Source organism: Streptopelia decaocto (assembly GCF_964273445.1).
Source record: "Streptopelia decaocto genome assembly, chromosome: 11".
NCBI classification, from domain to species: domain Eukaryota; kingdom Metazoa; phylum Chordata; class Aves; order Columbiformes; family Columbidae; genus Streptopelia; species Streptopelia decaocto.
The window spans coordinates 17,651,395-17,795,573 of NC_138666.1; the positions used below are offsets into that span (position 1 = coordinate 17,651,395).

General features: G+C 37.9%; 1 protein-coding gene across 1 annotated transcript; it reads left to right on the forward strand.

Moving 5' to 3' along the window:
* Positions 1-20,674: 20,674 nt before the first annotated feature.
* CDH11 (cadherin 11) lies at positions 20,675-101,470 on the forward strand. Its single transcript, XM_082062486.1, has 13 exons — positions 20,675-20,824; positions 60,579-60,709; positions 80,661-81,056; positions 82,322-82,616; positions 83,382-83,501; positions 83,978-84,145; positions 87,010-87,197; positions 88,695-88,948; positions 89,944-90,080; positions 90,280-90,401; positions 91,201-91,318; positions 97,311-97,562; positions 98,559-101,470. The coding sequence occupies exons 3-13, from the start codon at positions 80,829-80,831 to the stop codon at positions 99,053-99,055; spliced, it is 2,379 nt and encodes a 792-aa protein (XP_081918612.1). The 5' UTR covers positions 20,675-20,824; positions 60,579-60,709; positions 80,661-80,828; the 3' UTR covers positions 99,056-101,470.
* The last annotated feature ends 42,709 nt before the right edge of the window (positions 101,471-144,179 follow it).

Here is a 144,179-nt window from a genome sequence, read left to right on the forward strand (position 1 = left end):
TCTCGAGATTTCTCATTACTAACTTTTAGACAGAACAAATTATGGGTTTGGTGACAAACATGCAAATTAAGTTTTAAAATGGAAGGGGCATAAGAACCTTAAACTGTGCTTCTGTCAGATCAGAGATCCAATTGAGTTATTTGGGTGTGTATGTTCCTTTTTGGTTGGTTGGTTGAGGTTTTGTTTTGGCTTTTTTATTAATGAAGATATTAAAAATATATCTAGCCACTTAGATATATTTTAAGAGTGTGGTGTTTTTTGATTTTGTTGTTTGTTGTTGTTATATTTTTTCCTGCAGGATCATGACTTAAATATTTTGAGGGTTAAATATCAAACTTTTGAGCTGTTGTATTTACTTTTTAAAGCAGATTGAATGCAGATGTTTCTGGCAATTTAAGCTTTCACCTTCATAGTTGCAATTATGTATATATTATACATTACAAAATCAGAATCCTATCTCTGAAAATCTGTTTCTTTCATTGCTTTGCGAGTATCATCAGTTTAGATCTTTCTCACACATGTTCATGATTATATCTTAATGAGGAAACATTTTTCAAATTCATAAGTTTAAAAAAAAGGGGAAACAATGTATCTGATTCTTCAACCCAAGAAAGTAATATGAGATTTGCTTTATTTTGACTGGAATTCTTTCTTCGTTATGTGGAATTCTAATCCAGAACACATTTTTATTTCCCTCAAATTGATGTTCTTTCAACATGCGCTTGGACAGAGATCTGCAAAAAGAATGAAATACATTGGGAAAGCACATTGTTGGGGGTTTTTTGTTTTGGTTTGGTGGAGGGGTTTTTGTGGTTTTGATATTTTTGTGTGTGTTCTTTTGTTCTTGTTTGGTCAGTTTGGGTTTTTCTACAGAAAAATAGCATTGGTGAAGATTCTATTTACTTATGCAAGAAATATTACCCTTTTCATATTACTTTCTGAAGGCTTTCAAGTCATAAAAATTGAGGCGGAAGAGGCCTGTAAATTGATGTATTTGCCATACAAAGATATTAAGTAGATATTTAAAGATTAGATGTGTTGCTTTGATGGTGGCTTGGTTTGGGGGTTTTTGCTGGTTGGGGGATGGTGGTGTTTGTTGGTTTTGTTGTTTTGTTTACCTTTTTTTTTTTTTTTAATTTATGCCTTGTTAACTAACCTTGGCGAGTAATTTCTTAAGACATTTCTGCAGATGCCACTTCAATGCTAGCTTTTTTTCATTATAAAAACGTATTTTGAAAGCATCCTAGTCCAGATTGCCTAGCTGCTCCCTAACCCAGTCCTCATCAACCCAGGCAAACTCCTCCATTTGAACAACATTCTTTTTTTGGTGTGAATGGCCTTTGGCTGCCTGGTGTGTATTGCAGAACATTCACAGCCTTTGTTGGTGAGGAATATTAATGTTGAAAATATCATCCATAAAACCATAAGGGGACTAGTTCTATAACCTATATTTAAAACAAAACAAAACAAAGAGTTAATAGACCTCTTAATAGACCTCTTTTGCTACCCTGTTTCTTCTCCATTAAAAAAAAAAAAAAATCAATATGGAGAGCAATATCAACTGCAAATGAAGGAGCAATATGAAGGAAATTCCTCTGTGGTCCAGGTATTTATTAAGACATGCATGTGTATAGAGCTTAGATAGCAAGGAATCAAAAAGTGTTTTTAATTTCAGGATTGGATGGAACCATTACATTAGTTAGTTTGACCTTTTATGTGCAATAAATCTTGCCCTTTTACTGTACTGGGCCCCATGATGTGAATGAGGCAACTGGGTTTTAACAAGAAAAGCATCTAGATGGGAAAATATGAAGGCACCATCCTTCCTTAATTAGTGTCGTGTTCAATTATCCATTACAAATATATGACCAGTTTAGATCTGTCTGATTTCAGCACATTTTATGTCATGCACATTTAGGATTTCTAAGTTTGCTGTCTGTTAAGTTCACTGTATTCATCAAAGAATTTAGTACTATTCTTGTGTAAGAAATAACGTTTGGTCTCACATGTCCTTCATTTATCACTCAAAGTTCCCCTTGTCAGTGTGACATTACTGAGAGAAAGTAGCAGTTTGGTGCAGCTCTAACTACAAATCAAACCCTTAAATTCTAATCTTGCTTGCATGTTTCAGTGTCTTTGTGCAAGGGGTTTCGTTAGAATAATGTTTGCTAAGTCATCCCTTTGTGCTGTCTCATCTTCTGGAGTTCACACCATTTTTGGCACGCATAGTCAGTTTAAATGAATTTCCTAATAACATTTCTGTGAGTTAAACTCAAGTCTATCCTTAAAATGAAGAACCGGGAGAAATATTGTTATTTAATTTCACAGTTTAATTTATATACACTGTTTATTTTAAATTTTAATGTTAATATTTTTAATGCTTTACAACATTTTTGCTAGTACTTTCTTAGTAGCCATAATAGGTATAGTTATTAATTTTGTTAAGATGATGTTTATACTCTGCAGAACTGAAATGATAAAAGTCCCTGGTAATAAGTAATATACTAGGATATCCAGAATTACAACAAAACTCAAACATAGGTTTGTGTTTTGGTTTTTGGGGTTTTTGTTGTTGGTGGTGAGTTTGTTTGTTTGTTTTTAAGCTTGCACTTCTTCCCTTATTAGCAGGGCTCCATCAGTGCTACTATTGTTGTACCTTCTTGTCACCTTATCAGTGAGAATTCCAAGGACTTCTAAGTAAATCTTATTTACCTGTTGAAGGATAAAATGGACTGAACAGTTCCTGTCATACAGACAGGTCTAGGGTTATGCACGGATCCAAAATAAGTCACTGGCAGGAAGATGAAATTAAGCAGAGGATCTTAGTTCCTGTCACTGAAGCATTTTTTCAAATTTTGGAAAATATAATAAGTACAGTTGCAGTAACAATTGAAAACACTACAAATAATAGAAAATACATTCTTATCGTACTGGAAACATTAAGAAAGTGATGTCAAAAAGAACCTCTTGACATTAATGCAAAAAGCAACAAGATTATATACCACACTATTGATTTAATACAATTATTACTGCTGTTCAGTGGTTACTTAAATGGTTAGCTGAAGGTTAAATAAGAATAGTAGTAAAGTAGAAAGAAAGAAGAAAAAGAAACGGAGAAAGATAGAGTGGAATTATCTTATCAATACCCTGGATCAATTAATTTTTTCCCCAGGAGACTTTACGAGATGTCCTATCATCGTCCATAATTAGCTCCTGCTACTGCAATAGCTTTTTCTCTCTTCTAGCAGCCAGGGAGTTCTGCATCTACAGTGTAGAATCCAATTTATTTTTATGTTGTATTCTTCATTCAGGGCATAGCAAAATGCTTTTCAAATAGAGGTAGCGATACATTTTTTCATAAAATTTCCATGACTGTTTTCCCCAGTGAATTTTCCCAGGTAGAAGCACTGTTCACTGTAGCAGTGGTACATGATGTGTAATGCATAGGTGGGTTTGGATTGGATTAGTTGATACTGCTATATTGTAGAGAGCAAGTCAATATCAACAGGTCACAGATGGAGTTAGACCAACAGGAGATTTTTAATAAGAATGTCTAAACCAAACATTTCTTCACTGCATGTTTTATTATGTTCTGTTGGCTATGTTATTCCATGTAAAGCCTTTAGCATTGTCAAAATGTGAGGATTTTTTGGCTCCCTCTAGGGAATCTGTAAATGCTAAGACGTTTATTACTACAAACCCTCAAGATGATATAGAAGGTTTTAATCATGACTTGTGGGGCATGTGCTGTTTATTCTCATACTAATAACTAAGTCATTTTATACAAGAAAATTCAGAGGAGGAAATTGGCCACGGTGCAGCTTTTCTAGTTCCATGGCCTGTGTACAAATCAGGTCTCCCAGCATGGCCTGTACCAAAAGGACTAAGATAAAACTGGAATTTTGTAACCCTGGATAAATGCCTAAAGCTGGAATAAATATTTCAGCTGAAACAGGATGGACATTTCAAGGTGAAGAAAAGTTCTTTCAGAACCCCCAAAACAAGATTTTGTGCAGATCAGGTCATGAAAGGCAAGACAGACCCAGGTGTAATAATAGAAACAAGAAGAGTAATAATTGTGTAAGAACCAAGAACAGTAACTTTGAAACACTGACTGAGAAAAAACAATTGAAGGATATCATGTTTATTTCTACAAAACAGCATAGACACATGATTTAGGATTTACTAATGTAGATAATTAATTCTACTGTTCTTGATCCTTTGGAATGTTTTGCTTTTAAAATTATCTTAATTGAGATCTTCTGACATTCAAAGCATCAATGGATTTAAACAGAGCTAATTCTCCTGTCAGAAGACCTTGAAGTGTATGGACACTTTAAAGAGCATGGTTGGGTATGGGCACTCCTGCTCCATAGTGACGGGACAGCAGGGTAGAGCCTGACTAGTTCCCAAAAGGTTCCCCAAGGAACTACTAAGAATGAACTCTAGTGTTTTCTGAGACCACGAAGTGATTTCAGCCGTAATTAAGGCTCTAAGTGTGTAGAAAAAGCTCCAAGGCTTCCATATGCTCCATATTTCGCTGACTGGAACCTGTACAGCTAAGAGTGTAATTTCCTGCAAACTTCTGTTGACTAAGTGAACATGATACCCCAAAATCAAGAGGAAAGTGCATTCTGATGTGTTCATTTTAACAGTATACATGAGTTAGTGAAAAAGCAAACATTTTCTTTTTTAAAGTGATAGGTTAAGCAAAACTATGACAAGCATTATAAAGGAATAAGCCCAGGGACTCGTAAAATAATATTTTATATATCTCCGGATGGTTGTGTTAAATGATACAAATAATCATGTTAACCTACTCACTAAGTCATTGCTGACAATGTATGGTGTACTAGGTTCTTACGTTTTGCTTCTACAAAGCAAATGAGTTTTAGTGTAAATTACTTATAATAAGGGGGGGCACACTTTGGGGTTTTTTTTGCCTTTTTATTTTAAGTGTTCTACCTGAAATGTTATTCTTCCATGTTAACAGGGGGAAGATGGCTAGTTACAGTGCTTTGGTAATTGCATACTTTTCAAATGAACAGCAATTAGCGCCTTTTTATTTTAGGATTTTTGAAATCTCTCTTTTCTTTCACCTTCGTACATTGCCTTGTAGCTATTATCCTCACTGTTTTACACTGCATTTGGTGTCTTACCTAGGTTTTTTCTGTCTTGTGATTCAAATAACAAGCGTTTATAATTTTTGTAGGTCACTTCAATGTTATATTCATACTGAATTCTTTTAGGCAGTCCGTGCTTTGAACAGAAGCAGCCATATGTAGTTTCTTTCCATACCTTTCTCTTCATCTTATATTGTTTTATTTGGCTTCCTGGACAGTGTTTCATATGTCTCTAAGTTTTATTGGAGGATCAACACTTTATTTTTTACCACCATGTTGTGAACTGGAGGAGGGACAAGGATCAACATATAAATAGAATATTTCGCTTTGCCAGTGGCATAAATGTAAATGAGTTTAGTGGTGACTTGAAGAACAGCAGCATAACAAGGGAAATTTATTTCTGAATCAGAGGAATGACCCAAGTAAGTAGTTGTGGAGACCAAATGGTAGTTTAAGCAACTTTAACTTCTCTATGTCCTTTCTGTAAAGACCTGGTGGTCTGTAAGCCAAGAACCAGTGCAGTACTGGTTCTTATGCCCTGCTAAGAAGATGGGATCTACAAGCAGTTGTGGAGTTGGCACCTCAGTCAGAGCTGCTTGAGATTTTGGTGGTTTGGTCACCTCTGACTTGTGAGCCATAGAATATGTCCTGTGTGTTCTGCACTCGTCTTGTAGATGGGGACTAGGGTTTGTATGGCTGCAGAGAATGGAGATTTATTCATTCCCTTATTTATCCTGGTATGAGGAAGTGGAAGAATAGATTGGTTCTACAAGGTTTTAGATTTTTTTTATTGTCTTTGGGAATCATGTCTTAGAAAGCACTAGTGAGGTACAATTCTGTAACAGGACATGTTAGTAAGCAAACAGGTCAAGGCCAGATTGTGGTAGACAGATGTATGTCTGTGGCGTGGAGAAGAGATACCGCACTGTCCCAGGAACAAAATCCTGAACTTCCTCAATCTGCAGGATTAGCACTATGATCATCGTTTAGCAGACAGGATTAGCACTATGCTAATCATTCCTCTGAATGAGCATGGATGTCCAATTTGTTCTGACGGCTGGTTAGGGTCAGAATGAATAGCAATGTCATCTGCTTTTCACCCTTCGAATGTGGCATATGTGTCCTTTAATTACGCCAAACCACTCCGTGCTAATAGCTGAGAATGCTGGTAATTAGTTTCCGAGCTATCAGAAAAAGCAAAAGTAAAAGGAACTGCTCCCCAAATAATCTATTATTCTATTAAAAGTAACAAGCATGTTAGTTTCCAGTGTACTCTAGTGGAAACCTGTGTATCTGATATGCTGTTCCACAAAGAATTACTGTTACCTTCAACCAAGGCAAAATGAACCCATCATTCCTTAGAGGAATTTACATTAAAATGAAGCTATTTCACCCCTATATTGTAAGTAATACAGTAATCTACTCTACACTCCCTTGGCTTTTTAAGCCTTTTCTAAAGTGTTGTACAATACAATACACTTCATTTAAATAAACTGGTTTTTGATAAAAACAAGGAGTCTGGTAGAGCTTTCCTATAATTGTATGATGTCAGCAAGAATAGGCAGAATATTCTGTACATGAAAACTGGCACAACTCCATTTACTTCAAAACAGTTTTGTGAATTAATTCCAGAATTTAACAACTGTAGGTGTTAAGTTGCCACAAGCCCAGTATGTGAAAACTGGGCAGCACAGTTGAAGGTTAGGCTTAGGTTTAACTGGAGAAAAATAATGAGTTTAATCGTCCCCAAGCAGGAACAAATGTTTTCAGATTCAATCAATAAAAGTTACTATTATCCAGAAGAGGTCCGAAATCTTAAATGCATGTTTTCTCTCTACCCCAAAACAGTAAAAAACAAATGCAAAACAATTCAAGGGAGAAACAAAACAGAAAGGAGTAGGTAATTATGATTTGTAAATGTATTAACTTGCTGAATATTCTAATGAACCAAAACAGGAATTTGATTTCAGTGCTATTCATCTGAGGAACGTTGCCAAAAACAGCACCTATGGAAAGAGAGTGATACCTGTCAGATCATGGAGGAATTAAATGTATTTGTGAAGTTAAACTGCTTTCAGATTTGGGGGAGATGTGAAAATACAGAGGAAAAGGGTCATTTTTTCCAAAATGTTTTTTTCACTTTTTAATTTTATGTATGTGTATATATTTTTACTTTGGTGCTCTCTGTGCAATATTCTTTGAAACAGCATTTACATGAACTGGAAAGAGACAATTAATATGCACAGTGTCCTGGAGGAGAGATGCTCCTGAGCTGCAGCTGCCGCTCACCTAGGTAGATGCTGAATTGACAGACATGAACTAAATGTGCCTGCACTGTGCTAAGCTGTAATTCAGATGCAATTCTCTATATAGCAATGACATCTTGGGGCTGGGAATTCAGCAATATAGTCCTGATAGTTTCATTCCCTGGAACCAGGTTTGGGTCTAACAGTAACAGAATCTTCACATTGGAATAAGTGAGCTGTTAAAAATCACAAATTAATTCATGCATAAAAGTGCCCTTTCCTAAGGCATTTTGTTTGATGACAATGGTAATACTACTTTGTATTGTGATGATAATACTTTACATTTCTTTGGCATCTTTCATCTCAGGATTTCAAAGCGCTTTCCAATCGTAATGAATCATGCCTCACGACACCCTTGTAAAGGAGATGAATGACAATTCTCATTATAATTGCTTTGTTATGGAGACAGATTTTTAGCATTTATGTTTAATGGAGTTATGGTATTTTGTTTGTTGAGAAGGCAGTACATAAGTTTTTAATATATTGGCAAGTCCGTACATTTGTTAGATAACACTTCATTTTAACTTCTTATTCTTCCCTTTTCTTTCTGTGGATCATCTTCCTATAGGTCAAATCTGGTTTTGTTTTGTTTGGGGTCTTTTGAGTATGCATTATAAAGATTACGAAGCAATACAATGTTTTTGTTTTCTGTGGAAGAACTATAGTGTATAATTATAAGCAACATTTAATAACCGTGTTTTCCTCTGATTTTTACACATTTCCATGATTTTCTAGTTATATAACAGTTTATAACAATGGATTATCTAATCTTCTCACTCTGCTCTTTAGATAGGTTTTCAAGTACATGCTTTGGAGGACTTTGATTACAATCCAATATTTTGATGGTCGATGAGGCTTACCTGTTAATTCCATACAGAAAATACATAATGGTGTGGTAACCCTGTTATCTTGAAAATTGCGCTGCTTTTAATAGAACTTCACTTAACCATCTTCATCAATCATCACAATTCCCAATTCCTGTCAGTCAAACCTGCGCACTGGATTTAATATCAATTTACTAATAGTTTGTTGTTAAAAACTTCAGTTTAATATTTTGACTAATAAAAAGTAAAACTGCAAGTAAATCTGTTATGGAAATGAACATTCTAAACTGTAGCTGATAAAAAGATATGCAAATTAAGGCTCAAATTAAACAAGGCACTGACTATTTTGTGGTGAGAAGAAATATTCTCTTTGTTAATTGGGTTTTTGATTGGGATTTTAATTGGAGATTTACAGAAGCTGAAGTGCCACATGCTTTGGAAGGTGAGAGATTGAGTGCCATGAGGTCTATTTGATTTAGGACAGAGAGGTGAAACGGATGGAGGCCATGGATATGACTCCAAGGTGCACAGACAAGGAATATTGTACTGCAGAAATAGTTTTTATTTCATGGACCACTCAGGAATGTCATGTAGGACATACTTCAATACATGTCTTATGTTTCCTAGTGACAACGTCATTTCTAGGAATGGAGTTATATTGCAATTTGAATACTTTCTCTGGTCTTTTATATCAGGCTCTGCAACCTTTATGTCTGACTCCAGGCCATAATTGCTCTGGGCAATAAAAATAAACTGGTTTACTCTGTATGTGCATCTTGGTTCCGTTTGATTTCAGAAAGACTGCTCCATAACTGTATGAAATGTAAACTCTAGAGCATTGTTGCATCATATCATCCAAATAATAAAAAATCACTTCTGCATTAGAGAAGATGCTTTCTTTGAGGTTTTTTCTCAGCCTGCTCTAAGGGCGGTAGAATTTTGCTGACTTTTTTGAATTAACCCACTATATAATGTTTCATGTGTAATGTCTATATGTAGTTTAGAGTATTTAAAAGTATTCTTTGGTTGTCTTTAAAATCTGCATGCTTCAGTTTCTGCAGCACATCCCTGAGGATGACGATTTACAGTGCTTGATTTTTTGGTGTTAAGGGTGAAAAATAAATGCATATGTACTTTGTGTGGGTTTTACTCAGTACTTAGGTGTACAGAACCATTATTGTTGTGCTCAGAAAATTATGTATATTTGCTCAACTTCATGGCTAGTCATTTTGTATGTGTGTGCATAAGCAAATTGAAAGGATGCACAATACTCAAAATTGCACGGATGGATTGGGAATGTAGCATTAATCTCATTTCAAAATCTCTTACCTATGGATCAGCACCAGAACATAATTTACTGTTTGTTAATCAGTTCTTTGGGAGTCTCATTTATTCAGGAAAATTCGTCAACTGAGCCTATGACTTTCAGAGTATCAGGAGATGGATATTGTGTCCTCTTATACCAGATGATAAATTAATTTGAATGAAAAGAATAATCATCCTCTGCCTCGAGAATTGCAGATTGGATTGTTGCGTTCATCTCACTGATGCTCTTAGATTATCCTACAAATAACAGCTGCAAAGATCTAAGAGCACAGACCTCCAGAAAAAAGTATTTTTTTTCCCTTTAAATTCTGTAGGAATACTGTTTAATGAATGAAGGAAAGCAAGACGAGGCATCATCACTGAAATCAATATTCAGACATAGAAATGCTGAATATTAATCTTGTGCCCAGGAAAAAGCAAAATAACTCAGATCAAGATACTGAAATGTCTTCTGAGTTTATTTCAATATGAGTCTATCAGGAACAAGAATTAGGTAGCTGAATGTGGACCTTGATATCAAAATACACATATCTATGCTTTAAACCTATATTCAAAGTTTTACTGGATGAATGGCTAGAAAAATAGCCTAAACCTATCCAATAACTGAAGTCAAATGAATACGGTAATGTACGTATGCTCTCATAAATGCCCTCAGAGTTCCCTTCCACTTGCTTGCAGCCTCGCTTATTCTGTTATACTCTTCCATGATCAGTTTCTCTGCCAACTTCCAGGTCCTTAAAACAGGTTCTTTTGGCAGCTGCAAATGCTCTTATCAGTAACTGCATTTGAAATTTATCCAACTCTCAGACAGTTGTAAAATCTCGCAAATTGAAAATCCTTGGATCTCCTGGGATATCACTGTTTAAGATCATGTTTAATCTCCTTTTAATATCTTCTCAGCAGTTTGATCCTGATCTTACAGTGATGTAAATTCAAAGTAACTCTCATGAAGTCAATGTGAAGTCTAAGCAAGCCAATGGTGTTATTCTGGATTTATGGCATGAGAACAGAATCTGGCATAGCATCCTTATGTTTTAGCTCATTGAAATAGCAAGTGTAAAGGTTTCAGAATGATGTGCTCTTCCTTCTTCATATTTACTAGCCAGAAGGTTTGTTAGCTTTATTTGAGCTTGATCTGAAGATTAGTGATATTAATAATTAATCAGTTGTTTTCCAGCTTCTTTACCACATTTTGGATGTTTTCTTTTTTAATCTTGGTTTTGTTGGAAGTTTGTAGCCATCACTACTATCAATTTTAGTATTGCAGTTGAAAGGCTAAAAGGTCCATGGATCCAGGGTTTTTTTAAATGTGTGAGGGTGTGTAACTCCTGGAGACATAAGGGTGTTATTTTTTAATACTGTTCTTAAATTTTATGTTTCTGGTATTCTCGATTCAAAACTTTCAAATACTATGATCTACCACAAGCAGTACAATCCAATTAAGACTTCAAAACAATGCCAGACTCTATTATCAAACTGAAAAAGAAAATGCCTAGGCCTATAATAATGCTATACTATAATAATGAGCCTGTTTATAGGCTCATTGCAAGGGAGTTGGACTGGATGACTATTGAAGGTCTCTTCCAACCCAAATCATTCTAAGATTCTGTAATATAGTATGATGTACTTTATGTATGGCACCATAAATAACAAGTTGTAAGAGGAAGGTCCATGACTTTCTTTGCAGAAGTCTAGACGAGACTCCATTGAAATAACTGAATTTTAAAATCTGAGGAATCTAGTACCTGGCTCATTTTACCATCTTGTAGGTGTGCTCTTGAAATTTTAGACCAAGATCTTGTTCCGTTCAGGACAGGTCTCAGGGGCTGGTGAGGAATACAGAGTAGGCAGCAATGGAAGAGAATATCCGCCTCTTTCTGAAATGCATCAGAAGGCAACCCCTTTCCAAAAAGATGCTTAGAAAACCTAAGAAGAGTCAGAGTAATAAATACATTCCTAAAAGCAGAAAGCAGCTACAGAGAACTTCTTAGAGGTTACTACACAGGAGAGGGTCGCAGGTACTGTTTTCCATGGAAATGAGTTCATCTAGATGCTAAACAGTTTAGTGAGGGCTGCTTGCACATTCCTAGGCTGCAACAGTGGAAAATGGAGAAAGATGAGGCTTTCTCCGAATAGGTCTTATGGAAATGAAAGCATTTTCCATGGATTAAGGGCTCTGCAGATCCAGAACATATGTAATTTTCTCCAATGCTCTTTGGAAAGAGCCATTCAGATGTGTTAAATTCTATGAAATGCTTATGTGAAGCATTTCTTTGTGTTGTATAACCTAAACATAGGCTGTTGAGGCCTAGTCCATGTGGAAATACGCATTAGTTTCTTTTTTAAATGTGGGTTTTTTTCTTCCTTTGTTGATTAAATTAATGGGGACAGCGTATTGGATTTTCAGATGGAATATGTTTTTCTTCTAGTTGATTTGACAGCGTGGCAGCATAGTTTGAGCATGTTTTCCACGATTTGTTAGCACTCACAATATTTCACTCGGGAAAAAACCCTGACATTGTTTGATGTTTTAAGCATCTGTGTTAATCTACCTTCTGATTTTGAAAAATGGGAGGCAAACAGTAACACATCTCAGCTATTGAATCAACAGAAGATTTGTGGGTTTTTTCTCAAAAACTAAAAAACATCACCAAATATACAGAACAAATAACCAAAAGCGTCAAATGACCAAGCAACAGAAATGCATTATAAAAAGCTGTATTTTTCACGGAATAACCAAAAGCATCAAATGACCAAGCAGCAGAAATGTGTAATGAAAAGCTGTATTTCTCACTGGTGCCATAAAATACAGCAGGGATGGAAATACTATTTTTTAAATAGGGAAACATCAAAAACTAAACTGGCATCCAAAATGTAAGTGGCATAAAAATTGTTTACATTAGTTTACATGATTGTTGCTGTGACATCATTCCTATAACAGTGGTAATATTATATATTTGTAGTGACTGTTTGACAGTATGGGTACGCAGTGGATCTGCGTGATGAGTTGAGCAGTTGAGGACTGATTGGCCAACACGTGTCTTCTCGTGAGTTCTCAGTGGCTGGTCAAAGGAAGGAGCTCAATCAGCCCCTGCCTGGGCGTAGATGCTGCAACACCACAGGGCCTGATCTAAAGCTCACAGGAGTCAATGCAAAGCCTTCCCCAACTGAGAGGCTGAGTGAGCTGGGCTTGTTTAGTCTGGAGAAGAGGAGGCTTAGAGGTGAGCTCATCACTCTCTAGAACTACCTGAAGGGAAGTTATAACCAGGTGGGGATTGGTCTCTTCTTCCAGGCAGTCAGCAATAGGACAAGGGGGCATGAGCTTAAGCTCTGCCAGGGGAAATTTAGGCTGGAGATTAGAAAGCAGTTCTTTGCAGAGAGAGTGGTCAGGCATTGGAATGGCTGCCCAGGGAGGTGCTGGACTCACTGGCCCTGGAGGTTTTTAAACTGAGATTGGACATGGCACTTAGTGCCATGATCTAGTCAATGGACTGGAGTTGGACCAAGGGTTGGACTGGATGATCTCTGAGGTCTTTTTCAACCCAGTCGATTCTGTGATTCTGTGATACTCTAGTCATGGGACATACCCTGTTGAAATCTCTCATCTCATGATCCTTCAGACATAGAACCTTAGTGTTTTCACTGATTTCTAATAGATGCTTAAGGGACACCATTTTTTTTTTTTCATAGAAGCTTGTTAGATTAACTATCTAGACATTAATTAAATATATATCTGAGCTTCCTGAAGTAAAGCCTATCTTTTTCAGGCATACCTCTCTTCTCCTCTCTGAGTGTGATTTATAGCTCTTGACTTACTTGTACATGGAACTAAAAATGCAATGCAATATTCTTTTTTTTGTTGTTGTTGAGAAATACGGAAAAAATATCACTAAACTCTGTAATTATCTGGACTTAAACAAAACGATACTTTATTATACACAAGATTTTAAAAATCTTTTGGTTAGTGATCAATGAAATTTTAAACCGCATGGCAGATCTATAGTAAAGTAGCACCATTTCATTTTTCAGCAAGTTTAATAACTGAGATTGTTTTTGTGTTTTGTGATTGATTATTGTGTGATTCATCTAATGTTTTTAGTTATGACTCATCTGACAAACTCTAGAGTCTGTTATATTTTTATCTTCTGATAAAAGCAACATTAAAGAATTATACTCTTGTGGAATTTAAATAGTCAAGCAAACCTATATTTCTTTTTACAACTTTTTTACTCCAGCTCATTAGAGAAAAGTCACTTAGTGATTTTTCAGTAGCAGATAGATGTTAATGCAGTGATGGAATAGCACTTTGTTCAGTATTATGTACAGTAGAATTTATGGCTAAAGGTTTATAGTTTTGTTATTTTTTTGCTAGTGAATATACAATAGCTCAATTGATAATTGTTTACTGAACTCTTGCAATCACGATAGTGATTGATCTCCTGGATCCGTGCAACATGTTTATTCATATACTGATGTAAAAATGCCTTTGATTGTAGCCTTGTATGGATAGATAAGTGGCTACCAACTCATAGTACCTGGAATAGCATGGGGACATACACAAAAATCACAAATAGCAATCTGAAATACTTGAGGTTCATGCTGGGCAAGATTGACTGTCTCAAGCTGTGGGCATTAAATGAAGAAAGATCTTTGTGCTAGATAAGTATGACTGCCTGGTGTTCATCAGTACAGAAGGGTTAGCAGCTGAGATTACAGGGACATCATTCTCCTTTAAATCTTCTTGGGCACAATTTGGGTTAGTTGCAAACTGATGTCAGATATATCCAATATACATGTAAAGAGTATTCGTGGTGGAGCAGAAATACATTCTAACAAACGTGTATTCTTTAACCAAAGCACAGGAAAATGGGGGGAAAAAAAAAGCAAAATAGTGAAGACTTAACGTATTTTTTTTCTTAGGTTTTGGAAGAGGCATAATGATTTATTATACAACACATCCTGCACAAAATAAGTGACACGCAGAAATGGAATTAAAAGACATAATTGTTATAATATTTAGCCATGCTATATGTTACTATTAAATGATGTATGTACAAGCTGTGCATGCTCTCTACTAAGGTGCAGTGATTTTTTTTTTTTAATCTTGTTTTCTAATAAAATAAATTATGTAAGCTGTATGTTAGATATATTAGAGAAAAACATTTGGAGGCCTCATCCTGCTTGACCGTCTACGCAAACAGCACCATACACAAAGATGTGTGTGCATGTGCATATATATATATAAAACTGCATTTCTTTCCTTTAATGCGCAGTGTCAGAAATAAATGAGTCTCAAGTTCCTAACTAAATAATACCTTGTCTAAATGAGAAATTTAATTTTCTGATCTGTATTTCTAAAAACCCATTAGCAAAGGACACTGATACATTAAAAAGTTTATAAGGTCTGTCTGACTCACCATTTAGGCCTTTTTTCCCCCTGAATTCTTTTATGCTGTAATTTTTGGATATTAGGCTGGAACTATAAATAGAGTCTATAGTTGTGAATCTACATTGGTCAGCAGACCCTTTGCATCCAGCATTTTTCAATTAATATCCTTATGAATACTATTATGTAATAATCTACTTCAGTATTGTAAAAGCCACCCAGCCAGGGCTCGATCCTTGATTGGGTCAAATTTGTAACCCAAGGCAACCAAAAGGCTGTCTCAGTGCTTGGGTGTGACTGAAGATGAGGATCTTTATCTTCATCATGAAAACGAGTTAAAATATGAAATGCCATCAAGGCCAGACTCCATGGGCAGGTTAATGAGAAGAGCTTTCCTTCACTCTGGTATAGGAATAAGACCTTTTTTTTGAAGCAGACAGGGAAAGGAGATAACCAAGCCCCAAACAGAGGTTCCTCCTTGATACACCAGGTACATCAGTCCTGTGTATGAAAATACCAGCCCAGACACCACTTGGAATACACGATTCAGACTGATGATTTATTACTGTAGCTAGTGCACTCACAAGAAGCTCCATGTGCACATCTGGAATTTTAACACACACCACCCCCCCCAAACCCTGCGTAGTACTGTGTATAAGATTGTAGTGTTTGGGTTTTACTGTAACCCTCTTTCCACTTCAAAATTTCCTTTTCTCTCCATGTTTCAATGCCTCAAGTATAACCCCACTGGTATTCCCAAAGAAAGATTTTTTTCATTGCTAACTTCATGGATCATTTGATTTGTGCAGAATTTTTTTTAACCTTAGTGTTTTTGCCCTCATTTTAATCTTTCTCAAGTAAACATATGTTGTTATATTCTTGTATTTCTACAAGGAAGTAATTTGTTATTGGAAAAAACAGCTTTAGATACAAGCTGCTTTGAGTTATCCATTCTTCATTGAGTAAAAGCCTGATTTCTTTGCCACAAGATGCATACTTTTAAACACATTCACCTTAAAAATACAAAAATATATACAAAAGAAATACAAAAAAATCTAAGTTAGCAGTTATGGTATTCTTACACAACTGTCTTCTCACTGTGCTGGTACTGTTGCTTTAATTAATTTTCCTTTTTTTGGAGTCATTAAGAACAATTTTTTTATCTCCTTCAATCCTGCTCAGCCTTCACATTTTCACATAGGAATGAAATTTTGCTTGGTTCCTTAGCAAAATGACACTAAAACTGAAGGGCATTTTGGACAAAAGCTGCATTCAGACCGCATGGAATATCCTTTATTATAAATGTCCTCTTTTGGAGTCTCCCTTGCTTGTTTCCCAACTTGCAGCTCCTCCTGTGGATAGCAATATATTGTTTGTGTGCCTTTTAAATCTCTAATATTTTCCAGGTGAGAAGAAAAGTGAAGGAAATTGCAGGTCTGTTAAAGGTAGCTGAGAAGGAAGAGAGTCTGTTGGAAGCCATGTGGGAAAAGGGCCTGTATAAGGCCTGGAGAAAACAGGGTCAAAAGACGGAAAGAAGTTTCTTCTTTCGTATTTATTGCATAGATGTGACCAAGCTATTGAGTAAGTGGGGCATTGATAAATTCTTTTGAATTGCAAAAGGCTTTTTGGAGTTCAGTGTCTGAAGTTCACTTTTCAAACTTTATCATGCACCCTAATACAGATGTTCAGCATAAACTTATAATATACCTACTTGTGCTTTTTTCATGAATTCAGCTGCAGTGTTTCCAAGAACAATGATTCAATTAGCAGTAGTGCATGTACTCCTTCAGATGCTTAGAAAACGAATCAGCTAGCTTATTTTCAAATGATAAATGGGTTAACTTACCAAGCACTGAGCAGAATTTTAACAAACTTCAGATTCTGTAAGCCCACAGTAGATAAAGCAACCTTTTTTTAGATTTCACAGATTTGTTATCACAGATGTTCTTAACCTAAATATATGGATATGCAAAACCAAATACTGGTTAAAATATGTATAAACTTCCTTTATTTATGTCTGACAGTGATTTTGTTGAGACACCATGTTTGAGACAGCTGTAAATGTTAACTCCAGACCTTACTGTACGGTTCTGCTGCTCTGCTCTGACTTCCATGGCAGCAGGTTAACTAAGACCTGCATTTTTGGTTTGTGTATAACATTTTGTGAGGAGAGGTGGCAAATGTATTTAGAAAGATTTCCCACTAGTTAACCTGGCGCTGTCCACATTGAATTTACGTTGGCTTCAACATGCCGTTCACAAAGTAAAGTTACTATCTAGCCTGAACCTTCATAGATGAAGAGTAGCCGACTGATAGAAACAGCCAGTAAAGGCAGAAATTTGCAGTATTGTATCCTCTTTTCCTTGGCTTTGTGTATGGTAGGAATGGCAAGGTCTGACTTGGGCAGCCTGTGAGAATCTCCCGTCTTATGTGCTGTGAATGCACACGTGAGAGCCGGTTGGAATTGAGTGGAGTAGTTCTGCAGATGTTCCCCCTGCACATTTCTCCTTCAGGAAGACCCACTGTCATTTCTTGTGCAGCTAATCTGTGTAGTAGTTCTCTTGAAATGATGGCAGGGTAGTTTGGAACTGCCCGAATGCAAACTGTAATGGCTAAGGGGAATATACCGAATGTCATAATTTATCAGCATCACATACTGATTTTGGTTTGACCACTTCTTGTTTTCTGTATCTAACATTAAAAGTTGGATTTGTCTGACTTGTATATGGTTGTAGGTAGGTTCCTGGTCTGAGAAGCTTTTAGAACTCTTTGGTATACAGAGAGGCACCTCCAGCTAGCGGCCTGTCCCAGTTAAAGGGACTTCTTTTTGTTGACACTAAATGAACTCTTGCTATAGATAGCCTGTTAGATACTCAATTTTAAAATGGCTTAAGCTAGGTGAAATTAATTCCATGGTGGTTATTATTGCACTCAGACTTGGGACTTAGCCAGAGGTGCAAACATATAGATTTCAGCAGGAGTTCTGCTTTAATTTTGTTTGCAGATAAGGACTGTCTATAGATCCTATAGGAAGATGAACAAATGAGAAAAAAAAAAATGGCAGAATCTGATTAGTTTATACAGGGATTTCAATGCAAAAGGAAGGGAGGAAACAAGCCACTCACCAGATCAGATGTTACTACACTCATTTGTTAACATGCCTCTTTGAATGGAATTAATGAAACCTTTCATTATAGATCAATAAGCTCTTTGACTAGAGAATATTATGGGTACCTATTGTATGTGCTTAATTAGATTGAAATTGCTTTCACATTTCCTTTATATTTAAAAAAATAAAAATCTGATCTCAGCGGTTTAAAAACAGGGAATTACAAAAGTCATCCCTCCACCGGGCTGCTAAAGCGAGCGAGAGAAGGGAAAAATCCTCAGGCAACTGCCCAGCTCTGGGCTTCAGCTTAGTGGCAATTTTGGCAGAGTTGCACTAAGTAGTACTCACTATAGCGTATCCATAAAGAAAACAAACGGTAATTCTCATCCTATCATCAGAGGAGACTGATGGTATCCATTAAAGGCAATAGGTTTGGACCGTGACTAGATGGAACTATTTTGAGACGTATTTCCCTTCCTCTCATATTTTCTGTCCAAAACCAATTTCTTGACAAAACTATTCCAAATTAATGTGCATTACCCTCCTTACTCAGCTACGTCTCCTGAAAAGCATTCCTGGGTGAACCCTTACATGTTTTATTTCTTGATGTCAATTTATTACTCCTTGCATTTTCTATCAAAAAAATACTCCTAAAACTAGTTTTCTTAGCACCACAGCCTTTCTCATATCAAAATTAAGCCTTTAGTATTTCAATACTAATTAATTAGCTGTCTTTTTACCTCATGCTTTCAGCTCAGCCTGGGCTGTTTCTGGGTTTGTTCACTGTTTTCCACCATTTGTCCCAAGCTCTAAGTTTGCACGCCAGGGCTGCTCCCCTTGTTAGTCGCCTGCTCAACCAGTGGGTCCCAATGTGGTCCTGGGTGCTGCCTCGCCCTGTGTTCACCTCAGAGCCCCCCCGCCTCTACCCTTCCACCTCGTGGGACACACGTGCCTTGCCCTGGTGCATTTGTGAATAGAATTGTGAACTCTGAAACAAATTTCAGTCCTAATTCTCCAAGGCCTCCAGCTCTGCAGCCAGGAGGCTCCCGCTCTTTTCCTGGGGCTGACATCAGGCAGGACTTGCTACTCTGCTGTGCTAAGTTCAGTGTTCCTCAGCCTCCTTAGGATGCATTGTTTATCAGCTTTCCTCTTTCCGAATTCTTTCTTTGTACAGTGGTAGCTTTTGTGCCAGTTTTTTTTTTTTTTTTCCTTTGCCTGGAGTTATTGGCAGAGCTAATTAACCACGGAATATAAAAGCCTTGTTCTTCAGGGCCAAGTGGTGTGGTCACAGAGCAGTGTGAGTGCTGCCTTGTGGCGTGGGGCATGAATGGTTGGATGGGTTGCCTGAGGATGGGCAGATTATCTTCACAAAGAGGTACCTAGTTATTTCCAACAGCGAATGCAATCTTTATTCTTGAGGGGCTGCGCATTGCATCCTTCCTTGCTCTGCTCTGCGCCGCTCTGCAGCTACACAGATGGCACCATCTATGCTGACAGCCACCTCAGAGCCCACAGGTCTTAGCCACCGTGGAAAGCTGACGGGTGAGAGGGGACTTCAGGCTCACGTGAGCCTGTGTGGGTATGACAGCAGGGAACTGCATGCTACCTCTGGATTTGGATGAGTACATTGACTCAGGGCACTTCTCCCTGGGCTCATAGAGCTCGGTCCCACCTGGGAATCATGCGTGAGCTTTTCGCTGTAGATAATGAAAACAGACAGCAAGAGTGGCAGCCCCTGGTTCAGGTGTGTTTGAGAAGGAAAGGGTCACCCCCTCTACCTCCAGTGGGGGGGCAGCCTGCCTGGGCAAGGAGTCCTGGGCTCAGCCTCTGGCTGTGAGCAGACCAAGATTTTCCACATTGAGAAATGCTTGGGGAACTTCTTCTTTTCTTTGCTTTCTCTCTCCTTTTTTATTTTTTTTCTTTCTTTCCCCCGGACAAATGTCTGATCATGACAGGAAACACGGCTGGATTCAGTATAAAATGTTCCTGCTGTTTGTCCAGCTCAGACGATTTCTCTGTCTGTGCTACAAGGTAGGAGTAGCCTTCCAAGCAGCGGCAGTGGCCACGGCTTGCCGTGCCCGGGGCTCTGGCGTGGGTTTCAGCCCACCCGCGGCGCCGCTGCTGCTGTGGGGTGGTCCTGGGCTGCCTGCAGAGGGGTGGCGACAGGGAAGGGACAGGGCATCCCTCCCCACAGCAGGAGGGGTGTCCCTGCTCCCCTCGCAGTCGTGCGTGTGGATGCCTGTGTGGCTGAGGGGGTGCAGAGCCGACCCGTGGGGTTGGGGGTAGCGTACCCTACCCATCCGGGGGACTGGCTGTGCAGAGGGAGAGAGTGCCCTGGGCTCCTCAACCCCTCAGTTTGCCTTTGCAACCCCAACTTCTCCCCCGCAGGCATCAGAGGGCACTCAGGACGCGGGGTCTGCAGGAGGGCAGGCTCTGGGGTCTCCTTTCCTCTTCGGGTGGGGGGAAGGGAGAAGAAAACAGAGAAGAAGCAACAGCCTCCAGCTTTTCCCTTCGTCTAATCTTGCTTCACTCCCCCTTGCTCCCTCTCCCTCCCTCTCCCCTTTCCCCTCCCTCCCACTTTCTAATTCCTGCCACTAGCTCGGAGCCTCATTCAGCAGCCGCTGCCAGTGGAGTGTAATAGGCTGAAGATGCTGCCGTGTCTGCTCGCTGTCTAGTTGTGAATGGGACTTGCCTCCTCTCCCTCCTCCGGAGGTGGCCAAGGGAAGCAGCCAGCCCCGCTGGATCCGCAGGTAAGCGGCGGCCGCAGCCGGGTGCCCCGGGGAGCCCCGCAAAGCCGCGGGGAGCAGCGGGCACGCCGGCGCCGGAGTTGTGTCGGGTAGGGCGGGCGGCGGGCGCGCTGCTGCCGGGCGAGGAAGCGACTTGGCCAAGGGGAAAGGGAAGGAGCGGGTGGCGGGGAACGGTCGTCTCCCGCAGCGCAGAGCAAGAGGACGGAGCGGCAGGATGCGTGCCTGCGCTCCAGAAACTTGACAGCAGCCGCGGGGCTGGGGCAGGGACAGACACAGGGACAGGGACAGGCAGGTGTGCCGCGGGGCGGGCGCCGGGAGCCGCTGCTGGCGAGCGGGGCCGGACGCGCTGCGCGGATCTGCCGCAGCTGCCCGCGGAGGCGGCCGGCGGGCTCCACGGAGGAGCGAGATGGTCTCTCCAAAGGGAGAAAGGAAACACTGTGGCAAACGGTATATATATATTTCTTTTTTTCTTCGGTTCTTGCCTGGGGGTGGGAGGACGACGAGCATTTGTCCGTTTTAAAATGTTCCTTCGGATAAGCAGATATTGAAAAACCCCGAACTGAAAAATCTTTTACTTGCACTGTAGCTCCTAGGCATGAAATGGATATGCAGAAATTATGAGTGCAGAAAATGAAGGATAATCTATCTAGAATTTGAAAAAAACCCAAACCCACAACTCTGATTTATATATATTTTGTAATTTATTTTGCTTGCTGGCTTTCAAGTGCATTACTATTCACAAGGGACCAAAATGGTATCTGTCTCTAATATGGGCTAGTCCAAAAAGCATTAGACTCTTGGGTGATAAAAGCATAAGCACATCCCCAAGAAAGGTAAAATAGATCAGGCTGTGAGTCCCCATAAATACCATTAACTTTTAGAATAAAAGTGCTTCCTGTGCAGTCCTCTGGGATCACATATAGCAGTCTGACATCACGATACAAATGCCTTTACGTTCTACAGAAGCCCCCCTTTATTGTCTGTTCTTTTAAATATTCATTTGGTGAGGAGAGAACCAGTATATGCTCGGAGATCTTCTTTGTACCATTGCTACAAAGGACAGTGTGGCTGTGTAACACAGTATTTACCTACCAAGATTTCTGTGACAAAGGAACCTCTTTAGCAAATGAGGTCACTAATTCAGAAATTGGCCCTTTATAAGGAGAATGCTCATTTCTTTTTCACATCCCAATGACTAGTAACTCCCTGTGAAAGACTTTCTTCCTGTTGATTTGTGATGGTGATACAGTAAGAATTTCCCAGACTCTGCATCTCTTTACTAAGAAATTAAGTATTTTTAGTTATTTAATAGTGAAACTGTTGAATGAGAAAAGCACTAACAAATGCAGAAGCAGGGAAGCATGCACACGGACGTAGCTGAATGTCCATCTCTCTTCCCCCTCCCTTGCTCTTATGCGTGCTTCAGTTTCCAAAGTCTGTGTGATTCTGCAGGTAAATACTTTGTTCTGGTTTTCTACCCTGGCTAATGGATACCAATAAATGAATTTGCTTTCAGTGTAGAAGTTCTGCAATAATTAATCTGACATCTGCCTGAGTCAGGTCTGTCCACTGAGATTTGGAATACAGATCAATGACTGTACTCAGTCCTTTAGATGATTTTATATAGGGAGATACATAGAAGTATATGGAAGTGGAATTGCAGATGTTTGCTTATGAGCAGCATTTTTGTAGCAGAGCGGTGCAGTTCATGTTGCTGGGAGTTGCACACTGAGAGCAAAAGGTCTGGTTTGAGCTTTGTACCTTAACACACAAAACATTCTTCCAGCATATTTCTTAGTCTACTAAACTCTAGAAAACAGAAGTTTTTGACGGTACTTTTGAAACAGTTTTCCTTCCTCTTGCAAGAGAAGAACAAAAACAAAGTTACAGAACTAAGAACAAGATCTTCAATAAAAGAGTTGGAAATTCTTTAGGAAAATTGCCTAAAAGACATCTTTCTTCAGCAGGCTCTTGTTCTTAGGCCCTAGAGTAGGATTTTTATTTCCTCCCCTCCCCGCCCCCCCCACCACCTCAGCCTTGCACTAGAACACAGAGAATGAGCATGGACAGATGATGCTACATCAGCTTTAATTTTGCTAAAATTTTAAGTGTTGTCTGTCCAAAAATATCACCAGGACCTAGATTGCTTCATTACCAGAAATACCGCTACATCGGGCTATGTCAAGAGATAAGTCATTGTGATTTATCATCAGCAATTTCAGAAGGAAATATGTATGGAAATGGTTGATTGAGAGACAGAACAGCTAAATTATTTTCTCTTTTGCATAACAATATGGGGAACCTACAAAGATTAGAATGATTTCTGTGATTTATCTGATAAAGTGCTTTAAAATATATCCTGTGATTTCAGCTTCAATTAATATGCTATTCTGACAACATTTGACATATTTAATTTAATTTAGTGTAAGAAACATATGTGAAGTTCAGAGCTCCAGTAGACTGAGACTAACATTTTTGTTTTCTGCAAAGGCTGTAACTAAACAAAGCGCAACTTGAGAAACAAATGTTTTATTGCTGAGATTTCCACAATAGAAGTTATTTCTAGCTCAGATGCCATAAAAATTTCAAGTAATTTCAAACTTAAAACTAGTCTCCCCTCTTTCTGGTGAACCTCCTAGAATTTTGAATCCATTTTGTGAGCCGGATGTTTAGCGAAATATCTTCAGTGTAAGAGAAACAGAGGTCTCATCTGGAATCAATTAATTTGAAGCAGTTTAGCAACATACTTTCTAGACTTTTTGTGTCTGGGTTTTTGTACTAGCAGTTTAAGCTAAAAATTCTGTGTATAATTTACTACGCTATATGTTGGTGGGGTTTTGTTTTGTTTTTTTGAGTGGCACTTCAGTTTTCATTGTCCCTTTGTTGGGGCCAACCCTAGGCTTAGGAAATAAATGCAACGATGGCCATTGATTTAAATATTTAAATGTAGTTTGGATCCGGCACTTTGTCCATACAAATGAAAAGGGTTTGTTTTACACTTAAGTATTGTCATTTTACGTCATATGGATATATTTAGTTTATCACTTACCAGTTAAGGAACACTGTAGTCACATATTCTAAAACTCTTTTATTGCATTTTAAGAGAAAATGTAGTCCTGTTTGGGTTTTGATACTGAAGACTCTTAGGCTGTGAAATTATTGATTCATTTAAGTGCCAGCCCGCGTATGCCGAATTATTAAACCCATTCATTTTCTTTTCTGGTGTAAGTAAGGACTTTAAAATGTTAAATATTACCAAAGGGTAGCGAATTTGCACACGGTGCTCCCAGAGGAGAGGTGTTACTGCGGGAGCGGGCTCTGCGGAAGCCGCTCTCCGGCGCTGGGCCCCGCTGCTGCTCCGCCTCGCTCAACAGGTCCGCGCCCGGCGGAGCGGCCGCGGGGGCGCCGCGGTAGCGCGGGGGCGCAGCGCGGGGCTGCGGGGGCGGCGGCGGCCGCTAGAGGGCGCTGCTGCTCTTCGCGGCCCCGCCGGCGCCGGCCGGGCTGTGAAAATAAAAGGGGTTTGTTCCCGCCGGCGCTCCCGTGCTTCGGGTTCCATCTCATCTCGCCGTGGTTCGCGTTCCATCCATCTCGCCGTGGTTCGGGTTCCATCTCGCCGTGGTTCACGTTCCATCTCGCCGTGGTTCGCGTTCCATCTCGCCGTGGTTCGCGTTCCATCTCGCCGTGGTTCGCGTTCCATCTCGCCGTGGTTCGCGTTCCATCTCGCCGTGGTTCGCGTTCCATCTCGCCGTGGTTCGGGCTGATGCTCAGGCGGCTTGTCAGGATTCGCATCTTTCTTCTAGTCAGTGGGTCGCGGTACCTTCGGCGTCCTGTTACTTGCTACGAAGTTCTGGAACGGTGTGAGTTTGGCGTGTCTGAGGAGTGGCCACAGCTGGGCTCCAGGTGTGAATCCAACAGCTTGGTCCTCTCAGCAGCAGTGGTTTTGAAGGGCTTTGCCATCTCTTTCTTCCTTTTTCAAAGACAGTGTCGTTTCCTGCTATGCAGAGGGAAATGTTTAAAGACAGAAAATATGATAGAGCAAAACAACAATAAAATAATTCCAAAAATATTGTAACGCTTGAGAGATCTTATAAAGGCATCCCTGATAGGAAAAAGAAAAAAAAAAAAGACACATTAGTTCAGATTGGTCCAATTTTACCCATACACATCTAGGTCAGTGGAGCTTACAATGGAAGAACCGAGCAAAGTAGGGTGGTCCAAATCGGTTCTGTATATCCTGTAGCACCTTGGAATATAAAAGAAACTGTTATAACCCACCATTGCAGATGCTGACCAAAAAGGATGTACATAACAGTAGGGATTTTAAATAGTTGCAGGCTCGGAAGGAGCCTCATTTCCGCCTGCCCTCTTCTGATGTTCTTCCCTAGACATGCATTGTGGGCTGTTGGTACAGGCAGCATACTGGGCTGCACAAGTCTTTGATTTGACTCATAGACCAGCCAAATTTCTGTGTATAAGAAATATACACTATAAAGAACAGAGTGCAGAAATTTATAATATTGTATTATGGTCACTTGAACAGATACACAACTAGAGAATCTAATGCAAAAATAGAAATTGTTGTCTACAACTTTGATGCTAAAAATGAACAATAATAGTTGTACAGTTTTCTGTCAATCTCCTGATTTAGGATATGAAGTAAGACCTATCTTAGAGTAGCAACTCTTGGTGAGAGAGTTAGTAACTACTGTGCTGGAAAGCGAGCACCGCTTTGCTGAGGAGCGCTGTGTTGCAAAGAGCAGTCTGAGCCCCGGTAACTGCCCATCCTCTGTGCTCCAAGGCACAAACATCCCTTAAGCTGTTAGACGTGCTCAAGGTGGGTGGAAAAGTTAGAGCTGCCAGTCATGTTCAAGGCCCTCCAGAGAACATCACGCATGGCTGGGGCATCAGCAGTGCCTTGCAAGGCAGCAGGAATTCAGAGACAAATATCTGGAGCAGCCAGCCCTGCTGCTGAGCAGTGCCTGTGGGGAAGGTGACATTATGGTTAATTTTGCCTGACAAAGGCATAAGGCCGCCTTCTCTAACTGCTTGGGTGGTGCAGTGGCTTTCAGGCATCCCAGTCCCACTGAGCTCTGCTGGCTCCATGAGCCATAATTTAGCTCTTCAATTTTAAAGTGCTGGCTTAAGCAAATTCTAAGGGGTTTTTGTGGTTTTTTTTCTCCAAAGTTTGGCAATGAGTAACAGCCCTTACCCTTCTGAATCAGCAAGAGTTCATCAGAATTCTTAATTGTAATGCAATGGCAGGCAGAGTTGGAGTAGCAGAAATCAATGTAAATGGATTAAAAGAAAAGGACCAAGTAACTGAACGTAAAAGAGGAGCCAGAATTTTCCAGAGTGATTGGTGAACAATGCAGCAATAGTTTTCCAAATCTAATTCATTATTATAATGATGATTTAATAGTTCATCAACAGATAGACTGTAGCCACATTATAGATAAACTAACATAAAATGCAATTGTGGATCATGAAGTGTTATAAAGTACACAAAATTGAACAGAACTCTGATACGTGAAGGTAAGCTGTACAAAGTACCTATCTCCACAGTAATTATGCATAAGCTTTCATTTAATTGCATTGCTATGACCTGACACTGTTCCAATGAACTCCCAGTGATGCTGTGGAGACACAGGCCCACACTGGCAAAGACTGAAGCAATGAGCAGAAGGAATTATATTCAATAACACTTCAAATCACAATTCACAGAATTCCCATGTGTGTGAGCTTCACAGCACGAAGCATTTAGCTCCCTTATCTTTGTACAGTGGAACTAGTCCAGGTTTTCTTGCTCTACCAGCATGTGTCCATACTGCCCCATAGCTCGAAAAAAGCCTGGCCTAGATGGCTGTGCACAGGTTGGTTTCTTGCTCCTAACCTCACACTAGCAAGTGGGATAGAGATTAACTTTATGGTGGACCCTCTTCCCACCACCACTTCTTCTCCCGTGAGCTCCTAGTCGATGCTAGCTCAGTAAGATAAAAAGTTCCTTAACTTGATGTCAATCCCATTGAAGAGCTGCTTCTTCTGAACTGCATTTCAGTACTCTTCATTTCATACATTGTGATCATCAGATATTCCATGTGAAAGTATTACATTGAAGGTTAAACTGGTGTCATAGAAACTCTGGTTCAACATAATTTTTTATCCCAGCGAGGCTGCTGATATATATTTTTAAATAAAATAAAACGTCAGAAACATATTAATTGGTCTCAGTGGTTAAGTTAAATAGTTAAATACATGCATACATATCATTCTGCCAAGGCTAAGTCATTAGTTCAGTATAAACCAGAAATGATAGCTCTATTTTAATCAGGAGACTAAACCCTATTTCCATTAACGCTAACTGTTTTATTAATACATGCGTGTGTCGGCATTAAGTCATAAATTTAAATGTCCTGTCCCTTCTTGGTTTAAAATAATTATCTCAAAGATCTTGACTGCTGAATGAATAACTATGTTACTCCTTTTATCTTTTATCAACTAATTTATTTTTTCAATGTATGTAGACACGTAAGTCAAACAAAAGAAATAGAGTTTGTGTGAAGTTGGCTGGCATTTGAACCAAAACTAAATGTATTTTCATTATCACAGCAGAATACCTGTAACTGTATCAGCCCCCAGACAAGGATTGTAAGACCTTTTAAGAGTCATTTAACATTATGTACCTGTCTATATCTTATGTATGCTTTATGCACATCTACGCGTATTTTCATTTATACAGGAAAAAATATTTTTGGTGTATTACTGGAAAATTTCAAGTGAAGCAACAGGTAAAAAAAAATGCAAGTTTCAGTTGTTTGAGAAAATTGTAATTAAAAAATTATACCTTTTTTTTTTTTTTAATAACTTAACATTACCTGAGAGAAATCCTGAAGTAAATAAAGGACTTTGAATAGCATTTACAAAATTAACAACTGGTCTCATGAACACTAGCAAACACACTTAAAATGTTAGGATTAAACCTTTTCGGAGCAGTGATTCTGATGGGCAGGCCTCCCTTGCAGCACATTTGACCACGTATTGATGTAGTTAGGTATTCTGAAGTATTACTCGGTTCATCTTAGATCACTGTTCAAGGAACGATTTTAGTGCATTGCTTCATTACAGGCAACTTTCTAGTCAGGGCAGAAATGATTGTGAGTTTGTTCTGAGGAATGACCAATATTAAACTAGTTGAATGACGCCAGGTTAATTCAATATATGCAGCACAGTGATCAAAACCTCTCGTTTCATACTTCTTGTTACCATAATTATTTGACCACAGAGATTACCAAACTGATGTAAACGAAGAATCAAACGTTCATCCAATGCACGCAGTGAACAGACATTTTTAAAGATAACATCTTCCCCTTCTCTTTCAGCATTTTTTTCTTGCAATTGAAATTCCACTGAAGATCTTCAATATTTCACATTAGCGAAAGTTACTCTTCATTCACAGTTTCCAACCCAATTTCTCCAGACATAAGAGGTTCCGAAATTTTGAAAAGCTGTTGCATAATAATGTAACTTGAGGCTCTGATTCAAATAGAAAACTTTGTCCACCACTGATGGTTGCCTTTTTATTTGTTACCACTCCAGTTAGAGCTGGTATAGCTCAGAGAATATGGCTGATTAGTATGCATTTCAATTCTTTTTAGCACAGTGGCAATTTACATAGCTATTTCTAAAGCAAGAAGAAAACGTAATAGGCATTGGCATTTACATACAAACAATTTATCATTTACATACAAAAGGGCTGATCAGGTAGAAATACAAGTGACTGTAGGTCAGACTTAGGATGGTCATGATAGCTCTTTCTGTGAATTTTGCAAGATTTATATGAAAAAGTTATATTCATAAACTATGAATATGAAGTCGTGTTTCAAATACTAAATGTAACAATCCTCTTAGAGATTTCTAGTGTGTGGTTTGCTGTGCTGTGGTCTTTGGCTATACTCTTGTAGTGAAGCCAGTTTAAGATGATTCCCAGTCCTGCACTGCCATTTGCAGTCCACTGATCTGCACAAAGTTGATTTGGAGGTTTCCGAGCTCATTGGGATGTCTGCATGATCTAGGCTGAAATAAAACACGTACTAATATTTAAGGTTACTGTCTGTATGACCTTGATAAGATTGAACCTGTCCTCCTAGGCATAGTTCTTGGCTTCTCAGGTTCCTGCATCATTATCTCGAGTTCGTTGAACCAGCTTATGTTTAGAAGATATTTCTTGTGCTTTAGTTTATTAGCTTCTGCTCCCCCTCTACAGCACAAAATCTAATAGTCATTGTACTTTTCACCTTCAAAGTTTCTCACTTTCCCATGCAAACTTTGCTCTGCCCTCCCGTAACCTCCATTTCATCAGCTATAGTAGACTTTTCTACCCCTCACTACAATCTTGTGGTTACTGATGTCCAGCTGCCTTCTGCACACATTTCTTAGGTTTTTTGATCCATAAGGAGAAGTCCTACTTTCTTTGTATTTGGCTAGGTATATGGCAAAATACCGGGGCAGTTAGATGATAAAAACCAGTTGTCAGTATGTTCAATGACTTCCTATATATTTACTTCATAACAAAGAAACGTCCAAATAAGGTGACATTGGTGTGATCTGAGAATAGTCAAGCAATCTTACAAAAAAGGAAATCAGCCTTACTGCCTCACTATATACTGTTTATATACAATATACAGATGTCATCTATAACTAGGACACGATGAGCACCATTAGAAAAAGTAACACCAAGATTTACTCCATTGCTGCAGTGATGTGCTGTGATTCTGTAGCATCACAAATTACTAAGTGGCTGATGGCCTGTGTTTTAAAGGAGCAGCCAAAACACATGAAGAAAATCAGAAGTCAAATTACAAACATCTGATTTTTTTATAAATGGCATTGATTTGACATTGAATGCTATCTTATTGTGAACTTCAGTATGTTTTTGTACATTTAGAAGACCAGGGAACTGTCTACTTTAGTTAATATAGGCTGTTAGCAGACTTTTTTTAATGACTTCTGGAGCAGACAAACTATTTATCTGATATTTACACTTTACTGATTAAAATTCTGTCTGTTCAGCCTGATATAAAACAAGAGGAACTATTGGAGTCCATGGGGTTATTCAATTGACAGTAGTATTATTGAACAATATGCTTGATAAGGAAAATTGAAGTCATTTTGGTAATTACATTAACTCATATTTAAACAGAATTTCTATGGAAGTGTGCATTTCAGGGCTAAGCAAGTATTTAGTCCTACTAGCATTAGGAATGCTGTCAATACACCACCATATGTAAGAAATTGCACTAATATTTGTTTAATTATCCAATCAAATTGAACAAGAAATGAGTTTGGCTGAAATAATCAAGTCTACAGAGAAAGTGCCAGCTCTGATACTTACCGAGATTTGACAGTTGCTTGTTGTTATGACCTTGGCTTTTTTATTATGAGCTAGAGGTCAGAAAGTGTGCTCGATGTAATTACTGCCTTCCCGAGATTCCGTAGCCCGTCCTCTGCACAGACTTGAACCAGATTGTCTACACGTATCCGATGACTGATTAACTGGGTGCAAATCTGTATTCTGTTCTCATAGCTGTTAAATCCTGTTTCTGACTGTCTGTGGAACAACCGAGCCTTTATGATATTTTTCTTCAAAAAGCAATGACTAGCAAGCTATTTCTTGAAAGCTGTACGTAATGTGAGAGCTACCAAAAATGGGAATTTTATTTATTTTTTTGCAAAAAATTTACAGATGGCTATTGATATTTTATTAAGAAAATAATGTAAATGAAATTAATAATGTGTACAGAAGGCTGTTCCATTGGTATTAAATCATTTTGCCAACTGGAGGAGAGAAGAATGTTTTTGCCTAGAGGTATACCCCATCTGGAAATTAAATCCATTTTTACTAGAAATGAAATCACCCAAAATAAACTGCAGAAAAGCTTATGTTTTAACTGTTTCCATGTGCTTAAAAGTAGACTATACTTAACTCATAAATGCCTTGGGCAGTTTCTTACTTTGAGTTAATGAATACTAATTGCTTCTTACATTTGAGATCAACATCTCCTCCTTTCATACTTTTCCATAATGCTGCAAGGAGTATTTTGAGTCATTCAGATATGATGGTTTCCTGTTTCACGTGTTAGTTATATATGCAATTCCTGTGACTTAACAGAAAAACAGAATTGTATATGCTTTAACTTCCTTTCTCGTTCTTAACAATTGTTTTTACGCATTTCCCCTTTGAGCTTTATAAAGGCTCCAAGTTTTATTTTTCAACAAATTAGAAACATGCCAACTTTTTAATAACATGGCAAGTGTCTTAAACATGAATACGTGGATCTCCATCTACATCCTCATGCTCCCAGATTATTTGTCTGTTATCTACAGTAAGCCAGACTTATTCATTATGCTTTCTTAAGCCTGTATCGTTATGAATTGAGATGTCAGTCTGAATGACATGAATCTTTTCCACAGCTGTGCCTTAAAGGACAGATGCCTTTCTACCATCACTGATGCCAGAAAAAGTCCTGTTGCAAAACTATTTTTCCCACTTCTCAGTAATCTGGTGAGGTCATTTCCATAATCCTTGGCACTGTTGCTAAAATTAGGGGTATATATATATATATACATATATATATGGTTATGCTGTTGAAGCTGTAGAGGGAACTGAGTAAGAGATCCCTATACATTAATTATGCCTTCTAATTATGCCATTTTAGTAACCTCCTCATGTCCCAAAAGAATCCTAGAATGAACAAAAAGGAGCGTAATTCTGTCTTTATGGAGAAGGATTCTTACAATAATCATATTAAAATTACAAATCAGCTGAGAGGATGGGCATCAGTATTGACTTCTAGTTTCTGTTCCATTTTGCAGGTGGCATGGTTAGGACTTTGATTCATTAATGGCAAAGATGAACTAATCCAGGTGCTTATATTTGAGGCAATAGAAGAATGAGAGTCTTAAATCTATCGATTTGTTTTTACTATTTTAAAAGCATTTTTTCACCAGACTAAGTGAGAGTGTGCCCACTCCCATTTCTTTCAAGGGAAATAGTTGGAAGACGTGGAACATGATGGAAACTCTTGTTTTGGAAAGGCAAACCCGTTAGTTTTCAAAAGTATTTTTGTGTCTCACTGACATACCATCTAAAGAGCGGCTTTCAAAGCATAATACTAAGGCAAGTTAATTTGACTGAAAAATAATTTGAGCTTGTTTAGTAGGGGGAGTTTCAGCCTTCGATAAACATCCCATCAAGTCTGTGGTATAAAGATCCTGTTTCACCTACTATACACCTATTGGAGCAGCATCCCCAAATGATATTGTGGTGCTTGCTTTGAAATGCCAGAACATTGCATGAAGTCTGCTATTAGTGGCGAAAGGGTTTAAAAACATATGGGCTAGTTATCTATCCGGAGCTTCAAACAGCCACATTCTACATCAAAAAGGGACTGCAGCAATTCCTTGATCAAAGCTCAGGTAATTTAATTATTTGCCTTGATGAATCAAGGGGTCCTTGAACAAGCTCAGGATGTCTGGATATTAGAAAATGGGAAATTTATTGTTTCACTCCTCCTAATATTCCAACATCAAAGAGAGCTTTTTCCTATAAACAAAGCAGACTGAAGTCAAAGAATTCAAGCAAAAGCAAGTGCGAGAGATTCAGTTTTCTAGGATCTTTGTGAGCTGGAAATTAAGCTGATTCCTGCATGGTGAGATATTTACCAGTGTGATTCCTTGTATTTATTTTATATAACTAAACTGAAATGCTCAGCTTCTACTTCTCACTTAGTTGACACCGCTTTTCCTGTGTCTCAATTTTATGTGATTTTTCATGTTCTGTTTTGTGAATCTCTGTCTGCCAAGCTCTAAGTGGCTCTTTCACCACGTCATGCTTTGAGATGCTAATTAGCGCAGTGTAATGTAGACTTTGTGCTGTAATGCGGAGGAGAGAGTTCATAGCTGATTTGTCCAGCAGCCTCAGCCAAAAGTCAGAAGAAATTTCGGGTGGTGACAGAAGCTCATGGTCTGAAGGAACAGTGCTCAGTCCCAAGTGCTCTCTGTGCTTCTCACCATTGGTGGCAATCACATTAGTTCAGGATTAATGAAGCAACAATAAGTTGGCATTTTAAAAACTCTAGACATAGTAGAGATGTGTATGCTGATACAAGAATGCAGAAACAAATGCCACTTTATTTCTAGGAAAGATTAATTCCTTTGTATTTGGTCCCCCTCGGTTTTTCTTTTTGGTCTGCCAGATTTCCTTTCACAGCTGGAGCCCGACCCATCTCTTTTCCAAACAAAATATACTGAAATTTCGTATGGTAAGTTCCAGCCTTAGTGTGTGTGCTGTATGTTTATCCGCTATGTCATTTCTATACAAAAGCGCCCTCATTGCCTGTGTTATCCTAATTTCCTACGCGTTATATTAATGACCTGCAACAATCCAGTGTGTCAAACTGCTGTTGAAGCCAGGGAGATGTCTCTGTGCAGAGTGCTCCTTATATCTTAGCAGCAACAGAAATAAATATGTGGGAGACAAGTTAGTAGAAACAGGAAACAAATGCAGTCACCACATGTGGTGACAAATGTTTCCAAGAATAATATAAAAGTTATATAAATAGTAAGACAATGAAGTGGGGTGGCTCACCCATCTACTCATGTTTACCTGTGAAATAATAAATGCTACAAATTTCTAATACTGCAGATCCTTTTGCAAATGAAATTGTTTCTTTAAAAATGCCACGGAAATTTTTATAGAACAAAAGGACTATTAAATGCAAAATTATTATAAATAATCTAAATAATTATCTAATATAGTAAATAATAAAGGTAGCAATGCAGTATTCTGCAATTCACCATTGTGCTGGTGAGGAACTCTGTGAAGTCTTGTGTTTAAAATGGTGACATGATGCTTGGAGAGATGTTTTCCTCTGCTTTGTGTAAAGAAGGTCTAATCTACTTCACGTATCAGCTAACAGTAAAGTAGCTCTGTCAGCTGTGTGTGCTGCAGTTCCTCACAACGAGGTTACAGAATGGAATCAACTATACTTGGTTGTGAAGACATTCCCAATTTCTACCATAATTCCTGGGTTATTGGAAGAATACACTGGTTGTGTGAAACTTGAAACCATAGAGTCTGATTTTTCAGTTCCTTCAATCTGGACAGAAAACTTTCTTTTAAGTTTGAAAGACCTTGCTTTTCATTTCTATTAAATAAACATGTTCAAATTATTACCATGTGATAATCTCATTCCATATTTTCCAAGAGATCAGCCAGTAGAAATGTGATTATTTCACTCAAAGTGAAGTTACTTGATTGTTATCACCCCAAATCTACAGCAGTATTCTAGTCAGCCAGGCAGTGTTGCCAAAAAGTTTTACCTGTGTGCATGTGTGTATATACATATACACACACATATGTTGTGTATGCTTCTGTATATATGTACCTATGAGAACACGCACCCTTCCTGAATGTCTGTCATAGTTCTACTGTGAAACTTCTGATGTTAAACAGGACCATATACATGGGTTTATGGAAGCCTTAATTTGTGCCACCCAGGCTATGTGGTGGGGTGCGTGGTCCTGTTTGCCAGTGGGTGATGCAGTGGCGGTGCACATGCCTGTGCCATTACCAGAGGAGGAGGAATTGATTAGCAATAACACACTTCATTAACACTGCACTTTCTCAATCATTGTAATTGTGGCTCTTCCCCTAAAACATCAAGTGGAACAGGTTTCATTTCAACCAAATCAATCTAATGTGTTAAAATTTACATAATTTCCTCTCATTGCGTTTATAGAGCAGCAGGAATTTTAATTTGCATTGTCTGTATAGTCTATAATCAAAGTGTTAAGAGCACAAGGTTTATTCATTATGTATTGCATGTGGTGACAAATTTACATAATAGGCTACGTCTTGCTGAAATATTCCTTCTATCCCCACCCCCACCTTTGTAATTTTGGTTATAACTTATTTTCTATAAACCTATTAATTCAATTACACGAGACTTTGGAGTTCCTTAGAACATTTTTTTTTAGGGAGAAGTATCTCTATAAAAATAAATAAATGAATAAAAAGTCATAGCGAAAGACGAGAAGTGCTAAGGCAAAGCACTGAAAACTGGACTGTGTTTCCTGTTTGCAGGAGAAAGCTGGTGTAACAAAACTAGTGCGGGGTGTGCTAGTGCTGTACACTGGAGGTAGACATCAACGGATTGAATGGAAAGGTGCCTTTTATTGTTTAGTGGCGGTTATGGTATAGAGTCCATTCTACAAACATTTTCGGAACTAAGGGGGCTAAAAAGCAGTTAAGCAATTAAGATGCCATGAATTTAAACCTCCATCACTGATTGTTGCCTGCTAAGGATAACCTTTTCTTTATGAAAAATAGAAGTGCTTAATAAGATAATTTTGATATAATATTATTATATATTAGTAAACAGAGAAAAAGTACAGCATTTTTATAACATATGTAGCATCTAAAAATCTTATCTAAATGAGGAATGGAATGTATCCACTGGTTTAGATACATAGGTCCTCTATGGAGTGTCACAGAGATGCCATAGTGTAAGATTTATCATTTAGATCTTTGAAGTACTGAGTTTTATATGTGGCATGCGGCAGACTGTTCCCTTCTCCGTTTAATTACCTAAGTAAGGATATTCTGACTAAAATGTCAGAATATACATTTATTTTTATTATAGTATACTATCTTACTATGCAACAGTGTAAACATATATATTCCATGCTCTAGCCTGTACAGAAATTCAGGTGGTACAAGATTGATCTACCTTGGATCAAAGAAAATCTCTGCAGAATATATTTACATATTGACAGTCATGCTCTTTGCAAGAGTTTATATGGACAGGTGTTTCTGTTCTTTACCAAAACATTCATACAAATAATTTTATTAATGCATAATTAAATCCCTAATGTGATGTCAAGAGTTTAAAATCATCATAGTGTATTGTATTTGAATTGCGTCATAGTTCGTGCTAAGAGAAGGGTGTGTGGGTATATTACCTGCATGATGACTTGTATTTTCAAATTCAGTATAGGAGCGAACACAAATCTGTTATTTGTGAATATTTCAATCTCTGTATAAAATGGGAATGAAAATGTGGTTTATATAGTAACTGTAAACATGCACCGTGTTTTAAAATGCTTCTACACAGTTTTATGTTAATGTAGATGCAACAACTGCATACATAAAAATGAGAGTGAACACTATAAGTTCACTTTACTAGAGTTATAAGATTAATACATAGAGAATCAGGTAATGCTCAGTAGTTTTAGGGAGGTGCAAAAGACAAATATGAAGTCGGATAACCTTTGAGGGAGTGAGAAGATCCAAGGAAAGGAGAGACTCATTTTGCAACTGAACTCACCAATAAAAGGGCCTATTAACATGAGGATGAAGTTGAAACACTGGCCACCCTTTTTTTCAGCTTTTCATAGAAGTTACTGTATGTACTGCACAGCCCTTGAAAACACCATCTCATTCCGCTCTCGGGCTCCTCTGACAAGGACTGTATTGCCTGCTTTCTGCCTTTTTTCTTCCTTACCTATTTTCCTACCGTTTTCCACATCCTCTGAATATTGTTTAAAAATCTGCAAGGGACTGTCAAGAGGGGAAGGGTTGCAGACAGAGGCAAGTAATGTAATCAGGGCTGTCTGTTTGCCCAGCCATTCTCAGAGAGAAACAACGGATGTGCTCAGTGTTCATATTCTTATAGTGCAGCCATTCCAATCGGATGAGCTGTAGAGGAGGGGGCCAGGGAAAGTCCCCCAGTTTTTAAATGACTTCCTTTCTGTACACAGCGTGTGAGAGCTGTACGAACCCCAAACTGATTTTGTGAGCTTTGCAGAATATTTTTGTCAAATCGAAATCTCGCTTGAACTGCACCTGATTTTTGGACTCTGATGCTTCCAAGCATCAGCGCATCTTGCTGTTGATTAAGCGCTGGCTGAAAAAATGCCAGTTGGAAATGTCACCAAACCTCTTCTTCGTTTGAGCTCCTCCTGGCCATCTGGGGGGAGCCAGCCTGCTGCCTGCGTAGGTGAGAACGGATGTTCCTGAAAGCTCAAGAAGTGAAGTGAAGAATTAGCTGTAATGCCTGTTCATACCACCTGAGGATGTGCTCTCTCTGGGGAAATGCACCTGGAGGTTAATGGAACCAAGTGGAGCTCTGTGCTTAGATCTAACACAGATGAATTAAACTACTGAGTTTAGTTTGGAAGCTTTGAGTTTATGCAGTAGCACCTCAGAGCTGGCTTATTCCTACTGCTGTGAGCTTTCTAGGAGAATAAGACCTGCTGAAGTCTAACAGAAGTACACTCAGTCTGCTGTTGCCATGAGAATAAAATACAATAGTCAAAGCTATGTATCTTAACCAGCTCTGCTGATGTGATGTTCAGCAATGCACCTACTGCTGAAGGTGCTATTATTTCTATCCCGCTTCATTTGCTTTGATGTGTCGTTTCCCTTGTCCATAGCTTCAGAAGCTGTCATGTAGATCAGACTTCAGCTGAAATCTGTGTTTGTGACACTCTTTCTAAAGAAGAAAAATGTGGATTTTAGCTCAAGTTGAGGGATGAAAGAGAAATCAGATAAACTTAGAATGTTTTAGAAGTTTAGCAAATTATGTCTTAAAACTGCTACAGAACTTGGCCAGCCAGTAAAATGAAGTGTATATTAATCAGCTGAAATAGCAGATTAAGAATTTCTTTGTAAATACTGTGATGCTGCAAATAAACAGAAACACTTTTTTTTTCTGCAAACCAAAATACAGTTTCACTATCAGCTTAATAACTTATCTTTGTTTGAAAAGGCTATAGCTATTCCAATTAGAGAAATGCTTAATATTACAGTAATCAGAAGACCAAGAGCACCAACAGCACTTCCATTCTAACCTCCTGATGGACAGTTTGACATCCAGACCGAGGGAATTGTTCACCTTTCTCTTAGGTGTTGCGGTTTGGACAGGGCTTAGGCAGGTTCAGATGAGACTCACTAGGATTGTTTTTCAATTTGTACTTTTCTTCTTCTGTAAAATGGAATACGGGTGGGTTTTTTATAGTATCATCTAGGGCTTTTACGTAACAAATGTTTTCCTCTTCCAGGATCTACACCAGTGTTGAAACCTGTTGATTTCTCAAGCTCTCTTCTTACGGCACATCGTACTTAGAGATTTTTGGTCTTGTATCGCATGTCTTAAGTTTACTATAGCGTGCATTGAAACCTATATGCTGTACATACATGATTGTACTTTTGAGTGGATGCGACTTTCTAAAGTACAGGTTGTTTCAAAAATATGGATCCAATTTCAAAGCAGAGAGATTTCAAATTGGGTTCATCTTCTTGAAACACCTCGTGCACTTCATCTTTGCCTTCCTGAGGGGGCCGGAGTCAGACACTAAAAATACCTGGTGCTCCTCTTCTCTTTTGTTTAGTAGTACAAAACCATATGCATAGAGGCAGTTTCTTTGCTTATGTGCGTAATAACACAGAAGCGAGAGCAGAAACCCCTTATTTTAAGTGCTAGTATTTACAGGGCGCCTTAATTTTTTTTTTTAATATATTAATGTTGACAGTTTTCAAAGGAAATAGATCAGCTGCAAATAGACAAAATATTCCACTCATTTAGTGGTTCTTTCCATCCTTGATTCTGTTTCAACTCAGGGACTACACAAAAATTCAGTATTTAATAGGTTTTTGGGAACTTAGTTTTTAATCAGGGAAAGATCAGCCATATGACATTGCCAGCTCTAGAGGAAAAATGAAATGTCGTGTAACTGAAATAAGTGATACAACTCTTTGTGAGGCAATTTGTGTCGTTTTTTTCTCGGCATGATTGGATTTTATAAATATGCTGCTGTGTACAGGTATGTTCTCATCTCCCATCTACAGGCTGCTGGGCCGTCCTCCCCTCTCAGATGACAAGCAGCCAGCAGCGGTTAATGACAGTGCTGGAATTTTTGGCACCTTTTTTACACTGCGCTGGCTCCGTGCTCGCAGGATAATTATCTCTCCGCTTTGCTTTATGTCACTGAATACAGGACATGCATCGGTGCTCCTTCGAGAAACTTCCATCTGTGAAGCTATGATTTCTGAGTGTTCATGGGGAAAGAGACCCTTGACTCCAAACGTGACTAACGCAGCGCTGTTACTGCCATCAGTTTCTTGGCTTGTCTTTCCTGAAGCGCTTTCAGTGAATTTGGGGCAGGTTATGGCATTGTGACAGGGGATGATACGCAGCTTCATATATTCTTGGATATCAAAGGTATCTTAGCACGCATTTATGTGTAAGGTGTCAGTGCTTTTGAGGATAGATTAATATGCTTACATATAGGCAAAGGGAAAGATCATGGAGGTGTTGTACTTAAAATTTCTGTTTCATGTTAAGTTTTATTCTGCAGCAACCTGTGTTTATGGGCTTCATCGTGAGAGCTGAAATAAAAGATAGATTAAGCAGTGCCAGAGCTGGGAAGAACATGGATCTTCTTTGCTCCATATGCACTCTGTCAAATAAAATTTCTTTTATTCCTCTTGCTTTAAAGAAGACAGAGATAAAATGAATTCTTATTCTTGACTTTTCACCCCCATATTGCTGAGTCTTTCATCTTCTCCTTGCCTGGATCCTTCTTTTAATGTATGTCTCTATTGCCTATTTTTAAATATACTAATACAACAAATTCCCTTTCCACATTCTTGAACTCAATGAGATTTTTGCTGCTGAACTTTAATGAGTCAGGTCTAAGTGTTCACAAAGCCACACACACTGGATTGCCAAGCTCAGCTCAGATTCTGCAGCACACTTACTACAGGGATCCCCCATTTTATTTTTTTTTAACTGTGACTAATTATTTCAAGTATAATTATGTACTTCAAAATCATATGCATCTTATCATCCTCAGAAGCAAATAGTGTTAGAAGTCTTTTGAAGAGGCCATAGATTGCTGCAAGGAAGCTGAGTGAAGAGGATTGAATTACTTATGCCAGAATATTTACATGGCACTGAGCCTAAATGGTTGTCAGAAGAGTTTCTCCTGTTGAATGATCAAGATAAAGCTGCTACAGTCCTTCCAACTCGTTCAGCTGTACAAGCTTTAATTACCTAAACCTGGACTGCACCCACTAAATCACTCTGGTTCTTCTCAACTGCAGTCATTAAATAACTTACCCCCAATAACATCCTGGTGTGAGTTGTTGGAAGAAGCACTATTGGAACAGGGATCTTTGAGCAAGGGAATACCAACACTTTTCTTAAAAGTATTCTGATAAAAAATAGTGAAATGTAAATTGTTTATTACAATTATCCTTTTCAGATTTATTTGACATCTTTCAAGTCAGAGAAGATGACCTCTGTTTTCAGTGTTTTTCTGTATAGAATAACCCTTGTGCTCTTTCAAATTAAGTATTACATATTTGTTATATTATCAGAGCCCGAGAAAACCAAGGGGGTATATTTGATTAATTGACCTCAGCTGAAATCCATAGCCTTGTCCTTATTATTGAAAAACAAATTTTGTGAAAATTCGTTACAGTATATCAGATCAGGTGTTCCCTGTATTTAATGTACTCTTTTCCAATTCCTTTTTTCAAGAAGTTCAATACTACTAATTCAGTTACACTTATTTTTATTCCCTCAGATTTAAAAAGGAGGAAATCTAGATATTTCATTTCTGGAGTAAACTGTTCCTCAAGGAGGTGATGAGGGTACCACAGAATGAGATAAAATGCAGATAAATCTATCTGTAATAGTTTCCCAATGAACTGTTAAGGTTTTGAAAAGAAAGAGCATTAAATCAATACAGGCTAATAATTTATCCCAAGTATTTGCTCCAGATATTATTGTATAGAGTTTCAAGTTTATTTTTCCTTGTACTTGAACTGTTATATTATCCATCTTCTTTTAGAACAATGTTACCAAACATCTGTTTTCACTCGTAGATCAGATAGTTGCAATTCTTTATGCAGAAAAGAAAGGACATCTACTACCTTGACGTAATAGTTTCTCAGGTGCTAAAATAGGCAAAAATCATAAAGCAACAGACTTGCTGTGATTTTAAACACTCCTTTCCTGGAAGAAAAATTTTTAAAAAAATCTAGAAATTTTAATTCAGAGGAAAATTAATTCCATCCCTTAGTATTCTTAGCAAATGACTCATGTAAGAGTTCTCAAAGTCATTAGCAAATCTGTCTTTTGATAAGACGGAGGATTGAACTTAAGACGAATTGCTAGTTCCCACATCATGTCAGTTGGACTCAAGTGAAACTACATTCCAAATTGATTTCTTTGCTTCTTGTTTCCGCATAGGACAGAATATGTGGATATACTGGAAGCCAAATGTATTCATGAAGTGTATGTATAGTTAGTGGCAAAGTCTTCTGTTTTGTAGCTGTTTCCATTCAGCATGATGAGAACAGGAAAAATCCATTAGATTAGACTTACGGAGCTACAGAATATAGAGGTGGCCTTTACAGGTAAGATGTCTGAAATGACTTCTTTTTTTCATATTAGTAATTAAAGTCAGGACAGTAACAGAAAACAAAATTTGCTGCAAAAGTAGATGCTGTTATATTTTAAGGAAACTAACTCAAAACCTGCTCCAAGTTTAAAGCTTTTTCTGGTTCAAAATATAAAGAAGAAAAAATTTCTAGTGAAGAAGATACGTTTTTGGTCTTGTTCTGCAGCAGAAAGTGTTTGCTAACATAGTTATGCCAGGATATCTTATATCAGTAACGATCCTTGTTTTAAGCACAGCATGTGTTGGCAAAGGAATGCTTTTATGAGTTCATGAATAAAACTCATAGAGCAGAAATTACTTGTCTTTGCCAGCTGCAATACTTATTTTCTCAGGTTATCTTACACTGTTGCCAGTGAGGAGGGGCTGAAACCACACATCCCTGCCTCATGTAGGCTGGACCCGTATTCGCACGGTGCCAGAGAAAGGGAGACATTGCTGATGTGGATATCTCTGAAGCTTTAAAAGATATTGCTGAAGTCACAATATTAAAGAAACACTGATATCGCCAACAGAAAATTGTGTCAGTGAAAAGAGATTTTAGGGCCTGTAAAAAACGACAGAAAAGATTGATTGAGTATATGAGTTAATGTCACACTTTCTAATCTAGAGGGATCTTAGTTAAAAATGTGGGTTCTTCTCCTACCATTGTGGATTCATTTAATGACTTGTTTTATGGGGTTTATCCAGGTCATTTGTCTCTTTACACCTTCCCAGGTGGCTGTGCCCATCTCTTGTAATGTGTTTGCGCTTGGTTTTAGAAATTCAGAGCCTTTAGGCAAATAGGTCCTGCTGTCAAATCAGGAATAATTTCCAGTCTAAGTAATCTAAAATGTCTGAAGAGTTTTCCTATAGAAAAGCCTTGTGCAGAAGACTAAAAACCCGTGGATGTAACATAGCCTAAAGATAAATGAAAAGGGCCAACTGTGGCCTCCAGTTCAGAACCTGCAGAAGGAGTTAACTATACACATGAACATTAAATTAGCAAAATCAATCACTTCTTAGCTTGGAAATGTAACCAATAGATTGTTGGTGGAACGTATGTGTCATTCATACGCAGTACAATACAGCCCTTATGGTTAAGCACCATTTGCCGTTTTTCTGTGTATGAGCTTTTAAGCGCAAAATGTATTTACTCCAGAGCTGGGGTGTTTTTCTGTGTCTGTGCCCGAAGGTGTGATTGCTTAAAGAGAAACAAGCAAAACTCGCAAACCCCTTTGTTACAGATCAGTCTTTGGATCTGTCAATAGCAGTTACGCAAGGACAAAACTGCTTAATCTGTTCAGCTCTTCTGCGTCTTGCCCACCAAGAAAGCTGATATTACTGCAGCACACAGGGCTCTCTAGCATTTTTCTGCTGTGCAAAAAGCACTTTATTATTGCTGATAACCAAAAAACTATCAATGCCAAGTTCTCATTGTTTCCGAATTGGCAGGCTGGTATTTCTTGAGGTCAGAGCCGTCCTGGGCTACAGGTGTCTCAGGCTGACATGCGCTGGAGCTGCTCAGCAGAAATGAGGCACTAAGGAAGATGGTCAAGTACAGAAAAGATGTGACATGAGATACAAATATTAGGAGCGTTCCTTTCTATAGAAGCCTTTGTGGGTTTATTTCCTCCTCACCATTATTGGTTTATATGTAATGCATCTATGAGTTTATACTATGGGGGTTTAGTACAAATCAAAATGAAATTGAGAGTGAGAATCAGCTGATACTAGATCCTTTATTTGCTGGTAGGCTGAGAAAAGTGCTTAACAAACATCCTCTTCTTGCTAGTGCTGTCCTTTAGCATGAATTCCTGTTCATTTTTTTTGTTCCTCTTTCTCCAAAACTTAGATTTAATGAAAACAACGAGCAGAGTTGGTTTCTTCTTTGTGTATATGTGAGAGTTCTGACTGTATTTTACATGTTCTTTAGTTTTGTTACTGCTCTGTATTTTGTAAAGTGCTTTGAGGTTTTTGGTTTGGTTGTTTTTTGTTCGTTGGGGGGTGGGTTGGGTTGGGTTTTTTTTGGTCACCTTTTCTGCATACAAAAATCCCATGAATTAAGATAAACATGTTATTTGCTTTTAGGATTTAGGAACAGGAAGCTGAGCTAGGCCAAAACAGGAAAAGAATGATCAATGCAGATGCTGGAAAGATACTTAAGGTTGTGAAAATGGCAAATTAAAAGGATAGGTACATTTTAAAGCACATAAAACTAGCTCATCTTGGAATTAAAGGAGGGTGACTTATTGGCACAGTGGCCATGCTGAAGAGCTCCTAGCAATGGCATTTTGGTCATCCAGAAAAGGCTGTGCTCTTCTTAAAGACACAGTCAAGTTCATCTTGCCTTCCTTCCAGGTGAAGCTGATTAATCCTTAGCTCTTGTTAACCAGATAATCCTTACAAGATGTTTTATCTCCAGCCAAAAACTACCTGAGAAAGTCTGAACTGAAACTGTTACTGAAAACATGCTAGTATTTAGTGCAAGACAGTAAAAAGGTTAATATCAATTTATTGGAGTTATTTCCCAAAAGCAAGAAGAATTTATTCTTGAACCATATGCAGTTTACTTGGGATAGTACTCAACGATAATGGAGGATGGAGTGCTTGCTAAATACTGCAGAGTACAGGCATCAAACTGAGCTGCTGCTAGTATCTTGTCAGGATTACAGAGCAATAATAATACATCGGGATGGCTTAATGTCTTAAAAACTCTAGTAGTGACTTGAACTCCTGCTTGGCTTATCTACTCTTTCCTAATTTAGTGGGACTAAAGTGTGTGTATAAATCAGATGCCAGCTCTCATCATGGTTGTTTTTCCAGTGCAGCAAAGCCATTTATGTTGTTGGATAATAAAAATAATAGTTGCTTGACCTGATATTTTATTAGGCTTCATATAAATGGAAATTATCTCAACCAAATCTATATTTCAGCTGAATCGGTGGGAATTACAAAACCTCACTTGTGATGGTTTTGATTGAGGCAGCCATCAAGTTTGCTAATTGTAGCTAATTATTGCTGAAAATTGGGATGCACTTTGTTTAGTTTTGACAACAGAAGTGTTGGGCATTCAGCTGGACATAGATAATGAGAATTTCTAACTGTGATTATTATGGTTTCTCCTAACAGATGCTCCTAACTTGCCATGAAATTGTCATCATGTAATTTCTCCTTTCTTCAGAATTTGTAGGTTAAAACTAAACAAATATTAGTGGGGCCTTTTTATGTTTCATAACCCTTCATATAAATGGAAGATACAACTAGATACAGTACAACTCTGAGATTTTGCATTCGTCATGGTTGTGTTAACGATGATGGAGTATGGAAATGTGTTCAGCTGACTGGGTTATATTAAGAAAACAAAGCAATAAGAGCAAACGCTGCCTCTGAGGTAGCTTGGCCAGATAAGAGTCTCTACAAGTAGCTGAAACACCGTCTCGTGCCAAGCAAAGGAATACAAATACTGACCAAAAAATAATATAGAAGTGTAGGAGTAGAAAACGTGTTGATATGTTGTCAAGTTTTTTGTGTCTGCGTGTTCATGCAGAAGACAGTATACATTTGGTGACTTTCAGAAACAGTTGCAGTGATTTAAAAGTGAAAAAAATCATTAATGAAATATTGATTTAATCGAAAGAATCGCTAATTTATTAAGGCGCAAACAAGTAGCTGCAAAGTGCATTTATTCAACTGGCTTGCATTGATTTCAGCTGGAGGTACCTCATGTCTACAGAAAACAGTATTAGACCACATCAAATTCATTTTTAGTTGTTTATTCTGTTTATCCATTAATATAGAAACATTTTGTGTAGCTATAGTTGAGATTTTTAAGGTGTTTTTTATAGGAGGCTAGTTAATTTATAATGAAGAATTCATTAACTGAGGGTCATCTTGCTTTTCTATTTGTAGTATGTTCATGCAATAGTTCCATACTAATACGTTCTTGGAGAATTAGTTAATTTCAGGAAAATATTCAGCAAAAATTTGTGTATGTCATCAGCTTTCCTCATCTCAGTGACTGCTTGCACAAGGTCACTAAGATGCATTGTTAGCATAATCATATTTTATTCTGGTAATTTTTGTGAGCCATTTGATGTATTTTGAGCTGTGTTGATAGGACGTACAAGTAATGTGATAACCTGCAGTTTCCTAAATGGATAAGTGTAGCTCTTTGAGTTGGGCTTCTGACATGAATATTAGCAATTACAAGTTGAAAGTCTGCTGTGAATACTTACTTAAAATATGCTGTTTCAGCAAACATGCTTGATAATCAGAATTCAGAGAAATATTTGCAGAAATAGAATCTGAAAGCGTGCAAATCTGATCAAAAAAAGATCTAATATGAAATGAATATTTATGGATACATTGGCAATATTTGCATAGTTTTTACAATTGCTCATGGGTGTACCAGAGTTATCTTCAATTTCTCATCATGTAAAAGAGGAATTAATTAGATAGGGGTAAGCAGCTAAATACAGGAACAAACTCTTCTCTGCTCACACTTAATTGGAACTAAGTTCTCATTACAACTGCTAGCTAAAGTTGTATCTAAGAGTCCAAAGCACAACTGTTCATCTTTGTAAGAGTGAAACCCGTGGCGGATGACCCTGGTTCTATGGGCCGGCAGCCGGCAGGGTGCTGTGCCACCCAAAACGGCTGAAAACCCTTGGCCTCCCACCGGCATCCTGTGAGAACCCGTTGCTTCTGTAGGATCTCCCTGCTCAACGCAGCCTTGCTGTTCCATCCCGCATACTGGTATGTTTACATTTGTTTATGTTCTGTCCAGATCCAGAACTGAATACATCTCTTCCTTGAAAAATGTCATTGATTTCTAGACTCAATCTCACATGCCTTTTTTCCCCCTCACACTGGGGTACTTAAAATATATCCATTATTTGCCATACTCAACAATAAAAATGGACTTGCCTTCTATCTTAATGCTGGGAAGAATGTGAACTTAATGCCAAGTGCTTGTATAAAAATGTCATTATAAACATTTCTTTACAATTCCCAGCTTTAATTGCTTTGCAGCACTGCCATTGAAGGCAACAAAAAGTGTGCAGTTTTCTTCCTGCCACTCTTTGAATAGACAAAACTTATTTTTAACCTCTTAGTTATTATTACAAGCTGATGGCTTCATCTCTCCGATGCCATTTTCTTACTGACATGTGAGTCATATAGTCCCTTTTATTCATTGTTTTGTTATTTTTCCTGTGCTGCTGATGTATCTTTTGATCTGTCTCCCATATTCTTAAGCTTTGAATTCAGCTGCAAGGTTGGGCACTACTGCATTAGACTATTTGTTTTCAACTAATTTTTATTTACTGCATCAAATGTGCATTTGACTCAAACGTTTGCGGCTGGTTTCCATCGAGTAGACCAGTTCCTTCATACTGTGCAAGATGGTTTCCATACAGTCAGGACCTTCTACTGTGGCCACATTCAGTTTTGGGGCACAAATCTTCCCATCCCTGAGTCATAGGATTCGTTTTGTGGTGACTAACAATATTTGTTTGATTTACTGTTTCCTCTGAAGTTACTGGTTCATGCTCATAGTAATCTTCAGTTGCCTGGTTGCAATTATTGCCGATAACGGGATCCTGAAACTCAGTTTTTACTTTCCCTTAGTATCAGAATGCCTCATGCAGTTTATTACTGAACAGTTTAGAATAAAATGTAGGTGGGTAACTTTAAGGAAATGTCAAATTAATTTTAGCAAAATTATAAAAAACTTTTTTTTCAAATCTATATGAGCTATAACATGTTCCATTTCTTCAGGACTGCTAAGTCTGCAACTTTTTGGATAGTTATCCCATTAAGCAAATTTGGATGACAGTTTTGTTGTGAATATGAAAGTTAGATAAAAGTAACTTGACCTTGAAATTTTATTCATATCGTTTATATGTCCACAGTTTGTAATGACAAAATTTTGTCCTCTGACTCATTTTAAATTTCAGAATGTTTGATGCTTTTCCAGTCTATAATTGGGTTAAAATGACACGCACATAAGCAACTCTCATTCTTCTGGCTACCACCACAAATGATCCACCCAGCCTGCCTGCTGCCAGCCTAAGCAATCCCAAGGAGGTGCAAACAAAACCTCTACTACCCACATCTTTTGAACATCTTCATCCAGATGTTTTTATTATTTGTGCAATGTACTTGTTAAAATTAGATAACCTTGTTTTTCTCTTATAATTTCTATCAAATTTCTTTATCCATCTCAGTCATTCAGAAGTTAATTTCTTACAATAGTTTTCTCCAAAATAATCTCAGGTTCCTCTTTAGGCTTCAAACCTTGTGTGCTGTATTGTTTGGAAAAAGTATTTTTTAAGAGAGAGTGTCTCTTGCATTCATGTTTTCCACCTTTCAACTGCTCACTTTGTTTTAAATACTGTGCTATACAACTAATAGGCAAGATTGTTTAGTATCATGCATGTGAAAAGGGTGGCAGGAGCTCCTTCATTAGTGTGCTCTAATATTGAAGGAAATAAGCACTGAAGAAAAAATAGTCTTCATGGGGCTTTTACCTTTCCTTGGGAGGTAGGTTGCTGTGGTCTGCACCTGATGCTGCAGCTTGGTCAGTATAGCTACATCAGGTGTGTTCTTTTGAGTAAGTTTAACATTTTGGTGCCCTTTATTCATGGCTTGAGACAAACCCCAGTGCAGATCTCTGCGTGCAACGTATTTTTTTTAACAGCAAGATATAAAGAATGTCAGCAAGTGAGTTATTGTGCGTTTACTAGCAACTCATGTAGAACGATGTCACCTGAATAACAAGATAAAGCCTTGGAAATCCCACTTTTCTGCTTTGCAATTGTGTACATACTGCTACTGAAACATGTTGAGAACCGTTCAAGTTATCCTGTGGTTCAAAATGGCAATGGTTCTGTGTCCTTTGACAAGGTTGGGAAATAACCTTTCTTTCAGTAGTCAATTGGCCACATCTTTTTTTCCCCTAGGCACACATCAAATCTGTTTGATCTGGAACCCCACATCAATATATTATTTGTGTAGAGGACAATAGAAAATACTGTGAAGTGTTTCATAATACCAGCTCAACTGATAATCTGCTCGTTGTGGTTTAACCCCGGGCAGCAACGAAGCAGCACGCAGCTGCTCACTCATCCCACCCCTTCGCTGGGATGGGGAGAGGATCAGAAGAGTAGAAGTGAGAAAACTAGTGGGTTGAGATAAAGGCAGTTTAATAGGTAAAGCAAAAGCTGTGCACACAAGCAAAGCAAAACACATTCAGCCCTTCCCATGGGAAGGCAGGTGCTCAGCCATCTCCAGGAAAGCCGGGCTCCATCACACGTAACAGTTACTAGGGAAGGCAAATGTCATCACTCTGAACGTCCCCCCTTCCTTCTTCTTCACCCAGCGTTATATGCTGAGCACAACTTCAAAGAATCATAGAATCATTTTGGTTGAAAAAGCCTTGAAGATCATGTGGTATAGAATATCCCTTTGGCCAGTTGGGGTCGGCTGTCCCAGCTGTGTCCCCTCCCCAGTTCCTGTGCGCCCCCAGCCCACTCGCTGGTGGGTGGTGTGAGGAGCAGAAAAGGCCTCGATCCGTGTGAGCGCTGCTCAGAACAGCTACATCATCCCTGCCTTATCAATGCTGTTTCCAGCACAAATCCAAACCACAGCCCCACACCAGCCACTAGGAAGAAAATTAACTCCATCCCAGCCAAAAGCAGCACACTACTGTTGCTCTAAAAATATAATGTGAAAAATGTAATGGGAGAAGTTTGGACTTTGGCCAGAAAAATTAAAACCTTTATGGTGGATTAAGCTGTTTTGCAACTAAATAGTGCTTTTCTCTGAAACAAGCCATTCCTTCTTGCAACTAAATACTGCCATATGTTTAAATTCTTGCAGGCCTCCTAAGGCTGACCTAGAAGAAATGTCAACAAATGTTTGTGAGTCCTTGTGGCCCTGTAACGTTTTCTTTAAAAAGTGAAGAATGGAACAGCAGGAGCTGTAACACTCCCACAGAACAGACATATGAAGGCATATGGCTAACATGGGAGCCTGCTGGCTCTTCAAAGCTTGCTGGCTTCATTCTTAAGGCTTTTTTTTTCTTAAGGCATTTAAACGTGTTGTTCTATTTCACAAGTTGCTCTCTTCTACTCAGAGCTGAGTTTAGCAAGCCTGGGGTCCTGTGCAGCCCCCAACCTGCGATGAGAGAGCGGCCACGTCTGTCCTAGAGCTGGTGGATTGGTAAATGCAGGTAGGGTGTGATGTGCTGTCCCTAGAGACTGTGGCGAGTCCGACATATCCCTACATTATCTTTAGGCGGTCATTTGCCCCCTACATACAGGAGCTCAGATAGAAATCTCCTTCTTACCTGGGTAGTTTCTAGGAAAGTTTACTCCTTAGAGCATAAACCTCATGCTGGCTTTGATATTGGAAAATAAAATAAATGGCATTTGTTGAAAGCTACTGAACAGTTGCACATGTGGGTTTTATTACATTTAACTATAGGTTTGAGTTTGCTATTACGGGGGAAGATCTTCAAATGCACAAGATCACAAGTTTTTTCGAAGTCAGTGTGATTTAGTCATATAAGAACTTAAGATTTTCAACGGAATTTATGCTTGTAAGTCTCTTTGATGCTTGGGATTATCTTTTTCTTCCCCATAAATACATTTTCCTGCCATTATTAATTAACTGAAATATTTCTGTCCTGGAATGAGGTAATTTTAATACTGGAAATTCAGGCCACAAAAAAAACCTATAGGGAGTTAGTACAGCTCAACAGCTCTGCTTCCCTCCCAACAGTCTGTGTTTCACACTTATGATAATATGTAACATACGGTGCCTTTTGAAAGGGTGTTCTGCCCTGGTGCCGTGCACATATCCGGGCTTCCCTGCTGTCCTCTAAACTCATCTGTTTGATGCAGCACAGGATTTTGCTGTGAAACTTGCAACTTTTAGTCAGTTTTCTTTCAGTCTATTGTACCACATTCGTGGGTGCATACTGTTTTAAACCATGAAATCTTGACCTTTCGGGTTACAGCATTATGTGTTTCTCAATACCACAAGATATTTCTTCGCAAAGTATTTTCGAAGATGATTTATGTAGCCACTCATAAAATTATACTGTCTTGATGTGGGGGATTGTTAAGGTTTATTTTCTCCAGTGTGGTTGGGGAAGTTCCTGTGCCCTGAAAAATAAAAGCATAAAACCAGCAGATGAATAAAATACAAAATATAAAAGGAAAAATTCAGCATTTGGTGGAGTTTCTGTGGTTTATTCCCCATTCTCTCTCTCTTCTCTATGCACTACAGTTACAGTAATAAGTAATAATGAAAAAACACAAAACATTTTGCGTGAGATTGGCAGAATGAATAATTAGGTTTCTTTTTAAAGGAGTGGGGAAGTTCAGTATTGTCATTTGAAGTTTCTCAAATGACTTTTCTGACATCTTCAGCCATAATTTAGCATGCAGGATGCTGTCTGTTAAGAAAGGCTACATTCTAATTGCAATTGCTGTGAATACTGACTGGAGAATCAGTAAGGTGTTGAAGCAAAGTTGTCCACGTTCTTAGGTAAACTTATGAGGTGACTTGTTTCTGTATGACACACTTAGGTTGGCACTTTCTGAAAACAAAATAACAGGTTTGTTTAGATATGCTGAGTTGTCAAATACTTATCAGTCTCCTGAACCTGAGGATAATACCAAAGATATAAATATCTATTTATATTATCCAAATAGAGAGTTCACCAAATTGAACATTGTTTATATAAATATTTTATATATATTAAGTATTGTGTATAAATATTTATATTTTGGCTCCTTTCCAAAGCATACAGGTGGAAAAATAATAATAACTACATGGCTATAGGATTCTATTTTTAGAACATCTTAACATTCATTGTCAGAGTAAGTTAACTAACCTTCACAATAGCATTTTCAGATACAGGCGTTAATTATTATCTCCAGTTTAGTGATGGAGCTGAGGAGCAGGGGTCATGTCGACAAAGGCTATTGTTGGCAGATGGAATCTCAGCCCACCGGAGCTACACAAACGTGTTTATCACGGTGCCAAATCTGAATGAGCAGGTCTGATCTCAGGCTCATATGCCTCGGCTCGCAGTAGGGCTTGGTGGGCTGGGCACAGCGCTGTGCTAACCACATTTATTCAGCTTCAACTCAGCTTGGAACTTGGGCAGAAAAAGCTCACATCTGCCAGCAATATGCTGTGTAGATACTTCCAGCAAATCTGCCCAAGGCCACCCAGGAGACTTAAGTTATGGCCTGGAATATTCTTCCATCTCTGTTGTATTCAGTTGAAAAGGAAAAAAGCTTCTGCTGTATGAAAATTATTCCGCTTATAAGTTTTCATATAAGCTTTTTGCAAATAGAGCTCTCCGTGCTTTTGCTGGAGAGCCACATTTCTGCACAGCTGGCAAAGCAACTTCTTTCACTATTGTAAGTTATCTTTGATTTTTATTAGGCATTAAGTTACTTTTAGACACAGTCTTCCTTTCTGTCTAGATATGTTAATATTGGGCACTCCTGGCCGAGTCCCAAAAGAAAGCAACTGAAACTCAGAGGGTAGCTGCATTTCTGAAATAATTTAATACAGTGGAGGTAGGTTCTCAGTTTTCAATTAACTAGGACCTTTTTGTTTGATTTTGTGTGTGTGTGTGTTTTTGTCAATTGGTGTTTGTGTTTTGGTTTTTTAATCATCCTTATTTTTTCATAAATATATCTTCTCGGTTGTCTGAATTTACTAGATGATTGCTAGTGGTATAGTACTCTGGAGCTCATTTATTGTTATTTACAGCAAATGCCTTTATAGCACTGAGGCCTACCTCCATTAGGCAAACCTCCCATTGATATTAGCAGGAATTCTTTCCTAATTATGCAGTTTCTTCTGAATATGCAGAGCACTTGTTCTCTTATTATTTGGTTATGCATATTTCTATTTCACAATCATCGTTTTAAAGAAACCTCATAATGTACTTACTCATAGCTTATAATAATTACACTACAGAAAATTAAAGTCTCAGTGGCATTTTGGAGGCATAATGAATAGCAGACAAATGTTAAATATTAATATTGTCAAATATTCTGGTTAATTTTGGCTGTGAACTTCAGTGTTATGAGCATTTCATTACATGATGCAGCTGAAATACAGAACTGTGTTCATATTTCGACTCTCAAGGATAGGTAGGCATGCAACTAAATAACAAAACTCCATAAAAAATAGAAGTATATTGTCATTTTCAGAGTGGAATATCCTGAAATGATAGGTGGTAGAAAATAATTTCTCCTTGCTACAAACATTGCTAACATTCTGGAAAGCTGTATTAATTGTGAGTAGAAACTGCACACTAGGCATCATGAAATGCTCCTAATGCTTGCACATCTTCTGGGTTCTACACTTGTTCATTCATATTTTGCTGTGTCTTTAATTACCATTTTTAAAAATTAGGTGCTATTGAGGATAATATCAAAGTATCAGTTGTCCAGTCCTGAAAACTGAATTGTATCATTTGAAGAGGCTTGGTAATGTTTAGTTAGTAATGTTTAGCTTGCTCTTCTTCATTTTTTAAGCTTTTTTTCATTAATACTTTAAGACTGTTTAATGGACAAATTAATGTGTTTGACATTGCCTTGTCCTTGATTGAGAAGCCAACTGTATATTATACAGTTTGAGAAAACACAGAAGGAAATGAGGAAAAGATGACGGGGAAAGACAAAGACTGAATGCCTTTTGGTTGACCTAAAATGACTTTACTATCCGTTTTCCCTTCCTTCCACTCTCCCCAGATCTAGAGAAGCTGAGACCTGTGGGAGTGTGGGAGGAGGATTGGGGGGAGTAAGGAAAGAGGTGGATTCAGTCCAGAAATAAGGCCGAATTCAACTTAAAAAAAAAAAAGCTTTCCAACTGTTTGAAGAGCCATTGCTGGGTTTGCAATAGGCTTCCCAGAATGAATCATGTAACTTTCTGGGATGATATTCAGTGAGTTGAATAAGGCACGGAGAAATTGAGAAACATCAGATCTCTATGGCAACTTTGAACAACCCCCTCTTTATTAATAAAAGGAAGAAGGTAGGAAAAAACGTCCCTAAGACCAAAGACCTCCATTTCTCTTGAGTCTCTTGGACGAATTCTGAGGTATTCTCCTTTATGGTATCTCTGATGTCCCAGAATTTTTCTTTCTTGGGTGTCTCCAGTAGACCTGGAACCAGCAGGATGATTTTGTGGAACATTTATATAAAGATTTTTTGAAAGGTTAGTTAAATTTTTTTTCAGTGCTGTGTGTCCCCTACAGCTTGACTAATAGGGGCATTCAGCATATACTTCAGTGACTCTCAATTTTTAGGTTTTCTTTTCAGGTCACTAGAAGGGATTGATAAAAGAGAGCAGAAGAAAGCCAGAGGAAAGAAAGAGAGAACAGCCTACTGAAACTGGCAGCAGAGAAAGAATAAGATAAATAGAGCACCAAATGCTAGTGAAGGCAGCCTTTGCTGGAGCTTTGTTCTAGATGAAGGATCCGACCATTTCTGTTTACTGGAAGAAAAGCACCAAGAATATGCACGTGAAAATGGAAAGGGGAGGAAACAAACCAGAAAACAAATCTGCAGGGAAAATTTGCCATAATAGTATTTTTAATGATGACAAGATCCCACTTTCATAGTCTATGACATCAGCTGCTGGTGGAAGCTGAGTTCCAGCATGACTTGGAAGGCTTTAGAGCAATTCTGTGCCTCTTGTAATGGTTGTAACTGATTTTGTAGGCTTTGTATGTATAATATGTTTATCCAAGAGAGAATATATATGAGCATTTTACCGGTGGTGGTTCAAGAACAAACACTTAAGTTAATATGTTAGATAGCAAATAGAAAAAGTTAAGCTTTTTGAGGACAAACAAAGACTTTTTCTAAATGCAGAGAATTCAAATGAAAAAATGAAAAAGATGTATAAAATATATATATATATCTATATAGGCAAGTATGTATAAAAAGTATGTATCTACTTGCTGTGGATCCTCTTCTTCCAAATTTAGTTTTTAGAACAAACTCAGAGAAGTTGGAAACATTGAAATGGAGGGCTTGATTTATGATATTTAAAATGACAGAACATGCCTGCCTTCGGGCCTCCCGATCCACTTGTATTCTTAGTACCTGGATAGGATGGGACTGGAGCAGCATGAAGCTAATTAATACAGACTTTATCCTCAAGGGCCTATCGTCTGCCTTCGGGCACTTGTGACCCAAAAGCAAGAAAGAACTTAAAAAGTCATATTGTATTGGGTGAGCACAGGGTCTGGGTGCTCATGTGATCTGTAAAGAGCTTTTTATGAGGGCAGCTAATTTGTTCCTTGTGAGCCCACATGAACTTCAACTGCTATTTAATTTGGCTTTGGACAGATTTGGGCTTTAGTCTGCAGTCTGTTAACACTCTGAAAAGTGTTAAGATGTAGTTGTTTCTCTCACAAGAGCATACAGCTATTCTGCTTTTTAGTTTGGTAATTTCTGCCGTGGCTCATGGCCTTCATGTCTAACAGCTCAGTATTCAGGACGGTCACTCACTTTTCAGTGCCTGGTATTGTGAAGTGGTCAGGCTCACTGATTCCCTGCTGAATGACAGACAGCACTCAACAGCACGGTGAAGGGGTGGGAACACCGAGGGAAAGTATTTTGGCAGAGGGTGGAATATAAAATCAGAATAGCTCACAAGAAAGAGAAAGGGACTGTTTACCTGCTTTGAACAGAACCCTGTATGTGTGAAACCTTCTCTGCAGCTGTTGGTTTTGTCCTTTTGTCCTTTTTTTGCATGTCCTGCCTTTATTGTGTGTCCTGCCTTCTGCAAGGCATGCCACTGGGTGACAAGGTCCTTCTTTCCTTCTGGAGAAAGGTACAAGACAGTACAAGTATTTGGTTCAACATCTTTTTTTCAAACCTCATTTTATGATAGGCTTCTTATTCAAATCATGGGTTAAAAACTTAGCTTCTCCAGGATACAGATATTGACACTTTCCTACCTCAGAAGCAGGAGATAATAAAAGCAATCTGAAGCGTTGAGGTGATGGAAGCCAATGCGAGAAGAAGCGCATGATCCTCCATCAGTGCTGCTCAGCACCAGGCGCACCTTAGGTCTGCTGCAGGGGTCCGGACGCTCCGGAGCACACACAGAGCCGTGCGAACATCTCCCAGTCCCTCCTGAAATGTGGTCAGTCATTAAATCATTGGTTCTGACCTGCCAGTAGACCCTATTTTTATTATTTCTGATGCAATGCCCTTTGTTTTGTTTATTATTTTTCATATAAATGTCTTTCAGCATATGTTGGTGAGCACTTAAAACATTCACGTCCACACAGAGAGACCTTGGTCATGCTGCTAATTTCAGCTATTAACATTGATGAAGCGACAGCCTTAATTACCTAAAGCAACTTTGAAATTGGTGCTGCTGGACCAGATGACCTCTAGAAGTCCCTTCCCACCTAAATTATTCTAGGATGCCGTATTGGTTGCTGCATGTGGGGATTCATGTAACTTAGCTGCCCACAGTAAGTGGAAAAAGATAAAGTCTCCTGGAAGGTGATTCAGAGCATAAGCTTATTTAGATGCTAAGATAATAGATTGCAGGAGCAATATATACATAGCCAAGGACACTATCCTCCTAGTCAAGGCACCCAGATATATATTCTCTAGCAGGGTTAAATGCTGGTTTTGCACTAAAAGACTTAAATTCCATTTTTATACCTAAGCAGAGGCTGCTGACTATGTAAAAATGTGGTGTCATTGCATGTCATATAGTAGGAACTAGAATAAAACTATAAGAGGTGGCAGGAAACAGTTTTTGTTGAAGACATATTCCTGAGTTACGAATGGCCTAAATAATCAGAATAACTTTATGCAAATTATATTTATACAGATGATCCAGCTTCAGGAGGAGGGGAGTTTTGGCGATGCATAGCACAAAATAGCAAACATCAAAAAATGGCATACGAGAAGTCAAGTTTAAACTTTATGTTAAATCAGAACTTATACCTGTATCTTTGGAACAGTTAATTATTCACTGAGAAGATGAGAGGGAAAAGGTGAAGCTCTGCACCCGAGCAGTAGGAATACTCAGCTGGCATGTGGGAGGTCTGAACTCAGGCCTCTTTCCTCTGCTTTTTGTACTGATTAATACATTTTTCATAGGTGCGATGTTTTATAGCGTGCCTTTGTACACCTTTAGAAATGGCGCTAAGGTTAAGTGGTGTGTGGCAGGGCAGACTGCAAATTCACAGTGGAACTATGGAAAGCTCACATGTTCCTACATCTTGGATTCTGTCTTATGATAGTGAACTCAAACCTGTGTTATTTTTATTTGACATGTTGTTAGACTCTTTTTCATTTCTAGCAGTGGTGTTGCGCACATTCTGAATATTTAAATTTCCACTTCAATATCTGTTTAATATGCAAGAATGAAATAACCTGTGTGTTTTGTAGCCTTGTAGTAATTAGACGCGGTGAAAAAAAGCTACTCAGCCCATTTGCCTGGGCTATGTAAAAAACATTTATTCCATATTGGAATTAAGTAGTTTATGATCAGTAATTCAGTCAAGAAGTTTCCACTTCTTCAGGATTTAATTCTGCTGTACGGATAACTCTGGCACTTTGAATACGGGCAATAGTTCTTGCTTGGGTGATACTTTAGATTGGTAGGGTTTTCCTTAATAATTGTGTATGGTGTATATTGTCTTTCCACAAGCACATTTCTAGTAAAATATAACTGTTTAAGTGAAAACCTGATGCAATGAATTCTATGTTAGAAATGCCTATTGAAGTTACATATGTGTATATATATATATTTTTTATATATATATATATATATATATATATATATTTGGGATATTTTAGTCTCATTTCTGTGACAGCTGCCAAAATTTTCTTTGCAATAATCTGGCGACCATTTCATTTCACAAACTGGTCCCTAATGCCTTTGTCTCTCAGTAAGCTCTTAGTAACAAGGACCTAAACATATGTAGTTATAAATCCACAGTTTTAATCCTTTTACAATTTTAAGTATTTTGTCTCTGTTTCATTAAACTCTTAGATATGTTCCCAAGTTTATTTCTGTAATTGCCGTTCTGGAACTATTTAACTTTAAAAGCACGTTGGATACAATTTTGCTCCAAGCTGAGATCTTTGCAGATTTCTAATATTTTTAATCTCTTTTAATGAGTGCAATATACCTACATCTTCCTCATAGAGACAAATGTATATTCAGTGTAATTCCCTGCAATCAGGAAAAGGGAAGATGAAGACAGGAAAATAAATGGAGGCTTGGGGTTGTTTTGGGTTTCCTTGATTTAAATCTCGTATTTCGCATGCCCTTGATTGTATTAGTTTATTCATTTTGCCAAACAGACTACAAAGCTGTGAATATTTATTTAGTTCTGTTCCTAATAGTTTTTCTAATAGGGAATTATTTTGGTACAATGAAAGACATTTGTAAATGAAGCAGATAAGCCCTTTGGCAGACAAGGAGTGTTTTGTTCAACACAAGAATTCTATTGTCCACTGCTTTAGTTGTCAAGTGCCTGGGGAGCCCAGGATTTATGATGATGTTACAATGGCCCTTTCAGAGAGAAGTCTAAGAAGCTGTGAGATTCCGTTCCTCTGCTTTTCAGACTTTCAAATCTTTTTATCATGCAAGAACAATGCAGGATTCAGCTGCTGCTTAGGCCATAGGACTGCCCATTTAACATCAGGCATTGTGAAATAATTACCATAGTGACAATGGGTTCGGGCTTTTTTTCCCCCTCTAACTAGCAACATTTCAAAATCGTTCAAGTTGTCACTTTGTATAAACCAACTCCGAAGCCACGGCTTATTTTATAAGAAAAAAGAAGTTCTTAGGAGATTTGATATAAGTGCCACTGTGTCAAACCTCTTCGGAGCACTGGAACTGTTTAATGGATGGTTTTTTTGAGTTTTCATGTAATTATAATTGAACTTGGAAATAGCCTTCTGTAAATACAGCAATTGTTTTTCTTTCGGCTTTTGTCTCTTCTGCAAAGGTTATACAGTCAGTAGAACCTTGCTACTGATGAAGCCACATTCAACTGCAGCAGAAAAGGAGAAAATAAAAACATGCAGTAAAAGTAGCATCTGATACCTTTGTATCAATCAGCTAAGCTATTTATTGTGTTATCATAACGATGGAAATCATTCAGCAGTCTTAAATCATGTTTTTCAGAAAAATAGGTATCTGGAGGGGATTCCTTGCTTTATGTTAAAGGTTTATTTGCTTCAAATAATGATTAGTGCTACAAACAAATATTGTTTTGTAGACTCTGAGGTCTGTTTAAACGCAGCATAGCTGGAAAACGGAGCCTTTACTTGACAGTTAAATTATTATGTACGTGGGCACTTCACTATCTGGTGGGCAGGTGTGTGTAGAGGAAGAAGCTTAACAGCGTAGCAGGTCAGGCTGAGGACCGTATTGTATGGATTACCAACTATTCGCTGCTTTTAAAAGCAAAAGCAGATCTTGAAAAAATTAGACCACAGGCATATGTAAGAGGATATTTTGAGAAATACTTACCTAGGCAACTTAAAATGTCTTGGGCGAAGAGGAATCTTGAGCTGCAAAGTCATCTGTAGAGATGTTGTCATCTGGGAAGATATTGAACAAATTATCAAAATGAGAAAGTTTTTTTTCAGTTTTAGTCTTTTCATTCATTCATATGAATTGTGCATTAGTTCAAAAGGGTCCTCTATGAAAAGAAAAGGCTTGCAAAATGAGCATAGTTTCAAATGCCATATATACTTCAATGCACAAATATGTTGCATGTATAGAGTATTTTTATAAAGCAAGTGCTTTGTGTATTAGTGACTTACTTCATAGAGCTTGTCTTAGCAAAACTCACTTTCTAGGAATGTGTATTTTATTGAATGTGTATCACAATTTTTTTAAACAGTAGGTCAACGTATCTGCAGTCACAACTGGCAATAGAAGCCACGTGGTTTTATTTCTTCTGTTGATGAATTAAATGTGAAATATGTTTGTGCAATATCGCAATATTGAATATTTAATATTCAGTCAATACCTATTCAGTTCTCCTCAACACTTTTGCCTAGAAACTTCAAAATTTGGCCTGTGCTGCTGAACTATATTTTGCAAGCAAAACTTCATTGCTTTAATGGGGGTGAAAAGTGGGTATAAAATGGAGGATGCATATGGATAAAACAGCTTGAAAAGTTAAATACTGCAGAAAAATACTGATTTGGATGTATCAACCCAAATTGCAGAGACTATTTTGCAATAACTGCTCCTAGAAATTCTCAATTAATAAATCTGAAAGTACCGGGTAATCTAGCCTGATTTCCCTGGTGAGCATGAATCCTAGTTTTAGGATTCATTTAGTACCCATTTAAGACTCTACCAAGGTATCTAATGAGCATCAGAAATACACTGTCTACATCAGTACATAAGACAAGATCACACACAGCATTTCTTTTGCTTTCAGTCACATCAACTATAATTTTACTTGTGTGTGGGATCTTGTTGTCAGAAACACAAGATGATGAGGGACCGCTCTGTGAAACTGAGCATTCTTAACTTACTCATATCAATTCAATAGAAGACTCACCTCATAAGAAATTATTCAGCTGGTTTCTTTTTGTTTCTGCAACCTTTATTCAGACTGTCTCAACTTGCTATCCCATTATGAAAGAATTTTAGCCATCAAAACAACTTCTTATAGGCAGAGGCACCTCTTGCTTATTTTCTCACTTTAAATGTCTTACCGTAGAGACCTTCTCCATACTGTAGTAGAAGTTCTACTTACTAAAATAACCTACTTCATTCTCCATCATAACGGTAAAAATACTAATTTTCTAATATGCCTTCAGAGCACTTAGAAATGTTCAAGGCACATCTTGTTGGCTAATGATATCTGCAGCTGTTCCCTTTTTCCCTGCAGTATGTCTTGTATTGGATAGTGTTCCCAGGACAGATTTTTCCATAGAACTCTGTTTTTTCAGGAGATAATGAAAAAGATGTGAAGGCATTTTGATATGGCCTCCGGCATTTTAGTTATGGGAACATTCTTGCAGTAGTAAGTCTGTTAAGGTAAAAGCTGTTTATTAATTTTCTCCTTGTATTATTTAAATGCTAGTCTTTAAACTCTCCTTAGGCTGCTGTGATAGTTTATAGGCTGGGCTTCAGTTGTTTTTTATTATGGTACCTACACGGCATTGGATTTCAAATGGACTTTTTTCATTCTTTGCAGCCGGAGCTGAAGTGCTGGATAAGTGGCAGCAGAAAGCTGACATCTGCATTGGCGTCACCGTCTCATTAAGTGGCATTTCAAATGTGTGGAATATGCTACATAAATTGGCAACAAGTTTCCAGTGGGTGAAGGTAAGTAGCACATCCAAACGTTATGATCTGAGCGAAGTCAGATATGCATAGCTGGCCTCTTGTTTCTACAAGTGTCCACAGTATTTGTACAATACAGAGAACATTTCTGCAGTGACTAATCCCTGGACTGATGTGTGTGTGCTGTCAGCCAGTTTTGCTCATTCATCTGAAGAGTTTATCTATTGGTCCTGACTGTCCCTCAGGAGAGATGACGCTGGAGGACACTGACCATCCTTCTGCGTTTGTAAAGCACAGTTTGATACCATGTGTTTTTGGGGTCACACTTGTCTCATTTCTTTTTAAAACATCCAGAGAACCTCTTGAAAACTCACAGCAATGTAGCACTGAAGAACAGAAATGTAAGAAATTTTCTAATATTTAGGCTTTCAATTTAATTTTAGCAGTCAAAAAGTTTCATATTTTTCTTATTCTACGCCTGCATGAGTGAGTAATTAATTTTGGTTTTGGTTTATTTCTCCAATATTTTGTGCAATACTGGTGAGCTTAATATAACTGTTCAGGCTTGGGTTAGAAAAAGAATTTAGTGGTGACTTAGGCTTCAGAGAAAGTGAATGTGGAAATTGTGGAAAAAGAGCAATATGGAAAAGCCTAGACCTAAAACCAGTTATATCTGTTGCTCTGATGCCTTTTTCATATCCTCTGTGACTTCCAGTTGTGCTATTACTGCAACCAGTGATTCCACAGAGGTGAGAATTGTCCACTTACAGGAGCATTCATGTTGTTTGTGTAGTTGGTCGGTTGGTTGGCTTTTTTTTAATTAACACAGAAAGAGATGAAATGTAATGGATAATAAATATGTAAATACTTTAATTTTTACAGAATCAAAGGGATGATCGCATCTGAAATGTGTAAAATAAAGAGTACAAAGCCAGGATATTAAAGCTCTTTGTCTAGCTGACTCATTCATATTTTTTACATTCAATGCACTCGAGTCCTGCTTGACAGATGCCTCAGTTCTGTGGAGATGTCCTTGAATGGTGATAATCTTATTTCTGGAAGCCAAATTGGCCATATACTTACACATCCTTGTGAGCAGCTATATAAGATATGTGTTTATGGTATCCACTGACTTAAGGTAGACTGCAGCAATTAGTATCAGGCTGAAACAGAGTCTATTTGACAGTGATATCAGCAGCATTCAGTTTAATTTATGTGCAAAAGGTGTGAACTCCTTTGCTTCTTAGAAGAGCTGTAGCTCAGCCTGTGAGATTCTATTCCTGTCATTCACTAAGCATAATGGCCAAATTCTGGAAAACAATGCTCAGTTCTTGTTCACATAGAGCTTTTCAATAGATTTAAGTTAGAGTGTTTGGTTCGACTGAAAACTTCCTGACAAGTTTCATATACGGGTATCATGAAGCCATAGCAAAAATACCTTTAGTTATGTGTTCAGTTTCTCTCTGTCTCCCCTCCGTGTGGAGTTAGATGAGTTTGCTCACTGCTGTCTCAGTTTGTCTCTTCTGGCGTTTTCTTCTATCTCACTTCAAGGTTTAGTTCAGGCCTCTTTATACTCTTCTGGACTTCAGAGCTCCACTTCCAAGTAGATTAATTTTTTACAAATTAAAGGACTGTGAGGAATAACCCTAAAGGAAAACTTGAAGGCCCATTGTTCTCAGTAGTATATGAGATAACTGGGTCCCTACTCAAGTTTTTTTCGTGTCTTATCTGAGACACTGTTGTGTCTATTTTTGTCGGCTTCTTTACATTTAGTGTTTGAGCAAATCACTTCTGCAAGAAAGCTTCCTGCAGAGTGATGGTGGGATGTTCCCTCTGGTTGGAGTGCGAAGTGCCTCCCTGCAAAAGAGGAGGAATAAGCACCGCTTTTGTTGATTATCATGTAAACCTGGGCATCCATATGCTTCTTAAAGTCTCTTCTTTTGAAGGATCTTCCTTTCTTAAATTGTTTCCAGCTGTGCCTGTTCAGGAATGCAAATTTCCTGTTATAGTATCTAGATAATCAAACAGTTGAGAAGGTAAATATTCATGTTTAACTATTGTTAATGGAACAAAGAACAAGAGAGAGGACAGAGAGGCACTACAGAGCTCACTGGGAGCTGGAAGTCTTGGCTGCTGGGTCACACCGGAAGGTGCCGGTAGCTTCATTAAGTGGGAAATCCGGACTAGGGATTTCCTTCCTATACTGCTTGGATTTTCTATAATGAAGTTCTGGAGGGAGTGAGAGTAAGCACAACAGATAAATTTATTCTCAATTATATTACTCTGAAAAGCATTATATATGAGTAATATATATAAATCAGTGTTGTCTAATGTATACCTTGCCTCTTTCATTTATAACAACCTTTTTATTATTTGTTTTTAATTCTCACATAGTCTATACTATAATGGGAAAAACAAGGTATGCATGACATACGAAGTAGATCTTGGAAGGAAACTGCTGTATAGCTTTGTTTCTGCACAAATGCCATGCGGAAAGATTAATCTTCAGTTACTTAGAATCACCGTCTTAAGACATTTAATGAGGCCTCTGTATTGGAACAGAAAGTGTTACGTACCCAATTGCCTGCTTTAACCTGTATTACACATCTCACCTCTCTTCTATACAGGTAGACGTTTACATCGGTTTTAAGACCTGAATTTTTTGCATTCTCAACTTCAACCCACAGAACTACAGCACACAACAAACACCTAGTATATCTGCAGGATTAGCTTATTGCATGTATTTTTGGATGAATATTAGTAGTCTGAAATAAGCTCATATATGAGGGGAAAACCTTTGATTTTAGTAGGATGACGCTCCAACGTACAACAAATCCTGAGATTCTTCTTAAAGTAAAGCCTGAGAGTGAAATGTTAAGAAGAGGAATCTGCTGGTGTCAGTCTCATTTCACATACTCTGTGTAACTAGATGGAGTCTGAATTTGTCACCTCTGCTTTGCTGGGGCTCTGCAAGACTCACTTGAGCTAAAACACCTTTGGAAATATTGTTAGAGTCATTATAAAATACATTGTGGTCAAATGGATACAACGAAGAATGATTATTTTGTTATAAATTCAAAGGACTTCTAAAAGACATCAAGATGGGCAATACATTCACACTGATCTGTTATAGTCACAATACCTCATAATACGGACATTTTAGATTTTCCTATATGCTTTCTAAGAGTAAACTATTTGTATGAAGGCACTGTTGCCTTGAAAGAATCTTGGCTTTGTTGAAGTGTGTAGTTTGTTGTTGGAAACAACTTTTACCTGAACTGAAATTCAGGGCTCAGTGACAAAAAGTTTGTTTCAGCTCAGATGTTGAAACAACTGGGTCATCAAACACTCATCTCTGCATTTTCCCAGGTTTTGGGAAATCCCGGCCCTGTTTGGGCTGCAGTGTGATCTGCCCGCTGGGCCGGAGCAGCAAACTCCTGCTGCACCGCACCAAACACAGGGATGGGACGTAAGAGGAGATAAAGGTGTGAAGACGTTGATAAATTGACTAAAAAAAAGTTTAAAAATTACCAAATAGCCAATCACTGTGAGTCAAAACAACTTCAAATATTTTGGGTTTAGTTGTGAAAAATGTGTTCTGATAAAATTAATTTCTGACAAAATTTCCATAGTTATTTTAAAGGTGAGAAACGTGAACCAAAAGCTAAAGCAAAGTCTGTCACAAAGAATTTTGATGGAGATTTGTTGAGAAAAACGATGTCAGCTTTAACCATAAGTGCTCTCTACAGTTGCTGTCTTTGGGTTTTAATAACAGAAACAAGGATAATAGCATTTATTAAAACATACACCATCCTGCTTCCAAGAACAAACACACAGATCAAGGGCTGGAAAAAGTAAGTGTAAGAGAAAACTAAATTATGTGTCTTGTACATACGTATTATATAGAAAAAGATTGCTATCTACTGAGGCATTCAGAGTTTCATATGCAACAAAAACTGTCTTGAATTCCACTCAGAAGCTACTATGCTGTCTCAAACATGGGCATATTCTGTGTGCTATAAAATAGAACAAAATGTAGTGCATTTAATTAATTTGAGGTATTTAACCAAACCAATTACTGCATTGTTAGTCACAGTTGAAGAAAAACTTAAAAGTGGCTTCAGTATCGTTCAGGAATACTTACTAATGTAACCATGCAAACATATGCAATTTATGTGGCTTTACTAATCTGTATAAACACTAATAAAAACACAGAAGTTGTGATTGGTAAAATCTAATGTAACGCAAAGGATTTTCCCACTTATTCCTGACAACCTGCATTTGCAACCATTCAGTTACTTTCTTTCAAAATGGCTTTTCAATTACATTCTAGTGCTGTAGGGGAAAGCCTTTTGACAAAGGCATGACATAAACCATTTATACTGCAGCTCCATCATAGTTCCCATAGCTAAACTCGACTGGACAGTTCATTAAAAAGAAAAATTAATAGTACAAGGTTGCAGGGAAACAATAACAGATTATGACTGGCCTGTGGCAGCCCACTGAATTCATGGAGTGGAATAAAAATGATTCCCCTGTCTAATAAATGAAGGTTTGTTCCAAGGTTTTAGGCAAAGTCTATACTTCTACTCCTTTACAGGAAAAAGCTCTACAGTTTCTTGTCTATAAAAGCAATTCCTGCAGAAGATTAATATGAACTCTTTTGGGATGGAAGGCACATATTTCATTATACTTTGAATGCATAATAACAAACACACATAAAAGAGAACAGAATAGGGCACACTATACAACTACATGGAACTAACCTTCTTGGAGATGGACAGAGGCACGGAGGGGCAAAGCAAGGGTGGAATCAGGACTCGGTCCCACCTTTTCTCTAGACCAGTCTAAAATTGCTGTACTTCAGTGTGGCAAAGACAAAGGATTTGTGATTCAATGGCATTTCTTTTAGGTCCATTGCAACTACCTGTAACATCATACACAATATATCTCTTGCTTAAGGTTATTCTAAAAGGTAGAGCCAAGTCCTAGTGGCCTCTTTCTAGATATTAGTGTGTATTTTCCTAATTTCCTTAGAGTTTCATGGTTCACATTGTCTATATAATTCTGGTATGTGTGACAAGAACACAGACTTATACTTCAATGTTGAAATCTGAGTTTTATTATAGCAATGCTATAAATTCCTGTCTCAGAAGGTATTTCAAACAATATGGGCTCTGGGATGCATTAACCATTTCTTTTGGCCAGTAGCCACAACCTTTTAATGAATTCAATGGGATAACAGGAGAGGCCAGAAAAGGGGAACTCTGAGCCAACATCATCTTTGGAATGAAATGCAGGACTGACCCTCCAGGCTATTCTCTGATTCTATTTATGAACATGATTTTATTTTAGAAACAATGGCCTAAAATGCTGAAAAGTCATGGTTCTGGGATCTGATCCCCTTGTACTTTCACAGGTTTATACCCACTTTTACAGGAGAACTTGGGGACTTGGCCTCCCATTCTCCCTTCTCTCCCCTCAAAATAGAAAAACAGATTATGTAACCTCAAAAGCCTGGTCACCCGGAGAGGCCTCCTGGCTATGTTGGCTTAGTTTCATGCTATAAGCTATATTTTGTGAACTGAGGCTCCACTGAAGCAAAAATAACCAACCAAGGAAAGGACCCTCCCTCAACCTCCTGTTTTCTTACTTTCCCTGTGAGCAACATAGATAAGTTGCAGAATGTTAGAGCGAAAAATATTTCTCTTAATTTTTAAAGGGAATGTGTTTGGACAAACTTTTAGTGCTCACTAATGAGCAGCATATTTCAAGACTGGTTACTAACTGCAAACTTCACTGCTATCTTCTTCATTTCACGTGTCCAAAGGTAGCGCTTCTGTCTGCTCTGCCCCCCTGCCCTGCTAATGCACAGGAGAGAACAGCCCATCCAGGGAACAGCCTGTCACTGAATCACAATGACTCACTTCAAGGAAAGCTCCACAAAGACTGTGTTGTGCTGTTTCGCAGTAAAACTAGTGACCCAGTGGCTACTGCTACTTTGCTGGTAGCAGGATAAACAGAATGATACAATGGTTGTGTATTCAGGAAAGGTCGCATCAAATGGAATGACCCTTTTTCCTTCTTGTAGATCTCTAATGATTTGATGTGCCTAAAAAGTGCTTTCATTTAACAAATCTAAAGATCAATTAAATGTTTAAGTGGGAAAACTTCCCAGCAAAGAATAGAATGGTAGTGTTTTACTAACTGTTAAAACCAACTCCCCTAAGCAGAGATTGTGCTCTGTTGGCCTGGTCATTAACCACGTTACTTCTGCTGTTGCCTCCTTGCGGCACAGACTCTGTTTCCTTTAACGTGAGCTCACACATGGTTGACAACACCGTCTTTTGTTTGACTGAGCTACTTTGCCTGTGAGAAGTTACAGTCTGTTGCATCCAGGTTTCAGACTAGGATGCTTGAGGTCTCCACCAGTCTATTATGCTATAGCTTGTGGAGCTCATTTAGGCCAAAGGGACAAAACCTATGTATAAACCCAAGAATATACTGTTAACTTAATGTCTTAACAGTCTAACCAAAGAATTATCAGTTCACCCACGCTGAGCTCTTACACAAGTTATGTACACTTAAAATGATACACACAAACTTTCTAGTATCAACCCTTTCTCCGGCATCACGCTCAGTATGAGCTGCCTCTCAGGCAGATGTCTCCAGGAGAGGAAGGGGATGGAGGACCCCTGTTACCCAGAGCAATACAATGATGGTTCCTTCTTCCTCCTCAGTCCAGAATCCACCTGGAGTCATTTTTATGTTTGCTAATATCCTCTACATCTCCACACCTTGCACTTCCTTCATTTTCCTGTAGTTCCACATTACATGCCATTTTACTGTGAATGGTGTGTTTTACGTGTATTGAATGTTGTCCTTCATTCTCTGTTATGTCTCTAAAATTGAGTTTGTGGAGCTTCCAAGGTTGCATTCGTTCAGTGGCCAGTAGCTGACCCCTAGTGAGCAGTTTACAGCCCTGGGCCCTCCACTATCGTCTTGTACCTGGACTTTCAAATCTCCTCGTATCATCCCATGTCTGTCTCTATGCTGCATTTTATTTGAGGGTCATAGATAGTTCATTCTATATGGAATAGTGAATTTGCATTCTTATCTGTTCATTACAACTATATACATAATCCAACTGTATTACAACACATCCAAAGCTAAGCAAAAAAGTCAAATTAAATGAAGCAGCAGTCACCTGGTCCTTAGATAACCTGTTACAGCCAAATACCAAACCCCAGCCCCAGGCGGGCCAAAACAAGCCTCAGTGAAGCCTAACAAGTCCTAATGGGTCCTGAGGGCTGTGCTGTCAGCTTCACACAGAGCCCGTGGCATGGTGCAAGCAATGGTGACACCTTTTCACTGGCTTGCAAAGCTCTGAAATTCTAACAAGTTCATGTAACACGTGGAAAACTATTTTTTACACTATTTAATGAAAACCCATTATTAAACAGGTATTTAGTAAACATTCATATTAGCAATCTTATTCTTACAAAATCATTCATGTCGTATTATAGTTGGGTTTAGTTATAGCTGTGTTTACAAATAGCGTAGAATAATAAAAGTGCCTGCATAAGACCTTCATAATGAGTTGTTCTTCCTTATAATATATTTATCATTCTTTGGGTCCGATTCTAAGCTCACTTAACCCAGAAGGGGCTTTTTTAACTCTTGCACAAAGAGGTAAAAAAAAAAAAGAAAGTAAAAAATTTTAAAGCTATGTTTACCCTGACAGCCATTACATTGGAACAAGAAATCTGTCTGTTCAGAAAGATGTTCTCAGTTCTTGGATGAAGCCCAAGATCCAGTTTTTCCAGCTGGTGCCTGTCTGAAATTTTATTCTTTCTGACCACTGGATTTCCAGAAATCTCTTTTTGATTGTAGGTGAAGTACAAATGGTACCCAATAATTTCTTTTGCTTTTGCTTACTCTTGTGAGTTTTTGAGTTGAAAACACTGTCTTTTGGTCTTTTAAGTAGGAGGAAAAGATAGGGTTGGCATTGTCAAAGAGCACTATATCACTACCCTTGTACGTGATATTGTAAAGACACCATAAAGAAATTCAAATACTAATCCATATGGGTTGGTCTTATGCAACCATATACTATTTACTGAAGAGATTTAAAGGAAAAAGGAAGATGGGAGTGTTCAGCATTATACACAAACAAAAACATACCCACTGAAATTCTGCATAGACTTTAAATGAACAACTCGAGATTCTTTATAATGTGAACAAAACCAGCAAGCATCCTGTGCTGGTCTGACTGAAAATGAGTTAATTTTCTTCATGCAGTTAGAAACATTTCCTTTTTGTAGCTAGCACCAACATGAGATAACACCCTAGGACAGAGTTAATGATTTTAAGTTAATTTTTTTCCATCTCTTCTCCCAAGTAGCAAGTGATGGGACAAGAGGAAATGGCCTCAAGTTGCACCAGGGGAGGTTTAGATTGGATGTTAGGAAAAATTTCTTCCCAGAAAGGGTTGTCAGACATTGGAACAGGCTGCCGTCCCTGGAGGTGTTTGAAAGGTGTTTACACAATGCTCTTAGGGATATAGTTTAGTGCTAGAGTTAGGTTACGGTTGGACTCGATGATCCTGAGGGTCTCTTTCAAGCGAAATGATTCTATGATTCTGTATTTACTAGTGGTATATTAGTATTTTGTTATTTTATTAAACTGTGTTTATCTCAATCCAAGTTCCTCCCTTCCCTTTTGATTGTCTCCCCTATTTGGGCGGTGGGAGTGGGAGAGCGCCTATCATAGCTACATGGCTAGCGCGGGTTAAACCATGACACATCCGTATTGCATTTGAATTCTGTGAAGTCTGAGATACCAGATTAGGCCAGAGAACAAGGTACAGGGTTATGTCAGCCTGTTCTGATGGTTAAATCAGTGGATGCTACAGGTTGCTTAGCATGATGCATTTGTGCTCACATGGAGAATGCCATTTGATACAATACACTTGCTCTTTAGTCTTGGGCTTTCAGTCACCTTCATCTTGTCCACCAGCTCCTTGCTTCTAACATGGTAATTTGGGCTTCTAGTTCACAGTAGCTCTCTTGGGCTTAACATGTATGGTCTTTAAAAGCTTTCTATTGACACAACTTCCATTTTCTTTCTCTATGCACTCCCAGGACTGTCAGCAGTCATTTTAGTTTACTTCTTATTTCAACTGTCAAGTTGACTTTTCCTTCACAAAAACTAAAAAGGTCCGAAGTTTCTAAGTACTTCATCCTTTTTCAAATAAAAGTAACAAGTACCAGTGTATTTAAAAAGATTATGTTTGGTAACAGACTCTCTCATCTCTCTTTACCCTAATAGATCCTTTTCCAGGAAAAACATAATTACTCCAAGAGCAATTTATTTAATTACCATTATGGGAGACTTCAAAGGAAATTGCTTGGATTGAAATAGTGATATCACCCCAGCAACTTTCGGAACAGAATATTTTAGTAGAAAATATGCTGAATGTAAGGGTATATTTAATGTGAAAAAAAAAAAGCCTAATCTTATCGACTGAAGCTTTCAATCTTTTTAACGTATATATGTGTGTATATATATATATATATATATATACACACGCATGTTGATTCTTGTTATTATTGTTATTGGCCTCTATTTTTCTTCTATGAATATAAATTCTTTCTCCTGTAATTGCGTCATATTAAAGTAATTCCAAAAATTATACTGTTCTCAATTCAGCAGTTCTACCAAGTGTCAAGTTATTTTCCTCTTTCTTTTTCAGAAGTTCATTTTTAAGTAGCAGTTCCGTGGTCTTCATTAGGGACAAAACTTCCCATTATTAAATGGGAAGTGAAAGCTTTACCTGACTGAACACACATTCATTCGTGCTTAAATACTTTTATGTTGTCTCAGTGGTTAAACAAGACCTTGGTTATCGGAGAGGCAGAAATCTAAGACTGGTCATCTAAGGTGCAGATAAATGCCACAAGTCCTCATTATTGCACTCTTAAGGTCAAGACTTGCCCTTGGTATCAGAAAGATGGTGATTAAAAGATATTTCTATCTCCAAAACATATAATGCACTTCCAAAATACACATAATTATAGCTGATTCATAGCCTCAGCTATGAATAACACTGATCTAATTAAACAAATGCCCATTTTTGCCAGTTTCCCATTATGAGCTTTCTGTGGGACATCGTTTTCTAAAACTAGGGCTTTTATGCAAGCCATAGGGTCAAGATACTAAAATTTTGCCTCTTCTGCTTGTTTTCAGGGCATCAAACATTGTTGCACTGAAGCAAGGCACTGTCTTAAAACTATTGCTGTTAATAGTTTCTATCAGAAGGATAGAAACGAAGTGTTTTGTCACAATCGTCTGTAATTACAAGCCAGAAATAGTGCCAGTCCATAATCTCTGGCATGTATTAGTGTTTCATATGACCAGTTAGAAACATCTAATGAACAGGTTTAACTCAAAATGAATTATGTTCATGCAAAATATACTGAATCATTTGCCCTTTTTTGCAAATGTATCATTTGCATGAAAAACAAATTTTAATTACAAGCTGACAAGCCTGTCCTTTTGTGTGTGTGTGTCTGTGCTATTTATATGCTTAGAATCCAATTTATTACCTTAGCACCTCTTGTTGCATTTTAGGTTTTGTATTGTAATACTGGAAAATAGTCCTTATAGCTTTGGAACACTGAAAATGCAGATAGTTCCTCTGATTTGTGCTCAGAGCAGGTCAGGCTGCACTGGAAGCCAAAGGGAATTTCTTATCTGATGAAGGTGGTATTTTCTTTGTGTTTGTGTGGTTATTTTTTAAGTTGAATGGAAATTTTCTGTGGTGGCTACTTACAACAACATCTCAGAAAATACTCAATCGAATATTGTTTGAATTATGATCTTGTGATTTAATGGATTGTAAATAATAAATTTGCAGTTTTGGCCCTTTCAGCTGTAGCTTCCCATTAGGTACTTAAACAGTTATGGTCTCCTTTATTAGAGCTATTGGCTCTGTATTAGGAATGTGTTTGCATATTCTGATGTTATTATCTCATGCTATTGAGCCAAAATAGGTCTCTTCACAGGCAATCTCTGCCTATGAAAAAATTAATTATTGATTCAATTGTTCATTCAAAAAATCTCCAAGTGGCTTTTATACTCTTTATGGAAGAAATTTGCACTAAACTGGAACAGTTAAGCAAACTATCACAAAGGACCTTACATGTGCGTGGCTGAAGGATCTGAACTCTTCCCTCTGCAGCTCCAAGAAAACTGAGAAAAGGAGACGATTCTGATTAGAAATTTAGTTCTCACCTTTCTTTCTCTAGCAAATGTATTTGAAAGACACTCTTAGTAATTCACTAACTTGTCAAGTTTTATAAAGGTAAGTGTCACAGAGAATCTAATTATGTGAACCTCTCTAAATGAGAGGCACAGCGGTCGCTAGACTCAAACAAACTGCTGTCAGGCTGGTTTGCATGTGCTTCTGAAGTGGCAATCTTCTGGCAGAAACTTGCCTACTTGAGGGAGACCAAATTGAAGGGGACCAGGGGATCAAGCAGTCTAGCAGAATTAGATTCCAAGTGGAAAAACATTTTGTAGAGGAACACATCGGTCGTATAAAGACCACACAAGATGCTATAATAGTTTGGCATTTGAGCAGCACTGCTGAAGCTGCCTCTAGAAATGAAGCTGTAAGTACGATACCACAGATTCAGTTAAGATTTCTGATTGCATGGAGGTTGTCAGCCCTTCAGCAAGAGATTATAGGTCAGAACAGAAATGGATTGCTTGTTGGAATTCCTTCTGGTTTGGTTTGGTTTGGTTTGGTAGCTGAATAGGCCTGCCTGTAGTCATTAGTTTTTCATAGGTTCTCAGTTATCACTCCTTCATCTTGACTTTCTGTCTCATTTTTGGCATAAACCAAACACACCATCAGTCAGAGCAAAAGTGTCATTTAGCCATTCATAAATCCTTAGAGAAAAAAACAATTCAGGGTCGACTTAGCATGTAAGTACAGTGTTAGTAGTTGGAAGTAAGTTGACTTTAGTTGTCATTTATTTCCTCCTCGGGGTGTCATTTATAGGCATTTACACAATAGCAAGCTGTATTGAAACTAGCAGGCACACAGGCTGCAGCTATATTGGCCTTCGAGTATACAGGAAATTATGAGAATTCCAGTTAGTCTGAGATGCACAGGAACACAATTACTTTTTAAAATAAACTCTACCAAGAGCTTAGTCATTACTTCAAATGACTCTATCAATCACCATGTTCTTTAATAAGACTACCTTTCTTATGCTAGTTGTTTTCCTGTAGAGTTTATGCTTAAAAACAGACAGCCTCTGTCACATTTATCTTAAGTGGATCTCCCCAGGGCAGCAAGTAAATGTAAAACTCTGTTTACAGCCATTTTTCATTTCCCAAACCTTTTAATATCACTCTCTCAGGCTTATTTCTGTGTCATTCACTTCATAATGTACCATCTTCCCACTTTCTACTGCTTTGTATGAGGTACACCAAATAGCGATTCCGCTCTTCTTGAATGAGTACAAATTAAATCAAAGCCCAGTGCAAATACTTTCCTTCCATGATGATTTCAGAGGTGGATACTGAAGGATACATCACGTCATATTAGTCAGGAGGTTATTTTTCTTCCTCTTTCCTGCAAAATGACTTCTGTTTTCAAAGAGCCATCATTTTCTGGCCCCGTTCATGGTTTTCTAATACGGAGTTTCAAAGCTGCTACAGGGAAATATGGCTACATTTCAAAAACTATTCTTTGGAGCAGCTGGGGATTATTGGCTTTAAACATCTCAGTAATCCAATACAGTACTATGAAACATAATTTAAAAATGCAAAGGATTAAGATTTCCTTTCATAAGATTCTACAGAACTCAGAATAGGATTCTACAAAACTTACTTAGCATTTTTAAGGTAACTTCTACTGCTGAAGATGAAAATCACCAATTCTGTAAAGATTTTATTTACGTATTTAGTACATACGAATCTTCCCATGACCTAGATTCCCTCTGTAGTAGGATACCCTATAATCTTGGCTGTTTACACACCATATATGAAGTTATATATAGACACGGCTCTGCAGAACTGCAACTTATTGTAATCCTTTACAATGGCATCATAATCCTATGCAGAACAGCAGAGTGCGAATTTGGGGAGTGTGAGGTTTTCAGTATTTAGTGGAATAACTACAAGATTTTTTTTCCAAATATCGTTAAATATGAGAAATTTCCTTTTCAAGACCAAATACCTTTGTCTCATATGACTAATTATGTTTTGTGAATGACACAAGAGATTTATATCAGTTTGCATTCAGATGAGGGTTATTTGCTTTTCGCTCCAGTAAGACCTGAAATATGCTTCAACAAGAAGACAGATTCAGTGTTTCAGAAGGGCTCAAAGGGAGTTAGTTGCTGGCGGTCTGGTTTAGAATTACACATCGGGAAAAATGAGATTTACCAGATACTTATACAGAATGAAAATCTTTTCCTGTATCAGATATCAGAGCTCTTGTCATTTAAACAAACGTTTTACATTAGACTACTGCGTATTGGCCTTTAATGCTCATTTCTTAGTAGATACATGACTGGTCTCATGGAGTTACTCATATTCATAAAGTCAATTTGCTCGGTATGGAGTCCTTTAGTTTTTAATTTTTCAGTTTTGAATGTGATAAGTAAAGGCCATGGACCTGGCACTAAAGGAACTCTTCTGGTGTATGAATAGAGCTCTATGTCCCACTGCTTCCCTGGGAGAAGGGGGTCATTTGAGGAAGCAAAACCCCATCTCCTAATGGGATGATTTCCTGACTGGAAAGACAGGCGTAATGCTCTTAGCTGCTGGGGTGCAGCTGAGAGTTAAAATAATGTGCTGCTGTCTTATTCTGCAGTTCAGCTTGTTTCATGTAAAGTAGACCTTGCAAATGATGACACACCAGTGTTGCACCTTCTCAATTCTGCATGTCACGTAAACAGTTGTATCAAGGAAAAATCAGGTATGCTCTAGTTCCAGTGCAAAAATGCAGTAATCCTGATTCTAGTCTTGTCCAGATTCAGGGTACCTAGAATCTCACAGCAGGTTTGGCATTTTTCAGTACTAAAAGATTTAAGAACTGGCGTGGCTGTGTGTGTCATGCAAACTAGATATGCTCTATAGCAAATGTCAAAATGTTCCACAACATTATTTCTTGTAATTAAAATGAGATGCCTTCCTTTCAACAAGTGTGTTGTACAGTGAATACAAGATAAATACTACTAAAAAACTGGTCTGATAATGCAGAACAATTTAAAATGGAAAAGTAATTGGGAGAATTAAGTTAAATGTGGTAGGTACTGATTCTCAGTATTTTAACTTGTTTCATAAACAAAAAGGACCACGCAATTTGTTTACCTTTTTGTATCATTTTCTTGAAAGGAGTCAAGAAAGAGAACAAAGTTTTGTTAAACATGAAAAAAAAAGTAAAACCAAATATTAGGTTATCAAGATGTGCAAAACTTACTGGTTAGGGCTGAATATCTTTTTGCAGCAAGAACTAGGATCCTTCAAAACTGTTTTCATATTAATTTATATCAAGGTATTGAAAATACTTGGGCATCGAGTATTTGAATACAGCAATCTACAAGAGGATAAAATACATGCCAGACTGAACTGCATTCACACCGCTCTGCATACATTCATCAATGCACATCAGAAACGAAACAGCTGTGCACAGAACAAATCCACATCCCTCACTTCGTGTATTTTATTAAAAACTTTCAAAGTAGTTAAACCAGTATGGGCTCAGGTGGGACTCAACTGATTATCTGGAGATCTTTCTCCTACCTTCTTTCCACGCGAACTGCTGATTTTTCATTACCCTGATTACAGTGTTCTAGGAGGAAAGTCTCTGAGCTAACCATTTAACTAGTAGAACTAGTATGATCCAATATTTATTCTGTCATTAAAAAAACTATTCATTTCCTTGTCTGATGATAAAATTATTGTAAAATAAATCATTCATCTTTTCAGCTAATTCTAATTACAGCTAAAATCCCATTTGGACTGGGAGTTTGCTATATTTACTTGGATACTTTTGCAAAACATTTCAGAACATAATCATCCATTATTATATTGCTACACTTTGCTCTTGACTGCCTTCTGCCAAATGTATCATCCAGAAGTTTCGTCTGAGACAAATCAGAAAAATTGTTTAGTCTATTATAATTTGGCATATGGTCATTTAATAGCACACAGGAAGTCAGCATGAATGTTTTGGATTATTTTTACTATAAATATAACGAAAGAAATTTAAAATTGGCTAGACTTCACTTCCGCGACTGGCCTTGTCATTAAAATAATCTTTGCTGGCTCTTTATTTTTGTCTGTTAGTCATCTGTGAGCAGACATTCAACTTTGTGTGTGAAGTTTTGTAGAGCAGGCTGACTCTGTAGCTCAGGCTGTTGAGCGGGGATGACCCCGTAACGCCGTCCCTGCGCTGGGCTGCGTCTGAGGACCTGCCCGTGGCGGTCCCTCGTGTGGGGGTGCCCCCGGACAGCCGAGCCGCGTCCTCGGGAGCAGTCCGGACCCCGGCTCTGCTCCGCACCGTGGTCTGGGGACATGGTCAGGTCACTCTTCAGGTTCATGATAGATGTGATCTTAGTTGAATAGCGTATTTCCATTAGGAATATCGATGGATTTTACTATCTAACAGTAGAAGAACAGACTTTTCTTACGTTAAAATTGAAACTTTGCATTTCCAGAACTAAGTAGCAACTACCAGCACAAAACATAGACACAATATCTATGTAGCTAGAAGCACCCTGAAGGCATGTTCTCACAATTACTTAGGGAGATCATCTATCTCCATGCAAACGTTTTCTGTATGTACCTCACTGTGTATGTTGTTTTTCAGAGTGTGGACCAGATATTTTTTTTACCATTTCTCAGTCTCGTATACCTCAGCTGATCGACTGACATGAGCAGCATTTGGGAATGTCATTGCATCCATGTGCTTCTCTGATGTGATTTGATCGTGTGTGGTGGCTGGTCAACTCGTTTCCCCTTCATCAGTAGTGGAGCTATTACTCAGTACCAAAATCACCAGCATTTGTGTGCACTGCATTTAAGGAAATGGGAAGCAAATTTTTTTTACAGATTCCTTAGGAAAACTTCAGATTTCAAAATTCTATGTTGTGCAATTCGAAACAACAATGGGAAAAAACAGGGTGTTGCAGTTTGGTAAACTGCCCACTGAGATGTGCTTCGCTGTAGTTGAGGAATATAAACTATGTGCAGAAATAACAATCATGTTGAAGATGATTGTGATTTTTTTTTTTTTTTTAAAGGCTGGAAATATTCACAGCAAATGATTCTGAGTCCACTACCTGTGTTGTGTTGTGCAGAGTCTGAATAAAGTGCTGCACACAGAGGATTTGCAGCACTCAGCAGAGCAGCAGCCCAGGCAGCGCGGTGATTGCCGTCCTCAGATCTGTATTCCGTGCTTACAGGATTAGGAGCTATTTTTCCACAAGATAAAATAAATTGCTTTAGAAATTGTTTAGCCGCTTCTCCGTATTTTCTGCTTGAAGAAGTAGGAAACGGTAGGCTTTCAGCAGCTAACACTAAAACATAAAGTAAATTGGTTTTGTGTTTTAAAAAAAGATTTCTTTCTTGTCCATAATACTGCTTTGTTTTTTTAATGGCATTTATTTTAGTTTGAAGTTAAGAGCATCTCGTGCACCTTGCCTTTTAGGAAGAAAGTAGTTGCTAAAAAGCCCAACTGTACCTGTTTTGTCTATGAAGTATTTTCATAGACTTCAGTGGAACTCTGTTGATTTATTCTATTAGCTTTTCTTGTGCTGCTAGGAGTCAGAGGGCTCACTGCTGTGGCAACCACGGTGGAACTGAACAGAGTAAGAACTTCAGGAAGGGAGAAGGTGAGAGGGGCACGAGGCGGCGAGGGAGACCTTGTTGCCTGCAGCTCCAGCTTTAATTGCAGCCTATGTAGCAGTAGGTCACTTACTAAAGAGCCAAATTGGTACTACTAGCATGGAGTCCTTTCACATCATAACTCAAAACAGAAGCAATTACCATAAACAGCCTTAGAGAATATTTTTTTAGCCCAAGTAGTGGATGAGAGATAATAGTTTTCTTTATCTTGAAGACATGTAGCGTTATTGCTTCCTCTCTATCCACGTACACGCAGAGGATAAAACAAAAGGTAGCAAATATTTTTTTCTCTAAATCCTAACTAGTAAATGAAGCCTGGATGTGTGATTAATATTTTGTTTCCAGCACTTCACGCTTGAATGGCTGATAATAAGCAGCATATGTACCAGCTTGGCTCTTCCATTATAGTTAAGCATCTTTATAAAGTGTTTACGGATTTACATAACAATATTGAGAAGTTTGGGAATACTGGTCATATTTGTTTACTTGTTTTCATTGTTGACTTCATTATGTGATGTTAATGAAGAATAACGATCGGTGATTTTAATTTCAAATGCATCCAAAATCTATTTGTGTAAGCAGTTTGCTTACATTTTTTTTTTCAGAGCAGGTTTAAAAATGCACAGCTGCCTGGGCGTATCTTCCTATTTCATTTCTGTTTGGAGCACGTACACCCCACTTAACAGCCCAAAAGCCCAAGCACATCTAACTGCTGCGAACAAGCAACACACCATAGATCCCTATAGCAGGTGTACTTGTCCGTCGTCATTAGCTATACTGGCCATGGCACTGAGGACTATTTGGCTCAAAGGAAACTCCACAGCAAACTACATCTGAGATGGCAGTACCATTGATTAACTGAATGCAATTATGAAGCAGACTGAACTGACCTTAATATATAGAATTTGGTAACATCAATGCGTTTCTGCAGACAAGGTGGCCAAAAGAGGAAACCTCGGAGCCTGCTTGCTGTGGGGTTAGATTTATACCTGCCACGAGGCTGTAAACCCAGAGGTGTTTACTAAACAGGACAGAATAACTCATTTTACATCTGTGGGATGAGTAAAGAATTTGATGGTTTGTATTTAAAAAGTTCAATAAAGTTAAATGATAGGGGAGCTTGGCAAATAAATACTGCATACTAGGTGCTTCAATTTTATTTTTTCTATGCAAAACTGTACTTTCTTTTTAGAATTAACTATTATCATAGAAAGCCACTATAATAACTAGTTTTGAAAGGCTTTTCATATTTAAGCCACTTCTAAAATAGGTTTAATCTCAGTTTTCAGGTCCGTTAAGTCCTACCTTATTATTACCCCTCAACAAAACGGAGGTACAAAATAAGCTCTAAAACCACAGACCTAATGTTCCACATTTCACACACACATATTGTGTCAGAATAAAAGCATTTTTCTGACCAAAATAATATAAATTGTTTTCTTTTTAATGTTTTTCATGCTGATATGAGTCACTGGTAATGTGACATCATATAACAATAGTAAAAATGTACATGGATACACCAAATGTTGTACTTAATAAATACGCTCGGGAAAGCCAGATCATGTTTGTAACTGTATGTGTGATTTTCATTTAATTCATCATGCTGGAGCCATTGTGATGTTCTAATTGAGGCGATTTCAGTTTTCTTTAAAATAAAAACTTATAATTTTTTGAAGAAACAGAACAAATACTTCATTCCTTACTTATTAATTACTTATTTAGACCCCCCTGTCTGTCAATGTTGGGTGTGTATTTTTATATAACTGTGCAAAGGGATGGGGCTGAGAGGCCACGACTGCTCAGGACTGTAGAAAGACATCCCAAGATGAGTACTTTTGGTGCCCGTGAGATGTTTATCCGTTGCTGCAGTTATAGAATGGGATGTAGGCTCAAGCTTTTCCCTATATTTACATTTTTTTTCTGCTACAAATACTTTAAAAAAAAGATTTCCTTATTTCTCATAGAAAATCATTCTGCTTTAAAGAAGATGGGAGCATATATTTATACATATGCCTGTATGAATATAACAAGTGTTTAATTAGTATCTTGCAGAAGAGTAAAGTGAATTACACTGAAAGCTGAAACAAACGTCATAGGCACCTTATAAAAATGGGCTATTCTGCTAAGATTGAAGGAGAATATATTAGAAACCCCAGGGATAAGTCGAAGTGCCCTTTATGATGGATTGCTACCTGCTGGAGGTAGAGACCTCAGTTCAGGTTTCACTGCATTACACAATTTCTGCTTCAAATATTAATTTTGACCTAGTGTTTTAAAGAATTATTAGAAAGTAAGAAATCAATACAATTCTGGTAATTGAAATCACAGGGAAAATAGGAATAAAGAGCCAAATCAGTTACTGTAGTATCAAAGAGTATCTGGATATGTTTTTATTGATTTATGGCATTTATTGTCACCAGCACAAAGACAGCAGAATGGGCAATCAATGCTGCTTCTCTGCTTTGATGACCTGATCCTCAGAAGGAGACAGAAAGGCTCCTTCAAGGGTCTAAATCCAAACTGCAGGTGCTTGGAGTTCTGTCAGACGCTGCTCAGGCCTAGGAGAACATTGGTAGTTGTTTTCAGCATAAGAATCTGTTGGTCGTGAAAAGGCATTTTTCCGGGCATGTGTAGAAACGTTCAGTTCTTGATAAGCAAGTGTCTTGGTATCTATCGTATATCTAAACCTATGGCTTAATGGCTTATATCTAAGGCTTATAACTAAGCTCCAAAGAGGGCTTAGGTATAAATTAGGTATTTCTACAGTTACCTTGCATCTTGAACTAAATCCATTCGGAAGGATCATGAGAGAATATGATTCTCTATTTTTCAAATTCCAAAGGAGTGCCCTAAATCAGCAAGTCAGGAGATTTTACAAGGTAGCAGTAATACGTAGCAAAACTCTAAATATGCTCATTAGTCAGTATTTCATAATTATTAATACAATTTAATCTTATTATCTTGAAATTTCCCAAGGTAGTCTTATTTTGCCTAATAAAACAAATTATTGCACCTCAGAGACATCAAAAGAACTGACAACCTTCTCCATTTTCCTTTCTTTCAGGAATTAAGCTGGGAAGCTGCAGAGCATTAAAGTGATGTGTTTAATGTGTGGTGGCATCCTATGTGCAGAACATTTTATCTGAAACTTTTCAGTATCCCCAAACTTGTTGACTTCCAAGGTGGAAGGGGTAGATTCTTGGATACTCCTGTGCCTACAAAATAACCAAAAATGAAGGAGGACAATTGTTTACACGCCGCTCTCATCTGCCTGGGCATGCTGTATTACAGCCATGCCGTCACTACGGAAAAACTGAACCACACAAGGCCATCACTTCATGGGCACCATGAAAAAGGAAAAGAAGGACAAGTTCTGCACCGTTCAAAAAGAGGCTGGGTGTGGAACCAGTTCTTTGTTATAGAAGAGTACACGGGACCAGATCCTGTACTAGTAGGAAGGGTAAGAAATAATTTCTTTTTCATTCACTGATTAATAATTACTAATTTGTATTATTATTTTGTGAGTTATTATTTTCTTGCCATTGCCTTTCTGTTGTATTAGCTGTTTCTTCAGCAGCTACTTGTTCACCTAGAATTAATCGTTTGTTTGTAGCTCAATTAAGATTCTAAGCAAAATACTTCCTAAGTGACTACAATTTGATCTCAGCAGTCTTTGAACGAAGGTGTACGAGCTATTATTTAATACAACAGCAAGAACCAGAGCAACCACCTGAGCAACAAAATGCCTCAAGCATATCTGGTTATCATTCCTGGGTCTTTAAAAATAGTAATAGCAAATGTAATGTCTCACCCAGGAACTTAGTAAAAGTGTACTGCTCAATAGGTATCATCTCTTCATCTTTTCATTTTCAGGTTATCAGTGAAATTAAATATATGAGGGGTGTGTATATAGAGAGACATATATCTGTGTGCAAAAGTGTATTTACACACATCCTGGAGTGCTTTTTTTTTTATTCTGGTGTTGTCTAATAGTAGCAGAATATAAATACATAACTAAAACAGTATATATGCGAAATCATAAATCATCAGCAGAACTGTATTGACTTGACCCCAGCACAAAAGACTGGAGAACAGGATCAATGACAGCAAATACCATTCTGGGTATTCTGGTTTAAAAGATGGTTTGTATTGTGCAATTTGTAGAAGTAAATATAAAAGCAGTAAATCTGTAATTTGGCTCAATGTTTCCCTCATTCATCAAACTGAAGTGTGCATTGGTTGTGAAAGTGAGAATCTTCAGTAACCATTTGTTACTTCTTTTATATTAAAGAGGTTGTAATTAAAACCTAGTTGGCAATCACTGATTGGCTCATTCGTTACATCCCATCTGTCACTTACCAACTTTTTACATGCAACCTAGTAGAATATGATTCGTATGAAGTATACACAATCTTTGCAAAAATGACTCTTTCAATTTATTTGAATAAAGAACCTATTGTAGATATCTTCTCATATATTCTCTTCCTTAAATCTTAGAGCCTGGGTCTCAGTAGCGCCCTGGCTGTACTGGCACGCAGGTCTGTGCAGGCAGCTGCCCAGAATGCAGGGCAGCTGTGTTCACAGCATGTGCCCGAGTACCGATTATGGCCCGATGTAAGACAAGATAACTGAAATGATACCAATTTCGCGAACTTTTTAATTTCATAAACACGTAGATGAAATGTATACCATCTTGTTAAGGTATGTCTGTTTCTGATTTTGTAGCTTCATTCAGATATTGATTCTGGAGATGGAAACATTAAATACATTCTCTCAGGTGAAGGAGCAGGAATCATTTTTGTTATTGATGACAAATCAGGGAACATCCATGCAACAAAGACACTGGACCGGGAGGAAAGAGCTCAGTACACTCTCACGGCACAAGCGGTAGACAGAAACACTAACAGACCTTTGGAACCACCTTCTGAATTCATTGTTAAAGTTCAAGATATAAATGACAACCCGCCTGAGTTTCTTCATGAAAACTACCATGCCAATGTGCCCGAGAGATCAAATGTAGGTAAGTACTCATAAATGCACTTCAGTTCCTGGCCTTACGGAATATGTTGCGTTGTCAGTACGTCTTGGCTTTATTTCATTCCTATCGTCTAGAGTTTTGGGAGGTAAAATTTACTTCATGCTCAGCCAGGGACTCAGTCAATTTATCTAATTTGCTGACCAAACCAAATCCTGCACAGCTACTGTCCTGGCTGCAGTGTCTCGAGCTGGTTTGTTGAACAGGACTGTTTCCTCCTCAGAGGAATGTGAGGGTCCCCTGCAATTTATGGAGTGTGAATTCTCTGGGGTAAACATCAAGAGCATTCCTTTGGCAGAGCTGGGTAATAAAGCTAAGGAGTTACTGCCACGCTATCTGTTCAGTTTTCATCTCCTGTTTGAGCTTGTGTCTATCTCAGAGATTTCTACGGGAATGGTTTCTCTGAAACTTGGTGAGGAAAATGTAAAAGGGAAAGTCTGTTGTTTGGCTGTCTAATGACAAAAGCAATATAACGCTTAAACTACTGAGGGAAAGAAATAATGGTACAGAGTGACTGCTGACTTTTATATTTTTACTGTTTAAAACATTGACATCACAGCTGGTAACAAATCTTTTTAAATAATATGAGTCTGTCGTATATAAATTGCCAAGTAATTTTTTTTTTCATTTATGAAAACTGGAAATAAAAAATAAACAGTTCTGCCATATGACTGAAAGCATCTCTGCATGGTTCTTACAGGCATGTTTGCTTCTGACTGTATTTCTTCTCCGTTTGCTTTCCGTTTTTAGGTACATCAGTTATTCAGGTAACAGCTTCAGATGCTGATGATCCTACCTATGGGAACAGTGCCAAATTGGTTTACAGTATTCTTGAAGGTCAGCCGTACTTCTCGGTCGAAGCTCAAACAGGTATTATTGAGCAGTTTATTTGAGTAGGACTTCATAACTGGCACACATTAAAAGGAAGAACTAAAGATATTGACTGAGGCAGTACAGTTGGATATATCTACTGATGTCTTTGAGCAAAGCTGCCTTCATTCTTTTAGATTCTAGTTAAGCTCTTTTGCAGGTTGGTCCCCTGGCATTTGGTAGAGCTTCTGGGTACACTACACGAGAAAGATGATACTATTTATTTTGTGGTATGATATAGAAATGGCAGTGTCTGTGCTGAACAGGGATTCTCCAGGATTATCCTTTGTTCAGCTGTGTTGGATATTTGGGCTATTTTCCTTGTGTAGCATGATGCACAGCGTAGGGAAAATGGAACCTGCACCACCACTGCAAACATTGCTGTATTTTAATGCAAGCTAAAGATGTTGTATGCAATTTTTTGTCATGTGAACCCGTGAAAACTTGTATGTGTTATATTTTCTTTATATTTATAGGAATTATCCGAACTGCCCTTCCGAATATGGACAGAGAAGCTAAGGAAGAGTATCACGTTGTAATACAGGCAAAAGATATGGGAGGACACATGGGAGGCCTCTCAGGGACAACCAAAGTGACAATTACACTTACAGATGTCAATGACAACCCACCAAAGTTCCCACAGAGTAAGTAACAACCAAATCCTTGCATCCACTACCAGTACCCGTATTTGTGAAGTATGACATACTTAAAACTTCAAAAAGCAGTAACTGATGGATTATCATAGCACACGTGTGAAAAGATAAATGTTATTTACACATTTTTGTTAGTAACATATAGAGTTCTAGTGTCTGGATTATTTGCTTTGTGTTGCAAAATGAGAGGTCAAGATCAGATTATGAAGATTCCTAACCCTACACTAACCCTAACCAGACCACGTTATATTAGAAACAGATCTATGATATGATCAGGAAGACATAGTCTAGACTTCTTTATTAAGGGAGAAAGAGACCCCATTTCTTGAGGGCTGTTTTGTGTGTTAAACCAAATTGGTCAAAAATACCTGCACTGGAGCAGTGCGGGAATAAGCTTTTCCATTTTCATAGTTATAGTGTAAAAGTATAGTATAGTAAAAGACACTACAAAAAAGCAAGCAGCGTTTCCTACTCTGCTCAGACCCCAAGAACTTTAAGAAAACCTTGCAAGGAAATAGGAGGTTAAAACAAACTTCCCTGTGTGTATTATGTAGGAACAGATTCTCCTGAGTTGGAAGAGCTGCAGGGTGCATTAGTCACATAGTGCTCGCAGCAGAACGCTCTCCAGTTACATTTACAGTGTTTGAAAGAAGTCTCCAAGTGGCCTCATGTCATGCCTTTCAGTACTTCAGTTTCATAGCTATTTGCAAGCATAGTTATGATAGTCATTTTCCATGAACAAATCCACTTTGCTTTTTGATGAAGACGGACACAGGAAAGGAGATCTATTTTATGTTCTTACAGCAGTATCTCTCAGGCTTGAAGTCTCTTGCTTCACTTGACCCTTGACAAAAGTGTTGCACAATCTATTAAGAGCTCCTGATGATGCCCTTTCAGGTCTCTGACAGACCTTCAAGTGACTGAGAACCATTTTTTATTTCACATAGCCTTTCATTTTAAGTGTTGATGCTTCATCCTTTACTTCTATAAACACTCTCAGTGAATGGTGAATCTCCATAAGGATAAAAGTTAAGACTGGATACTCCTCAAGACATGTATTTTCCATGGCAACGCAAACTAAATTGGGTACAAATACATTTTTTAAATTGATGGTTGAAATGAATTGTTGGTGGTCACATAATTATGTTTTATACCTGTGCTACTTATTTTTTCACATATAAAATTAATCAGGGCTGACATTAACAGATTCAGTCTTCACAGTTGGGTGGAGGTACATTAATGGACCCACACATCTGTTCTGCATCTCTTCTCTGCGTGTGTTTTTGTTTCTTTGGAGGGGTTTTTTGTTGTTTGTTTTTAGATTGGAGTGCAGAGTATGAACCAGCTCACCCTGTTTCTCCTCTGAGCAACCTTTACAACACTGATATGTCCTGGACATGACCATCTCTCTAACAGCTTTTCTTCCAGTGTTGCAGCTTCCTGGACCCTCACGCAAGAGCTTAAATGATCTAGTCAGGCCCTAAATGAGAAAATCTATGTCAGCATTTTCTACCATTCTAACAGGAAAGTATTACATCCTTAAAATGACAGGTTTTACATACCTCACAAACACACCTTTTCACTCCAAATAATAGTCTGTGAGCCCAGTACACAGTATTTTGTTGTGTAGCGCCATCAAATGATGATTTTTTTCTTTACAGAGTGTTTTGGGAGAATATTTAAAATTATCAGAAATGCCAAGTAGCAGTTACTCTACTTAATCATTCACCCCCAGCGTAAAACCAAGATTTGACCTGTTTATATTATATAAACATCCAAGTGACTGAGTTTTTTTATTCTACTTTTTTCTTCCCCCTCATTGTTCAAGCCCTTAACAAGTTATATGTGCTTAAATTTTGGGTTCTTTGTGACTGGAGTTAATGATCTATTTTGATTCCATGTGCCAATTGTTTTTATGGGTAATGACCCATGGCACTGCTGGGTGTAAGTGTGGCAACAAAGAGAGGGGAATAAATAAGATTATTTTATTTTTCATGCCCTTTTTTTTTTTCCCAATTAATTAATGCTGATGAAGTGGCAGAAAATGCCCACATACATTTGTACATTTAGGATCAGGTTATGTTACCTGAACTCTGGAGTTGGTTGGGAAGGTCACGGAATCAATGGTGCCTAAAGGACGACTGTTGGAGTGATATTTTTCCAGAACAGTATTGCTCACCAGTATGGCAACACATCTGTGAGACGCTTGGGGATGGTTTTCCTATTGATGTTTGATGAGGGAAAGCCATATTTGGCTTGGTATGGAATCCCATACAAATTGGTATGTATTCTCTGTTGTGTTAAATTTTAATAATCATTGGTACTATACATTCATACTCCAAATTAAAGCCATAGAAAACAGCAGATTAATTCTTTAGTCAGCACAGCAGAGAGGTCTTTCTTACCCAATTCATGGTAGATAATTTGTGGCTTCTGAATGAAAGGGGAGAAATGCTTCTGGATTCTGCAGAGCTGAAGGTCATTCCATGAGTCACATGAAAGAGAATTTTCCTTCCATTTTCAGAGCAGGATTTCTGATATGAATTATAACCTTGATATCACAACAGTCTCTGCATTCTGAATGATTGGTTATCTTTTTAACCCCATCCTGAACAGAGATACACAGATGTGTAAAATATCAGTGATGAGGTAATGTTATATAGATTAGCACTGTGTTTTAAGCTTTCATAGGTGACTTTCTTCTCAGAGCTCTTTATAATATAGCATTCCTTTAAGGGATTTGAAAATATAAAAATATTACTGTGTTTATTTGGAACTTACAAGTTAAATGAGTAAATACGCAACTGGGGAGCAGACTGCGTACTTAAGGCAAATGCCTTTTTTTGTTCCACCAGGTGTGTACCAGATGTCAGTGTCAGAAGCAGCTGTCCCAGGAGAGGAAGTCGGAAGAGTGAAGGCCAAAGATCCAGACATTGGGGAAAATGGCTTAGTAGCCTACAGCATCATTGATGGAGATGGCATGGATATGTTTGAAATTACAACAGATTATGAGACTCAGGAAGGCGTTGTAAAGCTTAAGAAGGTGAGTAAAACCTAGTGATGTCTAGTATTCTTTGTTGCTGACAGAATATTTGGTAATAAGGGATTATTACCTAAGATGTGATATCAGTTAATGCAATTTCACTTAGTTTGTTTCAAAGGCTGTGATTAACTCTTAATATTCCATTTCCCCATTAGCTGAATTGGAATGGAAGAAAATAACCAAGAAGAGTTACATAAATACTGTACAGTGGATTAATTGCACAAACTAAATGAATTCATAATAAAAAGTCACGGTAAAATACAATGCCATCAGCTTCATTGTTAATGAAGTTTTGCCTAGTGCTGATAAGTAGCAGACATTCACTGTTGCTTTATGTTCAGTCTGAATAGCCTCATGCCCTATAGTTTGAATTCTTCAGCTGTGCATTGTCCACAATATTGTTCTGAAGGAGTCACAGGCTATGCAAAAAGCAGCAAAAATACTGAGGTGATTTCATATACAGTCCATCAGTATTATCTCTAAAAGTGTTACTAAATGAATTTTAAATTACAAATTATAAAGCTTAAATCTTATTCATTATTGAAACGTTATTATTTTGCCCTTTGCATCTTTACAGCTTTTCATATTTCTTGGAGATTATCAAAACTCAAAGGAGAAGGCCTGGGCAACTTAAGTTCAAAGTTAGCCCTGCCCTGTGCACCAGGGCAGTCTCTCAGGAAGAGACCCAGAACTCTCCTCTGGTCAAAACTATGGTGTGGTTCCATTACTGTCTCTGTTCTAGAGGTGGGAGTGTATTTTTTGTGTATTTAAAAATGTGAACGAACTGTTACACCACTCAGTCTATGGTGGTACTATACTCTGTGAATTGTGGTTGGCACCTGCGTAATAATTTTGAGGTTACCAATACCGCAACACCGCAGTGATTCCATGGCAATGACAATGCAGATGCTGTGACTGTGATCAGGCTCCCATGGGGTATTATTTCACCCCCTCTTTGTAAAGTGCTGTGAGATCTATGGATGGAAAGAACTACAGAAACAAAAGCACTACTAACTATCTTCGTATTTCCCCTACTATTTAAATAATTTATTTTCTCTCTGTCCTGTCTCATGGTGCATCTAGTAGCAATTCAAGCTACATTTGTATGTCGAAAGAAATGCCTGCCAGCTTGGGATAGACCAGGCTGGGCATTTTGTGGGAACCCCTTTATCCATCTCTCTTTAGTGCTACTTGGAAGGCTGCGTGAAGAAAAGGTTAATTTTTCCCAATAAAGGTGATTTTCTGAGTGATACAGCAAGCAAAGAGCAAGACAAGGCCTCTGACCTGGTACTTTGAGTGCCTTCCTATGCTGCTCCGTACATAGAATGTAGCTCCTTCCATTTAAGTCTTTATGTTTTTAAATACACACATTTCAGTCCAAGCTTGTTGACAGATGCTCACATTTGTTTTATGTCATTGAATACTAGGGGACTGCTTACTGCTTCTACACTCAAGTTTTCCTAAATCTGGAATGCATTGTTGTCTTGTTTCTCGCAGCTCTTAGATTTTGAAACCAAAAAGTCCTACAGTCTGAAGGTAGAGGCAGCCAACGTGCATATTGATCCTAAGTTCATCAGCAATGGGCCATTCAAGGACACAGTAACAGTGAAGATATCAGTGGAAGATGCTGATGAGCCACCTGTATTTTTAAAGCCGAGTTATATTTTTGAAGTACAAGAAAATGCAGCATCTGGTACTGTGGTTGGAAAAGTACATGCCAAAGACCCCGATGCTGCAAACAGTGCTATAAGGTACGCTTCATTAGAGGGCTGCTTCTTTCTAAGCATTAGCATGTAGAATTGTTATGCAAGTTATTAAGATATTGTGATAGATCTACCACAGTAATATTCTAAATTCACACAGAATATTAATAACTTTAACCATACAGCATTGTTTTTGTGTCTTCTTCTATAAGCTACTAGTTTCTCAAAGCCTTATCACAGTAAGAAAGCATACCATAGCTATATCTGCCTAAAATATACTTAAGGACATCTGTTTTAGGCTCTATTCTAAATTCTGTTTTCTATAAAATATCCTATGCTGTTATCACAGCATGTTTTTTTCTCAAAATATAGAAGTCTACTATGCAGTACATGAGAGATTATGCTGGTTAATTGTTAACCGTTAATTGCTACTGACAAGTACATATACAGACCTACTTTCTGCAGTTACATTGGGTAGTCTTCTATCGGTTTATTTGTCATGTTCTCAGTGTAAATTAAATTATGAAACTCTGTTGTGAGGGTATAGTTAACATTTCAAAGAACTGCAAGGCAAAGATATGAAAAACAGAGCTGGATAAAGATGTACAAATATGTAAATAATGGATAATATCTAATAATCTGGTATGAACAGTTAACATTCTGAGTAATCCAAAGATCAGAAGACTTAGAAGATCTTCATGATTAATATGAAACAGAAGAAAACAAATATATCAGTAGATATTTTTATCATGTTTTATAAGAAAAGAAAATAACTAATATTTTTGGGCTTTAATACAGAGATATCAAAGAACAATGATTTTCATTTACTCTGAAAATTCCGATCTAATATTTTTCTTAATGTAGAAACTGACCAGGTGAATCTGCTTTTAAAGGAACATGTATCGCCCCTTTGATTATTAAGGGCAACAATAACCATACTACTTACAATTAGTCAAAAATAATATGAGTATGGAACAAATTTGGATTCATGCAACTACAAAGTCTGTCTCTTATCTAATTACTGATTTTCAATCTTCATTTAGATATTCAATTGATCGTCACACTGACCTTGAAAGATTTTTTATTATTAATGCAGAAGATGGCAACATCAAGACAATAAAAGCTTTGGATAGGGAAGAGACTGCTTGGCATAATATCTCTGTCTTTGCAGTTGAAGTCCGTAAGTATTTCACTAAAGTATTTCATAATCAATGGTATAAATACTGTAGTCTTCTAATTATCTCACTTTGATAAGCTGCAGTAAATCCCAGTAGAAATTCTTCAGCCTATTTCATTTTTACCTGGAAACAGCAGGGATTTTGTTTGTTTTGAGGGGTTTTCTTGCTTCTGTTTCATTTTGGTTTTGCCTACTCTCATAGACAAACAACACCAGGAAGCCAAAGTTCCAGTTGCAATTAAGGTCGTTGATGTCAATGACAACGCTCCAAAATTTGCAGCAGCCTATGAAGCGTTTGTCTGTGAGAATGCTCGAAGCAATCAGGTATGCCTGGTCCTACCATCTCTCTGTGCATGAATTCCTTTCTTCAGGGTGTTAGCTCAGTTCCATGTTGGTAGCTCAAATGAATGGCAGTAAACAAACATTTACTTTGAAATTTGGACCGGAATGCCTAGAGCACACAGAAAGGCACTTTCCTCTATTTTTATTTTGAACTGCTACCAGCAGTTACAGTGTATTGAATGTGACTGGTAGGGACTGTGCGTATCCACCATCCCATGGGCAAGGAAGCCGGCTGGGAGCAGCTTTCCCGGCCGGGAGCCTGGTTTGGATATTGCAGAAACACGCAGCATCTTATAGGAAGAATCACAGCACAGTGCTTGGAGGGTTCGGCCTACAGATTTACCCCTGAACGATCTGTGAGGAAGAGGGGTTCGTACCATACAGAAATACGGCTCTACACATTATCTGCACTTCTGCTTTTAGTATAGCAGTTTGAGAAGGACAGTGTTGCTGTGAGTCCCTCTGAGGTGCTGAATTTTCTGCAGAACTTTATTTAGTCTATTAAATTATCATAAGCACATATTTGTATATAAGAATGTGTATATAGGTGTATACTTTAACATCGATAATTCTATGTTGGTTAAACGTAATAGCAAGTAAAGACTGCCTGTTCTGGTTTTGAGTCTGCTCTGTGTTTATAACTGCATACATTTGTTGAGGTATTTTGGAGGTTTCTGCTATTTCAGAATTCTTTGTATTCAAGAAATTTCCCAGAATGCTGACTATATCTAATGTATCCAGAAGAGGACCTGTTTGTTTACAGAGTACTTTTCTTTTACAGCAATTTATTACAATTAGTGCTGATGACAAAGATGACTCGGCCAATGGACCACGATTTATCTTCAGTTTACCACCTGAAATTATTCATAATCCAAATTTTACACTCCGAGACAACAGAGGTTTGTGTGAAGATTCCCTCTATACTAGAGTCCAAATAAATGACAAAGTAAAACTAATAGCCAGCATAATGCCATGCAACAGCATTTTCATTATCTTTGAGAGAGTGTCTCTTTTCCAGAGATTTAGGGGAGGAAGGCAGAAAAAATAGAACTGAAATACAAGGATGTTTGTGGAATAATGTAATGCTTGTTAACTCACTTTCATTTTCTTGAATACATTTTTTTTAAATTACATAATAATACCCTACATGAAAAATCCACTGCCATTTTATCTCCCAGGAAGAGGATAAAAATCATTAACAAAAACATTCACTAAGTGTAATTGACAGATGTCCTTGATTTAGAGAAAACTTCCTGGCTAAGCTAGAATTAGCTGAGGCAGAATAAATTGTTAGGTTGCTTGTATTTATTCACCTTACTCTTCTTGCTAGCTTTTGTAAATGATGAATCACAGGAGACATAGACTAAATTCCTAATGGAATAAAATCGCTGCCACACTAACCTTCTGAAGGAACTACAAACGCGGCTGTCTGCTGTGAAACATATCCAGATTGGGTATCTCTCAGGATAACGGGTATCCTGATCTTTTTACCAATTTTCTGTTCATGAAATATAGCGTAACCTTGCATTCAGATTAATGGTGAGTTTTGTGGGAAAAACACCCAGGCACAGGTGAGCATCAAAACTTATTTGATCATCTGACAAAATAGCATCAGTGAACCAGTTAGGCCAGAGGGTGAGGACGCCAGAGGGGGGTAAACAGGAAAAAATAGAGGCTCAGCCCTAATACATAATTATTCTGGGGTTTTTAATGATAATCAATAGGATGGTCTCATTCAATGTTCATTTATTTTCCTGTACAGGGAAATGAAATGGCTTCAGCTTCTTAGAAATTGGTTTTAATTGGCAAGTTTTAATGTTTGAAGAAAACTTTACTGTTTCCTGAAAAGTAGAACTCAGTTAAACTGGTTTAAATAATGAATCCAGATGATTTCTTCTAGACCTGCAGAAGTACAAAAGGGAACACAATTCAGATACATGGTTTCAGTAAAAACTTTTTTCTCTCAAGTGTTATGTTGTGGCATATTTTATATCAATATCAGAAGTGAGGGTAATTATCATCAGAGTTCCCAAACAAAATCTCTGTTATTCTTGAAAGATCAAAGTAATACTGTTACCTACTGCTTGACACTTGTACATTCATAAGCAATTCATAAAAGATCCAAGAGGGGATATATTTATTCTCTTTAAAGTAGTAAAAGACATTAAAAAAAAAAAAATGAATTTTTAGAGAGAAGTAAATCAAAATGTATTCTTTGCTTGAGACCCTGAGGCCAAGTTTCGCTTTAAAAGATGTTGTGTGGTCACCATATCAAACTGAAAATGGATTACATTTTATAATCTAACAGAGGAAACATAGGTCAGAATTGAGATGCTCTGATACAGCTGCAGGCAAATGGTATTATGGTTCCTGGCTCCAGCCAATTCCACTAATTCTTCATTTCCATATGCAGCAAAATCCTTCTTTTTTTAAATGACAAAGTTAACCCAGACAAAAATGTTTTGTAATTGAAGTGATAATGTCAGTCGAATGCAGGGACTATACCTGACAATACTGCAAAAGGTTATTTCAGTAAGACAGTATTTAAGGATTGAATCTTCCTGTATTATTCCATGTTTGGGAAATGAGTAGCTTAATGAAATCCATCCATTTCCACCTTGTCTTTCCCTCATTTTTGTATAAACCTCAGTGCAGTCATGTTATTAATTTTTCTGTGGGGTTTTATGTTATGGTAGAGAGCAAAGTAAAAGTGTTAAAATTCTCTATACTTCCATATAAAGAAGCATTACCATTTACAAGTCAAATAATTTACATGATCATTTAAAGGTTGGGATTTTCTTCAGTTGTAAATCTGAATAGCCTATATACCATGCCACCACTTTCAGAATGAATTGCTAGTTTCAAAGAAAAATGGCTTTATTAACTCTGGAGAACAGTTACTGAAAACTCTAATGTTTGGGTCTATTACAGAACTTTAAAGTGAATACAGTCCTATAATTATCATTTAATAGAGTTTCTTTCTACCAACTCCTAAAAGTAATCACATATTGCAGTAATCCAAAAAACGTAATCACGTTCTACATCCTATTAATAGCCTACTGTGTTACCAAGTTTTTCAGCTGAGACTATCTTCCATAGAAAACATGAGATAATGGCTTATCACATGCTGTGATAAAACACTGAATTACTTTTGCGCTGTTTACTTACATTATACCACGTAAATAAACAGCAGTGTGTTTGCTCAGGCTCTGTTCAATTTTACTCCTATTGAAGTCAGAGCTTCAAAGCAGCGGTGGAGGCTCATGACACTTCACAGCAGAGAGACGGTTTTTAGCAAATGGATTTCCTGCTTTTAATCCTGCTCTGTCCTCAATGGAAATGCCCTTTGCTGGGGCTCACTCACCTTGTGCGGGGCTCGGACGCTGCGCGTGTTGCTGGAGGGACTGCACAAGGACGAGTTACACTGCAACAGCAAAAGCGAGGTGTAGGAATGTTCTCAAATACGCAAGATAGTGCTTTACAAAGACTAAAATTAAATTTGTGATTTGACTAAAATCCACTCTTTTTTAATAGAAATGTGCTCTGGCTCTTGATTTCAGACCTTTTAATCAAGACAGTTTGAAACACATGAACAACAAAGCCAGGGGATTTCATCTTGGATTATCCACAGCGTTTGCCACCAGTAATGAGTTCAGACAGCTGGACCCCTGAAATTCTTCAGGTTTCTTGCTGAATCAGCACTCACGTTCTGATATAGGTGATAATGTCCACACTGCAGTCAGCTTCTTTAATCTAGAAGCCTCCTTACACAATATACAAGTTAACAACCCCCAAAAGCTAAGCTGAATTTGCCTGTATGTTGAGGAAAAAATTGAAAAACCATCAATAAGATCACCAGAGGAAAAAGACAAAAATCAAAGGTCAAGAAGATCACTATAAAGATCACCATAAAGTAATGCAATTTTAACTTGTAATTCTGCAGATTTCATGGAGACTATAGCTAATCTTCACTTCCAGCACTTTTGGGTATTAGATATCCCAGACAATAACAGCTGGAAAAATGAGAGCGTGTGTATTTTTCTGGATGGTGTCGAGATGGTTATTTTATTCCCTCTGTCTTGTGTTAACCCCCATTGTGTTTGTTAAGACTGTCAGTCAAGTACCTCTCATATGTGCTAAGTAATAGTTTTAAGATGGTATTGACATTTAACTTCTGTTGCTTGGCTTTAAAAATGCCATTATACCTGGATTATAGTTATACTCCTGGGATGTGAAAATAATGAAAAAGCAAGGATGAGAATATTAGCTAGGATTATATGTTATCTTTTATCCAGGTAAAAGACTTTTTTTCCTCTTATGGATATTACGTTTCTTCTAAACGTAAGAAGTGAACATAAACAGAAATAAGCACAGAAAATGACCTTTTAGGGTTGGTATATGGTAGTCCTTTTTTAACTTTAGCCAGGCATGTTAATTGGATTTTTATTTTTTTAAAAAAATACATTAAACTAGAAATCACTTCAAGTTAAACCAGAAAAATCGACCACTGGATCAAATTTAGCCTTAGTGTAATGTAACTGACTGCAGGGGAATTGGCCAGTCTCTATAATGACGGAATGATTTGTCATCCTTTTCTTATTTCTAGTTGCCAAAATTCAAGAAAAATTAATATCATATCACATATCTTAGCCAACAGACTAAATACACTAATATATGATATTGCCTGTGCTTCCTTCCATATTGCCTTTGCAGCCTCTAGGCAGCTGTAGCTCAGCCCAATAGTAATGTTCATATTTTTTGCCACAAGAAGAATCTGTCCTATTGTGATCTTTCATTTAATAGAGCAGATCTTTGTTCTCATATTGAGAAAATGAATTATTAAATGTTTTTTAGAGAACCCTGTGGAATACTTTTATTTGTTATCAATATAGATTAGTTCAAGTGTTAGTTGATAGGTTAATAGATATTAGATGTTACATTTCTATTTATACCAAACTGTTACGAGACCATTAATTCAAAGTCCTATGACACAGACACCGCTATCACTAAGGTCTTCTAAAACGTTGTGCTACAAAGCCTAGCTGGGCAAATGCTGCAGGTAGGTATTTAAGAAAAGAGAGTAAGGGCACCTCCAAAAACCACAAGTAATAAATAATCAGATCTTAATCAGCTCCTGTGTCCTTAGCAAATATGCCCATCATGCAGAGGAGACATTACAAGCTGTCTTCTCTCCAGGCATTATTGATGTGAGACTTCAGCATCAGAAACACTCCAGTTCTGTCATGCCAAGGTAACCACAGTGGGCATCAGGTGTGGCGGGCCTGGCAGGAGAGGTGTAGATATGGGGAAATGAATTAATTTGGCATCCTATCCTATCTAGGACAGTCCTAAAAAAATATTCATCCTTTTTGATGTGATCTGCACAATTTACTAGCAGGAGAGTCAGATAAACAGGGCCCTAGTGCTAACATCCCATACATTGACTTGTGGCCACCAAATTTTCAGACAATCTCAGACTTTGTCCTACATCGGGGTACTGCCTGCAAGGGTGGTTAATATAAGGCAAGAATACTTGTCTTTTTTATATAATTTATTCACAGACTTTCATGGAAATAGCAGTGATTAGATCATTAAGATAGGTTTTATGATTTGCATTATTAAATTCTGGAATTTATGCTGACTCTTCAGTAGGAAAATTATTAATCTCCTGCAGTACCCCGAGGCAATAGTAAAATGGGTACCATCAGAGGTGAAGAGCCCTCCCTTAGTAGATAAAAGAACTATTCTTTTTTTATTTCCACTATATAGTGAAAAATAAAGAACATGGCAAAACAGAAAAGTTTGTGTCAAGTAAATTCTTAGCTTAAACTAGTATTTGAAGGTCCGAAAACCACAGATGTGATTGTCTCATTTACTTCAGGATGTTTACAATTTTATAAACTTTGGTTCGGTCTGAGAACTGAGAAACAAGGAGCACAATAAAGAAACGCTGTTCGTGTTTCCCAGCCTTTGTCTGTCACGGCTGGGAGCAGGAAACACTGACCAGTGCATCCCCGTGTTTCATGTCACACACTTCCCTTCAAATGCTTTTGTCCCAGGAAGCACAGGGACTATCCACAATCACCTTCTATGCTGAGACGGCACCTTGGTTTCCATCCTCACGCTCAGCTAGAAATAACAACTAGAAATAACATCTAGAAATAGTGTTAGAGCAACACTCGAACCGTTCCTCATACTCACACAATTCAAAATGTGCCAAGGCGTATTGTACGTGTATGACCAAGCTTTCTGAATTCTGGCTTTGGGAGCTTGTGTGAAAAACAGTTTCTGAGCAAATACTACTTACTTTACTGTTTCTTAATGAAACGGATCAACGGTGAGGCTTAAATCTGCTAATACACAGCAGAAGTTGGCTTTCGTTTTGGTGGGAGTGCCATTGACACAGACCATTTTGGTACAGATTTCTGCCTTCCATTCCTGTAGGTCTGACACCAAGAACGACAAATCAGGGGAATTTGGTTTTTTTTCCCCTCCACTGAAGGTTTTAATTGTGGAAAGAGACTAGAACCAGCCCAAAGAGCAATGCCAAGGCCCAGGCATTCTGCTAGCCCATGAAGTATTGTGAGATTCCCAGGAAGTTAGAAGGGTGCTAAAAGAAAGTACTGCCAGAGATTTCTTTGTGTTCCTTGTGTTGCCCTCATCACCTTAAGATACTTAAAATTGAGTCTGGTGCTGTGTAAATGAAACACAATACTGTAATTGCTCTTGGGTCACTAGGAAGGCAATACTTTGTGCTGGTTTATTGTACTAATAACGCTAAGGCATCTGAAAATTCAGAGCCCTTGGAGCAAGATATATTTTTTTTCAACATTTAATAAGAGGATGACTTTGTGGAAAAAATAATGGTGGCTATCTCTCTTCTTTAAACAGATAACACAGCAAGTGTTCTGGTTAGACGTGAAGGATTTAGTCGCCAGAAGCAAGATTTATACCTTCTTCCTATTGTAATAAGTGATGGTGGACTCCCCCCTATGAGCAGCACCAACACCCTCACCATTCGGGTCTGCGGCTGTGACAGCAATGGCTCCATGCTCTCCTGTAATGCCGAGCCCTACATCCTCAATGCTGGATTAAGCACTGGAGCTTTAATCGCCATTCTTGCTTGCATTGTGATTTTGTTAGGTAAAAAACGTTCTTATTACTCTTCTATATTTGTTTCTGTTAAAAAAATTAGCCTTGCCTTCAGCTTCAAGATGGATATATATATATATATATATAAATCTTAATTTCTTAGCTTTTATTTTTATAGGAGGTAGTAATCTGCCTGGCTCAAATACAGTATATGATAACTGCAATAGCAAACACCAATGAATTTATCTGTGCTCAGAGAATGTCGCTTCATGGCCTAATATCAGTTAATCAAGGACACTGTTTAAAGGAGGTCATGACATACAGTTTTAAGTTTTGTGATCCTCCTTGACGACAAGTTCCTTATTGATGTGAGCCAGGATTAACGTGGCTCCTGCCGCCTCTTTCCCTCTAACTCCCTCTTGTGTTGGAGACAAATGGCTCAGAAGATCTGATTTTAAGAAAGTCCTGTAAAGCATTTCCTTATGATTTGAAAATATTTACATTACTATGGGTAAATTAAAACACATTTTTAGTCTTTCTTAATGTATTTTAAAATTATTTTATAGAAATTTGAAGTGAGAGGGAATACAGCAACAAAGACATATGTTCTGAGGTGCTGCTTAAGAAAAATTCCATTTTCATGGAAATGAAATGTGGAATTAGAGTTAAGTTTTGGGCATACAGCAGAGATTAAAGGCTCATCTTCACTTTGTTGTAGGTGTCCATGTGATTGGGCTGCTTAAAGGCAGTATCACAGTGCTCATGCAGCACTGCGGGCCCACAAGTGCTTTTCTTTAATTAGTCTTGCAGTAATGAGTAATTAGGAAAAGCAATGGCATTCAACCCAAACAGAAAGCCTCGAATCGGTGTGTTCAATTCTGTGTACAAATGGCAATGTTTTTACCTAGCTAAAAATGCAGATGTTTGCAAAAATACATGATGAACTTCAGCACAAAAGCTGAGGTTTCAGTGAATGTAATAATCTATTTATAAAGGGGCTACTGTTGGAGAGTGCGGTCTAACAACTGTCTTTTTTTTTTCCTATAGTCATTGTAGTGTTGTTTGTAACACTGAAAAGGCAGAAAAAAGAACCTCTGATTGTTTTTGAAGAAGAAGATGTCCGAGAGAACATTATTACTTATGATGACGAAGGTGGAGGAGAGGAAGATACTGAAGCGTTTGACATCGCTACTTTGCAGAACCCTGATGGCATCAATGGATTTATTCCTCGCAAAGACATAAAACCTGAGTATCAGTATATGCCAAGACCAGGGCTTCGGCCGGCTCCTAATAGTGTTGATGTTGATGATTTCATCAACACAAGAATACAAGAGGCTGATAACGATCCAACTGCTCCTCCCTATGACTCTATTCAGATCTATGGCTATGAAGGAAGAGGCTCAGTGGCTGGTTCACTTAGCTCATTAGAGTCAGCGACAACAGATTCTGATTTGGACTACGACTATCTACAAAATTGGGGACCTCGATTTAAGAAACTTGCAGACTTGTATGGCTCCAAAGACACTTTCGATGATGATTCTTAACAATAAAGATTAAGATTTGGCCTTAAGAACTGTGTCCAATGTTCAGAAGAATCCAGAAGAAATGTAAGCAGGTATTTTTTTAAAAATCAAGAAAAATCTCATTTAAACATTTAAGTTTGACAGAGAGGATTCCTTTGATAAAAAGGACATAGAAGTGGTAAATACTGTGAAGTACCTTTTCCTACGAAAGGCAAATATAGAAGTTGGCTGCCAGCTTCACTAGAGGAAAAAACCCACTTAAGAAATACAAAATATTTAAATGAAGGAAGATGCTAAAAGCAAACCTACAAATAAGGGAAATCTTATCTATTATGAACATCTAAATCTTTTATGTCAAAGAAGCTTCCACAAATTAGAAAAGATAACAGTTCTGAGCTGTAATTTCGCCTTAAACTATGGACACTCTATATGGTAGTGCATTTTTAAACTTGAAATATATAATATTCAGCCAGCTTAAACCCATATGATGTATGTACAGTACAATGTACAATTATTATGTCTCTTGAGCATCAAACTTGTTACTGCTGATTCTTGTAAATCTTTTTGCTTCTACTTTCATCTTGAACTAATACGTGCCAGATATAAAAACTCTGTCTTGTTGCAGTGGGAGGCGCCCTATTTCTATGTCATTTTTAATGTATCTATTTGTACAATTTTAAAATTCTTATTTTAGTATACATACAAATATCAGTATTCTGACATGTAAGAAATGTTACAGCATCACACTTATATTTTATGAACATTGTACTGTTGCTTTAATATGTGCTTCAATATAAGAAGCAGACTTTGAAATAAACTGATTCTTTTTTAATTCTTGTTCTGGTTATTAAGCATATAAGGAAAAACATAGTGTTTCTAATGTCCCATTTATAGTTCTGACTAATTTACTACAATTGTGACCTTTTAATAGCCTTATTTATTATGTGTTTGTAGTTGGTTTGTTGCCTTGTTAAGTGATTATTTAAAAATCAAGTACATTTTACAAATGTTTTTTAGATTTAAAAAAATGTAATGTCTGGTGAACATTTTGTACCCTCTCTATCTACAGCTTGTGGCTGCTCCCAGAACACAGTAATAATCTTCATATAATACTACTGTGTTTTCTGGATTAAATTAAGTGTAATACTTTTCAATATTTCCCATGTAATATGCATTTATCTTGTATCTTAGAAATTCCGGAGGGTTCAGAAATGACTTTATATGTGGACAGGAGTACTCTGTACTTACAATTTACTCCAGGCTTGTGAATTTCCGTATCTGTGCTAGGCTTCTGCGGGTTCTAGAGACTTAAATCTGACTCAATTTAGCTATGAATTCCCTAAAGCCTGTTCTACCTGACAATTACCTTACCTGAGTAGTAATTAAGATTCTGGCACTTCTTTTTCCATTTTATTTTGATTTTTTTTTTTTTCCATTTACTGCAGTAGAATAGCATCGTCTACTGATAGGAAGACATTTCAATTTGTGATGACAGACATACAGAGTGCTTTCAGAGTTGTTCTTTGTAATGTATGTTTTTAATTGAAAAATGATCTATAACTTTTTTATATTAGTTCAGAATGAGCAAGGGATTGGAATATGTTTCATGCATCAACATTTTCAGCATCTGTGTACAGCTGTACTTCTGCTAAATTTAATATAGTTTGCTGTTTAGGGTCAGAGATCAGCAGCTGCAATATGGGAAGAGGCAATAAATAGAAATGTTATACATTTTTCTACCGCTCATTTTACAGACCCTGTCCTTCATTTGCAGTCAGGTACCAAACTGCTTGATCTGAGAGGAAATCTGATTTGTTGGTGTATTGCTTTCCTGAAGACCCCCATATATGTAGTTAGATTAAAATTTAACTTGTTGAAATTATGAATGATGTTTCAGCTCTATATTCATAACATATTCACTTGTCCCATTATATCCCTATGTTTTATAAGGCAGAGTTTGCTAAATCAGCAGATTTGCTCTACAATGTTTATTGTAATATTTCACTTTATTATAGCTGTATGCATTCTATATAATTCTATAGTTTATTATTAACTTGGTTCAAATTTCTTTGGTGGTTGATTTTTCTCTGTTTATAATCCAAAGAATATTTTGCTAGATTTGCACATTTCTCCATTATAAATTTAAATAAACATTAAAAAATGAAATGAGTATCAATTTACAAATTAACAAATGGAAATAAAGTAAAAAAAAAAAAGTCATTTGTAGGACTCCATCCTCATTGATGCTATCTGGGTTTATTTCAGTACTGAGCAAGTTTTAGAATTAATAACTGCATTTTCTACATTTTTATGTTTAATTTTTAAGAAGGACATTGTCAACTACATTTTTTTAATAGTCTTAAATGCTTTGAGTTTTAGTCTCTATTGTTTGTAGCACTCTCGTAGATGCTTGGAAATAAATTTTCTTTCCCTGCTGGTTTTGTCCTTTTTCATTTGATTATTTTTCCCCTTCACAGTGAATATGGAATTATCGTAGCCGTGCTAATCTCAGCCAACACTACCTCTGAAATGCTGGGAATTATTACATATCTGCAGCACCCCCAGTGAACAGCGTGTTTTGGCACAACCACAGGACATTTATTTGTGTTAAACTTCACAGTGGTGCTTGCTGGAGTCTCAGCTTTATAATCTGAACGTGTAAAAACCAGCCCAGCAGCCCCGGGTTGGTCCCCGACACAAACCAGAGAAGCCTGTGGGCTGGGGCTCCCAAGGAGCTGAGCAGCCCGGGAAGGGATTTACTCGCACAAGTTACTTTAGCGCAGTCTCTGTCTCTTCCTGACTGAGCTTCACACCATGGAAGGCAACCAAAAGATTAATTACAACTGCAGTGGGTTTGAAGACAAACCCTAATTAAAAGGAGGATCACCATGACTGAGCCAGGTAAGGTAATGGACAGCAGCAAGTGCAGATGATATTTTGGCCTCTTTTTTCCCCCTCTTTTAAGTCCTGTCTGAGACATCATCTGGGGGAAAGTGGGAGGAATAACAAAAACCCTCCAAATACCCTCAGTAACAGACAGTGTGACATTCACCAGGAGTGATGTATATTTTGTGAGTGCATGTATGTGCTCCTGTTGGCAAAAATACTCATCTCCTTGTCTAGCTGCGTATCACCAGAACTCGCATGTGAGCAAGGTTGATGTGTCCCCAGTCTCACGTATATCTACAGTGCTTTTGTACACAATTTCTCTCATCGCCGGCAAGAAGCAATTAGGTATGCAAGTTCAGTGCTGGTTGCTAAGGGAACTCAAAACTTACACTGATATGGAAGAGGAGTGTTTGTTTGGGATTTTTAGATTGCCTCTGTCATGTTCTTGCCATTATGTCAAGCAGTTTTTGATACCATGTCAAGGGGTACAAGCTTGCCACCAACATTTACATGCAAGATCATGCTTCAGAAACTGATATCACCACAGATGAGAAAAGCTTTTAAATAATTAATATGTTTTCTTGGCTCCATATTGTTGACTGACTGGCAAAATAAAACGATGAATTTTACCATGTGGTTGCTGATAAGCTCATAGAAGAAGTGAAGAACGGCAATTTAAATCAGGCTCACAATGAGGAAACCTTAGCTTTATGAGACCCAAAAGCCCGGAATTCTATGACACCTCCAGCAGAATTCTCAGAATTAGGTGGTTTTATTTAAAAGCTCAGTAAACGAAAAAAATCTAGGTAGACCCTGTGTAGGTTTCCACTAGTTTTCGATTATTATTTTATATTGCTAATCTCACCATTTGATAAGGAAAGCTGTTTCAAAACGTTGACTGACCAAGCTGGGCTGCCTACAAATACCCAAGTCACAAGAACAATTTTAACCAACTCTGACCTCTTCTCAATTGAGATTTATGGATTCATAGTCATTTGAAAAACATGCAGCTTGTAGCTCTGCACAAAGTCCTGGGCCTTGCCCCCTCACCAGCTTTAGCTCTGTATTTCTCACTCCTTCCCTTGGTAACTGCAAACTTGGCTTCCAAAATTAGGCCTTGTGCCTTCTCACAGGGGAGGAAGAACAGAAGCTGCAACCTCATGCACAGTCAAAAGCTGCGTCCTGTACGACATGGAAACTTCATGTCCAAGACCTCCTGTCTCCTGGGCAGAGGTGGTGGAATGTACATGCTGGGGACAAGTGCTTACCCTTGTGAGGGATTTTGCAGAGTACATGGAGCATTTTGGGTTTCTTCATGGAAAGAAAGAGAACACAGATGTCCAAAGAGGGGAAGACTTGCTTGGATTGCGTGTGACTCTGAGACCTCTTTCCAGGTAAGAGACATGTCCTCTTCAAGAGTCTTTCAGACTTCTTGTTCAAGTCAATTTGTGCTCTATAACTAATTAAATGTTAACTGGGGCAGGTGATTGAACCTGAGATTAGCAGATTATGATTTCTCTAACTGCCAAACTCAAAACCTGATTTTTTTATTCTTTTCTTTTTAATTTTTTTTTCTTTTCTTTTTAGTACTTGTTTAGTCCATTTGCAGTAGCTTATCACTGCATCAAGAACAGCACCAGCTGAACCACCATCCAGGCTGGTGGGCAAAGCACATCACAGCTGGGGAGAATCTGCTTTGGAGTGTCAAAGTCATAGCTGATAGTGATGAGGAATAAATCATCTTCAACCCCATACTACCAGGAGGTGAGAAGGAATAGACACAGCTCTTGTTTTCTGCATTTGTTTCCTTTTACGTTTGCAAAATCAGGACCAATACTTAATTACTTGCCTAAGTCTAGGAGAAAACTTTTGGTTTATCTGGAGTCCTCCTGGGTAGGGCTGTTTCTTAGACTCCTGATTACAAGGGTGCTCTTTTAAAATAAATGAAAATAAAAACTTAAGTTTAACATTAAACAGGCTTAAAAACTAGAAAGACCAAAAAAAAAACCCAAACCAAAACTTACTCTCTCTAGTTATTTCTAAAGCTATCAATCATCCCCCAAATGTGCAGACATTCCTAGCATTTTTGGTGTTAGTGAAAGAGACTTTGAGATTGCTTTGGACTGTGGTTATTGATTGCTTGCCTTTTTTTCTTAAAAAAAAAAAAAAAAAAAAAAAGGCCACAAGTGAAAACCATGTTTATTTTAATTGACCAAATCCATATGCTGCTCTCCAGGCCTTTCTGAAACTGAAGGGTTTATTTTGTTGTTGTTATCTTATTTTCTAATCTAAATCATTCCATGAGTCCATGACTCACTACTTCGGCTGCCAAGACAAATTTCCTGCAGCTCCATCACCAGCAGGCCTTGTAGACATTCTACTCCTCTCACATTGCTGCTTCAGAAATATGAAGCGCTTCTGTATTGTTCTTTGTGACATATGGAGATCTGAATGGGGCCGGGGGGGTGGATTTTTTTGGTCGTTTGGAGCTATGATGCTTTCACTTCCACACCTACAAACTGGTTTTCCGTGTTCACATGCTGTGCTCAGTGCCCTATCCCTGGGTGGGAAGGAGCAATTTTTCAGGGAGTAATGAGCTCCCTCGTACTTGGCAAAAAGCCCCCAGAGATGGCCCTTCCTTCCAGGAGACTCTTCTCCTGCTGCAGCCTGGGCTCATATTTTCCTTCTCTTATTAACATACTGAAGAAAGTCATCATTAATCAAATCCAAGCACATTTAGCAAAGTTCAATGTGTATGAAAAATTTATGTCAACCTTTAGGCTCTATGACAGCCCCAAGGCTTCACTTAATAAGTTCTATAATGACTTACTGTTAATGGCCAATTCACATTATCTCTTTGAGGTCTATTGGGCCTTTCAGTAACATTTTCTATTATTGATTATGGAACTGTTGTACATCACCCAGACTTACAAGCAAAGCTGTTGTTTATGTTCTCTGCTTTCTAAAATGGAAAGTTGGATGCATTAAACTATAAAAACTCCTACAACATAATTTTCTCCTGTGTTAATTTATGTGGCTCTAGTATAGTGCAATAGTGAATGAAAGAGCAGCTATTTGTGGAGGGCTGGCAGAAGCTCCTGAAAATTACTGGAAATTTGACAGATCTTGTCCATTTATCCAGCAAAATCTACACTTCAAAAAACATTATCCAACTGTCTATAAGCCTTGTCTATAACCGTTTCAGAAGAGGTCAAAGAATGGCTGACTGCCCTGTGTTCTGTAGTTTTGGGCACCAGTGAGTCATATTTAACCTCAGACATCTAATTTCTCCCTGAATTTTATCTGAGGAAAGAAAAAAATTCAAAAGGGAAGGTTTCTGGCAACCAATCACTGCCTATTTCTGTGGCTTTACATAATGCTCCAGCAAATGCTTTTCACTAAACACAATCTCTCAAGATTGTTCAGCACTTGTAACTGTGGTGTTATTTTCTAAAGCCTAGATCCTGTATACACTTACTATTTAGCACAATGTTTACTACTGTGAATAAATGGTAGTTCTCGTAGCAGTAAGTAAAGTACAATGAGGTAACAGTATTGTAATCTAAGTGCTCTCACACTACTGGAAGCTAATATCTCGCACTCTGTTGAAACATCATTAAATGAAAGAATATGAACTTTATGTGCCTACACATACTGCCACTGCACTGCAGACTACTCTGAAGTACCCAGTGTCACGTAAAATTCCTTTCATGGAGGAAAATTCCTCAAGTAACACCTACACATCCCACTAAGAACTGTGAAAATGGCATATTTTTTCTTGTCATGGCCACCCGAAGAGAATTGATTGCATGTTTCATTCATGTAACTAACTACATGCCACTGTAGTAAACGGGGAAAAAATAGAAGAGTAAAATAAATAAAACCATAGGACTTGCTTTAAAACACTTTGAAATAGCAAGCAGAAAGCAGCAAGAATGCATTGTATTGTAAATCACCAGCAAGGCCAGCACCCACTATCAAGCCACTACAACATGCAGATCAAAACAGAGGCGGGCAGTCTGTCTTTCCTTCTTGCTGCCCCTTCCTCTCCCATCACACTTGCAAAACTAAATGTGCTCCAAGTGCAGAGATGCAAGGTCAGAAGCCATTGCCCTGAACACACAAACACACCAGCACCTAGAACACAGATACAAGGCTTTTGTTTGTTTGGGGTTTTTTAATGCCTAATGCTGCACTGTAAAGCCACTTAATACTAACTCAATCAATCTGTAAATACATGGCATGATTTCTGCATTACCAGCTTCACATTTCTGATGCTGGACCAGCAGCTTGGTGGTGGAAGAAGTGGACAAGCACATTCAGACACCTGCTGGCTACTTTTTCAAGTGAGATGACAGGATAAACAAGCCATTTATGACCAAACTCTTCAAAGAATTAAAGTCTGTGCATAACTCTCAATATTCCAAGGAGACTATTGCTGGTAAACTGCTCTCAGCCATAGCAGATAATCAGAAACTTCAGCAAGCAAGCTTTGCTATTAACTCTGCTTCAAAATAAAAAGGGCATGTGTACTTGACTGTAATAAAAAAGCTAGTGCAAAATGTCTGCATGATAATAGCAGAGACCACAGTTTAATGAGAGTTGGGAGAAAAGAAAGGCTAGAATTTCTGAATGTTTATTTGCCCTTGGTGGATTACAAGATAATATGAAAGTCCCTGCATTTTTTTTTTTTTTTAGCATGGGGGTCAGTATGGAGCTGTGCTAATAAAAGAGTATTAGACTCCCACTGCACCTATAAAATCTGGAACCTAAGCTAAGCCTTCCAGCGCAGTGCATGAGGCCACATGCCAGAGATTCATTACAGAAATGGCCCCTTCCCATCACACTTAGAAGAGGTGAGCCAAATTTCAGTACACACCAGCTATTCTGTTTGTTCAGCACTATGGAGGTTACTGTAATAATCTGTCTCCGCGAGCCTGGACTACGTCCTTTCCTGTGACCTCCCCTGTAAGCTCCAGGCACTATCATTCTTTGCTACCCATTTGTGTTGGCTGCAGCATCTAAGGGCAAAATTTATTAGATATTCCTGGGAGTCATGAGCTGGAATAGTTACCAACAAATGAGCGATTCAGGGCTCCCTGTCTTGAAAGCTCTTTCAGAGAAGAGTGGGAAGATAAATCATTCAGGCAAACTATTTTGTGGATGATTGGTACAATGTCATATAAGGAGAGAAACAGAACTCTACAGGACAAGCGAGATAACCTGAGCATGTATGAAAGTGTAAAAGGGACCTGGGTGTCAGTGCTCACCTTGGTCCCTGTTCTCTGGCCACCACTTTGGTTGCATGGCCGTGATGGAGACCCAACACCAAAGCACAGACAGGGAAGACAACTCAACGCAGGTAGAAGGTTTGCCAGAAGGAGGAGTACTGCTGTGAGGCCCAGCAGATAGGAATAACTTCCTTCAAGAAGATGTGTGTAACATTTTAAACAATCTAGACTATCTCTGATTTCAAATGTAACCTTGAAGCTCTTGAAATCCCTTTGTCTCATAAACCCATTGATTTTTAGGTATAGTGACAGACCCCTAGAAAACTTTCATCCATTCTCTGGTGGGATCCTTTCCAGTTGTGTTGATTTAGTGCATCTCTGCTATCATAGCAGAGCGGGAGTCGGGTCACAGCATCGCTATAAAGCATGATTTATCCTTTAGGTGCTTCGTTCACAAAAGCTTCCTGGTTCACAGCTGAACGGCAGTGAATGTCCAGCAGCTAAAAGACTACTGCAATTAATGGGTCACATTAAGAGTTCTTTATCTGCCAAAGAGTTTCCATCTCTCTCCCATTCTCAAAGCCTTCAGAATTAGTCTTTGTGCATAATTTTGAATCCCATCCTCATTTAAGCTCAGAAGATTCATTGTTTGCATTGCCTTATTAGACCTAATTTCGAACACAAGAACTCCTCACCTCCTTGAGGTTCTCCAGGCGGAGTTCATCACGATTTTTTCACTCTATTTGTGCTTCTCACAAGAAAGGAAAAAATGTTCAATTTGGTCGCTGTTTTTTGTTGTTTTTCCTGAAAGATGCTATTTTCTTTCTTGATCTCTTTTAGATTACATTTAAAATGTGTTCTGCTTGCCACCTTCAGTACTCCACCAACTTGCCACAAGCATCCAGAACTTGGTGTATTACTCTCTGTTAAGAAAAGTTGTGGTACAGGTTTGTTTCAGTTAGAGATCAGTGTTGTCATGAGGGAGCATAATATCACTCTCAGCAGTTTAATGAATAAATAGGATAAATACTACACCATTGCTTACTTCTACAGATCCTTCTGGTTCACTTGCAGAAGCTACTAGGAACACCAAGACACCGTAAGGAACAAGGGCAAAGTTTGTAAAGTCTAGGGGTCCTATTAATCAGAAATAAGGCCAGAGGAATCACTAGAGTTACACTACAAAGAAAGGTGGCTATACACAAACTGAATGCAGAATAGTCTCACCCTGCTGAAGGAAAGAAAAACACAGAGGGTTTAGGGGGTGCCGGTGCATATTATTCAGCTTTCATTAACTCTCCTAAGAACAAGCCAAAGAACTGAATTTGAATTCTTGCTGCAATGCTAACTGCAGCCCATCTGTTTTCCATTCCCAACAATAGATAGGCCAATATTTGTGCATTAAAATTTGCTCTAGGATTTGAAGGTTTAAATAGCAGTTACCTCTAAATCTAGAGCATCTCCCCTGTTTCGCAGTTGCATTTTATAAGAGCATTTTGTGTTCAGGCTTCTTTCAACTGTGTTTGAACACTGCTTGAAATGATTCAGGAGTTTTGCTCGACAAACGGTTGCTGTGATCCAAGGCCCATATGGCTTGTTTTGGAGTGTGTAAAGGTCATTGCTTCTGTTAATACAACTAGTACAAATACTTCCCTGCCATCTGACGATGTTCCTCCTTATTCAGATTGGCAGCCATTTCCCCCCCACAATCTGGAATTTCCTTTCAACGTGGGTTGTTGAAGTGGAGATGATAACAGTTTTAAAATCAAAGGTTGAATGCTTCTGTTGAGTTATACTTGGAACCAACCATGTTCTGTATAGTGAGAACATCCCATATGGAAAGGACATATGTGTTGGATACAATAATACATAAATAGTGGATACAACTTTATATAACCCTTATATTCTTATTGCTGTTACATATACTTCTGTAATGAGACAGGTGAAATAGATGACTTCAGTACTGATATTTAAGTCCATATGTTGAAAGCTTGCACAATAAACAGGGAGTTTTAAAGACAGATTTAGTTTTTCATTGTTTTTCAAACATTTGCATTGACATAAGATACCCCTGAAAACGCTGCTGAAATATCCTTACATGATAACACCACAGACAACACTGTAACTTCACATTATAAGAGCCACCATGGATGGACACACATGCTCACGCTTGCACACACCTTCATAAGTTGTCAAATATGAACTATTTGAACTCATTTTTTTCCAAGATTAGTTTAAAAAAAGTTAAGCTTTTGAGGAACAGAGGAGGTAAAAAGTTTCAGTGAAAATGTTAGAACTAAGATTGAAAGTATCTGACAACTTTTTGTTATGAATTTTCACCATTGCTAAGATTTGGAGCAGGGATGTGGAAACTGGCAGCAGGATAATCGTGTTGTCACTGATTTACACTCCAGTCTAAGAAACCCCATCCAAATCTAGAAAACATGTAAGCTTCAGATGGATTAAAAAAAACCACCCAACAACCTCTCAGTGTGCAGATGCTCAGTGAGGACCTGTTAGTACTTGGCAGCTAAATTCTCTAGAGAGTCTGGGCAGCAAATTCTCCAATCCCCTCCCTGCCATCCTCAGGCTCAGCACCAGCCCCCACGAATGAGCCTGGGCACTGAGCTGCCTACAAAGAGGGTTACAACAGGGTGTGGGCAGGGTCAACATAATGACATTTCTCTTTATTTTAAAGGCATTTAAACAAGTTTTCTTTTATTAAGAAATTACAGTAATTTTACGAACCTGCATTACTCAGTTTGAGAAGTCAGGGAACAGTAATGACACGTTTTATGCTCACAGTAAGTCAGCTGCAATCATTTTTTCCTCATGACCACTGTATTACTTTATGGAACTTTATGGAAATTGTGGGAATATCTGTTTCCCCATCTCGTGCCCAAAACAGTAGAAGTACTTTTGCTTGAATAATTTTTAAGCCTTATTCTTCTACATTTTCATCTCTTTTTTTCAGTGTTCTGTCAGTAAATACGAAGCATTGACATTGCTTTGTGAGAACCGTTTCTTATACTTACTTTTTTGGGGAGGAGGTCTGGGGAAATACATTATTCTCTTAACATTTGTTTTCTGGAAATTAATCACCTATCAATCAGATGAAGAACCTAATGGTTTGTGGCCATGCAGTTATTGGAGTCACATTAAGTACTGAAATGTAGCTGCCTTTTTCCAATGGTACTCTGATAGCCAACAAGCCTTATAAAAGAAATCCACATGCTCATTCTATGCTTTTTCATATATCTGATTATAAATTAGCTGAGTGTTTTAACTGAGCTGTGTGCCAGTTGTATGTAAAAGAAGCATTTAAAAGACTTCAAAGCTCTGCTGGTGCCTAGGTACAGGCTTCAAAAGAACCCTGAATCTTAAGTGTCTTTTTCTTTCCCCAAAGCATTTCCCAAGATCCCCCTTGTAAAAGGATCTCTGCTCCATGAACCTATATGAAAGTTTCCCTCTTCTTGTGAAACTACACAATTTTTTATTTGCTTGTTTGTTTCCTATCTAAATAATTGAAAATGCTGTGAATCAAACTGAGTGGAAAAAAATCCTGCAGTGAATTTCAATCGCCGGAGCCAGCCTATTAAAGAATGGATTAACACTGTAGAATGGGAATATTTTAACCAGCATGACCACTGCAAACTGAAATCTAGCGTGTTGTACTCCAGAGTGCTTCTTTGCACTCAAAGAGTGGTTCCTTAATCAACAACTTCACAGCTTTACAGCCCTAAGAAACAAAAAAAACCTGACTACTTCATAAACACAAGACAAGTTTCCTAGAAAATACTTCATTTATTTTTTTTAACAACTTTGTTATGACCGTTACTGACATGGTGAGGCCTTCGCGCTAGGTTACTGGGGATTTTCACACTCACCAAAAAATAAAGAATAAATGTCCACAGGTTCCCTCTGCAAACCATTAGAGAAGTTCCAGGGGGAGCTGCAAAGAGCCTTCTTGTACCCTCATGCTGCTTCCCCCACACAATGCACACCATTGCTGGTGCTCAGCCAACCTTCCTCTGTGCCATTTAACGGGCAGAATTTATTTATTTATCTCTTTTTTTTTTTTTTTTTCAAATGGAGTTGAATTCTGATTGGTTTAATGAGCTGAAGTGATAAAGCAATAAGAAAACTAACTAAATAACATTTCCTGGAAGACACCCAAATTGAATGCAACATTCTACTCACTGTGACAATGATGCTTCAGTCTTACCAAGTCTTCTGATCACTGCAGTGAGGTGCTATCGCCTACTGACGCAAAAAATTCCTGTAGCCCTTTGACCAGGGCATGGCTGATTCTGCAAGTTATCCTGTGTATTATCTTTCATGTCTTTCCCTTTAAAAGTATTCAGAGATACTGTGAAGCTTGTTCCACAAGTCACTTCCAAATAAAAACGTGTTTCTACATTTTTTAATGTACATATCATTCATTGACTCACACTGACACATGTGCATATAACTTCAGATTTCCAATAGATTACAGTATATTTTGGCAGCCTTCAGTTATATGCTATTAAATTACTTGTGTTTTTATAGGGCTGACTAATTGTACTGACTTCCCTTAAACATTGCTCCTATAGCAACTGCTGAATTTTGAGGCACTTCAAGTAACCAGAAACGTGAACAGCAGCACTGAGACTTAACCGAGGAGGAGAGGAGGGAAGGAAATCTGACTCCAAAGGCTCAAAAGACCTCAAAAAAAAAAAAAAAAGATGGACCCTTCATTTATTCCTTCATTTATTATTTTTTAAATCTCAGTGTGTTCAGTTCATCAGTTTAGGAGGCCTAACTCACTGTTTCTGCTCTCTTGGCATTGGCAGTTTGGCAAGCAGATTTCATTACAATAAAAGAACAGGTGCCATTCACACTTTTTTTTCCTTTTTAATATCACTGCATAATATACATCTGTCTTTCTGCTACTGCACAAAACAGAAGCTCAGAGCACTATTTACCAATTATTCCACACATTTTTTTCTTAAAAGCAGGACTGTTACCCCGGTCTGGTCAAACTCTAATTAACAGAGCGATAGCATCACTGTAAAATTGTGCAATTCCTATTTTAAATAATGCTTAGTGTGTACTGCTGCCCTTTTCCGTCAAGGCATTACTGTGTGTTTTGGCACAAAGATATCTGTACTTCTATATCTTCTACCAATTTTACAAAGGTTTTATAAGGCTTAATGAATGGAAAATGCTTTGAAAAGCTGTAGATAAAAGGCAATTTTGAAGGCAGTCATTAGTAGTAAATACCCTCATCAAAATTTTTCTTGCTAATCCTTTATCCTCTAGCTCTGCAGGCTGTGCTGACAGCACAAAACTACCATTCCTCCAAGGTTATTCTAATGCTAACTTACAGACTACAACTATAACAGTCACTTATATTTATAACTTTGCTGGCACCAATGTCACCCTCTTACCAACTTTGATCAGTTTAAAGTGTGCCACCTTAACACTATAGATCAATAGCATAAAGAAATTCATAGACTTTCTAATAGTCTCACCATTAAAACTAATATTGTGTAACTGGAAACCAACTGCTTCAATTAATGGGAATATATGGCTTCATTTTGTAGGCACAACCTTTACATTTGAAAGTTCGGTGACATATGGGTTCCCACTGGTGCTATAATTACACCATGCCTAAAAGTCATCATTAGTTTAAAATGTGGAGGTACTATTTTTTTATAATGAACAATCTTGTGCTGGTTAAGAGTGCATGAGTCTTTCTTTTAACACCAGTTTCAATGGAACCCATTCATTTAGTTCACGGTTCCTCCAGTGGCTGCTACATACCCCTTGGCGTCAGCGTGGGATTTCCAGGCTGACAGCCGTACCTGTGAATTGCAGACTTAAAATGGACTATAAGTGTAAGATAATGGTATATTGTTTTTTATTTGGTCAAGGATAATGCCCTTTCCACCACAGTAATTAAAACTCTGCACTCCAATAGTCCTCTCCTGCAAGGAGGCAACAAGAGCAGGAATGTTTAACCGAGGTAGGAGGCAAAATGAGGCTGAGACAGGTCCTAAATAACTTCTGAAAAATGTATGGGGAGAGTAACCATCAGAGAATCAGGAGATAAAAAGGCCCTCTGAGTGCCTAACTACAGTTGTTGATTACTAAAATTCGCAATATAAAGGTCATTTTAATAGTCTTACTTCTGTTAGATGCCCATATAAAATTGTGGTGCCCATGTTGACTCCAAATTAAGTGGTTGGCTGGTTTTGTTGTTGTTCTGGTTTTTCTGTTTGTTTTGTTAAATTAAAAATAAAATGTCAGATTTGTCAGAACAATGTTTTTAAAGTTTGTGGGGGACAGGAATGGATTAGAAGCTTATAGAGAATAAAGCATTTACTTTGATCTGCAATGAACACTTCATTTTGGATTTCAGTATTTTAAGGACACATTTGTATGGTTCAGAGAGAAAGTTTACACGAACTTGAAATAAACTTCCAAATGAAAACTAATGCAAATGAAAACAAGGAGATGTATTTAAAATCTGTCAAAACTAAATGTTTTGATTTTTGTATAGTTTTTTTTTGTTTTATTTTGTTTGGGAGGGGGGGCATGAATATTTCAGTGAAAGCAATACACGATTTGAAGATGCACATCAATGTCAAGTGTCTGCATTTTCACACAGTTCTGGTAATAATCTGTTGTGCATCTTGATAGCTGTGGGTCTTGTAAATCCTCTATCATTTTGTTACCCAAGACAGCCACTTTAACTCTGAATAAAAAAACAAAACACATCCAGTCTCATTTCCAAAGAAGCAATAAAGAGGCATCAATATTGCTTGAATCAGAGAAATACAGTTGGGTGTATTTATTTGCCATCACTATATCACTGAATATGAAAGACCTGGAGGACTGCTTACATAGCATTTGACCCTGAGGTCAGTGGAGACAGAAGAGGATTTTTTTAAGCGAGCAACGCATGACATTAAAAACCAGGCAACACCAATCAGCTTCCACTACCTGCCTGCCAGTCTCTTACTGGAGGAATTGTCTCCTATTACATACTAAATTATTCGTACCAGCCATTTTTGTATCTTTACTCTCCTCAGCAGGCAACCACCATTTGGTAAAAAAAGAACCTGAGCTGATGTTTCCCTATAATACAGACAATGACCACTGGCACAATGCTGCTTATGGAGGCCAAGGCTTGAATGTTGCCTGAAATTCTGAACACCCAGGTGGAAAGGTGCACAAGGGCCATGTCAGGACTGTAGCTCATGCTATCTTTCCAGGTGTGTATGGTGCTCTTCCTAAATGGGCTTGAAGTAACACAGTCTCTGGTTCTTTTCTATCCTTTCTTGCATCCGCTTGGCTATTATTTGGCTTCCTTTTATATTTGTCATAGAGAAGATTAAAGCAACCGGGCTGAAGGAAGACAATGTTCCTATGGTGAGACAAGGGCAGGTAGGACAGTGCTGTGCTGTAGGAGGACGTTGTGCAGCCAGACACAACCGTTAGTGCAGACTTAATGTGGGATCCCACGGGATCATCTGAGCTTACCCTGCAAGAAGCTATAGGAAGGGAAATGTTCATGACTCATAATTACTGTGTGAAATATTTACATGCACAGTCTGTGTGCCTCTGGTTAACTCAGTCTGTAAGAAGTCCCCCTAGCTATTTGAGCCACATGAATACTCCTCCTCTATTTTCTACAGATCCCTTTTCAATTAAGAAATGCTGCAGTTTGCTTTGATCTACAGATCCATAACTATTATACTTACAAGCTTTACCCAGGTCTCTCATTGTGGCTCAGGAGTGTTTCTCCAGCCCACACATCCCTCCTGAGAGTGCTCATGTTACCCAGCCTGCTCAGCCTCCAGCACACTAACCCCCATCTCCCTGATGCTCCAGCCTCCCACCCATGGCCCTGCTCAGGCTGGGAGCTGTACATGCATGGAAGCACAATAGATAACCACTTTTACCAGATTTCACCTGGTATATCCAAGTAAAATCCCTGAGGAGAGTCATTAGGCAATGTTAATTACGGCAATCAGCCTACCCAGCCTGACCTAATTATAAATAATTAGCTTATCCCTTTATTTCCAAACTTTTCTCCCTAGTGAGACTGTACTTTCAAGATTTTTAAACTAGCAAAACTCCCCTCACGGATTTGCTTTTCACTTGTAGCAACCTTAACATTAAAGGCCTAAGTCCACAAGAACAGCAGAGTCAATATCTCTCCGACCTGGGGAAGAAGGGGCCCTTCCAAATGTAAGGAATTATGAGCATATTTCTTAAGTTATTTCACCGGTGTAGGGTATCTAGTGGGATTTCTTAAAAACAGTTATAGGCAACGAAATTCCATCAGATGCCTAAAAAGCAACATTTCTTAAAGGCCTTTTAAAAAATGTTGTGCTCTTGGATTATAGTGATGCCTCTCAAAGCCATTTTAGCAAAGTACATAAGCATGGTACCAACTAGCATTGTTTGCAGTTATGCCATGTAGCAAATACGACCTTTGCTTACAGCACCATCTGGCCAGTCTGTCTGAATACAGTAACACAATAGTGTTTGGTAAATTAATTCTCTTTTAGTGAAAGAATGCAGTATTTTTATCTTTGCTGCTTCATGAACTTTTGTTAAAAGTTCAACTCTATTTGAAACTATGTTGCTTTTACTTTACGTTTTGTTCCTCTCGTGTTTTGAAAACAAGCACTGCACACGTGCATTGTGTGTGATCTTTGATGAGTAACACACCTGATGTAACTGAAAGATGTAACCTTGTAGTCTCAAAACGTCTCTCCGAATGACTCTTCCAACAAAAGCTCTTTAAGGCTCTCTATAAATCCTCCTTCTTGTCCCAAAGAAACACTTTTTCTCAAGTTCCTCTAGGTGATTTTAATTTATCTACATACCTCCATGCCAAGCAGTATATATACCCTACATTCTACATTTGTCACCTGCAGCTCTCTCCACAAAGCCACCAGTTAAGACAGTTTAACAGAGCACCCATGGGAATAGCAGCTTCTAATAACCCACTGAAAAGGACACAGTTAACCCAGCCAGTGATGTCAGTCTACTATAATTTTGAAATAATTCCTATTCCAAGGGTTTGTGCTCCTGGCTCATTTGTGCTAATGCAAAGTACTCCCAAATGTGTGCAAATTTCCTACTTTCAATACTAAGTCAAACCTCATTAAAGCAAATTTTTTCCCCTCCAATGATTCTCAGGTTTTCTGAATCAAACCCTGTTTATGGAATTCTCCTAAGGCTGTCTTGTGCCTTTCTTGGCAAAAAAAACATTTGCAAAGTTTAAACCACCTTTATTTCTATGTATGGCATTTACTTTGGTCAGCAATGCAACCTGTGTGATGACATCTTACTTAAGAAAAACATTCCAATGACTTCAGGTGGAAACTGATGACAAGAAGACTATTTGCTTTGTACTATGAATTCTAAGCATAGTGTGGGGAAAATATAAAGTTAGCCTAAACCATAATTTTTCTATTTTCTTGGGAAACATGTGATTCTGGATACTTCCAAAGGTACAGTGCTGGGATAGGTGGATGATCAAGCATTGCAAATTTCTGCACTGTTTTAGTTTATATGGAAGAAATTAGAGAAGTGTTCTTGGGTCATGGAAACTGCTACAATAGATGTTTTGTGCCAATTATCACAAATACCATGCATCTGCAGGTCAAACTACTCTAACCAATCAGTCTGAACTTTCCTTGCACCACTAGAATGTGAGCATCATTTTAACTAAATAAGGGCTGTACTGTTAGGTAAATTCTCCACAATGGAGAAGTGCACTTTGTTTAGCATAGCAAATTATGATGTAAGAGAATGAATAAACAAAATCATAATGAAAAAAGCCCTCTGTTACGGATGGTAAATTAAACTACACTTAAAAAAACCAAAGTCCAACAAAAAAAAAACCAAAAACCCAAAACACCAAACTTGAAATACTTTAAAGCTTCATTTCTTCATGGATTTTTATTCTTGCTTTTATTCTAACCCTTTAACATCATCTGTCTTGTCTCTTGTTTTTGCTTGAGTACTACAAAACGATCCTTCACTTTATTACTCCCCTTTGCAGCCCATTATCCTGTCCCGGAGGAAGCTGCGTATCTCCCGCTTCTGGCAGGAATTCCTCCGTGCTGCTAACCTTTGCCTCTCCTGCATGAAGCACTGCTCTCCAGCAGACTCCAGCTGTCTCTTATCTCTCTGATCCAGGCACAGGTGTCAGATTGGCCCAGGGAGCCATTAATCAATGTCCCCCTCTGCCATCAGCTCCTTAGAAGCTCACCATGAACCTGGAGTGCTCCTGGAGCTCCAGAGCAAACAGTGCAAGGAGCTTTTACCACCAATATCTTTCATAGATCACCTAACCTGATTGATGATAATACTGAGAATTAAATATTTATGGTTTAGAAGCAAGGCAAAGTTTGAAAACATATATTTTAAATTTATATGAGAGGAGTAACGTCAATGCATATAAGATGCTTTACACACTGGATTGGAAAAGGAATTCTGTCCTCCTGTGAATGCTGTCTTCATTGTATTGTCATATTACTTCATATAAAGCACATTTTCAAGAAGTTAAAAAAAAAAAAAAAGATAAAAACCACAAAAAGGTAAAATAGAAGAAAGCAGTTGTCTCAAGCTTTTTGTCTATTTAATCTTTATAAACAAAGAAACAACCTGTCATGTTTCATGTTGCTGAAGTACTACTTAAGGCAGATACTATATATACATCACAATAATGAATAATTTACCACGACCATATCATCTAGGGCTATGATCTCACTCTCTCCTCCTTTTCCCACAAGAAATGTAAGTACCCACATGCCTGACAGATTGTGCCTGGAAGATCCATAGATAGAAAGGCAGAAGAAATAGAAAAACTTCTATTAGCAAATCAATCCTGCTCTCTTCCATCACTCTCTTCCATCACAATAATGTCCAAGATGCTGGAGGAAGCTTTAGCCTCATACCATTTAAAAAAAATCCCATAAGCTCTTCATAACATTTGGGATGCCAATAGACTTGAAGGACTTTTAACCAAATAAGCTAATTTCAGTTTTGTGAACGGCTTTTTGGTACAGATACTGTCTTCCACCCTAGCCAGGCCAAATAGCACTATTATTAGTCATTCTATTTACCTTCATGACAATAAGCCAGTGCTTGTGCGAGGTTAAAGTATTTTTCATTAACTTGGAACAGCAGTGACATTTCTATAACCTAAAATGTGAAGTCCTACATATCCTAGATATGAAACCTGACAGCATAATCTTTTATTCCCATTCTAAGAAACAATTTGCATGAGTGAGCGTTCTCAGGATTAGTTGCATAGTTCAAAAATCTCCAAGGCTTGTTTAGGATTAACAGACTGAAGAAACAAGACATTTTTAAATTAAACTGCTGGGTTTTAAGGAATGTTTCTGTAATGGGTCATCATAACCTTTTTTTTCCTGACTGAATGGATTTTTCTAAAGCACTTTGTACTGAGAAAGTCTGTTCGTGTCAGCTAAAAATACAAAGTATTTGGCTATATGATCTGCAGAAACCAAACAAGGGAATGCTATTGAATATAAGAATTTTCTTCTGTGCAGGCCAGCATATAGTCTATGCCCTACATAAATGTTCTGGGCAGAACAGCTGATTTCACTTAGAATTATGAATTTAGACATTACATACCAAGTATATGCATTAATTGCTTCCATAGGTACCATTGATTTTCTTGCCTACCCCTTTTTTGACCTGCCATCAAACTTCAAAAAGTGAGTCCAGGAAACAAAACACCAGAGTCTGAACTCAGGCCTAAGAACATCCCGCGGCTTTACGTGACCTCTGAGAAAACTAAGCCATTATCACAACAACACCCCAAACATCAATGCGGCCAGGAAACTCCAAAAAGACAGTATTCTAACCAGAATTTTTTAGCACAGAACCAACAAGAAACAGGGTTTATCCAAAATTACTCAGCACTGCAACAAAATTATAAGACACAGAGTTGGATACCAGTTAGGCGCTTAATTACTACACAGGCGGCTCAGACTCAAGAGATCCCCAAACTCTAGAGGGATGACCCAAAATGCATGTCTTCCCACTCATAAAAAGTGAGGCCCCCCAAGGGCCACAAGATCACTTACCAACAAGGTGTCTCAGTCCTCCAGGAACTTTCCTTTGTTAGCTGGGCTGAGAAGAAGAGTCTCCCACTGCGGACACACTGCCCTCAACAGGCCAAACCACAGGTGACCTCCAGCAGCAGCCATTTATGGTAGTGGTCCAGAAACTTCCCCCAACCAAGGCATTTCATTGGTCAAGGGCCCTGTCTGTCAACCAAGGGGCATGTACATGACCATAGCAGCCCATTGGCTGGAGCAAGCTGCTTTGGTTGTGGTTCAAACTCCACAATATTTGATCCTCTCATAAAAGAAATCTGAATAGGCTTTCTGCATAACCAAGAAATAATTTTACAGTTCCGAGTGAGTCCTGCAGCTCCAATGGCCCTGCAGCACCTGCTGGGCCTCATTCCCAGCCAGTGTGGAGATCTCCTTTTCCAGCATTCCAGCCATCGCTTCGGCAGAAGGTTTCCAGCACCCACTTATCTAGAGAGAAAGATTTGCCCATCTGGCATCGACATCTCATTGTGAGATCCGTATCTTTTAAGGAATGGCAAATGGTGGGATCGGCTTAGATTGTGACAAGTAAAGTGGCACATTATCTGTGTTTGTCCCGACTTTGGTGAGCTCATTTGTTAAGTCGAACATTCCACCAGGGGAGTCTGTTTTCAATATGGACACAGGCAGCATGACAGACTTAACAATGTTATAACAAGGAGAGCAGGCCCAGTTTTATCTTCATGGGAACATAGTTAGGTTCCATATTTAGTCTTTCAGCAAAGCATTTAAAACTGGAATTTGAGTAAGCATCAAGTTAAGATACTACAAACAATCAATTTTTCCTCCCTCCTCACCAATGACGTTTGAGTTGGTGTGAAGACAATTTGTGCCTTGAAGGCATTACCTAAAACCAACAGATAATGTAAAGCCTTTATTCACTAGTGAACAATTACAGAAAAGCCCCTGCAGAGTATCTGTAAGCTCAATTTGAGTCTCCCCACCACCATCATGGAGAGGAGTTTATGCAAAACCAAGACTAAAACAAGTGTATGAACACAAATCAGAGGTTTTCTGGTTTGTGGTGATAGGATGCTAACACTGAACTCTAATTAGGTCTTACTAATAAAAGAATAAATTCCTAACTAAGCCATTTCTTGAATCGGAGTCATTGATTAATATGCTTATCTAATGCAATTAAAAATATGAATAGGACATCTAATGTCATATTGATTTAGAAAAAAAAAATGTCAACCTTTCTCCGCAGGGTAAAACACACAAATAAAATACTTTGTTCTCATACAATATTATAATTATTGAAATATTTAGATCTTTATTATGTTATCAATAAATTCTATAGGTGCATTGAAGTATATCTATTAGAAAATTCTGGAAACTTCTGCAGCTGATTTTCAATCCTGCTTTGTACCAATCTTTGTCAGGATTTTAGTCAGAAACAGAGACTCTCATCACTAACTAGTGACTTAAGTCAAGCAAGTTTAGGAGTAAGATGTTCTGGATTTAGGCCCACACGCTTACTAAGAACATCAAGCTGTGTATCAGGCTTTTAGATGTGAGTTTTGATCCTCACTGTGCATTATAAATGGGTGAATCAGTCCAGAGAGGCAAGTGGTGAGGTCCCATCATGGAAGCCAGAGCAATGTTGGGCTTATATCACTGAATGATCGAGGTCTTCAGAACTCCAGCCTGTGAAGGAAAACTCTCTTCTAGCAGCTTTGACTTCCAATCTAATTGTAGATAACTTGAGCTTAATAATCAGATCTATTTTTAAATGGGTATTCCTCAGTTCATTTTTATATTACAGCTCTGCAACCTTTGGAGTTATAGTTGTATAGAGAATAACACAACCAAGAGTAGAATGAGTTGTCTTCAATCCTAGATCACATTAACTAAAACAAGACCGTACATGCACACAAATCTTACTTAATTCTACAAAGATTGGAAGAGAATCCTACAATTTTGGCCAACATAATCAGAAAATATCATTGCTTCATAGTTGTTGCTATGATATCAAGCCAAATTATTATTGCTTTCTTTACGTTCAGGTTTCTTTAGGATACTTTATTGGAAAAGAACAATGTGCTCTTTTTCCCCATTAATACATAGTCTGTCTCTTCTACTTCCTGAAAAATCCAAGAGGAAATGTATAATAACACTGTGGCTGTAATGTTTGTTATGACTTACTGTTAATTTCATTGAGTTGGTAGATCTGCTTTAAAAATCACACAGTTGGTTTGTATACACTGTAACATTGTTTGGATTTCTGTTGATTGGAGAGAAGTGCCCAGGCAATCCTCAATAGATGTACAAGGCTGATAAACATTTTCCATAAATTACGTTCCCTCAGCATTCCCTTTTCTTTTAATTGCAGTATTTCTTTTTATTGCACTGATGTTTTCCATTAGTTTTTAAACGGAGCAGATGTTTTTCCATCAGTTCGGGATTTTTCCTACCAAAATATTAACTTGTCTTCTCAGTCTTGTATATAAAGCTTATATCTGGTAAAACTTTATGAAATAGCAGGTCCTTCCTCATGGCGCTGATGTTCTTCCAGCTTGATGCTATGTTTCATTCCCAGAACAATCTGTCACTGGAGAATTCCAAAGTAACTTGATAGTTAAAGAAAGCATAAGCTGTTGTTTTATTTTATTTGTTTGTTTGTTCCCCCCCTCTCCAAAAAAAAAAAAAAAGTATGATTTTTATGTTTTAGACTTTGAGTTATATAAATTAGTATAGCTTGATTGATTTCAAAATAGAGACATTAGAGCTTGCTAAAGCTTTACCTTCTTCAGGCTTTTCTTGAAAATGCTTTCGTTGTAAGCAGCAGGTGATGAACATTCATTATACTGACACTTAAAATAGGTTAAGAGCATCTTATACAAAGTATTTTCATGGACAAGTGTCAGAGATTCATCCCACCAACATTTCTCATTACCTCCCCAAAATCCAACATGAAACCAAATCTCAAATTTTTCTAACACTGTTCTCTACTCCATTTATTTAGGGGAACAAAATCCTTCATCAGCTATTGATGCCAAAACCTCCAAATTTCTGATAAACTACTCCATGATAGATTTTTTCTTGAGTCAGACAGAGTCAGGCTTTAAATTTGCAATAGAAAAGTAGAAACTGTAGTGTACTTCAGAACACTCAGACATTTAAAATGGAGCATGCATTCTCTTTTCAAAGGATTTCTTTTAAAAGGACCATTCTGAATCTACTACTAGTTGCTCTGAGGACCTATTTTTCATTTAAAATTCGCAAGTATTCTAAAATGAAATACTAAAACCACACCATTTAATATTCTATCTACATAAAAGAAGAAAGACTATTAGATTAAAGCAAGACTAGATGCAAATGAAATTATTAGTGTTCTCTATGAAAGATAATGAGATGATTTTGTAAATGTTCTCAGAATTCCCACAAATCAGTGTGTTACTGATAGCCTGTATTCTGGATAGAGACTCAAAACTTCAGAGGCTTGAAATACTTTATTTTCTTTCTTGAGTCTTTAACATTCTTATTACATGTCTCTACGTTATGTTAATCAGAACTGCTCTTACACATTATAATTTTCAATTACACTTCAATTTTCTAAATGCTTAAATTGTTATGGTATAATGTAAAACTCCAAAGGTGTGTGAAAATGCTGGATCAGAAAATTGTATCATAATTAATTGTTTTATAAAATACCTTCTTTTTCATTATAGATATTAAGTATCTAAATACTTGAGGTGAAGAGTAGGTCAGGTCATGAAAAACCGCTGAAAACAGTCTTTTTAAAACTGAAGGCATTCTAATAAGTGATGATGAGAATATGAGAGAGTTCCAAGCTGCTATCCACAGTTTGTTAAACCAGAAAGAGAAGGTTACTGTGTTTTATCTAATGCTGCCAATGATTCATTAGTCATGCGAAGAAAAAAATCAAAGGCAGATATGGGAAGAGGTACAACAATTAACTTAAGAGTTGTAGTGTTCCAAATGTATTATCAACAGGAACAAAGATGAACAGTGTTTCCATTTTTGTAAAAACATGAACTTATTTTCTTCCAAATGCTTAAAGTCTTCTGTAGTGAATCTTTTGTGGACTGCTTTTCCTGTAGTCTTCATTTTATTGACTGTATACCTGGCTTTCTTTGATTTTGATGTACTAAACTTCAGCTTTTGACAACCCTTCAGAGTTAGCTATTTTAGACATGCAGAGAAGAGTTAATTGGAGAGTAGTTTTAAAAATTTGTATACATTAAACACATACATATGTATGGTGGTTTTGAGTGAGAAGGTCATTATAAAGGTTCTATTTATTAAGGTAAAAGCTACCAATGTGAACTCTAGAGTTGTTAATTAAAAATATTTTATTATGTATATGCAAAAGATTGTAGTAATTTAACCAGAATTGACGGACATGTGGAGTTTGCATCAATAAATCTTGATGGAGATTGAGGCCTGTAAGAACACCATGTGGTTTAAATTGAGAGGGAAGGAAAGAAAGGAGGAATTTGGCAAGAAAAGCAGAAAAAATGGTGTTTAATAGCCAGCCTGGATGGATCGTCAGCCAAGATAATCTTCTTAGTATTCAAATGTTATAAAGCAGCCAGATGTTTGGTCAGAAAAAGAAGCTGAAGACTCTAGATGCAGACAGATTTACAGGTTGGAGTTTTCTGGTTTGTTTTTGTTTTTGGTTTTTTTTTTTTTTTTCCTTCTAGTACTATAAGAACTTAACAATGCATATAGTTAATATTCTCTTGCATTCTCAACAGTAAAGCCTCGGTTTGAACTGTGTTATTTCAGGAGCGGATGGAGTTTAAGACTTACCAAAGACACCATGTCTTCAAAAAGGAGCATCCACATAACGGATTTTGTTGACAAAACCATATCTGTATTAACAGTAATTTCTAAGCACATCGGGGATATTCAGTCCCCAAAAAGCTCTGTACAGGAATAACAAGTGATTGATTTGATTTCTTAGATTGATAAGCTGATTCATTCCTTAAATTTTGAAGATAATAATTAGGTGAACATATCTGATCCCTATAATGTGAGGACGTGCACGATGAAATCCTAGCCTTGGCAGAAGAGCCTCCGTATTTTTCCTTGATCCCTTCTCCTTAATGTGTCTTCTTTAGACATCCAGAGCCAAAGGATTCGCTGGACTCCAGTGCTTGTGTTCTGCATATAAACTGCCGTAACAAATCTCTTGAGCTGAAAGCTGTCCCCAATACTCTTAAAACTCTCTGCGTGCTAATACTTTCTACACATTTCTTTCAAGATGAGTGTCTCAAAGTGAATAAAGCCTTGGAATTAGGCGAGCAGCTCTATCTCAGAAAAGAAGATACACTAAGAGTCTTGAACGGGAAGTATTTTAATACCTAACTTCACCTAGCCACACTACACTTGATATATATTTCTTATCATACTTACATTATTGATATATTGATCTTTCTTTTCTCTTGCCAATTTTATGGTACATTATTGATTTAAATGAATACTATATCTCGTTGATTAGTTTGTGCACCTAGGTAAATCAATAAACCTCCCATTTTCAGAGCTTAATAAGATGGGGTGAGAAGAATTAATGTTAGCTAAGGCCTTTTGACTAATTATCATTATGCATTGCCATAAAAATCTCCGCCTTTGAGCAAACAATCTTGATTCCATACTGGGCAACATGTTCTACCAACTATAATTATATGTAGGCCAACCAATTTTATGTATATAGGACAACCAAAAGAAAGGCTGGCTGTAGACACTTAATTTGGAGGTTATTATTTTTAGTCCCACCAAGGACTAGTGGCATGAAAACAATTAGGATCTTTTGTCAAGTTAATTAAATTTTACTAAGTGTAGTAATCTCAGTGGGTTTAGTACACCAGAGGAAATGCTAATTAAAACTTAAATTCTTCCTGGTATAATAAGGAGCTCTAACTCTAGAAGCAAATGAATGTTTTGCATACTGATAGATATTCAAACACTGATTTTTAACTAGATGAGGGTGAACCCTTAAATGATTCAGATCTGCTGAAGGCTCACTTGAGAACACCAATAAGTGTGTTACATCTTGGAGAAATCCACTGAAGGAACATTAAGCAATCTGGAAAACTTGCCTCTTTCTTAATAGAAATGGTACCAACTTTGCAACAGAGCACAAACATAAAAAAATTCAAATGCAAAAAAAATTTAAATATTTAAAATATGGGGGAAAAGAAAGAAAATACTTCTACTAACTATCCTTCCCTGATTACTTTTTCTGGTGATTTTGTAAGAAACAGAGTTAATGAGATGTGTTGATCTGTGGCAGGTACGGGAATACTGATTGTATGTATTTTTTGTTTATGCCATTTGATTTTCAATGCTCAGCCAATCATTGTTTGACTCTTTTTTACACCACCGTCTTCGTCATTATTTTCTTAAAAGAAGACATCTCCAATAGCCTAAGGGGTAAAAAGACACAATATTATGCCATAGTAAAGCTTTTGTCTTAGTTTTATGCTTCTCTTTTACCTTGTAATGTACTGAGCAAATTCAGACATGCAAAAGACATTTCTTCAAGATGTCACTCACCAACCTGGACCAATCTAGAAAACCCTTTGTCTTGAAATTTTATCTCCATTCAAAACCAGCATCATGGTCTTTCTACCTACCATAGGGCAGGATATTTAATAACTGCTTACATCCTTACCAAGGTCAGCCTGTACATCAGCATGTACATCTGTACCCTGAGACAGAAAGCATGGCTGGTACGAAGAGTCCTCTCTTCTAAAAGTGTGTGTGCTCATCTTTGCCAGAATAAGATCAGTATCACATTGCACATCTGTTCCATTTCACTCTAAGCACAGTGAATATTGATGAAAATCTCTTTGTAGGATGGCTGTCTGCTTAAATTCATCTGATGTTCTTAGCTTGTAGTCATTTAGGCAATTAATGTTCATCTTGCAACTATTCAAAGAAAGGGTCAAACTTTGGACAGAGAGTTCTGTAAATGACAAGAGATCTGCCTGACCGGGACACAGAGCTGCCCCGTGTGAAAAAGAGTGGCTGTGAGAAAGAGCGAGCACATGGCTCTGCCCTCGCCACCATCGTCTATGAGCTGATGCTGCCTCTCTCAGATCTTGTGTCTCTTATCCTTGTGCCCCTGGGACAGGGGAATAAAAGTTGGTTACTTCTCAGCGAGGAACCTCTGCACATCCCAGTCATGGATTACTGGGCACTGCAGAAATGCAAATAGAGTTGTGGGAATTTCCAGCTGTGCAGTCCCTTTGGATCAGACATCAAAACCACCATTTTATTATCATACTCTTTATTCCTTGAAAATAATGCCTAAAAACATACCTTTTGAAATTTCTCCCCTAATTCCTTTCCTGACTGTGCAGACTGAACAGCTGATTTTGCAGTAGTGTGTGCTCTACCTATGGATTTGACAGATGTATCAATCACCTTTGACTCAGAGGAGATAATTTTTCTGTACAGAAGAACTGCAACACATCCCCCTTGAAATTTCCTTAACAAGGTACTTTTGTTGGAATTCACTCAAAAAAAGATGCAGAATTCAAAAGCAGCCTGTAGAGAACTTTTTCTGGAAGCATTCTCCAATGTCAGACAGATTAAACAGTACAGGGAGAGCACTCCCCACAACAGATTTGCTTTTGTCTGTTCCAAGGTGCTTCCAGCCAGCAGGAAAACAACAATTAAGTCTATTGTAGCCACTGAAAAACAAGGAACGTTTTAGCCTATTAGTGTGCTATTCAGCATAAGTTAACGCTGAGAAATTCACAGTTTCTAAATATCTTTGGACCTTGAAAGTCTGAGGCAACTTCCCTTCAGAAATGGAAATACCTTTTAAATCTGGCAGGCTGGTGGTGGATTAGCAAATGCAATTCACAAGGAAAATGCACAACAGCATATATGTCCATCTCGTATTCTGACAGGTGAAGTTTAAATTATTGATAAGAGACTTGTAAGCATACCCGTGTGTCTTGCAGATCTGACTTACTTTTTGAGGTTTTCTGATGGCTCTGTTATTCAGTCTTTTCTTCTCAGAAGCTGAAAGAAGGCAACATGTATTTTTGCAGTATCAAAGTGTAACATCAGGTAGATTTTTCTGTGATGAACTATCAATAAAGAAATAAAAAGTTTTATAAAGCTGGAATTCTTCTGTTCCTGACACACAGTACACACTTTTCTGCTTCACAGCCAACAACTCCTGTCCATAATCTAAAACTATAATTAAACCAATAAAAGAAATAAACTTGCTATTGATCTTCATTTTAAAAAGCAAAACCAACAGCAAACCTGCAGTATTAAATTAATCAAAAGTAAACCACAGTGCAAATAATGTATTTAAAAATATCTCACCTTGTGCTTTTTAGAAAGCCATCTACCAGGAGTACCACCCATATCCATCCCAGAGTAGAAACCTGACTCAAACATATTGAGAGAGACCTACCTGATTTTTTCCCTGCCTGACAAGCTATGGCAAGACACCACCTTAATTCCTAACACAAGGTAATTACATCACCTCTTCAACAAGGAATAACCAACACCAAAGCTTAATGTTCATTTATGGAAAACAGTTTAGTTTTGGTTCTGCTTCAGTTTGGTTATGTATTTGATGAATAGAGATGGAATTGTTTGTGTGGTTAATGTTAAAAATTCAAGTGTTTTGCCAATTTGGCACCTCAGGCACACTGTATGTGTTGTGATAATTGTGTTGCTTTAGCAACCTTGAATGCAGCCCAGTCAATTACTGTGACACTGTCAAAATGTGCTGTGGAAGAACAGAAAACTTTTTCTTCCCGTGCCCCTAGCCTGTACTTAACCCCTGAGAAAACACAGAAGATAATAACGGTCTGAACAAAGAGTACATTCATTTAAACCACACACATGCTGCATGCCAGAATGCAGCCGTGACTCAGCTCTGGGTTCAGAACCGGCTGACAGGAACATGTCATTAAGAGAGCTCATCACAGATCACACAGTGCTTCCAATGCATTCTAATTCTCAGGCAAGTAATACAAATAATATGGCACTGGACACTGCAAACAAGATTTTGATAAAAACAGTTGCTTGGTCTGCCACTGTCTGTACTTGTTTAACCTCTAATTTATACTTCCGGAGAGATGGAGTCCTGTTTCTTTCTTAGAATTGTCATTCCAGAGTATAAATCTGAAAGGGTTGTCTACATACTGAACAACATTTTCTTCATTTCTCTGTTGCTTCCAAGGTATCTGCAATACTATACCATTCTTAATGGTAGGTATTATTTTCAGACTCCAAGTTCAACTTTATGACCTTCAGATCTCTCCTCCCCTATTCTTAATTTTCCAATCCATTATAACATTATTTTAAACATTTACAATGACTGTGCTGTTCCTCAGTTAAAGGAAAGCCATGGAGAAAAGAAAGTAACCCTGTCGACTCAATCTTTTCTTATATTCTGGAGAATATACAATTTTGTTGCAGTGAATGGTATGAACTTCGAAATCTCAGCAACAAACTAGAAGTTCCCATATTCTCTCCCATCTTTTGGAAAGTTCAGTAAGTATAAAAGCTATTTGAGTGGCATCAGATCAGTTCAAACTATAGCTTCTGAAGCTTCTGAAGATGTGTGTTATTATTATAACATTTTCTTGTTTTTCTCTTTCTTGTTTTCTGCGATTTGTATATTCGGAAACCAAAGAACACTAGCAGTGTTTAATGGCCAATATGGGAAGACACAGAAGTAGCGCATTTCTTGGAAGATTTTCTACTGTCTTTTGCTACCAGAGGCATGTGTGGAATGGAATTAAAATGCCTATGGGAACATGCCAGGTGACTTTACTCTTTTAAGATGGGACATGCCTTGGCTGTCCTACCATTTGATTGTGAACAAGATTTTCATTCTTCCTGGCAGGTACAGGAAAAGATTTTTGGGTGTTCAGCTGGCATTTAGTAATTTTCAAGCTGGAGAGTCCATATTTCCCTACTATTTTTTACAGGTATGTATGTCGCACACTTAAATTCACAAAGGTTACATTATTGCAGTGAAGAAATCAATCAATATGTATCTTGGTATAACTGCACCGACTGTTTTTTTTACTTTCCCTACCTCGACAGAAATCAAGAGCTCATTTTCTTATAAAAGTGACTCATAATAGCAGCAGGACTAAGAGAACTGTACTGATGACTGATCTTCTTAATATACTAAATGTTTGCAAGGATACTGAGCTGTCTGATATACTTAGTTATAATCAGATGATAACTACTGTATTTAAGTACTTTAATTTACCTTGGACTACATTTCACGTGTCATTCTAGCTCCATGAAACCACTGCTTTTACAAAAAAGTATTTCAATAATAAATCAACATGAGCATATCTATAAATTCAACAGAACAGAGAGATTAGAGATCCTTGGTATCAGTTCAATTTTCCACTCATAGTCAACTAAATGTTTTCTACTAGGAATTGTGGAAGGGATATAGAGAATGGTTTCATTAACAACCTGTGTTTATGTATTTAAAAAGTACATTTTTTTCCTGAAGCTGCGGTCAAACAGTGGAAAGCAGCCAGTAAACATTTGTTAAACCTATTCAAGGGTTTGAAAGCAGCAATCATTTATCTGCGTGAAGATTGCAAAATGCATTTTTATACTTCTTCAGGCTCTTAATGGTGTGGAAATTTAAATTTTCATTTTTGCTCCATCAAACATATATAATATCATTAATGATCACTTTCATTGCCTTATTACATCTGCTTCTACCAGTGCTCAACTAATACCCCTTGGCCAAGAACTGGCAATTCCAGTTCAAAGTAGATTTCCTTAGAAGTTTTTACTATCGGACAGACGTGGAAGGCATAATTCAGCTCCGTTTATAAAATGTTCAAAAACCATAACACAATATCTACATCTGCTAAAGTCTTAGCAAGATAATGCATGGAAATATTTGCATGATAATACCAAAAAAGGTTCATGACTGAGAGGATGCTTGCAGGGATAGGTGCTGCCAGATATAAACTAACTGTGTATTAAAGGAATATGATGCCCTAGCTAATAAAACCAGTCATGTTATAAAGTCCTCTTTTATATATACATGGATAAAATTGTTATCTATATTTATCTGCTAGTTATGCACGTAACTTCTCATAAATTAGGCAGTCAAGCAATCATGCTATTAGCTAACTTGTGCATTTTATAAAGCTAACTAAATACATATTTTTAGTGATTTGAATTAAAAACAATGTTGCAAGACATTCCCATAGGACAGGGGAGTTCACATTCTGGTCTCTCAATGAAAACAGCATTGATCTGTGCTAGCCCTGTTAGCAACGCAGATATGTGGCACCCTGGGCCAAAAATGGAAAGCTGTGCTACCATGGTTAGATTTTTATATGCAACTAACACATTTCTGAGCTAAAATTCAGCTTTTTCATACATCGTGAACCCTGTTCTTATAATTCCTACATCTGCGATATCTCGTCTACTTTGTGAAGGCTTAACTGAGTGCATTTAAAGGTCAAGAAATTTTCACCTCTAAGTGATAGTTGGATTTTTGTGTGGTAAATGAGAAAAACAGTCTAATGAGGAAAAAACCTGGCTAAGTGAGCTGAAATAAAAAGTTCATTCTCTTCTGAATTAGATTAATTGATGAGATTATATTTGCAAAGGTAAGTACTGAGGCTAGGACCTGTTCTTTAATCTTCTAGAAGAATGTGATGAGTGGGTGTTAATTACCATTCTACATACTCTCTTCTGCTTGTAAGAGCTTGATAAGTAGAATGTTAACATTTGTTTCCCACTTACATTTTATTGTCTGCCCAGCTTCTGTATTATTCATTCTGCTGTGTTATTTTTTGAACAGTCAGATTTTTAGAAAAGAGAAATATGAATGCGTTTTAGCTCCTGCTGGACAGCAGCTTAGATCAAGGCCAATATTTATTTCAACATCATTTTATGCAAGGAAATGTAACTCTACAGATAGAATTCTTTTTACTGTAAGTATTTCAACTTTCAGAATTAAAATGCCTAATTTTACTTCATATAGAGTGTCAATTTTTTGTCACCAATACAATCAGACTGAATGAGAGAGTATAGATAATATAGTTTACAGCTAAAAAAGGGACAAGCCTCAGCTTCCTAATTTGGATCTATCACTAATCACCAGTGAAGAGGCAGGAAAAAAACTGTTTCCCCAAGACAGTGACACTTTACCAGCATAGGAATAAAGTGCACACACGCACACACACACACACATGCAGAATTAGCTACTATTTTAAATTTTTTCCAAAAGTGGATAAGAGACTTAATTCCAAAGTTCACTGTCTGTTCCAACAGATTTTTACCATCTTTTAATTAACTTCATTTCCAAACATTCATACTTATGAAGTGCAGGGACAAAATGATAAAATATAACCAAATGCAAAATAAATGTAATGTCCAGCTGGTTAACTCACGTAAAATAAGATTCTACATTATAAACTCTTTGATTTTTATATTGCCAAGAAAGAACAGGATTCATAGCGATAATTTGTTTTACTCAAGAAGAGAGTGATTTCAGCAGACAAAGTTGGAAGCTGAGAGTATTATGGACAATATCATAAGGGATTTCGATAGTAGACTTCTAAAGGTAAATAGACATCTAATTATATGTGCCTGAAGTTTTTGAATCATCCACTCTTTCTTACTAACCTAAATAAAAATGAAGCATTTAGATGAACATCAGATGTATAAGATTTGAGGCACAGAACATTTTGTGCATCACCAAAGCAGAATAGGATCTGGTCACACGTTATGTGTAGCTGATAGTAAGATTCTGCTCCTCCCTGCCCTCATCTCCATCTTGCAATCCAGAGTCCTCTCCTACATCCACCCTAGGGTAAAATCATCTTGATATAAAGCAAAATTAACCCACTCCCCACAAAGCCAAAAATAAAGAAAACGTTGAGGTTTTGTAGCTGTACGGATTGCTAGATACAGTGCACAGGAGAAGGGGAGGCACACAGAGCTCAGATTAAATGAAACAGGGAAGGAAGGGAATACACCTTTTCCTTTCAGCTTGAAATTCTATCTTCCTTTCCACTTCAGGGCACCCACAAGTGAAGCGTGGCGCTCTCAGTCCTTTCCCAGGGTGCTCAGCGGTGCAGCAGGATGATGGTACACACGGTGGTGCAGCAGGACGATGGTACACACGGTGGTGCAGCAGGACGATGGTACACACGGTGGTGCAGCAGGATGATGGTACACACGGTGGTGCAGCAGGACGATGGTACACATGGTGGTGCAGCAGGATGATGGTACACACGGTGGTGCAGCAGGACGATGGTACACACGGTGGTGCAGCACAGAGTCATCTGAGCTGGCTCCGACTGCTCTGGGAGTGCAGCTGCTCTATCACAGGGCCAAACATCTGCAAACCATCCCACAGCGAGCAGCTCAGGCACAGGGTTAGCGCTAACTCATCTGATGTTACTTCTAGGGTACAAACTACCCCATTCACACTCCTTCCAGGGCTTTTATGGTGCAATGTCTTGGGCATGGAAGGTATGAACTGAATTTTTGACTGTACCATTCTCACAGTGCTTCTACTCGATTGTGTGTGCCTTGCGGTGGTTCCCATATTTAGGAAGGTCTCGGAGAGGCTTTTCTGAAAAGGGCTGGAGTGGAGTCAAAATGAATAATAACTTGTCTAGTCTCAGAGCACTGCTGGAGCCACTAAGTATTAACAAACAGAATTAACATTTACAGGTTAAAGATCTGTTTGGTTGGTGGTTATTTTTCAGCATTAAATATAATTTACAGCTGGCTGATTTATGGGCATGGAATCATTTAAGATATTAAACAGTACCTAGTAGCTGCTTCATAGCTGCTGAGCAGCTTCAAGTCTTCCACTCAGCTCCCTGTGCCATCCCTCTTAAACAAAGGGACCATTAATAAACTGTTCTGTGCAGAACAAGAAAGGACTGAGTACCACAGCCTCATTTCAGAGGTAATAGACTTAATAATGAACAAATGACACTGGAATACTTTTAGGCTATCATTTTTAGTAATGCATGTGCTTTGCTATAGCTCTGTATGTGGTAAGCCCAGCTCAAGAAAAACATTCCATGGTTATTCACATCACAGTCTATTTTGTGATACTTTTCTATAAAGAGACCCAGACAAAAGCTTCCAAAGGACTATGTGCCAAGGTCAGAGGCAGTTACTACTTAAGAAAATATTGTTGAAATCGATGAGAACTGGTGCGGGGGGGGGAGGAGGAACTGGGGCAGCAGTTTGTCAGGGTTTCACTCCACATCTGTCTTTAAAATAAAGTTACAACTCACACTCACGTTTAGCTCTTTTTGTATTGCTTGAGTGGAATGACTGGAGGGAGGTGGATGAGGGGGGAGGGAGATGCTTACATCAGGTTTCCTTATAAAACGAAAATTTTGGCAGACAGTAAAGAAAACTATGGAATTACCAAATATTTCAAGAGACCTTTGGGTAAACACTGAACGAACATTACAGCACCTCCTGGGATCTGCATAAGGATTTATGGTAGCTATTTGAAAACAAACTATATATAGAGATTTTGCATAGTTCCAAACCCCAAGTCAGACTCTGCTGGCAGTTCAAGCTGGGTTCTCCTTTGAGCTTTCCATTTTGTTTGAATTTTAAACTCTAAGCGAAACTCAGGAGATGCAAACATATGCAGACAGTTTCCCCCTGAAGTGCTAACTGACTTGTGAACCAAAACCCAGTTGAACTCCAGTCTATTTAAAATCCATCAGGCAAACACTTAGCTCAGAACAATTCTTTATTCACTCACATACATAAAAGGAAGATAAACTGGTAGTACAGTATCCAGCCACACAAAAGTATATTTAGAGAACAATGAGAAAGTCTCTGTGCACCATACCATACACTTTGATAGATAATCTCCTCGAACATCTCCACAAGTTATGATTTCATCTACGGGCTGCCTCTGAAATCCAGAACATGCCCAGAATCCCTACACTGTCCACCTCCACTCCTTGTACTTCTCTAAGATGATTCCATTTTAAAGAACTCTTGGGTAAGGGGCAAAATGACCATATTTCTCCTGCTCCCAGCTACCCAGACCCATGACTTCTGTGGTGATACCTCAGCTATAAGCACACCCCAAAATGCTTTAACACTGCCAAAGCCCTCCTTAGAAACCAAATAATGTTTATAGTGAAAGTCTTCCATAGGAAACTTGAAAGGTGTGCCTTGAAACTGGGATAGTTTCATTGTGTGTTGTCAGTTACATGTGCCTGATAAGCCAAGGATGCACTAGCCACACGCACACAGAAGATAAAGAGAGTTAAAACTTTGACAGCACAATACTAAAACTCTACAAGACAGTACTCCCGTTGGGAAGAGGGGGAGAACCGTCAGTCAGGAGCCTGTGCCTCACACCAAAGAGGATACCTGGCGAGTGATGGTTCAATTCAGGCAAATGAACAGGTGGATGTGTAAATCACCAGTGTGATTAACCACTTACAGGCTGTGTTTTGCTCTGTCCTTGTGACAAAGGTTGCACATCATCTGAAAGTACTCAGATGCATGAAACAGCTGACAAAAAGTACATTTTGAGATGTAAACAGCTACAGCTATAGAAAGAAGCAATCCTCACAAACACCTGGAAAGTGAGGAGAGGCCAGAGGAAAGAGTGAAGGTAATGACACTCTCTGCAGGAGAAATCCCAAAGCCTGAGCTGAGCTAAACTTACTGAAGAGAAAGGAATATTGGTTCTCCAGAGGGAAGCAGCAGTACAACAACCATGTCAAGAGACAGAACAGAGATGCCCAGTGTGGGCCTTCTGGAAAATGAGCTCAGCCTTAAGGTTATGGTATTCCTGTCACTACTTAGTGATCAGTGCAACCAAGAGGATCACAATACAGAAACCAGCTTGTCCTCCAGTACCAGTTCTCAGATGGAATCTGTTTTCAGGGCTACGGTTTGAACTACACTTCTGATGAAGGGTCTGCAACCTTAAGAACTGTTAAAAAGCGAAATTCATTACCATCATAATTACCATTTCTATGTTAACAGATGGGCAGCTGAGATTATGAGAATGTTATTTGTTCAAGGTCACGCAGGAAATCTGTGGCAGAACCCTGATTCGAACACAAGTCTCTAGAGCCCAAACCAAATGCTTTCAATTCAAAGCTATTCTTTTTTCCTTTCCTCGAATAGCCCAGCTGGCACTTTGCTTGCTGAGTGCAGCAGGTAGGGGCTGACATTCCAAGTCCTTTCAATTGATACTATTAACATATAGCAACAAAGACGTGCAGTGGAGTATTGGCAGCCAAAGGGATAAGTGATGATTTTAAGATAAAGTGTTTGTGTTTCTAGCCATCTGTTTGCAAATAATCCAAATTATTATTTTTAGGAGTGCTGATTCTGTTATAGCCATATTTCTGGTGTAGGGTAGATCTCTTCTAGTAGTGGATGGCTGAGAAAAAGCATTTGCTTCTGGTAGAAAAAAGAAACACAAAACTTTATATACTTCTAACGCATCCTGCTGATAAAATACAAGAACTTCACGTTCACAATTTTCTTATTAAACATAACCACAAAATCTGGATAACAAAAAATAAGTGCATTAAGAGAGCAAAGGTGCAGATGACATATACAGGATCTGGTTGTGCAGAAATTTTGGTAAGTTTTAAATAACTGTTACTGGAATTTCTGCAAAAGAAAAATAGCTTTCATAAGCAGTATCCCTTTCCCTCCACATGCCAGGTACCTTGCACTGCCTTGCTTTCTCTAACACAGAATCACAGAGTCCCAGAGTGTCAGGGATTGGAAGGGCCCTGGAAAGCTCATCCAGTGCAATCCCCCCATGGAGCAGGAACACCCAGCTGAGGTTACACAGGAAGGTGTCCAGGCGGGTTGGAATGTCTGCACAGAAGGAGACTCCACAACCCCCCTGGGCAGCCTGGGCCAGGCTCTGCCACCCTCACTGAGAAGAAGTTTCTTCTCAAATTTAAGTGGAACCTCTTGTGTTCCAGTTTGAACCCATTACCCCTTGTCCTATCATTGGTTGTCACCGAGAAGAGCCTGGCTCCATCCTCCTGACACTCACCCTTTAGATATCTGTAAACATTAATGAGTCACCCCTCAGTCTCCTCTAAGCTAAAGAGCCCCAGCTCCCTCAGCCTCTCCTCATAAGGGAGATGCTCCACTCCCTAACATTCACACAGACAACAATTTAATTCCTACCAAAACCAATATGTTTGAGTGTCCAAACAGTGTAACAGATACTAGTCATGTCTCCTCATGTGCTATGGGAAAATAACAATAGCTGCCAGAGAAATCAGACTAGAGCAAGGAGGGAAGAAAGAACAATGATGAAGTCTCTATTTTCAGGCACACAGAAAATCTTTCTCACTTGCAGAAGAAAAAAAAAAGGCAAAGCAGAAGGCAGTTCCTCTCCACCCAAAGGAGCAAAAGGAGCAGGTCAGGGAATTAAGATAGCCCGTGGCTGAGGACCAAAGTAGGAGAAAGAAGGGATGTCTCCAGCCACTGAGTTTTATTAGGAGCTTTTTGTAAACCAAAACTCAAAGACTAACTTTTTCTTTGAATATCATAGGTGTCCTCCGCGGAAGTCAGTTTAGCATTCCCTTGCAATGACATAAACTCTGTGCAACTACTTCATTCTACCAGACTAAGGTACCCTCTGCATGTTACAAATTTATAAAGTTAGTGGCAAAACAAGTTATAAGTTCTGATTTATTGTCTGCTTTGGCTCAGACCAACAGGACTATACATTAAGGAGGAAAAAAAACATGCTGCCTCTATATTTATAACCTTGTCATTTAAACATTTGGCAGCCTTTCAGCTGCTCCATATGTTCACTGTATTAAGCTTTACCATAAAAGGAACTAAGAAGGAAAGTCGAGAGAAAGCTGATATTGTATGGTTTAAAAGTCTGGCAGTAAAAATAATAATCAAGGAAAATTTTCAATAACAGCCGTTGGTGGTACCTCTGCTACTTCAAAGGCCCTGTAATGAAACACCACCATCCTTAAACATTGCTGGCAGACTGTCTTCATACAAGATGACTTAGAATATACACATCAAAGCTACTGTTAAGCTTGTGCTTAACATAAATAGTAAAGTTTTTCAGAAGGTGACATCGGAAGGAGACAAAATTAGGATTTAGAAACTGGGGAAGTTCTACACCATTTCATTTTGCTGTGTAAAACAGCAAAGAAATAAACACTTTTGGAAGGAAGTTTGGAAATGGATAGCAACAGGTCTTCCACAATCCTAATGTGATAATTTAGACTTATTTGAGTATTATAAGATGTCTAAAGGCAAACTAAATTTAACAAATCCACATCATAAATACACTGTTACGCACACCTCCATGCGCATTTGCCTAAATAATGTATCAGCACCTCCCTACAGATGGGATACCTCTTCTCCCAAAGCTTCTTTCTTTGGGCAGAATTCATAGCAAATGCTCTGCTATGACAAATAACAACAAAAAACAACCCAAAACAAACACTCTCCACACCCCCCCCCCCGCCTCCCTCCCCCCAAGAAAAAACCAAAAACAACAAGAAAAAAGGCAAGCAAACAAAAAGAACAATCATCCAACAAATCCCAACCGACAAACTAGTCAGGCTGAAGTTTAATCTCCCATCCTTCAGTTTTGCGTTGACTTTGCAGATTTACAAGTTTGTGTTTTACACTTAGGAGCTGAATCTTTGTGTTTGTGCCTTGAGATGCAAAATATTTCTTCACCATCAGCTAATTCTACTTCTCTAGTATCACAAGAATCCCTTTTGAAATATATCCCAACTACAGACAAGAGGCAGCTGAAACAACTCCTGCTTCTGCTCCAGCATCTCCCCAAAGCCCCACAGCACTTCCTGAGAACTGGGCGCCTTCATCTGTGGAGAACAAATCGTAATTGTTTCCTCTATGAACCTTTCTGTTTCAAAATTGGAATCAAAAGTGGCCTGTAACATAGTTGCCATTAAACATCATCTGTGACCACATGGAACATAAATAATCATTAGTAAGCAAGGTTGCTAATTTTGTACAATAATCCTTTGCTTCCTTTGGAGAAACTAAGCCTGGAGCATGATCCTAACACTGCACAGATGGAAAAAATAAAAAAGGATAGTTTTGTACAGTAACTTTGACTGGTGGGTGAATGGAGAGAAGCTATAATTAATAAAAGGAAAATCCAGAATTCTTTTGAGCTCGGTATTTTTCCCTCACTTTGAGGTCCCCAAAATATTTCCCATCATTTTCTATTATTACCCACAGTATGAGGGAATGAAATATTGAGTTGAACTACCATCCTGGAAAAGAGCTATCTAAATTCTTATATTTAATATCCAATCATTCTCCATTTATTTGTCCTCTTCCTCATGCCACTCGATGTGCCTTTCCTCTGCACAAATCATCCCATGTTGCCTTACTGAAAGTGTATAAGGTAAGCGAGCAAGTTTCCAATATAAGACTTGCTATAGTCACATTTAGGCAATATCGCCAAGAAGCAGAGGTAATCAACCACCACTCACTATCACAAGAAAATGCACATTTTACACTACTACTAATAATAAATTCCTGAAGTTTAATACCTATAACAGTGGATGGTGAACCAATAAAACTTCTGGCATATTGCAAAGTTCTACAACCTAAGACATCCAGAAATGGCTATCCAGCTCTATTAAGTGACTCAAACAAATTCCATTTGCCTTGCCACCTATTGCCTTATTCTATGCTTTTCAATTTTAATTTTCTTGTGTGAAATGTCTAACGATCCATCAGTATAATCTGTGCTATTCTTTTGGCTTGTTCAGCAGCTTGTTAAGTGGAGAGATCTTTTGTGAGAAACATTTGAATTATTGCCTTAAGTGCTTTATATGCAAAAAAGAAAAAATGCCTTATTTTCAGCTCTTCCAAATGGAATTCATCTGGTTTCTATTAATTGAAGAAATCATAATTTTGTTGACACATATATTTTTTTCAGTATGATTATGGGATAATATTTAAAGAACAAACTGTATTTGATTAGAAAATAATCACCATCATCTCCTTATCATTAAACACATCAGGCAGAAGTATGGCATGGGAAAACATTGCTGACTTAGGGCCTTCATTAAAACTGCATAGCACATTAGCAGCCTTTTCTGTTAATAACTCTGAAAGTCCACCATACTCTATTGAGGTTTCCCTAGGTAAAATATCACTGCAAGACTTTGTTATGTCCTGTGTTATAGAATCATAGAATAGGTTGGGTTGGAGGAGACCTCCAAAGATCATCTATTCCAAGCCCCCTGTAATGAGCAGGGACATCTTCAACTAGATCAGGTTGCCCAGTGTATCACCTTTGATCACAGCATGTCAATAGGGATTGGTACATGCGGATGTGATTCATTACTTCAAAGGAAACACTTAAAAATTAAAACAAATCCAGTCTATCCCAAATTAAATGACTGGAGCAGCAGATAAAGCAGAACTGACAGATCAGAAATATTATTAATACTTATGCGATATTCATTTTTCTTTGGCATGCCAAAACATTTTGGATTAAATTGTTTTAATACTTGTCTCTTCTGAAATTTGAAGTAGTCAATGAAATATGAAATTTGTCAGTAGTCTCATTATCTCTATGCTCAAAAAACTCATAAATAAATAAATACACTTTCTTGATGTTAAGTGTTTATCAGTCTTGCTTTCTTTTTGAGAGAATTATTTGATAGTACATTAGTAATGAAAGGTGGAAAAATAATCAGAATCTAAGTAAAAATGAGACAAATACACAAAACAGTTTTAGTCATTAATAGAAATTCGATGTCTTACCGTATTATCACTGTGAGTCACTGTTTTTCCCAGCTGGATCCAGGAAATATATAAAAGTGATAACACACAAAATAATTAATGTGTTTGTACTTTTTATGAAGGCATAATAACACGGCTGCACTTTCAAACTGTCTGCTATTTGTTTTGTGTAATTAATATGAATACTTTCTAAAAGTTGTTAGTTTTCAAACCAATGTCCTATTGTTAATTTTAAAGAATAACACTGAGCTGCATCAGGAACAACTTGTATATACATCCCTTTGTTTAGCTTGTATGTGGACACATTTGTGTTTCATTTATAAACCAAGTAAAACTCCAAAATGTACCCAGCTGCTGCTGAAATTTTATTAGAGGACTTTTTGTGTGTGAACAATTACTGGTTTATGTATTTGACAAAACTGAATAGGAATTCAACTGTTTCTGTGAAAGAATAAAATACATAGCCCTGAGAAGCTTTCACAGTGCTCTTTGCACTAAACTTTCTGCTATAAAATCAATTTACAGGGCACAATTTTGGTCATGGAGGAACTCTAAATAACACATAAACTTCATTATTGAAGTAAGATGCAGAACATTATTTCTTTTCCCAGATACTGTTTTAAAATAGAAGTGTCATCTGTATACAAGTATTCATATCTCCAAAACATCAGAAGTAATCTTTAAAATAACATAAGAAATTGTACCAGCCAAGCTAAGTTCTACCCTTAGAAAAGCACAAAACCTTCCCACTTCTGCTTACATGAATTATTGTTTTGGGGTGGGAGAACTCAAGCTAATTAAATAAGCTGATTATGACCACAAAGATGGCATTACTGGCATATAAGCTCCCTTTTCATGTGCTTAATAGTCAAAAACAGTGCTACCATATAATAACATGCCCATATGAGAAGTGGCATATGCATATGAATGTGATGCGTCTGGGGAGTTTCAGATCACCTGTGTGTGCCCATGGATGCGCTGCACACACGGCATGTTCACATATTGTGCTTTCCATTCAGGCAAACTCGTATTTCATCCCCATTGTTTGTTTATTGTCTTAACAACTTCCAAACAGTAATGCTTAAAGCATCCAAACTGTAGTTGTGCAATAACATGAAACGAAAAGACTGTGAGAGTTTGCTTTCAAAAATTGTACTGATACCGACTATGTTTGATTCTTAATGGAAATAATCATTGAAAAATGCATACAGCTTAACAGGCTGTATACAACTATTCAGAAACAGCAGATCTTTCTATATTGACAAAACAGCAGACGATTTTAGATGATTCCCTCCAAATAGATGTGTTAAAAGTGCACAAGACTTTCCCACTATGCAATCTGGACAAAAATGGCTTTTCCCTTGAGTTATATACTTACTAGCATGGGACTGCAAATGTAGTTTGTTAGAATTGGAAGGCAATATTTTGCCGCTGTCAACTGCACAGCTTTGCCTTCTGTAAACAAAGATCCAGGGTCTCCCTACTCAATTATGCTATACAATATTTGTATATGATCTTTAAAGTCCCTTCCAACCCAAACCATCCTATAATTCTATGATAAATGAGTGATAAATTACCTAAAAGACTTTGAGAAAGCATTTGATTTGGTGGTGTGGATATTCTGTTTTTTTCCTACAGTACTTGAAGCAAGAGTATCATTCATTCAGATGTCAAAAGCTGAGGACCACACTCTGATTTGAATTTGGGTGGTAAAATGGAAAAATGCTGGACAGTCACACTGCTGTAATTGATACTGCAGACAGAGTAGAGCAGATGGTAGGCAACTATTGCCTTCATGATACCTCCACCAGTGCTTACAATCAGTTCCTACAAAGTGTGTAAATCTCTTCTAACTATCTCCCATTCCTCCAACTAGATTCACAGCAATGGCTCCTGTTAATATCTACTTTCAAATGAATCTTATTTCTTATATGGTTGCTTGAAGATAATGTAAATTGCCTCTTACCCACAGGCTCTTAAATGTAATCAATGTCTACTAACACCACAGACGATTAATCAAAGAGGGGTGACATATTCTTATCTGACCTCTATGAGCAAACTCTCTTAGTGATGACACTTCATTGCTTAACATCACCGTTTTGTTCCAACATTATTCCTCTTTGGCGAAACCACAAGCCCATGGAAATCAGTGGCATAAAGGAGAAAATCTCATCCTTGAAGTATGGATTCAAGATCATGCAATACAAGGCTTAACACTCGCAGGCTTATAAGCAGCGAAACTACATTTATGTTTTATCCCAACAAATACATTAACATCCAAACAGCTATTCCTGACCATTCATTTTTGACAGACCATTATGACTATGACTTCAGTGTATTTCCTAGAGGCTCTCATGACATTTATATACTTGACACACTACTTTCACCAATCAAAAGTAAAAATGTATAGACCTCAAAGAGCAGAATTTGACCATGTTTTACACAGTCTTTGCATATGAAAAAATTTACTGTGCCTTTTAAAAACATAGAAACAAAATTGTGAGGTGGCTAATTCTACAATTGAAGTAGAAGAATTTCTTTAAGGAGACAACATTTGTCTAACTTCAAAATTATACTATTTCAACATATACGTATCTTGTAGATTTAGGGCCCAATTATTTCTCAAACAGCATGCATTTGAGCAGTTGCTCTTCAAATACACAGAATAAAGAAGAAATGTTTTCTTCCCCATGTATAAAAGCCATAACAGCTGGTCTTTTACCTTACTTGATGATTTAAGTAGAACTTATACAACGCATTAGGCCAATACACACTGGTTGACAGAGCTCCTTTGTTTTATTCGTTATGATATAACGAGTCCAAACAATCTCTTACGGCTAAAGATCTATTACCTTGACTTATATGTAGCAGCTTAGTATAATGTAATATATTATATCTTACCCTCTATTATGGACAATGTTTATATTCCACTAAAGTCTGTTCTTTAATTTCCATAACGTTGCAAATATGAGCTTCTGAACTACAATACTTCTGCTCTTTGCTGCTCTTGAAGCAGACAGACATATGCTCATGCAGGATAAACATCTTTTTTACCTGAAAAGCATGAAGGAAATCTGAGCATCAGATTACCACTTGGCTATGTTCTGCTGGAGACTTGGCAACTGAAAAAGAATAAACTAAGTAAATTAATGAAGAAATCATATATACTGTTTACAATGAATATTGCCTAAATCGTGCAAATCCATAGCCACATTATACCAAATTTTACAATGATTCATACACAATACAAGCTTGCTAGGATACAAATTTAATATATTTCACTTGCAAAGTGTAACTGGAATCACTGTTTTCATACATCAGTTTGACTCAAACGTATTTCATAACTTCTCAGTTCCTTAAGAATTTTTTACCTCATTGGGAGCTTTTCTGCTTACAAACAATCAATTCTCCCCACTTAATGTCTTCATTGGAAGAGCAAAAAAGCCAATAGTGCTGTCTTTGTACCACAACAGAACAATTAATATTAATGTGACAATGACATACCCTGTTGTTTACACAAAGCCTTTTGCAAAGCATGCAACACCTGATGGTTTTTAGCAGGAAACACTATGACTAGGAATACTCCTCATTGCAACAGATGGGAGAGAAAAGGTTAAGTTGAAGAAATTCGAATCTCCATTGAGTCCTCCCAGACATATGCAAGAGTGCTGTGGCGGGAGGGAAGAGCGCTCTGCTGAATCTGTGCCGGGTCCAGTTCACTCTGCTTAGGGATACATTTGCAGCAGTTACTCATTTGTTCCTACCCCATGGCCTGAGTGGCAGACTGAGCATCAAACACATTGTGCACAGCTCAAATACCATTTGGCCAAGATACAATTTCTTAGAACGTATCAATTAAATTACCTGATGGCCAATATGATGTGAATTTCACTGCAGTATCTCATATTATACTACGAGTTCTCTTTATTTCCACATTGAAAATATCAAGGTAATACAGAAAGAAAAATAACCAACCCTATAAACAAATATTATCTTTTATAACCATAAATAGATTGCATCCTTAAAGCTGAATTACTGTGCATCTTATTCTGGATTATTCTGTGCAAATACTTTTTTGATTACCAGTGTGATAATGTCGAAATGAGTTTTCAAGCTTTCAAAATTAGA

What these genes read in the sequence shown, in the direction of transcription:
- CDH11 (XM_082062486.1), top strand. Translation starts at nt 80,829, where the DNA reads ATGAAGGAGGACAATTGTTTACACGCCGCTCTCATCTGCCTGGGCATG. An exon ending in GCTGCAAACAGTGCTATAAG is followed by an intron (nt 88,949 to 89,943) that starts GTACGCTTCATT and finishes ATCTTCATTTAG; the next exon opens with ATATTCAATTGATCGTCACA. An exon ending in TTGCATTGTGATTTTGTTAG is followed by an intron (nt 97,563 to 98,558) that starts GTAAAAAACGTT and finishes TTTTTCCTATAG; the next exon opens with TCATTGTAGTGTTGTTTGTA.